Genomic DNA, 119,109 nt, shown 5'->3' on the forward strand with positions numbered 1-119,109 from the left:
AGAAAGTGTATATGGTTCTTATGCCTCTTTTAATGTATTATAAAAATCTGTGCTTTGCTAAATGTTTCTTTTTAAATTAAATTACATTTCTTATGTAAACATTGTTCTTTTTTTCAACTTTACAAGGGCATGCTCCGGGAGGACAAACCTGAAAGTAACAGATCAGATGAGAATGAAATAAAAGTTTCCATAATGGAAAAGTGAATGCACTTTTTTCAGTTATTCTTCATTTTTAATATTTCCTTTTTTTAAAAGCTAGTGTGGGTTCCTAAACTAAGCAAGTTTAATAGTCTCTGTGCACATACTAAGGCTTCCCTATACTTACAGATTTTGAGGTGATTCCAGAGAAGCATGAGGAAAGTGGCTCTTTACTTCTCATTCAATAAAAGGGCCTAAAGTTGTCATCTAGGAGCAGGCCCTGGCCGTGCTGCAGTGAGCTGGGTCGGAACTTGCGCTCTGGGTAAAACCTGGTACCATCCCCCATTCACTGCAGTTCTTGCCCTGTACCAGGTCGAGCAGCCTCTTCGGGTCCCGCCCACTCTTTCCGGAATCTTTCGCATGTCTCCGTACTGCGGTTGGAGACTTCGGCTTCACTCGGTTATTTCCGTGCACAGGGCCGAAGGCCTCCGCACGAGCAGGGTGGGGCCTTTTTCGGTTCAGGCCGGAGCCATTCGACTAATTCCGTCCAGAGACCGTTTTGCGGTGTTGACGTCATATCCGGGCCACCCTATATAAAGGCTAGAGCTGGGCGGCGCACAGGGAGTCTGTCCGGCTGGCAGAGAGCTGTCGGTTGCGCTCCCCTGGGCGGACCCTTCGCACAGACTTGGTGAGCAGAGAGCGCGGGGGTGCACTGTTTTTAAGGGTGCAAGACCTGAGCGGGCGAGCTCGGCTGGGTTCTCCCACGGTTCGCCGGGGCCCTTAGCCTGTGGAAATAGAGAGCGGTGGACCATATAGGCGTTGGCGGGACAGCATAAAGCCCTGACTTACCCCGTCTTCCCTCGAGCTCGCCTCAGGAAGCCGGAGAACGGGTGCGGTAGCGGTTGTGTGGTGTCGATGTCCCTTGTGTGCACGCAGGAGCTCGCCGGGAAAGCGCTAGTGCTTCGCGGCGCCGCCTCACTTACATTTACACTCTCGTTTGCCTGAGCTCGCTCACGGAGGCCGACGGCTCCTGGCTAGTGCTGGGTTTCCCCGAGCGGGATTCCGAGCTGCGGCTTTCTCCTCCCCTCTCTCCCAGGCTCGCTTCCTGATGTGCTTATTAAGCTAGTCCCTGCAGAGAGAGCTCTTTCCGTCCCCTTCCACCCCACCGTCTCTCTGGCCTTGCTTGAGTACGGGCGTGCCGGGGGCGATTGCGTTTCGGTTGCTCTTCTCGGGGAGGTTGTGAGGCTGCAGGGACCTGACGGGGTGTATGGGGTGGGGGAAGGTTGTGAGGCTGCAGGGACCTGACGGGGTGTATGCGGGGCGGGAGGTTGTGAGGCTGCAGGGACGCGCGCTCGTGTGTGTGTGTGTGTGTAAAAGAAACCGAAGCGGATCCGCCCTGCGTCGCTCCCAGCCGCAGTAGGAGGAATTTCATTCACTTCCCTGAGGGAAGGGGATAAACAGGCTGCCGAATAGCAAGGCCAGCAAATCTGCCTCCCCACAAAAGGACAGGGGAGGTTTTCATCCTCCCTGACGCAAGCTTCTCAGCCTGGTGACTCCCACCGGTTTTGGAGTAAAATCTCGAGAGGGGAAAAATTGAGCTTGAGAGGCTGATTGTCTGGAGTAACCCTGTTTGTGGGTTCATTTGGCAGCAGTGGCTTCCTTCAGCCGTCACAAAAACCTGTCCTCTGTCCAAGGTCGGGAGAGTCAGAATCTTTCCCTCATTTTTCTGCATTTTGAGTTGGCGGCCGGATAATTTTTTCCCCAAAAATAAATATGTAATCCTCACCTTTAATGGTTATGCGAGGGGATTTTTAAATGCTTGATTGAAACAGACCACAAAATCCTTCATCCTAACTGGAAGAGGCTTTTAAAAAGCCGTAACATTAATCCCCTAAAATGAGTGAATGTTTCCTTCCAAATGTGTGAATTTGCAGGACCCCAGGTGTTTTGCTTGAGGGGGGGGGGATCATTGCTCCCTTTAAGAGAAAAATCAGGATTTTGGCCTGGTTTTCTCACCTTGTGGCTACAGTTACAGAACACATCATAACATATTTCTGGTAACTCAAGAGAGTGTCAGCCATGTTTGTTCTGTTTGAATAGAACTTGTTGTGTTTACAATAAAATAAATATATGTTGAAAGTTTATGAATTGTTTACTATTTAAAATAGTTTTGTTTTGTTTGGTATTCCATGTGTATACAGCAGTAATATTACAGCAGCTTTATTTTCCATTCTGGATTTGTTAATGCCATTTTTCAGAGAATGATTGTACTTTACAGTACTTTAATCTTAAAATATGCATGAATACTGAGCAATTTGCAAAACACATTGAAATAGACCCCAGAAGGCAGTTGTGTTGATGTGAAGGATGGGCTGCAGAAAAAAGCCCCTAGGGCATGGTTCTGTAAGGCTGATAAAAATATGTCCTGAACGAAAAATCCTCCTGAGGTGTTTTTTGTCCACACCAAAGTGCTAGAAGATTCTATTGATTGCTTCTTGTGAGAGGTCTTGATCAGAATTTCTTATTGTTTTGGAATAAAATCATCTTTAAAACAAAAAAAATCAGCCTTGCTGCAAAATTAGCATTGGGTTAACCAGAATATTTATAAAATGTGTACCGAAAAGAGTGAACAAAAGGATTGAAAATGGAGCCACTGGACTGTGTAAAATTGATCTAATATGAGAGGTTATAGTACTCGGATGGGGTAGTTTAATTCTATTTCTATTGTAAGAGAAATCTTGCATTTTAAAGGGTCAAACAAAAGTTCAACAATTAAAAAAAAAAAAAGGGGGGGGGGAGATGGCATGTTCCTCCAGTCTCCATAGTAAATAAAATTAACAAACACATTTTATTTTAAAGTTTGTTTTTAATGCATCCCAGAGTAAGTCATGTTCTTTCCCTGTGCACAAGCAAGGTATAAGTGTACCCTCAGTCTTTCCAGACAGGGTGTTGCTCATATTTGTGAGATGTCAGTTTTAAAACAATCCCTTTCATTACTTCATAAAAATAATTAGTAAATTCTGCATTTCCTTAATTTTACATAGCTAATAACTTTGTATGCTATTCATCTGTTATATATTTTTGGGTAAAATCAGACTCATTTGTGGAATGTGAATTGCTTACTTGCCCACTAGCCTGAGGCAACTAATTTTAAGTTAAGATTTTTCTTACCCTGATATGCTATTTTGTAGTTGTTCCTTCTGTTTCTCCTGCCCTCCCCCCCATTTGTCCCTGGACCAGACACCAGAATAATAGGGTGGAGCAGATTGCAGATAGTTTTTGAAGTAGGCTGTCAAGTGCAGTCCAGCCCTTTGAGTCTGTTGCTGATCACTTAGATCAAAATAAAGTGACAATGGGTCTTCTGGCTCCTGTAACTGATTTACTTTAAACTATGATAATGCTGTGCTAGATATGCACTTGTTTCAGAAAACTCAAAGGCGCACAACCACAGTTGTCCATGTATAGGAACATGGATTGCAGTATCCCCTGGAAAATTCAAATTAGAAGATGCAAGGAGCTGAACAGATTAAAATTCAGTGTATCACCCATATTTAATAACTCACCTGTCCCTTGAACAGCCATTGCTCCAAATAGTTTCCATCCCAGATTTTGTTTACTTGCATATCTTTCACATGGGAAGTTAATTTAATTTAAGTATTCTGGAGGAGATTTATATTTAAAGTTTGCTTGGTAAGCATGTTTGATTCTGAGGGTATATTTAAAGTCACATTGGCTGAATATGGAAGTGTAGTTTGCCAAGTTAGATTACATTCTTACAGTTTTTTTGTTTTAATTTTTTGAAATGGAAGATTATGTGCACCTTAATTCTTATTTTTTATTGATATTCTTAACATTGTGGCATAGGAGGGGAGGTGGCAGGGAGGTGTGTTGCATGCAGATGATTATATAACAATTGTTCCAAATTACATGTGGTGAGGAAAGGAAGTAGTAGTAGAAAGGTGTCATTTTGATAGACTGTATTTTGTCAAAAGTTGGTTTCATTTGACCTATGTTACTACATTTGTAGGTAGTGGTATATTATCTTTATTTCCACCTCCTTTTTAGGCTCTACATTCCTCCATCATGTTATCATCGTTTCGTAAATTCAAAGTCCAGGTATTTTACAAAATGCATGTACTGAACTCACTGTTTCTTCATTCTCCTGCCTTTGTTGCAGTGATGACCTACTGGTACCAAAAGCCAGCCTTTTTGAGAGGTGTATGTGTATAAACTACAGAACATTAACATATAGCGTGACGACTACAACAATTTCTTTTTTGTACTCTGTGGAGTGAGGATTGTGAAGTTTTTCTGTTTCATGCTTTTTTTTTCTCCTTCCTCTGATGCATGGTGTGTGATTGTTCTGCCTGATCAGAGATTGTCTGATCTATGTTGTTGTGGATTAACTTTTATAAGATTTTATTTTGCTTTAAAGGGTTCTTGGTGAATAAAATACCTTAAATTACAGCCCTTACGTTTTGATTACAAAACTACTGTGTAAAATAAAGAATTGAAAACTGAAAAGATGATAGTTTCCTGTTCTATCAATATACATAACCTGTTTAATCATATGATTGCAGGGTAGCTACTTATGCATAGATTTTTGTTTTTATAAACTAAGATTAATGCACTTGAGCTGGATAATAAGAGCAATATAAAGTCTCTTATGGGGTAAAATGAGTTTGTTTCTATATTTTAAGTACAATAAAATGTAGGAATTGCAAGATAGGAAATAATTTAAAAGTTAAAAAGGTTATTTACACAGGGATCTTAACACTGCATTTCTGCATTTTGATGCAATGCGGTCAAGGTAATTTGCTTTCTCATGAGCCCCAATGCAGAGTACAACCCTGCTGACCTCTGCATAGCTTTATTAAAGGTCAGCCGTGACAGTTGAGTCCTATCTAGTGAACCATGATCAGCAATGAAATTGATCTATTTCATATAGCATCTTCAAATTCAAGTGACAAAATTAAAAAGGACTTTAAAACTACCTTGCATTTTTAAAAGTGTACAATTCAGTGTTCAAGCCATGAGGTCATACAAAATGTCCAGTGTTTTACTCCTATTTGTGTTTCATTTTCACTACAGTTCTTTAATTTTTTGTATTTGGAAAAGCAATATTAGATTCTTCTATTTGACTTTTGTCTGTTCTGCTGTTAGTCCATAGTGATATGCAGCATTAACTGAGCTAATGTGAAACAGACAAACAAAGATACTTGAATTTTATTACTGCAACACTTTCCTTCACAAACCTATTTTGCTTGCCTGTTGCAGGAATTAATAAACCTTTCTTACCAGTATCCTAAAGTATAGAGATACAGTAGGGTTTTGCAAATAAAATTATACCTTAGATTTAAGTTTTGATATATTGTGGACTTTGAAAGAGCCTTTCCAACGACAATAAATCAAATTCTTGGGTATTTTTCATCTTACGGCAGTGTAAATGTTACCAAAATCCATTATGATCTTTTTTGATATATTTCAATGTCTTTAGTTCTTTTCCACAGTACACAGAATTTTCTTCAAAGACTTAAGGTCCCATTGTACTTCCTTTCCAGAAATTGTTCTCTCTTATATACCTTGGATAACTTATATTAACTATACTAATACCAAAATAGGCATTATAAGTGGGCTTTAACTGTTTAAATGGTATGGTTGCTTAAGACATGCATAATGTGACTCACTGGTTCCCTTAAAATTTTCAGGAAAGTCCTGAGTGGAACAAGTGAAAATTAGATGAGTGCCTATTAAAATTCTTTCCCCAGACCTGAACCTAAAGCTGTTTATGGCTCAGAAGCTCTGTGACCACCAGAAATTGGTTCAATAAATGGTACTACTGTACCTCACGCACCTTGTGCCTCTCCATATTAAAAGTGACATTGGGTGAATATAAAAATCTTATGTATAATATTTGATTTTGTTTAATAGGAATCACCATTTCTCTTCCCTCCAAAAGGAGAAAACTGTGAAACGTCTGTAATAGATAAGAATTCTATAAAATACTTAAAATTCACACCAATACAAAAAAGCATTGGAACTGCCAAGTTTATCAGAATAGGTAGACGCTTTATTGAAAGGCATATTGCTTGTTGCAAGTATGCTCACTACATGCATAATAAACATATAAGTGCTTTATTTTAGAGAGAGGGTCGTGATTTTTTTATGTTCTGAAAGTACTGATCACTGCAATACTTGGGCGGTTATTTTAAGAGTAAATCTGAATTGCATTGAATAATCATAAAAATGGTCTTATGCTAAGATCTTGTATACAGAATCTGAGCACTTAGCAAATTTTACAGACTACTTGTAAACACCAAACACACAATTTAGAAAGTGCTGACACCCATTGATTATATTATCCAACTATAATTCCTGCTAACCCACTTAACGTACAACTGCGTTGCATGGCTGAATGATGTTGCTGACATTACTGTTGCACCAACAGATCTATAAATACCCACAGTTGAACGTTCCCATTCAAATGCTTAGCGTGCCTTTTTTTTTTTTTTTTTTAAAAGGTTGTAGACTAATCCTTGGCATGGAGTGTATTTGAAGAGCTCAGAGAGCAATAGACATTTTTGTTACAGTATTTGCTCTTTTTTTAAGCGCAAATTGTGATTATAAATTTAAAGTAAATCGGAGACAAAGTAGTTTTAAAACAGTTAACTTGCAGCCTTTTCATAGAGATGCCAACTGATCTATAGGTTTTGCTAAATCGGTTCACTGTATTTAAGAAAAATGGAAAAAGTAGAAAGATTGTAAAGAGTTTCTAAAGAAAGATGTATGCCACATTGTAGATATTTTTCTGATGTTTTTAGTTGTCTGAAAGACTAAGGCTTTCATAAGGAAATAACCTATTTAAATCAGACAGCCTCCCTGAATGGTCTAGAACTTTCTGCCTGTCTGACCTTATCAGCCCAGTGCAGATTGCAATGGGAGGGGCTGGTCTCTGCAGTATAGCTGTCTCAAGCAGCCGGTGCAGTAAGGTGTGGGATGTGATGTCTATAAGTACAGTGCCTGGGACTAAAGTCAGTTACCTGCTGTCAAGTGAGTAATTTTAGTTCATCTAAAGTGTTCATGTGGATTTTTTTCAAAACAAACTGTTTTTATAGCTTTCCTTGTTTGTACTGCTGCAGTCCTTTATGGAGAGGGAAGTATTTGAAACAGTTATGTAATTAAACTACAGAAGATTTAGAAACAGGTTAATGAGTTGCTTCTTTAGTTCCAGACAGGGTTACTTCAATGTTGAGATGGAGATACTGAATTCAGACTGCATCATTCTGCAGCATTGGTGACTTTTATGCTCAGAGCTCCCCAATGACAGCTGATAACATTTTGGCAGAAGAGAGGTATGCTGACGTCAGCTGACTTGCTGCAGGAAAGAACAGTCCATTATTGCTAGACCAAAACACTTCTTTTACAATTGACTTGGTCTACTTACTGTAGTTACAAAGAGCCTTTTATTTTGCAAATTCCTGCAAAAAGACAACCCAGTTAACTAGTCACACTACAAAATATATTTCCCATTTTTAAATAGGATAGTAATTATTTTAAATTGCATATATATACCCACTACCTACTGAAGACCTTTTTGAGCTACGCGTAGGTTTCTAACCACAGTGTAAAAACTGGACTTGAATGAAAAAACAAGACTTAATATGTTCCAGTAATATAAATAATCAGAAGCAGCAGCAGCAGTGAGATAGTTGAGCAGGTGCAAATCAGGATTAATACACTATCCAACCTCACCCTCTTGAGTATATTTTTTATTTTAATGATTTAATCATAACTAGAAACTGGATAGGAGAAATGCATTTTTAATAATCAAGAGTTTACAGTCTCAACATGTGATCCGTCTGTCAGGTTAAATTTGAACACCGGAGAAAGAACAACTTGTTTGTCAGAAAAACTAATACTTAGTTATGTTGAGTTTATATTTGTGGTTGGTTATGAGAGATTCAGATTTGCAAATCAGATTGAGTTGTGGCCATTTTTATCAGATTGATGTTTTGAGCATACTTGCACAATACAGGTCATGCAGATTTTTCATGTGCTAGCTCTCTTGGAAAGTAGTGGATGGAACACCCATTTTTATTACTTAAAAAATGAAAGCACAGCAGAATTTCTGGCCTCCCACTTTAACTGCCGCAATGCAGCTGGGCCTGAGAGTTCACCAGTGTAACAATTGCTGCTGAAATGGCTGTCTTGCAGCAGGGTGTGACTGTGCTTTGGAATGTGTGAATTTGTCCCCCATGTGTTTCTTTCTATCAGATGGTTCCTTTCCAAGTGCCTGGAATGTGAAGAGGAAATATGACTGACTATAATATATTTTTCTACCTGTGGAATTTTTTCATGAAACCGTACTACTTTTTCCATAAGTGATGCATTTTGTGTACTGTTTCTGTTTTAATGTGTGTAAGATTACATGATAGCAATAAATGGAGATGTACAGTACATGTAAATAACTGTGCAGGTAAGAATTTGCCTGTCATCTGTGAAACCTGAATTATTTTATAAATAAAAAAATTAGTTGCAGAAATCTCCACGATGGTCACTGATTAAACATTTAAATGTGTTAGATTTTAATGCCACTGAGTCTAATGAAAATAATTTTATTTTGGATCCCTTTTAGCCTTAATACTACTTTATCATCAGAACTTTTGATATCAGAAGATTAATTTCATTCTTTAAATTTTTATGCAGCTAAAAGGAGGGGTGTGAAAACATTAATAGAAAGGGGTTATGCACATTCAGCATTCTTTTTGCTGAATGCAATAAAAATTATTTTCAAAAAAATTTTATGAAAGGATTGCAGTCGAGGTACAGCTGAGAAGGATAATGAATTATTAAATCCTACTATTTGCCGTCCCCCTAAAGATGGCTGCTGTGAAGTTCAATTTGAACTTAATGTGTGCTGTTTTTTGAAGTTTTATGTAAAACAGAAATTTTTGTTTTACAGAGTTGTGTGTAAGAGAATGAATAGAACATAGTCTTCTAGCTAGTATATAAAAGGTATAATATTTATTTGCCTGTTCTAAGCATTTTTTTTAAATAAAAAACCTCTTAATATTTTTACAGTAGAAAGAGTTGAGGTAGTTTTCCTTCTTTTTAAATATACTTAGCTCTTGTATTCGATTTCTAGCAGATACTAGCCATGGTACTTTTGTAGTAGATGATATCTTTTAGCCAGTCAGGTAGATTCTTTGATACCCAGTCCAGACTTTTTAAGAAGCAAGCAATTGTTCAGTTTTTTTATTGGCATTTTCCTTCTAAAGTTTTTTTTTTTTTGTTTTTTGCTAGACAGTTTACAGGAAACATTAGGTCTGTAAGTAAATGATGTGTGAGACTGAAAACAAACTTTCTTTATTCAGATCTTTGCATATTTACTGTTTCACGTCACATGCAAAGTTTTTAATACAAGTATTTTGACGTTCAGAAAATGGATCCAAGTGGTGTGAAAGTGCTGGAAACGGCAGAGGATATCCAAGAGAGGCGCCAGCAAGTTTTGGACCGATACCACAGGTTCAAGGAACTGTCTACTCTGAGACGCCAAAAGCTTGAAGATTCCTACCGATTCCAGTTTTTCCAGCGTGATGCAGATGAGCTGGAAAAATGGATACAGGAAAAACTCCAGATTGCATCTGATGAGAATTATAAAGACCCAACCAATTTACAGGTAAGTCCTATTTCTGCATGTCCCTCTTTTTAACCCGTGCACCATTGACCTTTAAGCATAACGGATTCAATTTGTGGAATAAATACAGTTAATGTAAAAGTGTAGCTGAAATAACAGAGTGACAAAAGGAGCTGGTTGCAAACATCTAAGGTCCTAGAAAGCTTGCTTCAGCAAACCAGTTTCTAGGCTGATATACTATAAATGGACTATAGTGATAATGGATTGGTCACTGAAACCTTTTTGGCTGTTAAGGGAAGAGAATGTCAGTACAGCTTTTCTCATTTTTTGAAACCTTTGGATGCTTCAGTTACGTAAGCAGATTTGGGTAAAACTATTTCTGGAAAAATTACATTAGCAGAAATATTTGCTATGTGGGAGGAGTTTCCTCTGAAGTGTTTGAACATTCTGAAGCACATGAACAAACAAAAATAACATAATGTGAAATTGAGGTGTTTTGAATCCACCTATGAAATCATATATGATGCAACTTTTGTTTTACATGTGCTTTTTTACTGTATGTGAATGTGATTACAAGTCCAAAAATTGTAATAAATGTACAGTAAGGTCTTGGAGTATGCGAACTCAAAGTGCGTGACCCTGCTCTTACGCATCTGACCCCACCCCCCAGCCTGGTTTAAACCACCTGCAAGTGGCTCTGGTTCAAGATGCCCCCGTCTCCCTGTGTGGTTCCGGTGCAACCCCCCTGCTGGCTCACGAGCTGCCTGCCTGCCCACCCACCCTGTGCAGCTATGGCACACCCCCCATGGCAGCTCCCAAGCCACCCCCCATACCACACACAGCTCTGATGCGACACACCTGCTGGCTCACAAGCTGCCTGCCCTGTGTGGGTCCATTGTGATCCACCCGCCCTCCCCCTTGCCCCATGCCGCTCTGGTGAGAGACAGACACACACAGGCTCACAAGCTGCCCGCCTGTCCTGTGCAGCTCTGGTGGAACCCCCCTGCCGGCTCACCACCTAGGCACGGCTCTTGTTCTGGCTCAACTCCCCACCCCTCCGCAGCCCAGCTTACCACCCGTGCTCAACTCCACCCTTCACCTCCCTGCAGCCCTAACCCACCCCAGGCTTACCCACTCACACCCCGCGCGCCTCCCACAGCCCCAACCCACCTCTAGGCTTAACCCTCCCCAACTGCCCCCACAACCCGGGACTCTACCTTTCTGCTGCTTCCCCGACGGCAAAACATGTGTTCTGCTAGGGAAAAGGCCAGACTGCAACTTGTGTGAAATCTGGGTTTACATGAGGGTGCGTGGAACGGAACCCTTGCCTACTCTGAGACCTTATTGTACTCATGTTTTGGGGAAGGTGGATGTAGAAGAAGGCAGCTCCCCAGATCTTAATCGTCATGTTTGATGTTTTTACTTTCAGGGGAAACTGCAGAAACATCAAGCCTTTGAAGCTGAGGTGCAGGCCAATTCAGGAGCTATCATTAAACTGGATGAAACTGGAAACCAGATGATTAATGAGGGGCATTTTGCATCTGAAACGATAAGAGTGAGTGTTAGAAATCTTTGTTTTCTACATGCTTTTTCTTCAGTGTATAAATAGGCACTTTTTCCTAAAAACTTCCTAAATTCTAGCTCTCACAAACTGCCTGTTATAAAATGTCTATTTTTAAAGCACCTTTTCCTGTTTTGTATTAACTGCAAGTTTTGACACTTTTTGAATTACTATTAAAACAAAAAAGGAGTTATGTAGCACTTTAAAGACCAACAAGGTAATTTATTAGGTGATGAGCTTTCATGGGATAGACCCACTTCTTCAGATCTATAGCTTTACCAGAAGAGACTCAATACATAAAGCACAGAGGTCCAAAATTATCAGGGCTGACAAATCAAAAAAAATTACCATTGTTGGCAAATCAGATAGACAAGCAGAGAGAGGCGTGTGTGGGGTGGGGAAGTAAGTATTAGGTCAAACATCAAAGTATCACAGGGGTAGCCGTGTTAGTGTGTATCTAGAAAAACAATGAAAAGTCCTGTGGCATCTTATAGAGTAGGAGATTTTTTTGAGCATAATCTTTTGTGGGCAAGGTTTATCTTTGTCAGATGCCCATGAAAGCTTATGCTTCAAAAAATCTGATTAGTCTAAGATACCGGAGGACTTCTTGTTACTATTAAAACGGCTTACTTTAAACCTTCTACTAATGTTTTTCTTTTACTCGTTTTAGGTATTCTCATTCTTCTGACTGCTTCTTACTCTCACATACTTCTGACTGTGCTTTACCAGTTTGTACTAGGCTACTGCTCTTACCTTTCACTCATCCATTTTTAAAGGACTTGGAGGCTAGGGGGACTTTAAGTCCACCCTTTCCAGTTCAGTTAGACCAATTCATATCTTGTTTGCTGATGTCAATGATGCACAGTTCTTTAATAGACCGAATAAGTTTTACCAATATGTTAAAGCTCTTTTTTGACACTTCTTAAAACCGCTCTAAAAGGTAAAGCTCTTAAAGACAAACCAGTGAAAAAGGGACCTTTTCACAATAATAAAATTTACTGGTGAATTTTATTAATTAAATTTCTGATGTTCACCTGAGTTAAGGTTGGTTTTTTTTTTTTTTTTTTTGTTTTTTTTTGCAGAGGCAAAATGACCACTTTGTGTAATTATTTCAGAATATTTTTATAAATTATGCATACTAGTCTTAGCCATTTAATTGCATAAGGCTATTTTGGTCTTGTAATTTATCCTTAACAAAAGTCAATAATTGCTTTTCAAATAAGTGATCTAATTCTTTAAAATTTGGAAAATCCAAAATCCATGATGATCATTGTAAACTTTAATTTGTGTTTTGTTTGGACTGGTAACCTGTCTGTTAATGGTTTAGTCTTTCACGCCATACCGGAGTGCACAGCGCCCAATAGTAACTGCTACTCAAGTTGGGTACCATATACAAGTAGGTGAATATTTGACTGTGCAGTGCTGCTGTCACTTCCTCTTTGCTGGTTTGCATCATGCTGTTGGACAATGTTAGAGATTCAGTTAGTGTGAGATCCTTCTCTCCTGTAAACTTCCATAACTGAGTCTATTAAAAACTTGTTATAAGTATTTATGCATTCTAGATCTCCAAAAGCTCCTAATTTGCCTTTAATTTATAAAGCTTAATTTGCATAGCTTTATAAATGATGGGCGGAACAGCTGTTTTCCTGTTCGGCAATTTGTGTGTGTGTGTGTGTTTCATTTCTATTAAACTTATAGTGAGACAAGTTGGATGAGGTAGTGTTTTGTAGTGGGCCCTCTCTGTTGGTGAAAGAGACAAATTGTTGAGCTACAGGGAGCTCCTTTTGAGATCTTATAGCTACACATTCATGTCTCATGGTGGTCTTATTAGCTGACAAATGTTCGTCCATGCTTTACGTAGTATAACTTACATGAAAGTAATATTCAAATGGAAACTTCTGTCATTTTAGGAATCACGAAAATAATTGGCATTGCAAAGTTTCATCTTCTTTATTTGCATCTTTCAGACTCGCCTGCAGGAGCTTCATCGACTCTGGGAGCTGTTGCTTGAGAAGATGCGTGAAAAGGGAATCAAGTTGTTGCAAGCCCAAAAGCTGGTGCAGTACTTACGAGAATGTGAAGATGTCTTGGACTGGATCAATGACAAGGTATATTACCGTTAAAAGAATATCCACTTGCATCATATAGCCTTTTCAACAACCTATTGCCGTGGTTATTTGTGTGCTGTAAATGGCAGGTATACGGAACATTCTAGCCTCTTGCAGAAACAATTTTAGGAAGTTGATAGAATAAGTAACAGAGAAATTCTCCATATGCTGAGGAGATGATGAAACCTGATAGGCTCTTTGCTTAAGAAGCGGCCAGTATTTCACATAGTGGGTGAATGTACTTACCTGCATTGAGAAAGCTGCAGTGCATAAAAGTAAGATTTTTGTGACATGTATGCTAAAATGAACCAGTAGGGAAAGGGACTCCCAAGCCATTGAAAAGTTATGTATACCTGCAATGTATTTAGAGAACCATTGTAAGAGAATCATTTGCTTTTGACCTCTCTGAACATTGAGGAAGCAGAACCACAAACCACAATACTAAAGTTTAAAAGCCACAACATGAACAGCTAGGTTTTCTTAATTATGACTCACCTATTTTGTGGCACTGAGGGTTTGGAATTATAAATCTTCTGTAGCCAGTACTAAATATTACAAAATATTTTTATAAAGCTGTCCCTCTTTAAAACTAGCCAGCTGGGCATTGCTAACTTGAAATAGAGGAGTTACAAATAATTTCAATTATTATACCTGTCCCTAAACATACCTACCATCTTTTGAACTTTTTAAAACCACAGCTGCTGGTATAAAAAGCAGATGCTGTGGAAAGGACCCATGCAAACCAGACAAATTACTGTAGGGAAGATGATAGCAAAGTAAGTAAATGGGAAAAAGTAGAGAAACATTTGCTCTAACTTATTTTTTATAGTAATCTTAGATATTGTTTTGTAACAATAGAAAATGGAAACCTTTTGGGGTGGAGTTGAAACAAGTCTCTTTTAGGGCTTCATTTCAAAACAGACTTTAAAATATAATTTTGTTTTAAGTACCCATTATAACTATGTGTATTGAAGTGGCAACTTTTTGCGGTTAGAACAGCTGGTTTCCGAGTTTCCAATAGGTTTTCTTTGCAGTGGCTTGTGATACAAGGTCTTTTCTTGTTTCCTAACATGCTAGGAGGCGATAGTGACATCTGAAGAACTTGGCCAGGATCTGGAGCATGTTGAGGTTTTACAAAAGAAGTTTGAAGAGTTTCAGACAGACCTAGCAGCTCATGAAGAAAGAGTAAATGAAGTGAACCAGTTTGCTGGCAAACTTATTCAGGTAAACATCTGTGAGCTGTGAAAAGGCTGACTTTAAGAAGTGTTGAAATAATTGTTTCCCAAAAATATGCTCTAATTGGTAACATTCAGATTTAAAGTATCTGAAGTCTGTTGTGATAATTGTGGAAACAACACGTGTAACTCAGTGGGCAGAAATTGGCTATGCTATGCTAGCTGTCACCTGGGAGGGAAACACGGTATTGCTGTAATAAAACTGTATTTGCAATAGGATACAGCTATAGATGCAGAATATTCTCAACAGAGATTCTTCTGTGGGTAGCTTGAGCAAGGCTCTGTTCCTAAAAGGAAAACATTGAGAGGAGTGGTTTTATAGGAGAAACTACCAAATGCTCATGAAGGCCTGAAGTTAAAACTGTATTTCTCCTCTGCCATCCGTGACTGGGTCATTTTCTACACCAGGTTATCGGCTGCGGGTTAGAAGGCCTGGGATCCTAACGCACATGGAAATTCCTTTTCCTTCTGCTTACAGTGTATAGAAAGAATTATAGGTTTTTATGCAATGTCTTATGAAAGTATTGGATTCTTGGCTGTTACAGGAAAACCATAAAGTCGAGAGATTGGTAAGAAAGGGAAGATGCTTATAAACTGGAAAGAGCTCCATAGATTGTAAACCATATTTCTTTTGCTCATCAGGAACAGCACCCAGAGGAAGAACTGATCAAGTCTAAGCAGGATGAAGTAAATGCAGGCTGGCAACGTCTAAAGGGTTTGGCCCTTCAGAGGCAGGGAAAACTTTTTGGGGCAGCTGAAGTTCAGCGTTTTAACAGGTGTGGACTTGGCCAGATTACTTTGGTTCCTGTGACAATGACACACAAACATCTAGTGGTGCAGTCTACTGCATTTAAGGTTTTGTGAACATTTGACATAACTGTCACATTTACTGGCAGCTTATTAATTGTTACTGCCTGAAAGAAGACCCTACAATGGGTCAGCAACTTTTCTGAAGTGGAGTGCTGAAATTAGACCTTTTTGACCTCTATGTACAGTTCAAGTGCTGGTGGAACTTTTTAAAGTAATAAATAGTCCCAATTACAACAGCTTCATTAATAAATAAACATGCATAGCTTTGCCATTTACATAGTGTTTGGTAGTATTAACTGGTCTTTTGTTAATCCACAAGATTCTGTATAACGGCATTTGGGTAATGTCAGCAGGACTTGATTGTCTCTGAAGCTTCCATTATTATTGTATTTATGACAGATGAAAATTTTATGCTTCTTTCTTTGTAAGAGAGATTAATGCAAGTTAATTTTTGCCACTTTTTGAAGGGATGTGGACGAGACTATAAGCTGGATTAAAGAGAAGGAGCAGTTGATGGCTTCAGATGATTTTGGCAGAGATTTAGCCAGTGTGCAGGCTCTGCTGCGCAAACATGAGGGCCTAGAGAGAGATCTTGCAGCTCTGGAGGACAAGGTATGAAGAGTAGCCATTTTTATCTGTGATTTAAATCACAGTTGTTTCAGAGTAAGTTTCTGGCAATTTGTATATGTATCTAGGTAAAGGCCTTATGTGCAGAAGCTGATCGTCTGCAGCAGTCCCACCCACAGAATGCCTCTCAGATCCAAGTGAAACGGGAGGAGCTGATTGCAAACTGGGAGCAGATTCGCACTCTTGCTGCAGAGAGGCATGCTCGACTGAATGACTCCTATAGGTAGGAATGCTGTATTACTGGAAGGGTCTTCTGTGTCTCTGCCTAAATTAAATACAGGGTTGTAGGGAGGAGGAGGCCATTTCCAAGGTTTTGAATGAATTAGTGTTTTAAAACACAAGTGTTGAACACAAAATACATGATCTTGTTTCTAAATTGAATGTGTTCAGGCACTTCTAATGGAGGGAAAATGGATTTACATTTTGAAGATTACATATAACAGTAGTTTTCAAATGTGTTCCTGTTGTGCATCTCTTATTAGCCACTGTCTGGGAAAAGATATCAAATTAGAGGGAGCATTTATCTGATCTACTATGACAGTTCCTGTGTCTCATGGGATCTTTTTCAGTTTGTTGTTTATCCTCTCCCAGGGTGAGAGCAGGATTTTATTTATTTTTCCCTGTCCTTCACTCCCCTGGCCATGCCCCAGTTTCTGTAACCTGAACTGGTGTGATCACTCCAAATAATTTTTGTGGTTTTTCTTCATCCTCCTCTCCCACTCCGATTTGCTTTCCTTTTAAACTCATTATTGTCAGCAAATTTGATGATGGGTGTTACACATATCAGAGAGAGACCTGACAGAGACTCATTAAGACTGCATTTCATTTTCAAGTAACTGTAAAGGGGAAGATAAAGAGGAGTTGCTAGGAAAACAAGCCTCAGAGAGGTAGCTGTGTTAGTCTTTATCTTCAAAAACAACAAGAAGTCCTGTGTCAGCTTATAGACTAACAGATATTTTGGAGCATAAGATTTTGTGGGCAAAGACCCACTTTGCGCATCTGATGAAGCGGGTCTTTGCCCAGGAAAGCTTATGCTAGGAAAACAGGAATTTTTATTGAAGACTGAGGCATAGGCAGTTGACACTTTCTAGAATGGTCAAACTTTTTTTTTTTCCTTCCCCCTCACCTAATTATGCACACTTCACTCTTTATCACAGAATCAAGTCTGTGATCCACATAGAAGTGTTCTGCAGATCAAAAAATTGAGAATCGCTACATGATTACCACCCTGGTTTCCTTTTGGCTTCTTGCATGCAAACTTGCAGTTAAAAGTATTCTTTTTCGCTCAAACAGAAAACCTTATGTTTCCTTGATGAAAATTGGGAGAAAAATTAAAAATATTTGGAAACCTCTTTCTTGATCTTCAATTCTTTGTTATGAAAAAAGTCATATTTCTCTCAGGAGTTAAGATTGGCATTTGTGTCGTTACTGTATTAATGTGTCTCAATCTCAAACATACTCGTGCGTGCGTGTGTGCACATCATACTCAAAAATACTTTTTTGCTTCTGCCATTTATTTTTCCAAAGATTGCAGCGCTTCCTTGCAGACTTTCGTGACCTTACCAGCTGGGTAACTGAAATGAAGGCTCTAATTAATGCTGATGAACTTGCCAATGATGTAGCTGGAGCTGAAGCCCTTTTGGATAGGCATCAGGAGCATAAGGTAATAATAGCCATTTAGTTTACGCTGCTTGCTCTTAATTGAAGATGGGCTTATATGTACAAGTTCAGTACAGTCTTCTGAATTGCTGGCATTATGTTGTAGTATTAGCATTGAATTTGTCATTGCAGTTGCATGCTATTGTATTATATTCTAGAGTCCTAATATATGGTTTCCACGTGACAGTCTAAAGATAATTTGGCAGAACGTGACTATCGCTCATAAACCTTTCTGTGTGTCTTCAAGCCGTGGTTACTACTTGCTCTTTCTACAAGTGCTTCATTAAAGCTGTGACTACATTTTCTTTAATGTCTGTCTAAATTCTCTAGTCTCAGGGTTTCAGTGAAGACACAGAGAGAGGTAGTGTTTACTTATTAGACGCATTTGAAGTATATCTGCATACTGATACAAGAAACTGGACTCTGTTTTCATATATAAAAAATTGAGTCAGTACTCTAGATATCTGAATGCTGTCTTTTGCTTTAGTTTCAACATTGAGCTTGATTTTCAAGTTCATATTTTAATGGTATCTTAAAATAGTTTGTTTTTGTTTAGAATTTGAGAAACACATTTTTGTGTATTTGTTTGCCATAGGGAGAAATAGATGCCCATGAAGACAGCTTTAAATCTGCTGATGAATCTGGTCAGGCCTTGCTGGCTGCTGGGCACTATGCCTCTGATGAAGTTAGAGAAAAGGTAAGTTCAGTAGCTCTAAAAAGAAGAGTTGGAAATGTTCTAATGTGTTTTTAGTTCTCTTAGTTTTTAGTGAGGGATGCAGTTTCTGTTTGAGTCTGGATGCAAAAATATTTGTCTGACTAGACTATGCTCCGTTTTTCCCCATAATTTAAGCAACATCCTCTTCTCATCCTTCAGTTTGGTGTATGTCAACTTGAAGCTAGAGGAATTTATTTTCCCATTTGAAAAATGAATTGTCTAATAGAATAGGCATCTGTCTATTCTCATTTTTAAGTTTGCTGTAATGGACTATACTGTGTATTTCATAATGCTAGCTCTTTAAGATAATTTTTTGTTATGTGCTAACTGAAAAGCAATTTAGATTTGGTGGTTGTTGGGGGAGGTGAGGAATGTCACAGCTTGACTGAAGCATTTGAGCTCTTCTGAAGCGTTCTGGAGATAGGGTTCTGGCTCTGTGTCACTTTTTCAACTTTGTGTAGCTCCTGATTGATTTTGCTGTCATTGAGATGAGAAAAAAAATCATTCTCCCTGTACTGAGTATGTGTTTCTTTCCCACCCCTCAGCTCACCATCCTTTCAGATGAAAGAACTGCTCTTCTAGAGCTGTGGGAACTTCGCAGACAGCAGTATGAACAGTGTATGGACCTGCAGCTTTTTTACAGAGACACTGAACAAGTTGACAACTGGATGAGCAAACAAGAGGTGAGTGTTTTTAATTGTGCAGCAGGCAACACTTGAGTAGATATCATAAAAAGCATACATTTGGCTTCTTCAGAAAGAGGGTGAGATTTACTTTCTGAATGGTTTTTGTCTCCTATTCTTCTTCTGTGATAAATAGCTGTGGCCAAACATAGGCACACTGTACTTTCATGGTGGTACTGTAAATGTAAACATAAATGAACAAGACCACTTCATATGGTTCTGTTAGTGATCTTGTTAACTTACCGAGTGCCAGACTTCCATGATTTCAATCTAATGCTGATTTACATAACTTTACATCAATTCAACTTGACTGGCGTTTTTTTGTGTCTGAATTAGTACTCACATGGTATTACTCCGTTTAATTTCTAATCCAAATTAGAGGTGCACCCACTTTTGCTTATGACAACTGTGGAGTACATCAACTGCACACCGCATACTTTTCCAGTAAAATCCTATGAGGTGAGCACAGTACTGTATACCTGAGAGGACTGGAGATAATATAAGGCTCACTAAAGTATTTGTTTCCTTTCTATAGGCATTCCTGCTAAATGAAGACCTAGGTGACTCTCTGGATAGTGTTGAGGCTCTGCTAAAGAAACATGAAGACTTTGAGAAGTCCCTTAGTGCCCAAGAGGAGAAAATCACAGTAAGATGGATGTATTCGTTAAGTCTCTTTGTATTAATGAATAAAGAATAAAACAGAAGTAACCTTATGGATTGAGCCCAGATCATTGGTCAAGAACTTCCAAAAAAGATGGGTTCTGGCTTTTGAACATAATCCTGAATTGTGCAAGAAATGGAATTTTCCTCACAAAATCCACATTAAGACCAAGGCAGAGAATATTGTGTCAGAGGGCATGAGTGTAATCCTGTGATCTGTTGCAAACTATGCTTGAATTTTTTTTGATTTTGCTTGAATTGTTAAAAACACATACACAAAGCTATGCATCTACCATCATCTGGATTTAAGATCATGTTCTTAAGGAAATGTGGAGAATGATGAAGATATAAGGCCTGGGTTTAGAAATAGCTTCTTTACTTTCGAATGCAGTAGGGTCTCAACAGTCACCAGGGTTCAGTGTTGCGAACCCTCGTGAATACTTAATTTTGCAATTATGAGGAAGCTGCAGCCACTGCTGCTCCCCACCCTAGAGCCCCGGGCTCGCGAATAATTGAATTCGTGAACCTGGAGTTTATGAATGTGGGGACCTTACTGTAGTTCAGCTTTGACACATTTCTTCTAAAGCCAAGTTTGCTAAATGAGCTTGCACTAATATTCCTAGTATTTGAGATGAATTGAAGACTACTTTCTTTCTAGGCCTTGGATGAGTTTGCTACTAAATTGATTCAGAATAACCACTATGCCAAGGAAGATGTTGCTACACGGAGAGATGCTGTAAGTTTTTTTTGTGTGTTTTTTTGTCTGTTTTTGTGTTTTTTTTTTTTTTTAAAGTAATCCGCGTGGCTTCTTGGTTTGTATGTTTCTTTTAACTGAATGAAAAGAATAAGTGATGGCACAGAGGCAGGATAAACAAGTAGAGTTTCAGGAAGATCAACTATAATTAAGGAGAACATGATAAGAGTGCTCATTTTCTGAGAATTTACTACTGGTATGTGCCTATTGCAGCTGCTGAGCCGACGTAATGCTCTGCACGAAAGGGCTATGTACCGGCGTGCTCAGCTGGCAGATTCATTCCACCTGCAGCAGTTTTTCCGAGACTCTGATGAACTGAAGAGTTGGGTCAATGAAAAAATGAAAACTGCATCAGATGAAGCTTACAAGGTAAAAACAGGAGTAAATAGCTTGATAATTTTAAGGTAGTCTTAGTATCCAGGTATTATTGGTGTATTGAAGGTTTATGAATAGTTTCTCCTCTATCTTGTCTGGGTGATGCCAAAGAGAATATTCCAACAGTCAGTGCCAAAAAAAAAATCTTGCTTGCTAAATAAAATGGTTTGTTCTCTCACTTGGTGTTTGTGGCTGCAGTTCCTTTTGATTTTTACCTCAGTATTTGTGACAGCATTCAGTCAGCCTTACATGGTCCACAATTAATGAGTGTATTCTTCTTGATATGGCTTATAATTATGGCAGATAGGCACCTAATGCAGGGGTGAGAGAACTTTTTATGTTGAGCCCCACTTTTCATCCCTGCAATTAGCAGGGCCCTATAAACCTGTCTGATGTAATCCACACTGATGGAAATTTCAGTTATGTCTTGGGGGGGAGGGAAGGGGTGCGACTTTTGGCACATGTAAGAAAAAGTATGTATGTAGAATGTAAAAACTTCATTAATTTGTATATAAATGTGAATACACATGAATAAAAACAGTAATATATTTCAACATTTTTAATGAGATGGATGTCCCTGAGACTCAAGCAATCATGCTGTGCCTCCCCAGGAAATTTCTGATGTATAAAAATGTGCATAGGAAATGTAGATATGAGAAGATGTGTATATGTTATCCACTTTTGCTCTTATCAGCATGAGATTGGGGAAATGACGTTTTTTTAATATATTGATTTCAGACTCTCTTTCCTATATGTAGGACCCATCAAACCTGCAGGGTAAAGTTCAGAAACACCAAGCTTTTGAGGCAGAGCTTTCCGCAAATCAAAGTCGCATTGATGCCCTTGAGAAAGCTGGCCAGAAGCTAATTGATGTCAATCACTATGCATCTGATGAAGTGGCAGCTCGTATGAATGAAGTCATCAGCTTGTGGAAAAAACTGCTGGAGGCCACTGAACTCAAAGGTAATAGATCCTCTTTCCTCTGGCTGATCGTAGAGGAGCTATAAAAAGGTATTTTGGACTATGGAGAAGTCAGTGCTGAGTTTAATGAAATAGAAACTTAAAGAATCTTCCTCCTATCTCTCGTACACGCATGCAGGAATAAAACTGCGTGAAGCCAACCAACAACAGCAGTTTAACCGCAACGTGGAGGACATTGAACTATGGTTGTATGAGGTGGAGGGACACTTGGCTTCTGATGACTATGGAAAAGATCTTACTAATGTTCAGAACCTTCAGAAGAAACATGCTCTGTTAGAAGCGGATGTTGCTGCACATCAGGTACAAAGATAACACAACTTTTCTATCCTCCTTCCCCTACAGGCACAGTCATATGATCAGCTAGACCTAGTACCAACCTGTAGTCTGTGGGGTAAGGATTTATTAGTGTTTTCATGATAAAGTTGTACTTCCAGGAGTTTGCAGTTTTGTTCTCCAAATTTTTTCTCAGCACAGGTTGGTGGACTTGTATGGGAACTTTGTTTCCTTGAGTAACTCTACATGCTCTTACTTATGAGTACTGTTGAGTGGTCCTGTTGACTATTCCCAGAAGTCAGGTCTATATATTTGTAAACTTGGTGGAAATTGGTATTTCCGAAAAATCAGTCTTGCTTACCTGTGTTATGAAGAACGCTTTGTTGAAATCCCTATTGTTATTTCTGTCTTGGGTGACTTCAATGCAAGAGTTGGAGCTGATTGGGCCTCATGGCCTTCCTGCTTAGGACACTTCGATGTGGGAAAAATGAATGACAATGGACAGCATCTCCTTGAACTGTGCACGTACCACAATCTGTGCATCACAAACACATTCTTCCGAACGTAACCACAGCACAGAGTGTCGTGGAGACACCCACGCTCGAAGCACTGGCATCAACTAGATGTGGTCATCACTAGGTGTAATAACCTCCCAAACGTCCTTCTGACACACAGCTATCACAGTGCTGACTGTGATACAGATCACTCACTAGTTTGCTCCAAGCTCAAGCTGAGACCCAAGAAGCTGTACCGCTCTAAACCTGCTGGAAGGCCCCACATTGACGCCATAAAGACGGCAAACTTGGAGAGAGCTGAAAAGTTCAGAGACCCTCCAGGAAAATCTGCGCAGTAGCCCTGGGGCGCCGATGTGACATCCAAATGGCAACATCTGAGGGATACAGTTTACAACACGGCCTTGTCGGTGTTCAGAGGAAGAGCTAGAAACATGAACGACTGGTTCGAAGCTAACTCCGATGAGATGATTGCAGTCATTGAAAAGAAGCATGCTGCACTTCTGGAGTACAAATGCTTACCGAGCCAGAGTACCCAGCAAGCACTTAGAGCGGCCAGAAGAACAGTACAGCAGACAGCCAGGCGCTGTGCCAACCACTGGCTCCAGCTATGCAGCAGCATCCAGACCTGTGCCAACTTTGGTAATCTCAGAGAACTGTATGAGGGTATGAAGAAGGCACCCAGAACAAGATGGCACCTCTGGAATCCAAATCTGGTGAAGTCATTGCTGACAAAGCCAAACAGATGGACCACTGGGTTGAGCACTATTCCAAGCTGTACTCGCGCGAGAACGTTGCGGTTGACGCAGCCTTCGATGCCGTCGAGCTCCTACCAGTAATGGACGACTGGATCAGGAACCGACTGTGGATGAACTGAAGAGAGCCATCGACAGCATTGCAGCAGAAAAGGCCCCTGGTCAGGATGGTATACCACCAGAGGTAATCAAATGTGCCACGGACACACTCCTGGAACACCTACATGAGCTACTGTGCCTGTGCTGGAAAGAGGGTGAGGTTCCACAGGATATGCGCGATGCTAACATTGTAACGTTGTATAAGAACAAAGGAGACAGAAGCGACTGCAACAACTACCATGGAATCTCCCTCCTAAGCGTCACTGGTAAACTGTTCACTCGCGTCATCCTTGGCAGACTCCAGAAGATTGCTGAGAGGGTGTACCCCGAATCGCAGTGCGGATTCCGTGCAGAGAGGTCTACTGTTGACATGGTCTTCTCTCTAAGGCAGCTGCAGGAGAAGTGCAGGGAGCAGAGGAAGCCACTCTATATAGCCTTCATTGACCTGACCAAAGCCTTTGACTTGGTCAGCAGGGATGGTCTGTTCAAACTGCTCCACAAGATAGGCTGTCCTCCACGGTTACTCAAGATGATCCAGTCGTTCCACGAAGACATGAGAAGAACCATCCAATATGACGGCGCATTATCGGATGCTTTCAGAATCAGGAGTGGCGTCAAACAAGGATGCGTGCTTGCTCCAACATTGTTCAGGATCTTCTTTGCACTGCTCCTGAAGCATGCCTTTGGATCTTCAACAGAGGGCATCTTGCTGCACACATCATCTGATTGGAAACTGTTTAACCTTGCAAGGCTGAAAGCTAAGTCTAAGGTGCAGGAAGTCCTCATCAGAGACATGCTGTTCACAGACGATGCTGCTGTAGTGTCTCACGCAGAAGACCAGCTTCAAAAACTGCTGGATCAGTTCTCCAAAGCGTGCAAGGACTTTGGGCTGCTTCTTCGAGTGTCCCCGTGGGTGCTCCACATTAGGTGTCGGGCTTGCCCGGTGCCGCAGATCGGATCTTCCAAGCAGTTTCTGCCGGACCGCGCATACACCGGTGCGCGCCGCTCCCTTGCGCGCTCCTGGCCATGTGCGCGATCCGGTCCCCGCCAGTTCCTCTTAACCGCCGTCGGCTGCAGATGGAATCCGACTACGCTATGGCCAAGTTAGCTTATTCAATGGTTTTAACTGTTTTTCTTTAAAGTTTTTAAGTTCTTAGGCTACTGTTAAGTTAGCCAGTTGTTATTTTCAAAAAAAAAAAAAAAAAAGAAACAACAAGCGGGACAGCATTCAGTCCAGTCCTAGTAACAAGCGGAGCACCGAAGGCCAGGAGCCTAGGGCCATTAGCCCTCCTGCCGCGGCAGGCTATCGGAGAGGGGGAAAACAGCACAGAGAAGGTGCTAAGTACCCCATTAACAACTGAAAGACTCCCCAACAATGTCCTCTTCAGGATTCAAGAAATGTGAGTCTTGCCAAGAGGCAATGCCAGCGTCTGATGGGCACAGTCACTGCATAAGGTGCCTGGGGGAGTCCCATGTCACGCAGAAATGCTCCTTCTGTGCAAAATTAACAGCCAGAGCAAGGAAGGACAGGGAGATGCGGCTTAAAATGCTGCTCTTCGACAAGGTCCTCCAGCCAGACGTGCCGGAGCGGCCACAGCAGGAGGGACCCTCCAGGGCCCATAAAAGGAAAGCCGCCTCCCTCACCCCATCAGCGCAAAAACGGAGGAAAGTCTCCCCAGCCCGATCCCTGCTGGCAGCAACAGCGAGCGGGAAGGGAGGAGTGCACCGCTCCCAGCTGCAGCAACAGCTCATCGGTGGCGGCACAGAGAGCCATGTGGAGGCGGCTCAGCCTCCGATAATCAAACAGCCGCCTCGCACCGCAGGCAGGGTGGCGGCTAAACAAGCGCCAGTACCGGCGGCACCGCAAGCAGTGGCACCGACCCCTGGGGAACCGGCGGTGCAGAGCGTGCAGGCATGCAGCCTGCAGGCACCGGAGGACACTGCCCGTGCGGCACCGCCCATAAGCGTGCCGAGCACGGCGCGGACGGGGCCGAGATCCCCTCCACGTCAGGGGGCGGAGCCACCCACTCAAGGGAGGGGGAAGGCTGCACACAAAACAAGGCACTGCAGCCCCTCTCCAGACGGGGCTGCAGAGTTGCTTTCTCTCAGCCCTCCGCTCATGCTGCAGACTCCAACTAGAAGGCAGGGGTCCCCCCTAGCCTACCTGGAGCCCCTGTCTCCATTTTTACAACCAGCCTCGCCCTGGCTGGGACCACCTTCATCCTTCCTGGGGTTTGAGCCGCTGGAGTACTATCACAAATCGCTCTCTCCAGTGTCCCAGGTCTCTCGACGATCTTGCTCCCCGAGACGCAGAGGGTTTGCACCAAGGGAGTGGTCTAGGTCACCTTCCCAAGAACAGTGCCCATGCTGCCATGGTCACCCCTATCACGCGGGGCCTAGACACCACCAGCAATCTACCAGGGAAAGATCCCCACAGACGGTCCCCTATCCCCGAGGGCAATCGCGAACGGGGACAGAGACTCAAGTATCTCAGGGGGAAGTGGTTATGGAACCCCAAGATTTTCCCTTGCAAGCTTCCAGCGAGCGGATGTACCATCACCAGCAGGAACCGGAAGGGTCCAGAGAGGCGTACCCTAGTGGTTCCTTGCTCTCCTCCCCGGACGAGGCTACGGCCCCGGGGGACGTCCATCCTCCGGACGATCTCAAACAGTTTCAAGAGCTGTTTAAGAGGGTGGCCTTCACGCAAGGCATCCAGACAGCAGAGGTGCAAGAGAAACACCATAAGCTCCTCAAAAATCTGAGACCTCCGGCCTCCTCCAAAATAGCAATACCTCTTGATGAAGCAATCTAGGAGTCCGCCACTATGATATGGCAGACCCCTGCGACTATTCCGCCTGTCCACAAGAGAGCGGATAAGAAATACTTCGTGCCGGCGAAGGGCATGGAGTTCCTGTTCAGCCACCCACAACCAAATTCCTTGGTGGTGGAGTCGTCGCAACAAAGATCAAAGACATCTCAATTCAAGACAGGGGGAACAGACAAAGATGCCAAGAAGCTAGAGCTGTTCGGCAGAAAGGTCTACTCCTCCTCCACTCTACTGTTGCGAATGGCAAATTACGCAGCGCATCTAGCGAACCATAATTTCGACAACTACACTAGGTTAACCTCCCTCATGGACTTGCTTCCAGAGGACAAGAAACTGGTGCTCAAGGCCATCGTGCAAGAAGGCCACGTGGCCTCGAGGGCGGGAGTTCGAATCACCCTGGATGTTGCGGACACAGCAGCACGCTCCACAGCTACGGCAGTGGTGATGCAAAGGGAGTCCTGGCTCTAGACTTCGGGTATACCGAGGGATCTGCAGGCAAAGATAGTCGATCTTCCCTTTGACTCGCAGAAGCTGTTTGCTGAATCAACTGACTCGGTCCTTCATTCCAGTAAAGATTCAAGAGCCACACTTAGGACCCTGGGGATTTACACCCCTCCATACAGAAGGAAAAAGTACTACCCTCAACAAAGACGGTACCAGTACCAACAACAGCGTCCCCAGTACCACAGGGGTTAGGAGCAAGGGCGACATCAACAGCACCAGCAGTACAGAACTCCCAGGTGACGTTCCCAACAGAGCTGTGCATCCTCGGGGCAGGGCCAAAGGCCACAAGTTTGACACACAGATCCAGGGCTGCGCCATCACTACCATCGCACGAGGTCATCCGAAGCGGTTATTCCACCATCGCCTCCGACCATTCTACGACCAGTGGCAAAGGATCACCACAGACAAATGGGTGCTGGAGATCATAGCCACGGGGTACGCCATCCCCTTCCAGTCACTCCCACCGCCACGACCTCCACCCAGGCCCCACCTCCAGGAGGCCTCCCACATAGCGAGGCTTGAGCAGGAGGTAGAGCATCTCATGCTCATAGGGGTAGTGGAAAGAGTGCCGGAGCAACTGCAAGGGAAAGGGTTCTACTCGAGGTACTTCCTCACGGAGAAAAAGACAGGAGGCTGGAGGCCCATCTTAGATCTTCGAGGCCTCGACCGGTACCTGCATAAGCAACGCTTTCGGATGATCACAATCACCGCCATCCTTATGGCACTAGACAATGGAGATTGGTTCGCAGCCCTCGACTTACAAGAGGCGTATTTTCACATAACTATCCATCCGGCTCACCGGCGATTCCTCCGGTTCATGGTAGGCAAAGAACATTTTCAATACAAGGTCCTACTGTTGGCCTCTCGGCCCCCAGAGTCTTCACCAAGACCTTGGCAGTGGTGTCAGGCTACCTGCACAGATGGGGTATTTATATTCCCGTATCTGGACGACTGCCTACTCAAAGGGGCCTCGAAGGAGGAGGTACTACGCATGATACACGTCACAGCAGTAACGTTCTCTTCGCTCGGCCTGGTTATCAGTCTGGCAAAATCAAAGATAGACCCCACACAGGACATAGAGTTCATAGGGGCACGCATACATTCTATTACAGTGAGAGTGTATCTACCAGAGACTCGCTTTCGGGCCATTGGCTCCCTCGTGCAAGTCATCACCTTCAGCCCTACGGTGCCAGTCCTGACGTGCTTGCAGCTGCTGGGCCACGTGGCAGCAGCGACATTCGTCGTACAGAACGCCAGGTTACACATGCGCAGCATGCAGCACTGGCTGGCGAGCGTATACAAACCGGCAGCACACACCGTTCACAGGGTGGTGTCGCCCACAGCAGAGGTGCACAAATCCCTGCAATGGTGGGTAAACCCCAAGAACTTGCTAACAGGGGTACCCTTCCACCAACCACAAATTTCGGTTTTTCTTACTACAGATGCCTCCCTCATAGGGTGGGGAGCACACATGGGCGAAGAGGTGACTCAAGGGCTGTGGTCCTCCACGGAGCAGTCACTGCACATAAATATACTGGAGCTCAGAGCAGTGTTCAACGCCTGCAGACACTTTCGAGACCATATACAAGGCAAAGTAGTCGGGATCAGTACAGACAATACCTCCACCATGTTTTATATAAACCGGCAAGGAGGAGCTCGGTCCCGTGCCTTATGTGCGGAAGCAGTCCGGTTATGGAACTGGTGCATCGCCAACAATATAATCTTGAAAGCCTCGTACTTATCAGGCGCTCACGATGTGAAGGCAGACCAGCTGAGGAGGCGTTTCGCACTCGCGCACGAGTGGCAGATCCGTCCCGATCTGCTACGACCGATTTTTCACGCATGGGGTTTTCCCCAGATAGACCTGTTTGCCACTCAACACAACAAGAAGTGCCCACAATTCTGCTCCAGGGCAGGACTGGGATGGGGGTTCCTGGGGGACGCATTCGTGATCTCCTGGAGGGGCCCCCTGCTTTACGCCTTTTCTCCCACAGTGCTGATCCACAAAGTCTTGCAGAAAGCCAGGAGGGAAGGAGCCCGAATGATCCTGATAGTCCCAACGTGGGATCGACAGCAATGGTTCCCCCTACTCCTACTACCTTTTCCCATAATACAAGAACTAGGGGACACCAAATGAAATTGATGGGTAGTAGGTTCAAAACTAATAAAAGGACATTTTTCTTCACACAGCGCACAGTCAACCTGTGGAACTCCTTGCCCGAGGAGGCTGTGAAGGCCAGGACTCTATTAGGGTTTAAAAAAGAGCTTGATAAATTTTTGCAGGTTAGGTCCATAAATGGCTGTTAGCCAGGGATAAAGTATGGTGCCCTAGCCTTCATAACAAGGGCAGGAGATGGATGGCAGGAGATAAATCACTTGATCATTGTCTTCTGTTTTCCTTCTCTGGGGCACCTGGCATTGGCCACCGTTGGCAGATGGGATGCTGGGCTCGATGGACCTTTGGTCTGACCCAGTATGGCCAGTCTTAAGTTCTTATGTTCCTATGCATGTCGGACCGTCCACCAATGCCCCTTCCGGTGGCGCCGGATCTGCTCATGCAAGCCCAGGGTCCATAGTGCATCCGCACCCCCAAGGCCTGCGACTACAAGCGTGGTTAATCCATGGCTCAGCTCCCTAGAGAGCACATGTACGGAGGAAGTGCAATAAGTCCTAGAAAGTAGCAGGAGGACTTCCACCAGGAAGACCTACAAGCAGAAATGGACTCACTTCACGGCATGCTGTTCTACCAAACAGCTAGCCCCCCTTTCGGTGCCTATACCTGTAATATTAGAGTATTTACTGGACCTCAAGAGAGGAGGACTCTCACTATCCTCGTTAAAGGTCCACCTTGCCGCCATTTCGGCGTTCAGACACGAAGAGGAAGGGCACACGATGTTCGCCCATCCCATGGTTACCAGGTTCCTCAAAGGGTTGGTAAACCTATACCCCCCTCGGAAACCGCTTCCACCTTTGTGGAACTTGGACCTGGTGCTTAATGTGCTAACGGGACCACCGTTCGAGCCTTTGGCCACGGTTTCCCTCCGCCTCCTTACGATAAAGACGACCTTTCTTCTCGCAATCACGTCAGCTCGCAGGGTGAGCGAGCTTGCGGCAGTTATGGCAACGCCACCCTGCACTGTTTTTTCCAAGGAGGTGGTAACCATACGGCTGCATCCAGCCTTTGTTCCTAAAGTTTCTTCCGAGTTTCACATTAACGAACCTATTGTTTTACCCTCGTTTTATCCAAAGCCTCATAACTCTAACAAAGAGGCGTGCCTACACCTCTTGGACGTGAGGAGGGCGCTAGCCTTCTATAGAGACAGGACCAAGTCCTTCCAGAAAACGGATAGACTCCTAGTCTCTCTCGCTCCCAAATCGAAAGGGGAAGGTCTCTCTTCGCAGAGAATCTCGAAGCACATCATATCCTACATAAAAATGTGCTACGAACTCAAAAAGATTCCTTTACTGGCCACGCCCAGGGCTCATTCCACTAGGGTGGTGGCGGCATCAACAGCCTTTTTCAAGGGCGTTGCGCTAAAAGACATTTGCAGAGCGGTGACCTGGTCATCCTGTGACACCTTCGCCAAACACTACACCCTTCACAGGGTATTCCAAGAGGATACCCGTCTCTCAACAGCGGTCCTCTCGGGGACAAGCTGCACATAATCCAATTACCCACCTCCTATCTTGGGTTACTGCTGGGTAGTCACCTAATGTGGAGCACCCACGGGGACACCCCAAGAAGAAAGAAAGGTTACTCACCGTAGTAACGGTGGTTCTTCGAGATGTGTCCCCGTGGGTGCTCCACTACCCAGCCATCCTCCCCGCTTCGGATCTCTGTTTAGTGTTTTGCAGGAGCATCCAAGGCGGTTGGTCAAGGAACTGGCGGTGACCGGATCGTGCACGTGGCCAGGAGTGTGCAAGGGAGTGGCGCGCACCGGCGCATGCGCGGTCCGGAAGAAACTGCTTGGAAGATCCGATCTGCGGCGCTGGGTGAGCCTGACACCTAATGTGGAGCACCCACGGGGACACATCTCGAAGAACCACCGTTACTACGGTGAGTAACCTTTCTTTACCATCGGCCTAAAGAAGACAAACGTACTCGGTCAGGATGTTGCTGAATCCCCATCAATCAGCATTGACAACTATACATTAGAGGTCGTCCACGAGTTTGTTTACCTCGGGTCCACCATCACTGACACCCTGTCGTTGGACACTGAGCTAAATAGGAGGATCGGAAAAGCGGCCACAACTCTGTCCAGACTCAGCAAGAGTGTGTGGAATAACAACAAGCTGTACACTCACACCAAAATGCAAGTCTACAGAGCCTGCATCCTCAGCACGCTCCTTTATGGCAGCGAGACTTGGACCCTGTATGCCCGCCAGGAAAAGAGGTTGAACGTCTTCCACTTGCGCTGCCTCAGGCGCATCCTTGGAATATCATGGAAGGACAGAGTGACCAACACTGCCATCCTTGAGTGAGCTGGAATCCCAACCATGCACACCCTCCTCAGGCAGCGTCGACTCCGCTAGCTTGGCCACATCCACAGGATGAATGATGGAAGGATTCCAAAAGCCATCCTGTATGGTGAGCTAGCCTCTGGCAAAAGACCTCCCGGACGCCCCCAGTTGTGCTACAAAGATGTCTGCAAGAGAGACCTCAGAGAGGTAGACATCGAGCTGGACAACTGGGAAGAACTAGCAGACGACCGCAGCAGGTGGAGGCAGGGGTTACACAAGGGCCTTCAGAAGGGCGAGATGAAGATCAGACAGCTAGCAGAGGAGAAGCGAGCGCACAGAAAGCACAGTAAGGACTTGCCAGATTCCCACTACATCTGCAAGAGATGCAGCAAGGACTGTCACTCTCGTGTGGGTCTTCATAGTCACAATAGACGCTGTAAATGAAGTCCTCAGTTGAAACTTTAAAGGGCGCGATCCATAGTCTATGCAGACTGAAGGATGCCTACTACTACTACTACTATTTCTGTACCTACAGAATACAAATACTGCCCCACAGAGCTTCTGAATCTGTATATGGTCTTGTCTACATGTGGCAGAAGATTAACACTGCCAATCTCAACAGGGCGCCCGTGTCAGTGCCGGTACTCCTACTCTGCACAAGGAGGAGTAAGGGAAGCCAACTGAAGCATTTGCTTCTGTCGACCTCTCATAAAGGAGACCGGTCTCCAGGCTTTACTTGCCTCAGCCCCCAATCTTTACCTCCCATTGCCAGGCTTAACCCCTCTCAGCCTCAAAACCAGGATTAACCCGTTCCAGTCACAAACCAGCCCCCAGGACTAACCCATCTATGGCACTGGCTGAGGAGCCTACGCCGGCAGCCACATTGTGCCCGTGGGGTAGGAAGGCTGGCATGCAGGTGTTGCACTGGTGGTGGTAGGTGGCGGGGTTAGCCAAGCTTCGCCCACTGGAAGAGTATGGCCACTCAGGTAGTGGGGCAAGTGAGGGGCGCTTTGCCCCTGCTGAAATAGTGGGATTAAATTTAATTGGTTTAATGGCCAGATCCCTTCTGCCTGTCATTAAACCATTCAAATTTAGTTCTACTGTTTCAGTGGCAGCAGGATAGGGAGCCACAGAGGAGTCGGTGGTGGCTGCATCTGGAGCTGTGAAAGATTCCTTACTGATCTGCATGCGGCTCTGGAGCTGCAGTGGAATTTTCTTGTGGATCCCTAGTTTTCACTTCGCGGAACCCTGGGGTTCTGCAGAACGCCTTTGGAGACCATTGAGCTACATAATTAACATAGCTTAATGGGCACATCATAATTTGATCTTCCCTATTGATGTAGACCTTGCCTAAGGCAAGAGAAGTAAAGGAAGAATCCCCATCTTGCAGATGGAGACCTGATATACTCTGAAAGTAAATGAACTTGACCTGGGTCAGTCTAAGAACACCTGACAGATCTATAGATTCTGAATCTCTTGATTCCTGTAAAATGAACCGTCCTCTTTGTTAAAACTTTTTGTATTTTTCTGATTTTAGGCGGTAAAAATAATCTGACTTCTACTCCAGTTTCCCTTTGATTTTTCTCATCCATTATTGCAGTACAAGGGATAAGTAAAGACCTAGAAATATTACATAAGTTTGGCCCTGCAATTAACCAGCATGATAAAACCCTAAACCATCATGGAGAATACACATCTAACGTTATGTTGAATTTTATGTTTTAGGATCGCATTGATGGCATCTCCATCCAGGCTCGTCAGTTCCAGGATGCTGGACATTTTGATGCAGATAATATCAAGAAGAAACAAGAAGCTTTGGTGGCTCGCTATGAAGCTCTGAAGGAGCCTATGGTAGCTCGCAAGCAGAAACTTGCTGATTCTCTTCGCCTGCAGCAACTGTTCCGTGACGTTGAGGATGAAGAGACCTGGATTAGAGAGAAGGAACCTATTGCAGCTTCAACAAACAGAGGTTGGTACATCCTCATCTTTGTACAGCCAGGTCCCCACGTTCGTGAAGTTAACATTTGCGAATTCAGTTATTTGTGAATGGCTGCTTCCCAGGGCTCGGGGGCAGGGAGTGCTGACAGCCACCACTTTCTGGGGCGGGGAGTGCCGGTGGCTGCCCCTTCTCCATATTTGTGAAATTGAGCATTTGCAAAGGTTCTCAACACTGAACCCTCATGAATGTTGCGACCCTGCTGTACTTACATGTATTTTTACTGGATAATTCTGTTGTTCAATGCTTGTGTACCTTTATAGGACATAATTTTGCGGTTATTCTAAAACATTTATGGCAAAGTTATTTGTGACATTGGCTTGAATTATAAATGTTATACTAGTTGCTGTCCATAATTCCTTTGTCATTAACTTGTGAAGTTTCTTAACTTTCTGTAGGACAGTTAATTTTACATAGTAACAGATCTAGACTATAATCAGAGCTATTTCCTGACTAATCTTGCAAGATTCAGTCCATGTATTGTTCATGCTAGAAGATTTTTATTTAACCTGTTGACTTCTGTGACTTTGAATGATCTCATATTATGATCTCTTTCAGGCAAGGATTTGATTGGGGTCCAGAACCTACTGAAGAAGCACCAAGCCTTACAAGCAGAAATTGCAGGCCATGAGCCACGCATTAAAGCAGTCACCCAGAAAGGAAATGCCATGGTGGAAGAGGGTGAGTCCAAATACTTTAATCCTTCCTAGTTCAGACATTCAAAATCATTTTTTTTCTTTACATCTTCTGGCTCTAGACATTTGGCCCTTTTATGTTAATTTGCATATGTAAAATAAGATATTTAATTCCACAGCCAGATACTGATTTTTATTTATGGCTGTCCTTCACATGGAAATAGAGGTTTATTCCAGGGAAAACCCTTATCGACTGCTTAATAGATTTCCATCCACTGCTGCTAGTAGTCAACTACATATTGGTACAAAGTGATTGTCCCACTATACCAAAGAGCTGTAATTATATTCTAATACATGACTCCTAGTGTTATATTTTGGACTTTTTTCCCTTGAAATCTCATTTTAAGGTGCGACTTTTTAAATATTTTGATAAACAATAACCAGTGGTGGTGGAGGCTCTGCAGTTCTTGCTATTAATATTACACTTACATCAGTATTTATTATACTGAGCTATCTAATGACCCTCCCATTGAAATTAATTTTATTTTTTCTCTAAGTCTTAGACTTTTTTTGGTTTCGCAACTAAACCATTGAAAGGACTAGACTTTTCCTCCATCATAGTAAGCAGACCAAAAGGAAATAGGACAGAATATGCTTGTCTTCAATGACTCAACAAATGATGCTGGCCCAGTCTTACAGGAAATCCCTGTAAGTGTACTGCAGCAAGCCCCAAACTTCACCTAAGCATTGTGTGAAAATGAAAACCTTTCAAAGTGAGGTGGATAGCTTTATACAAACCTGGATTCTGTGATTTTTAAAAAAAAGAAAAGCAACTAAATGTTTGTTCCCTTTTGTCCTTTGTATGTCTATAAGTAATGTCTTCAAGCACACTTCCTGCTCTTTTATTATTTAGGGCATTTTGCTGCTGAGGATGTGAGAGCCAAATTGAACGAGCTGAATCAGAGGTGGGAGTCGCTGAAAACCAAGGCCTCTCAGCGTCGACAAGATCTAGAGGACTCTCTGCAAGCCCAGCAGTACTTTGCTGATGCTAATGAGGCTGAATCCTGGATGAGAGAGAAGGAGCCCATTGTGGGCAGTACAGATTATGGAAAAGATGAAGACTCTGCTGAGGTGGGCTATTTTGTTGCAAGTGTGAAAGTAACAGTTGAAATTTTTTGTAGGATTGATAAAAGATTATTAGTTCTTCAGGTTTTAGTGTTTACGTGAAAGTGAAAAAGGACCACATATTCAGTAAGCTTTTTGGTTTAGCAAATAGTAGTTGTGTATAAATGTGTGTATTCTTGTTCTCCATATTAATTAATAAAGTCTCTTGGGCAAGGTGTTGGTCTAGCTACAATAAAAAATGGCATTGTTGTTCACTTTTGTTGTAGGATTTTAATGTTTTGTGGAGGAGGTGCTGGGTGTAATATATCTGTGGACTGGTAATGGTGTAGACTGTTTCATATATATGTCTTTGGTATGAATCTGCTCTTCAGTAATTAATTATCTTGAACCATTTCTTACTGGATGGTAGCTTATATCAAAGATTACGCAAACTGACATCCTTTTCGGAAATTCCAAAGCAGTAGATGCTATGGATTTAAAGAACATGAAGTCTGAGAGATTCTCATTTCCAGAGGATGATATCTGGAGCAGTATCAAAAACTTTTCCTCATTCTTACCTGTGCCTGTCTGTTTTCATGACTAAATAAAGGTCTTCACTCTCCCAAGCTGCTAGTCCTACAGTTTTCATGAGAACTGCATTCACTGCAGAACTGCATTCACTGCAGAACTGCATTTAAAATAAACACCTGTGTATGTATAAGGTGTAGAATCTGTGATGTGGCTTTCTGATGTGCATGTTGCAATGTTTATCATTTGCTTTCAGGCTCTTCTGAAGAAACATGAAGCTTTGATGTCAGATCTTATCGCTTATGGCAGTAGTATGCAAGCACTAAGAGAGCAGGCTCAGTCATGCAGGGTAAGGAAAGATGGCTAATCATCTGTTTCTGAAACTCTTGCATCAATAGAAACAAACATTATCAAGTATTTCTTCTGAGTCCTTATAGCAGAATGTGCTTTGTTCTCAAATGTAAGGAGTCTTCATCTTTCTGTGTTTTGTTGCTGCCTATTGTAATCAGTTGCAAGCATGTAGCACAGAGCAAATTTAAAAAAAAAACAAACAAAAAAACTGATATAGGTGCTGGCCTTGTTGTGGGGTTTAAATGTAGAAATGGCACGCAAATTAACTTACTTCAGCACTCTTTCATCAGTTGCTAAACAGGAATCCTTTAATATACTGTGTCACTGTAGTGTAAGTATAATTAAGGCTTTGATATTTGTAGAAGAGCTGTATTACTAACATTTCAGCATTCATCAGTTTATATTGCATAATGCAATTTTCTCCTTTCTCTTCTTGGTAGCAACAAGTTGCTCCCACAGATGATGAAACAGGGAAAGAGCTGGTCCTTGCTCTCTATGATTATCAAGAGAAGAGTCCTCGGGAGGTGACAATGAAAAAGGGAGACATCCTCACACTACTCAACAGTACAAACAAGGTACTCTCGCCTGTCAGGGTCCTATATTGCTTGGTACACTTGGTTTTATATGCACTAGTGAGGTGTTCTGTTGTTAAATAGTACAGTTTAATCATTTTCATAGTTCTGTGCTTCAGTTCCGCCCTTACTACTTTGGCGCCCCTCTTCAACCTTCAGAGGCTCTACTAGCCTTTCTCTGTTTTATAACCTTTATAGTTTTGGTGTTGCACTAGCTTTCTACGAGAGAAAATTCATTCTCTTTATATCCCATCACTGTTAATCATTAATTGACTGTAAGGGCTCATGCTCAAAAGATGAGGCTATTCTTTTTCTGCTCTACTGCACTTCCAGTCCTTTCTGACCATGGGCAGAGAAGTTGGAAACAAAAGTTACTTCAGAGAATTTTTGCTTGGAGTAGGTTCAGCTTAGTGTCTGAGAGCGCCTTTCAAAAGGGGTGGTCTGGTCTTTCTGGAGATGAATTTCATGACAGGCCTCATTTATTTCTATGCTTTCCATTAGGTTCCTAGACCAGTCCTGAAAAATGCTTTTGTCTATTGATTTTTCTTTCAAATTGGAAAAAAAATACATAATTTGTTTTTAAAGTTTAATGATGTTAATCCACAATCCATGTACTCAAAAATCCTTTGGTTAAAAACGCTTACAGGACTTAGTCCTGGTACAGTGAAAAAACAATGATAGTTCTGTTGTTCTGTTCAGGTGATAGCTGTAGCCTCCACACAGTTACAGAAGTTACAAGCTTTTTAGTTTGGGGTTGTGTATACTTGTTCCCTATCAAGCTGAAAATGTAATCAAGGTTTTATTTTCCTTTTAGGACTGGTGGAAGGTAGAAGTGAATGACCGTCAGGGTTTTGTACCAGCTGCCTATGTGAAAAAGCTAGACCCTGCCCAGTCTGCATCCCGAGAGAACCTACTTGAGGAGCAAGGCAGCATAGCCTTGCGGCAGGAGCAAATTGACAACCAGTAAGATCTAGCTGATAGGACCTAAAGTCAGTCATAGTACTTACTGTGTTGGTCAGAATTTCACTTTTATAAGTTTAGATGGACATCCCTTTAATGTCAGAGGATAGTTGCTTTAGAATTCAGAGTTGCACTTTTACAGCGGTAAAATGCTTTTCTTATCTATTTCATTCTCAATTCTAGATATTTCTGCTTCTTTTCCAGTTTAATTGTACAGATAATGAAAATTGAGCTGAACTTGCTGTTTGATTTCATTTTCTGTGGGTTTTGTTGCACCTAATGATTTAATTTTTGAATGATTTCTGTCCTAATCAGCATTTCTATTTGTAACTGTCGTGTCTTAAGAAGTTTCTGTTTGAGACACTTTCATAAATCTGATTATCTGAAGTATACCTCCATATACAGGGCTGCCCTTGTGCAATTAATTGTTAAGGGTTGTAGCTATGTGGTTCTGGCTTGTCGTGGGTTTTTCAGAGACAAGGTGCTTCTGATCTGCACTGTTGTGTGAGCTGAAGTCTACGTGTATAGAATTCTTAAATTTGCTATGTAGAAGAACAAAGCTGCCTGAATGCTTAGTAATGCCTCTACTACAACACATGGTAGCTGTAGATAAGCTTGAGGCAGAGTAGTGGAGGATAGGTGTGGACTACAGCTCCTCTTATCAGACTGCTTGGAAAGGAAAATCTATGAGTGATATGCTCACTCGCAGCTGTTCTCATAGTTATGCTGTCAGTCTTACAAGAATTCCCACCCACACAGTTGTTTTGAGATGCTAGCTATTAAATGTGTTTGTAAATGACTGGCTTTGTAAACTTGAGAATGGAAACCTGTGTTTTTAGAAATGTTATACTGTAATACGTAGTACATATTAGAGGGAAGAATGCAAGATACTTACGTGGTAAAAACTTCCTGAATAATTTTACATAACTCTATTATATGCTTGAACACTGCTTCTGAGAGCCAGAAACTAGGATGCATAAATTTGGAATGGTGGGAATGTTCAGTTAAGAACAGAATGGCATGATCTGGAAGTGAGATGGCCCTGTATGGAGAGGTCAGCTGTGCTGCTGATGGTTTCTTTACATGATTTGCCCTGACTGATTTGCTTTAAATTTTGCTTTTGAATGGCACCTAACTTTTCCATTTAAATGTAAATTCTTAACCTTCATCTCCCACCACAAATGACCCCTGGATGGAGCTGCTGCTTTCATTATTTTTGTTAATCTAACTAATTTTTGCATGCTTTTGCTGTGCTCCCTCTATCTGTGCAGGACTCTCATAACTAAGGAAGTCGGCAGTGTATCTCTACGTATGAAACAGGTCGAAGAACTGTGAGTAGGCTGAACCCCTTTCTAAACCACATTGTGTCCATACTAGTTGCCTGTTCATTCTCCATTTTCAAATTCCCGCCTTTGGGAGTGCTGCTCCAGGCAAACTCAGGAAAGCAATTTGTGCAATGCAGAGTAGTCTTTATTTAGAACAGTAGTAGACATTTGGCACGTGAGCTCTTATAGCTGGACAGCAGCTTATCTTGTTGGCTACTTCTGTCTTTGCTAAACTTGAATCACTGTTGGTTTTCTATCCTTGCTTATAACAAGAGACACTGATGAGGACAGCTAGGCTCCGTGGACTGAGTTAAAAAGAATCCTGCAGTTTCTTAGGCGTATGGAAAACTGTGATCTATTTGTATACATACATAAATGTATGTGTGTTGGGATACAATATATTTGAACGGCTTAGAATTATTTACAGGCACAAAATAATCATACCATGCACAAAGGGTGATCAAACCCCAGTATTTGTCCCTAAGAGTTACATTAGAGGCACAGAGGAAGATTCCTTACGGCCATAAGATTAAGTTAAATATTCTTTCAAAGTCTGCTGCAGCAAATATATTCTTCATTGAGTTCTGATAGACTGCCAGAGGAGGCAAGTTCCGTAGTCAGGGTCTCTTGTTTGAGAATACTTTGCCACCTGTCCTGTAGAGTTTCTCTCAAGTGCTCACAAGAACAGCATCCTAATCATTCTTAATTATCTCAGAGTAGTTGAGGGAAAATCAGATTTTCAGAGAATTGGATCCTGGGTAATTTTTGTTTATATAACTTTGCTTCCTAGTTCCTGAAATTGCAGCCTGAAGTAAATGTTTTAAAGTCAGTGCAGCATATAGCATTCCGGTGCTATGTGATTATGGAAGCCTATCTCATTCAGAAGATGAGCATCAGAATTCTGCCTGAGTCTTATGTGGACTAAGTCTAAGCCTGTTCACTTTCTTCTAGCTTTCAGTCTTTGTTAGATAACATGGTGACAAGTATCAGAGGGGTAGCCGTGTTAGTCTGGATCTGTAGCAGCAACGAAGGGTCCTGTGGCACCTTATAGGCTAACAGAAAAGTTTAGAGCATGAGCTTTCGTGAGTTAACTCACTTCTTCAGATGATCTGAAGAAGTGAGTTAACTCACGAAAGCTCATGCTCTAAACTTTTCTGTTAGCCTATAAGGTGCCACAGGACCCTTCGTTGCTGCTACAGATCCAGACTAACACGGCTACCCCTCTGATACTTGACAACATGCAAGGCACTGCATTTAGCCGTATGGAATGGAAATCTATCAATCTCACGAGCAAGCTTGCACAAATCCAGACAGACATCATCTTTCAGCATCTGAAGAAGTGAGTTTAACTCACGAAAGCTCATGCTCTAAACTTTTCTGTTAGTCTATAAGGTGCCACAGGACCCTTCGTTGCTGCAACATGGTGACAGACTACTGAATTTAGGCTTAATGAAAAGGACTTACAAGGAAGAATGGACATCTTGTGTTGATACTGGAACCCAATGTGTCTAGCTTTTCTCCAGCAGCCTTACATACATATTGAATAAGACACGATAGGCTGTATAATCTGTCCTATTAGGAAGTAATTACTCGTTGTTCACCAACTGTATTTTTTGTCTGAGGAATGAAACCACTGCAAGGATTTCCTGTTCATCTTTGTATGGAGCTGCAGGTGACCCAACAATATCTCATAGTAAAAGCAACTAAATTAAGTTAAATCAGAACGGTTACTTCACCTCTGACCTTTGCTTGAAGGTGGAAATCAATCATGGATATCAGTAGTCTCTTTGCTTTACTCAAGCCTGAAATCTGATTGAAGAAATATGAGGAATCCAGATGGTTTCAGACCTGCCCCATCACCAGAAGGTTTGAAACAAGGTGGCAATTAGAGAAACTCTTTTAGAGGTGGTTTTTCCAGTAAGGATCTAATCACAGATTTCTTGAAATGGTCATTGTTTGCCCTCCCATAAGACTTCACAGATGTTTTTCACCAGCCATAGCTGGTACTAGATAGAGCTCCAAAAATCATCAGTACCCATTGCTTCTGGAAATATTTAGACTTGATCGTAAAAATTAAGCAAAGATGTTTACCCTGCCACCCAACTGTGCTTTTCAAATAATTGCACAGTATTTCTACATTTCACTTGTTCTGGGAGATGCTACCTCCTTAGGCAAAAAGATTAATTTGCTTTGATCTCTTAAGGCATAGGAGAACTTGCGTACCTTTTAAAGCTGCTGGTATGTTGTTAGGGCCTAATTCTTGTCACATATACTATAATATAAATTGGGAGTGATTCTGTTGAAACCACTAGGAATCACAGAGATCTAAAAATGATGTAAATTAAATCAGAATTAGGTGCACTTATATTGAACAACTGGCAATCTTAGCATTGCCGAAGGCGGGGGGGAAATTACCAAATATTCATCGGATGTTGCATTGAATAATAGGCAGGCCAGACAGCTATGAGCCAAACAAATGCAAATGAGCTGTAGGAAGTTGAAATACTAGAAGAAAACCTTTTAATGTGGTATGTAGTGTATGTTATGTATATGATTGCTATAGTTTCATGCACTAAATATAAGGAAGGCTCTTTTATTTATCCTATGCTTTATGCAGCTATCCCTGCATTGCTTACCTGTATTCCTTATCATAAGCTGCAATTTGCTTTTCTTCTACCTATCAAAAAAGCCTTGTATGTGGATGATCATGTTTCAGTGTCGTGAGCTGCGTAGCATAGAAACAATGAGGATTTACGTGTACATGATCATTGTCTATTATTATGCAGAATGGTTTATTTGACATCTTGTTAGCTCTTTCCGTCATTGCTGGTGCTTCTAGTCTGCTTTTATCACCTTTGTGTACCATAACTTTGTTCAGGTGAGATCTGATGGCCCCCCACTCTCCCTCCTCTGTACATTCCAGATATCACTCTCTTCTTGAGCTGGGGGAGAAGCGTAAGGATATGCTGGAAAAAAGTTGTAAAAAGTTCATGCTTTTCCGTGAGGCTAATGAGCTGCAGCAGTGGATCAATGAGAAAGAGGCTGCGCTCACCAATGAAGAAGTGGGGGCTGATTTGGAGCAAGTTGAAGTACTGCAAAAGAAATTTGATGATTTTCAGAAGGTAGGTTATTGCGTAGTACGATAATGCCATGTTACCTTGTCAACTTACTGTTCAGATTCCTGATGAGGTTTCTAGGACAATCCCATCAGTTTGGTATAGTTTCACTCAGACACAGTTCAGTGAAGTAGTAACAATGAGGAGTTTTGTGGCACCTTAAGGACTCACAAATTTATTTGGACTTTCTTGGACTGGAACCCGCTTTGTCAGATGCATGATTAGTGCTTAATGATTCTGATTAAATGGGTTCCAGCCCACAAAAGCTTATGCCCAAATAAGTTTGTCTTTAAGGTGCCACAGAATTTCTCACTCCTTTGTTTAAGCTGAGACAGGCTTAACACAGCTCCCCCCCTGAAACTAGATAAGGGAATATTTCCCCCTCCCTTTGTTTGAAGGCAGAGTGATCAGGCACACTGGTTGGTTAGTTTCATTTTTTTTTCTCTGTCCACTGTTGGTGTGTGTGTGTGATGTTGGCTGTTTTGCCTTGCACAAGATGTAAAAGAGCTTTAAAATGTGTTCCCTCTTGCTCTGAGATGTTGTGCTTAGAAGTGACTGACAGAGGCTTTGGATTAATGAGTTACAGTAATGGGGTGACTACAGTAGTGGCTGTATTGCAGGGATTCCCAACCTATCCATTGGGACTCAAACATGAGTCACTGTTAGATTTGTTAAGGGTCGCCAGTAGCTTGGAGCTGCATGTGATCTTAAAGAAGGCATTTGCAGCTCCTTAATGCTGCCACATGCAACAGCTATCTCTATCAATAGAGAAGCATGTTGAATAGTGACAGAGATAGCCATGTTAGTCTGTATTCTATCACAACAAGAAAGCAGTCATATAGCACTTTAAAGACCTAACAAAATAATTCGTTAAGTGATGAGCTTTTGTGGGACAGACCCACTTCTTCAGATTATAGCCTTACCAGAGCAGACTCAAAGCTCTTTAAAGTGCTACATGACTGCTTTTTTGTTTTTAATAGAGAAGCAATTACACATTTATAAACACCTTTGATGTTTGTACCTATCCCAGGCAGGGCACTTAATAGACTCTTGCAGTAGGTGATTTTTGCCCCTCCTTTCCCCCGCTTCTGTTCTATGTAGCTGATTTGTCAGTTTTCATTTTTTGTTTGCATCTCCCCCACAGCCCTTGAGTGTCACTCAGCCAGGCCCTGAGCCCAAGTATGACCCACAGCCTCTGAGTGTTACCCTCCCAGTCTCCTCGGCCTGAATGTGACTCTCTCCAACCCAAGTGTGACTCCCCCAGTCTACCAGCCCATGAGTGTTTTTCCCCTCAGCCTTAATGTGAACCTCCAGCCCCGAGTCTGACCCACCCAGCCCGAATGTGCCGCCCAGCCCCTCCAGCCTCAGACTGTGTCCCTCCCACTGCCCCAGCCCCTCTAGCTTCTGAGTGTGATCATCCCAGCCCGAGTGTGACCCTCCCAGTCCCTCCAACCTCTGAGTGTGGGGTTTAAGCTCCGGAGGGTGGCAGGGAGCAATTTGGGGTTGAGGGTCTTTCCCCTACCACAGCTCAGATCAACTATAATAAAAGCAGTGTTGTTATATTATTATTTATGTATTTTCCATTTTTCTGTGAAATAACTACTATGAATATATAAACATGAGGGGGGTGCAATTTTATATTCTTGCCTCGGGCGCAAAATTAGCTAGTTATGGCACTGCTCCCCTCATGCCCCTCCATTTTTGAATTGCCTTGGAGTCCCCATGTCTTCTGGAATTGTCAAATGGGTCCCCGTCTGGAAAAGGTTGGGAAATGCTGCCATATTCTATTTATAGTTTGAAAGTTTGTCTGAATGGGCCTAACCTTACAGGTGTGAGATGAGTGCCGGTTATCTTGATATTGCTATAATAAACTGACTGCTGAACTTAAAATGTATCACCTTCAAGACTTTGGTGCCAACTCTCTATTATAAGGAACTAGAAAATTGTAAAATACCTTCTATTTTTCTACTTTTAGTAATCTATTTAAGTTGCTAGTGAGCCTGAAAATGTGGAACTGTATCATAAAATCAAATCTTGACTTATGCTTTAGTTTATCCAGTATAATAGCTGATCAATTTTATCTTCTCAGTCATGCAGTTTAGTTTAAAGTTGTAGTTAATGGTTTTAAAGGCTATACCATTATTGTGTAGTAACAACATTTTATTTTATTTTTAAAAGCTTCAGTAGTTCAGCTCTTTAATCCATTTACACTGACCTCTGGGATTTCTTGGTGTAAGACTGTCTATGCATTGTAGCTCCACTGATAACTGGGAAGGTCAAAGGGCTAAATCATTGCAGTTGATAAATTGGATGCCTTTGGATGCCTCTGGCCACCTTATTGTCTTGCGGTTTGTTTATATGAACGCTTGTGCTCTGATGTTTGCTTTTTTGTGCAGGATTTGAAAGCAAATGAATCTCGCCTAAAGGACATAAACAAGGTTGCGAATGACCTGGAATCGGAAGGGCTGATGGCGGAGGAAGTACAGGCAGTACAGCAACAGGTCTGTTTTTCTGCTGCGGTCTGCTTCTATTTTGTAATGACAGCCCGACAGAATGGGTTTTGTGCTTTCTTCTTTTTCTTCCATCCGTCCTCCATTTTTGCAGATGAAGAGCTATTGCTTCTGTTTCACGTCTTATTTTTTCTATATTGCTAATTGTCTAGAAGTGGCATCCTGAAGTGGGTTTGGTCATCAGGTTGACCTTTAGCTCATTTTCTTGTAAGTAATGTTGTAACGTGCATCTAAATATTTAATTATTAAGTACTTGAAAATTCTAAATTGTTTCTGGATTCTCTGTGACTAATAGTGATGCATTTAATCTCTTTGCCCTTATTTTTACATCTTGGATAATACTGATTGACCTTACAGAGCTGAGGATTAGTTGCTTAATTGGATATATTCACTCTATTCATGCAGTTCTTTGCAAATTTAAAATGCAATATAAATGTCCAAATATTAGCTTTCCACATCTGGATTTGCCTGTGTAAATAATTCTACCCAATATCAGCAGTTAAAGCAAAAACACTGAAAACACTTGTTCATTTATAAACCCTGAGCTAATCATCATAAACAACAAGTCTGGGCTCAGCTCCTGTTGGTGTCTGGTGCCTCCCTCACTATTTTATCATCTACCCATTGTGTGCGGGGTCTTCCTCTCCTATTCCAACCATCCATTATGCCAAACCCCAACGTCTTGACTTTTTGTTCATCATTCGTTCTGCAGATGTTCCCATTATATAACTTTCTGCAGTAGGTTCTCTTTCAGCTGTATCTTCCTATATAATTCCTTGTTGGTGACCTTCTGCATCCATCCTATTCTCAGGATCTTTCTGTAACAACCCCTCAGGAAGACCAATCCTTCTCTTGAAATCTTTTGTTATCATCCATGTCTCACATCCGTACAGCATGCTGCTCAATACACACGTTTTCAAGAGGCTCACCTTTGTTTCTGAGCTCTATGCATTGCCTTCAAAGTTGGTTTTGCTATTCTAGTCACTGTTTCCTTCTTACTGTCTAGATCATCCATCATGTTACTCCCTCGATACGTGAACATCTATAGCTTGGTCCCATATACACTGATCTTCTCTTCTGTTTCCTTATCTCCAAATACCATTGTTTTATCAATGTTCATAATTAGTCCGTACTGCTTCCCTTCCTCATTTAGCACCTGCATCATTCTTGCTAGCTTCCCTTTGTTTTCCTTGATGATAACTATATCATCCCGAACTTGAAGTTAATTCCCATCCCCGACACCGATATGCCTTCTACCTTTTTCTTGATCATGTCCGTCACTTTCTCTAGGTGCGTGATGAATATACTCATTGATATCAGATCTCCTTGTCTCATACCTCTACTCATTCTAAACCAACTTCGCAACTCTCCACACATTCTCACTGCTGCCTCTGCATTGTCGTTGATATCCTTCAATAACAGTATGGGTCTGTTATCAACTCTATACAATTCCAACTCTGCCCGTCACTTTCTGATCTATACTGTCAAATGCCTTCTGAAAGTCAGTGAAGGAATTCTAGATGTTCTGGTTCTTTTCATCAAGCTTTCTCCGCTACCAATCTTAGTGCCAGTATCTGCTGTATGGTACTTCTGTCTTCCCTGAATCTTGCTTGCTCGTCCGCTAGATGTTCGTCTATCTGTGATCTCAGTCTCTCCATCAGTATCATCATCAGCACTTTGCCTAGACAACTCATTAGGGGAATAGTTCTGTAGTTCTTGCACTCCAGTGCATTCCTTTCTTGGGTATTGTCACTAGCGCAGATCTTGTCCATTCCTTAGGTGCCTTCCCTTCTTTCCACACTATATTACATAGTCAGTGTATTTCCTGAATTGTACTTTTTCCGCTGTATTTGATCATCTCTCCCATGGTCTTATTTCCAGGGCTCTTGTGGTGGTTGTTTAGTCATTTCACTGCTCTTTCACCTTCGAAATATCGGTCTTGGTGCTTGGCAAGGTATCTCTTTCAGTTGTTTGATCAGTCTCTGAGACACTCGAGTCCAACTGTGCTAATGTATTATCAAGATACATGTATTATCGTTAACTACACTGTGAGTAGGAAAACCCTGACACTCATGCTGCATATTTTCATGTTTTTTTTGGGTGTTGTGGTTTTTTGTTTTGTTTTTGAATGTGTTCTTTTGAGCTGGTAGCGCACAAAAGGTCAATGTAGCAGAATACTTTTGCTTCCTGTTTGTAGATTACATTGTTCATCTCATTTCCTTCCCTTTCCTCAGAAAGAATCAACATCTTTCTGGATTTTCACTTATAAAATAACTTTTTTTTTTTCTTTACCCCTTACAGGAAGTCTATGGCATGCCCAGGGTAAGCATTGTTATGATGTTTGCATGCTGTCAAGCAAAATCTTTAACAGAGAGTTTGGACATGTAGCAGATCCCATGATTGAAATCCCTTTTGGGTCATAGTTCATGTTTCTCAGAACTCTTTCTTGATAATGAGGGCAACACAAAAATTCTCTTAATCACCCTGAATTTGAACGAAGAAGGTATATTTTTAGTATATTCAGCTTCTGATACTTATATCTCAAACCAGTAGCCAACTTAAAGCAGGGCACCACATGTAGCCCTAGAATATATGCATTTAAAAAAAATAAAATAATTGCAAAAGCATTGTGCGCATATAAATATCTTAGCAATTTAATGTTATCTTTGAAAATTTTAATAGGGCCACAGTGTCCAATACTTTCACTACTTGCCCCATGTGGTAAATAGGCAGGGTGACCATCCACCCCATTTTGGCTGTGTGAGCCCCATATTTTGGGTGCCAGGGAAGTGTCCCAATTTATTTTAACAAAGGGTCTAATTGCCCAGTGTTCACAGCTCGCTGCATCTTGCGTAAGCTGGGAGCCAGACTGGAGCAGCTACATCTCCAGCTCCCTGCCACTCAGGGGAGCTAGAAGGTGGACTAGTGCAGTTGCTGCCTGGCTCCCCATCACTAGGGGGAGCCAGGAGGAGCATTGGCATGAGGAAGTCGCCAGTGGGGTCACAGCTTTGTTCCTGGCACCTCAAGGCATGGAGCAATTGGGAGCTACGCCTACCCACTGCAGCCAGAGAGCCACCTCCCAAGCAGGGTGGCATCCCCCACAGGACAGCCACTGCCTGAGTAGGGGGTGACCATCCAAACTATTTTGGACAGCCCCATGCTCTATTTCAGTCTCTAGGAAGATGCCCACCCTCAGGGAGTCCAATATTTAGCCTAGGAGGGGGATAGTGTCACCTTACGAATAGGATGCTGCATTGTGGTGAATGCGTGCGTACCTAACTCATAAGAAATAATTCTTCAAATTCATTACACATGCTCAAGGTGATTGGAACAGATGCTCACCCAAGCGAGACAGCCTGTCAGCCTGAGGAAAACCCCTGCGGGCACTGAGACCACCCGTGCTGAAAGGGAACACTGCAGGGCATGGCATGGATGGGGGTTTGGTCTCACGCCCTCTAATGTGTCAGGGCAGGGCTGGGCCGCTGTGTGTGTGCTACTCACAGGAAACAGCTGGAGTTGCCCCCCCTCCCAGCCACCCTGGGGAGTGGTTGTTACAGGTTATGCGGGATTCAAAGCCTTTCTATAGTTAGCCTTTCTTTGCTGCAGTGAGTCGTGTTTTGCCGCACTTTTGTGTCTGTGATTACTATATCATTTCACAGTTTTACGTATATTCAAAGTCCAGAAGGTATTTGTTTTTCTAATATTATTTAATAGTTTTGTATAATATAATGTGACAGATAGGGAAAGATGACAGTCACAAGTGTGGCGAACTGTAATAGGGTATCAGTTAACTTCCTTGTTTTGTTGTCTTAATGCGTTTAACCATCTCCCTTAAACAGGATGAAACTGATTCCAAGACAGCGTCTCCTTGGAAGGTAGGTCTGATAATTCGATGGCACATCCAACAGATAGGAAAAGTAATGACATTCTTGCACATTACATCATCTCTTGCATCTTTCTAACACACGTTGCTTTCTTCATGAATAATAATGGAGTGCTGTCCTGGTCCCTTCTTGAGGATAAATTGATAAGATTGTTTGGATAGATTTTTAAAATGCACATTATGAATAATCTGTTGATTAGTCAGTAGAAACTAACTGATGTAATTCCACACGTTATGTTAAACTATAAAGCCACAACACAGGTGCTGCTGACTCAGAGGTAATATAAACAAACACCCATAACATTCCTCATATCTCGTCTTCATTACAAGTATGCTCACAATGGTGACCAAGGGAGCAGGTCCTCAGCAAGATAAATCTCATTTTAGAATTCTCGTACTGCACTTAATATATAAAACACAGTAATACAGCTTGAATGCCTCTTGTCCAGCACCCTCAGGACCTGACTGTTGTGGGACGAGAGAATTTGCTGTGCTATGGGAGGTCATTATTGTCCAGCAGCATTATCAACACTTCCACTGGTTACTGGGCTCTTAGAAGACATTTGGGGGGTAAATTATGCTAAATAATAGCAAAGAACACTGAGAGCCAGGACTTGTGGCTGTAAGCAAACTTTACGGGACCACAGGAAACTTGGCCACACCCATAAGTGGTTTTCTGGGTAACAAAAATCATGCCAAATGATAGATGTTGCCAGATGAGAGTTCTGGATTAGAGAGGTTCAGTGGTAGCAAAATAACATTTTTCATTTGATGGTTTTTAAAAGAGGACTGATTTCCACTTCTGTACAGAGATTATTTGCAGTTCAGACCTTTAAGCTGTCATCTACCAACAGGAGCTATATTATCAATCTCACAGTAAAGGATTTAAGATCCCCTTCCATTGTACAGTGTACATAAAGGAATGAATTCAGTGACTAACTATTTCATTAGTACTAGAAGAATGTGGGGCCTGCGGGAATCTCTGTTCAGGAAAGGTTTCAGTCAATTATTTTATCCAGTTTGTTTCCACTGGCCTCAAGGTTTTCTTAACCTTTTATGAATATCTTGATTACTTGCTGGGGTAATTTTTGTAAAAACATCAGTTAAACTTCGATCAGCTGGACACCAGTCATTCTTTGTACAGTAAACCCTTGACTTAATGGACTAATGGGGGGAGAAGTATGTTATTCCCAAAAGCCCATTAAATAAGGGTTTACTCCCTCCCAGGCTTTCCCTTCCCCCACCAAAAAAAAACCCCCGATGACTCACTAGAGCAGCCACTGCCACAGCCCGCTGCACATCTGGAGCTGTGAGACTGTGGCCGGAGGGAACATTGATTGGCCCGCAGGAGCCACCACAGGGTCCTACTAGCAGGGTGGGGCACATATGTGCCCACCATCTGCCTGCATATGTGCCCCACATCTGGTTGGGGAGGCAGCGGCTCCTCCAGGCTGCAGCAGTGGTAAGTCCCTTAACTTTTTTTTTTTTTGGGTGAGGGGGGTGTAGGATTTTATGGACCCCAGTGGACTTTGGGAACAATGCAGTTGTCTGTTGTTCCCAAAGTCCGCTAAATCCAGGTGTGTAAAATCAAGGGTTTTACTTTATTTTTTAAGAGTTTCAATTTGCAAGAGTTGCCTTTCAGGTTCCATATTATCTTTTCAGCTGTCATTAAGGCTGTGACTCCCCCACCCAAGGGAGACTTTCAAGAATATAAGCAGACACTGTTTTAAATTACTTTTCTCTGTAAAACCTTAAACTGTTACAAATAAATTTTAAAACATCTTTTGTCACTTATATGCTGATTGTGTACATCTGGTTCCAAATACAGATGACTGCTAAATTCATAACTTTGAAGTTCTACTGAATTAGATTTTGTAATTTTAGATTGCTTTTTGTGTTTCAATCAGGCAGCAACAAGAGGACCCCTTTCTCCCCCCAAGAAAGGAAGCACAATACTGTGCTGAACCTAAACTACTTAAAAGGGAGGGGAGACAGAGCAGTATTATTGTAATAAGTCATTGTTCATTTCTAAACTTTTGAAAGAAACATGACATTTTGTTCAGTTATCAACATTTGAGAGTTATGAATAACCTCTATTCCTAAAACAAAAAAGCAGTCGTAGCACTTTAAAGACTGACTAAATTTATTAGGTGATCTAGGGCAGATCCACTTCTTCAGAATTGGACATAGTGCTGAAAGTGAACTGGCATGATAAGTGCATAACAGCGATAGAGAAAAATGAAATTAAAACTGACAAATCAGCTAAATATGACAGAAGTTTTTCATAAGTCTGAGGTTCTAGTTTTAAAAAAAAAAATGGTAGGTTGGTATGATATAAGATACTACTTCAAACGCCTTGTCATTCTAATATCTTGGGTCCCACATAAACTGTAGCTATGCCACATATAAAAAAGCAGTCAGTTGTCATCATCTGAGATCACGTTTCAAAATGCTGTAAGAGAAAATTTACACTAAAACCAATTTTAATTGAGAGTTATAAAATCATGAGTATTTCTGTTCATCCTACATTCAACCTGTCTTGCAAGATCTGTGGTTTTGACCAAAACTAAATTGTGTTGGAATGTCTGAGTTTTTGTTTGTTTGGTATGAGATTTGATTGCTAGGGTAGGCATGTAACTGATTTTTTACTATTTCTGCTTGTTGTTTGTAGTCTGCACGTTCGATAGTGCACGCAGTTGCCACATTTAATTCCATCAAGGTAAGAGTCCAGCTGTAGTGTATCTGCTCACTGAAAAGTAATAGCTTTTTTTCATCATCTTTGTTGTTCACCTCTCTGCCTCTGTGTTCTTTTGCCCTTCATGTCCTTTTGAATAAACACGTTAAGATGAATGCTAATTTACAGCAAGTGCTTCTCAAGGACTTCATGCACATATGTACCATAAAGCTACTTGCTTTTTGCGTCTCGGGGGAAATGCAACTTTCTGTATAGTTCCTTGAACCAACTCATTCTTCTGTAGTCAGAGCAACAAATAGAGGTCCAGTGATGTGCGTGTGCAGACAACTTGCAGCTATCCTCAAAGATAACATTGGCCTCTCTCCTAACTCATTTCCCACCACCAACTGTTCTGAGTAGTTTGCTTATGTGCTCTTAAAGTTTTAAGAGTAACATTTTTACGAAGACAACCATAATCTTTAAGTGCCAGTATTTTAACTATTGTCCAGGCGCTGCCAGTGTTCCGCTGAGCCTTTTCAGCATATCTACCAAATGTAACATTTAGGGAGTCAAAATGGAGAGGTAGCAGTGCTGAGAAGCACAAGAGATTGTTGTTTCTACAAAGAAATCTGTTTAATGAAAAAGCTGGGGAACCATGCTTTAAATGTGGTCCTCTTTAAAGAAAAATTGAAGCACTTTTAATACCTTAAGGAGTCAAACTGTACTGGAACAGTGAGCAAAATATTAGAAAATAAATGTTTACTGGGTTTACATTTCAGGTCATGAAGTTTTCTTTTAGCATGACATGGAATAATGAAGTTTTCTTTTTCTAAACAAGAAATAGGTTACATAGTTTTATGTACTTAACATCAGCTCCAGTGCTGAGGCTTCATTTCTACTTTTCACTTTCAGGAACTAAATGAGCAATGGAGATCTTTGCAACAGATGGCAGAGGAGCGAAGCCAACTGCTGGGTAGTGCTCATGAAGTCCAGAGATTTCACAGGTAAGGAACACTCGCTGACTAAGGTACATCACATAATATTTAGTGGGTGTTTTACATGCAGTTTTTGTTTAGTTTAACCTGAAAACATGTAATTTTAAGAGAACAGCCAGCAGCTCATACAGGTTCTTGTCCAGTACCCACTGTCGCTTTCCATTTGTTTCAGTTGAACTAAGTGTGTAGTGATGAGCAGTTCCCTAATCTGTGGTTTGGATTAAAAAAAGTATTTAAAAATTATCAGTCTTCGTTTTATTGCTGACAGAGGCATGTGCTCTGACAGAGGCATTGTGTGTTACAGTAGAAACCCACTGTGGGATTCCACTTAAAACTTTTATTTTCAGATCATTGAGATTCTTTAAGGGGGGGTGCAATAGTTTCATCATGCCGTGTTCTTTCTAGAATTGCTCTCAGCAACTTTTCTCTTCTCCATCCCTTTGCCAGCTGGCTACCCCACACAAGTACAGTGTCTTCCTTCAGTTGTTTGGCATAGCTGACATTAGGCTTCTAAACATGTGAATTTCCCTAGCCACCCACATCTATATTTTCTGCTTCTGTGTTGTCTGCACTTGCTGCCACCAACACTGTTTTTACCTCTTTCGCTAATATGTTAGCCTAGCAAATGCCAGTGTCTGTCCCCACTCTTTTTCACAGCTGTCACTAATTTCTCCTGCTTCATTCATTCATACATGCAGTGTTAGATAGTTAAGATCCTATGATCTTTTAAGAGTAGGTTGGATAAGCACCTGTACATAATGGTCTAGATCAGAGGGGCAGCAAACTATGGCCAATGGCAGCACCCCTGCCTATCTGCTGTTTAAATCTGTCCTTCAGGTTCCCACTGGGGTCTGGGATTTGTCCCATTTTGCATGAGCTGCTGCTTCTGGAAGCAGCAGTATGTTCCCCTTCCACCAGACCCTTACGCATAGGGGCAGCCAGAGGCTTTTCATGCCCTGCTCCCAACCCAGGCACTACCCCTGAAGCTCCCATTGGCACTATAGGAACAGTGCCTGCAGAGAGGTGGAGAGGCCGGTGCTCAGAGCCACCTGGCTGCACCTCTGTATAGGAGCCAGCTGGAAGGGGAACATGCTTCTGTTTTCCAGGAGTTGCTCAAGGAGGTAAGTACAACCTGGGGCCTGTAACCCCGGCACTCCTTCCCAAACTCCCCTCCTGTCTTCTGATCCCTGGGTCCCAGTCCAGACCCCAGAGCCTGCACCTCCAGCTGGAGCCCTCGTGCCCTCCCTGCACTCCAACCCTTCACCCCTGTGTGGGCATTTCTGCCCCCAATCCGGAGCCTTCGCCCACATCCCAAGTGCTCACTCCCTCATGCACCCCAACTCCAATTTTGTGAGCAACTCATGGTCCTCCATGCAATTCAGTATCCTGATGTGGCCCTTGAGCCATCCTGCAGGGGACTTGACTAGATGACCCTTCCAGTCCTGTGAGTCTGTGGAAGTAGACCATCTGGAGTTTGATGAGATTGTAGCATGTTCTTCATTTCAGAGTTTTTCTTTTTTCCTTACACAGAGATGCTGATGAAACAAAGGAATGGATTGAAGAAAAGAATCAGGCATTAAATACAGACAACTATGGACATGATCTGGCTAGTGTGCAGGCCCTGCAGCGCAAGCATGAAGGCTTTGAGAGAGACTTAGCAGCTCTTGGGGACAAGGTCAGACTAAGAGACCAGAGCATATTCCCCTCCCTCCACCCCTTTTTGTTCCACCACTACGTTACTGTAGCAGTAATGCTGGAACTGCAGAAAAGATTCCTGCCTTCCTTCTTACTCCTCCTCCTTTATTGCCAGGTGAACTCTTTAGGTGAGACTGCTGAGCGCCTGATTCAGTCGCACCCAGAGTCTGCTGAAGACCTCCAAGAAAAGTGTACTGAACTGAATCAGGCCTGGAATAGCCTGGGGAAACGTGCAGATCAGCGTAAAGAGAAGCTTGGGGATTCTCATGACCTGCAGCGTTTCCTCAGTGACTTCAGGTAAAAACTAAACAGATCAAATCTCTGGTCCTGCTGTAAGTTTAATGTAAGTACATGTAGGATACAACATGGACTGAATATTTGTTGGAGAAAGGTAACTCATTTCCACAATGAGAGTTATGCAAGCAAAAAAGCCCCCATTTTTTCACTGCTTTTGTGTTTACAGGGACCTCATGTCTTGGATCAATGGAATCCGGGGACTGGTGTCCTCAGATGAACTGGCAAAGGATGTCACTGGAGCTGAGGCTTTATTGGAGAGACACCAGGTATGTGAAAGTCCTCAGCATTTTTTCAACAGATGTGTATGTTCACTTTTAACTGGTAGTAAACTAGTTCAGCAGCTGGCTTTTGGTGACTCCCCATTTATGTTTCCAGAACTAAACTGATAACATCCTTCCTCACAGTTTAGCATTCTTCTTCTAGTTATTAAACCTCTTCTCTTCACCCTCCTTTTCTGTCTCCTCAGGAACATCGCACTGAAATAGATGCCAGGGCTGGCACATTCCAGGCATTTGAGCAGTTCGGGCAGCAGCTATTAGCTCGTGGACACTATGCCAGCCCAGAGATCAAGGAGAAACTGGACATTCTAGATCAAGAACGGGCAGACTTGGAGAAAGCCTGGGTCCAACGTAGAATGATGCTGGACCAGTGTCTAGAATTACAGGTACTTGGCTGTCATTTTTTCATAAGGAAATTTATCTTACTCCCACCATTGGGCAGCACTCACTGGTCTGTCTTCTGCCTGTGTTCTTCTCCTTAGCTGTTTCATCGGGACTGTGAACAAGCAGAAAATTGGATGGCTGCCCGGGAGGCTTTCTTGAACACAGAAGATAAAGGAGACTCTTTAGACAGTGTGGAAGCGCTTATCAAGAAACATGAAGACTTTGATAAAGCAATCAATGTCCAGGTCAGGGATGTATCCAAGGGACAGCTATTAAATTTTGTTTTACATTAATTCCTGAGAGCTTTTTTAAAAGCTCAGCAAGATATAACTGATCTGATGGTGGTGACATGACTTTCAAGTTTAGAAGCCTATAAAGATTTGTCTTTAATATTTAGCATCTTAGAAACTAGTTATAAAGATGAGAAATAGCTGCTATTGCTGCAGATAAGAGGTTTATTGTTCATTCTTTAGGAATGTGATTCCATAAATTATGTATTTATCTAATTAGGGCAGCAAGAATCACAGTACAGCATATTCCTTGTGAAGAGCCGAAGGGATTTAATATTTTATTGGAATTTTTTACAGCAGAAAAGTCAGTGTCTCTCTCCACTTTCTCTAAATCCTTGAAGAGTCCTTTCTGCCCCGAGAGAAGTTGCTCTCTAGTTTTGGCACAGAGGACAAAAAAAACTTGCTTCTCAATGTCCAAGCTGCACGATCTCCCACTGGCTTTTATATAGCATTCTCTTGACCTGACGAAGGGTTGATTTTTTTGAGATACCAGTCTTCTTTTAAAGTGATGCCCTGCTGTAGCTGCTGACACAGCTCTTCACAGGGACTTTTTGGTTTTGCTGAGTTACCTGAATCCACCCAATTTCCATCATTTTGTTTTAAACAGGAAGAGAAAATTGCTGCCCTGCAATCATTTGCTGATCAGCTGATTTCTGCTGACCACTATGCTAAAGGGGTCATTTCTAACAGACGCAATGAGGTTCTGGACAGGTTGGTGTACTATTTTCATTGTTAGATCAGTTGTGGAAAAGAAGTTGTTTAGAGGTAATTTGCAGCTGTTATAATAGTACATAGTCTCCTTCATACCTGTTCTCTCAGATACTGATCTGTATGAACCATATATCTAATTATGTACAGGTGGCGTCGTTTGAAAGCTCAGATGATTGAGAAGAGGTCAAAACTGGGAGAATCCCAGACCCTTCAGCAGTTCAGTCGTGATGTTGATGAAATAGAGGCTTGGATCAGTGAAAAACTCCAAACTGCAAGTGATGAATCCTATAAGGATCCCACAAATATACAGGTGAATAATAATTTGACCAAGAAACTCAACTGGAATGAAAGTTTAATGCCATGTGATATATCCTGTTGCTGTTGGCAGGATATACAAAGTAAAATTCCAGTTTCTTATTAAAGAGAGAACATACTACGTTTGGAATTAAGCTTCCAAAGGAGTGAAAATGTAGATAAAACAATCCTTTCCTTATGGAGACATGCAAAATGCATAGAGGAGGTAGTAATTATTTTTAAATAAGTATAATCAGCATGCTACCTGAAATCATATATATCTCTTGGCAGTTATGCTGCAATGTAAATTTGATAAGACATCCTCTCTTCTTCCCGGGGACTAGATGGTAAAATAAGAATGTATCTTTTTATTTATGCCTCTTACAACCCAGCTCCACTTAACTGTCTTAAGATGCAGATCTTGATTAGTTTTTCATTATTAAAGAAAAAGTTCAAGTGATTTCCTGTATTTTAATACTGATATGTGGATCAGTCTAGTTGCACTGAACTCTTCTCTTCTTAATCTGTTTTATAGCTTTCCAAACTGCTGGTAAGTTGTGTAGTTTGGTTGGAATGCCCATGGTATGTGCTTGTTCCTCTGTATAAATTATATGTGAGCGCAAGATCTGGTTGTGTTCATTCTGTTGCTCCATCCATTTATTCATCTGTCCATTTTTTCCATTTTCTAATGATCATTGACCTTCAAACATATGTTACCATAGGCCTCAGTGTCCTTGGATGTGGCTTTTTTGCTTAGTTTATGCCTCTTAAACACCATTTACTTCTGCATTTATGTTGCAGGTATGTTCTGCATGATCTGTTTAATTTTTGTGGTGCAATACTAATTAGTTCTTGAAGGGGTCGCTCATAAGGAAACAAATGTTGTCAGTCTCTTTTTCAAGCATCTCACTGCTGACCATGTCTTCACCTCATTCCTGCTGAATCACCTGGGGTGATTTAACCTCTAGCTATATGATGTCAATTCCACCAATTTGTGTCTGAAGTCAGTTTCTGATGGAAGGATATCAGTGAATGTGGGAGGTCCACATTACCTACAGGTTTCAGGATAGCAGTGTGGAAGAAGTAGAGGGAAGATTGCAGAATAGAGAGTATGGATGGAAGGCTGATGAGTGGAAGGAATTGTAAGAGGTGAAGGAGGAGGACAGAGCAAAGCAGAGTGGAGGAATGACTAAGTTTGGAGGGAGGGACACAAAGCGAAGGAAGCAGCTTGTATTTCAAGCCGTGGAAGCTTCACTATCTATATACAAAAGTATATGACTGGCCATACTAGGTCAAGTCAAAGATCCATCTAACCCAGTATCCTGTCTTCTGACAGTGGTCAATGTCAGTTGTCCTAGAGGAATGAACAGAGCAAGTAATCCCTCAAGAGATCCCTGTCATCCATTCCCAGCTTCTGACATACTGAGGCTATGGTCTCCATTCCTTCCCATCCTGGCTAATAGCCATTGATGGACCTGTCATCTATGAATTTATCTAGCTTTTTGAACCCTGATAAAATCCTGGCCTTCACAACATCCTCTGGCAAGGAATTCCATAGGTTGACTATGCATTCTGTGAAGAAATACTTCTTTTTTGTTGGCTCTTAAGCCTTCTACTATTAATTTCATTTGGTGACCCTAGTTCTAGTGTTAAGAAAACAAGTAAAAAACATTTCGTTACTTACTTTCTGAAGACCAGTCATGATTTTATAGATCTCTGTCATATTCACACACAGCCGTAGTCTCCTCTTTCTAAGCTGAAAAGAGTCAGTTGTTTTTAGTATTTCCTCACATGGCAGCCATTCCAAACCTTTAATCTTTTTTGTTGCCCTTTTCTGAACTTTTTCCAGTGCTGAGAGATCTTTTTTTTTAGATGAGGTGACTACATATGCCGCAGTAATTAAGATGTGAGCATACCACGGATTTATGTAGAGGCAATAAGATATTCTTATTCTCTCTTCCTTTGTAGTGATGCCTAGTATTCTATTTCCTTTTTCACTGCTTCTGCACATTGAGTGGATGTTTTCAGAGAACCGTCCACAATGACTCCAAGGTGTCTTTTGGTTGGTAATAGCTAGTTTAGTCCCCATCATTTTATACGTATTTTCGGGATTGTTTTCCAATATGCATTACTTTGTATTTATCAGCATTAGAATTCATCTGCCATTTTTTTTCCCCCAGACACGTAGTTTTTTGTGATCCTTTTGAAGCTCTTCACAGGCTGCTTTGGGTTTAACTATCTTTAGCAGTTCAGTATCATCTGCAAATTTTACCACCTCACTCTTTACCCTTTCTTCAAATAATTTATTAATTTAATAGGCTAGTTCACAGTATGGACCCTTGGGGAATGCCGCTAGTTTTCCCTCTCCATTCTGAAAACTGACCATTTATTCGTACCCTTTGTTTCCTATGTTTTAACTCAGCTCAGAAGAGGACCTTTCCTCTTCTCCCATGACTGCTTGCTTAAGAAATTTAGTGAAGAACATTGTCAAAGGCTTCTGGAAATCGAAGTATACTATATCTACTGGATCCCTCTTGTCTGCATGCTTATTGATTTCCCCCCCCCCCCCCCCCCCCCCCCCCCCCCCCCCCAAAAGAATTCCAGTAGATTACTCAGGCAGGATTTCTCTTTGCAGGGATAGTAACTGCTCAGAATCATCTGTCATTTCCCAAGCGTGTGAATTTGTCTTGGTGTGGTAATTGATTGACATTTTGTGCTGTGAGAAGTTACCTCATTTTCCAGCGCAATGAATTTATAGGCTAAGGAATGGGTGTGTTTTAGTTGAACTATATAATCACAGCCTTCAGCAATAGCAGTTTCTGAAATAAGTAGGCCATGCAGAATTTTTCATGGACGCGCAATAGCATTGTTTCTTGTTTTATTTTCATTCTAATAGTCACCTTACATTCCATTCTCTCTCAGGACAATGTATTTTTCCCATGTTTCTAGTGGTACTACCATGTGGAGTTGATTCTTGTAAATACTGTCTTGTCATTCTTGTCCCATTTTTGTTGATGCTTATGGTGGGTAAATTTGAAAGAAAACTGTTCATTAACTATCTTTCTGTGGCTCCTGTTGTTCTCATGGTACCTTCAATTTTTGGTGAAGACAAATCACAACTTCTAGCAAAGTATTTTTACATACTCTTGAGTTGCTAACTATGCTTAACTCATTGTTTTACCCCATAATTTAGTCAGATGATAATGCCGTATTTTATAATATGAGGGCTGTGTAGAAGAGATGCAGGTTGGGATGGGGCCTTTTTCCCTCCTGACCCATGGATTTGGATAGGAAGTCATAAACCTCTAGAACTGATTAGTGGGGAAGCCACCATTTTCAGGGTACACATATACACAATGTTTTTAGAGGAGCTCTGTGATCCAAAAATCCATATTCAGAGACCAGCAAAACTTAATATTAGAAATGTGTTGCAGCCCCCTTTAAAATGTAGGGGATAAATGCTGAAATAGGAACATAAGTGTGAATGTTCATTCATGGGTAGACATGCTGATTTAAAAAACAGCCTAATGCTCATTTACTTAGGCTGAGAGAAGAGACCAAGTAATGAATATGATGTAAACGCCTAGAAAGCAATGTGAATTCTCATGATTTTTTACATAAGGCATTAAGTATTTTCCCAGATTACACTAAACATAAACTCCCTCCCTTCTAACATTGTCTGTCTATGCAGATAATTGCTGCATTCTCTTGTCAACCCATGAGAATAATTTAGGAGCCAATGTTCAGTCTTTAATAGCTTTGTTTTTGCTGCATTCAGAGCAAACACCAGAAACACCAAGCCTTTGAAGCTGAACTTCATGCCAATGCAGACCGGATCCGTGGAGTCATTGACATGGGGAATTCTCTCATTGATCGGGGAGCATGTGCCGGCAGCGAGGATGCAGTGAAGGTATGTATAGAAGAGTTAATGCCTTGTGTTCTTCAACTGATCTGTAGTTACATTTTATTAGAATAAGGAAAACGACTTCCTTTTTAAATCCTTCTTTAACTGTGCGGTATGGAGCATGAGAACTGTTTTGTCCATTCTTGCTCAGGAATGAGTAGTGTTTTCTGATTCTTCTGTCAGAAAGTAAAAGTGAAATAGAAAGGCAGACAACAGACACATTTCTTGGATAACATGAGTAACTTCATCTGTGGTTGTGGAGACAGCTACTAAATGTGCGTTGTGTGTTTCTTTGCTATAATTATTAGAGGTTTTGTTTTGTTCATGTTTATTTTCTCCTTTTTGTAACAGGCACGTTTAGCTGCTCTGGCTGACCAGTGGCAGTTCCTGGTGCAGAAATCAGCAGAGAAGAGCCAGAAGCTGAAAGAAGCGAACAAGCAGCAGAATTTCAATACTGGAATCAAGGATTTTGACTTCTGGCTGTCGGAGGTATCTGACCATCTTGGATTCAAGATTGTAAACTCTGAAGAGACTGCAGTTTCCCTAATACTGTCTCCTTTCGTTGATATGTGATGTGCTCCAAAAAAAACAAAAACAAAAAACTGTGTACCCAATATGCCTGTAAAAATGATTGTTTAGTAGAAAATTCTTGAGAGGTTAAAAAAAAAATGTTTGGGAAATTTCTATGCTTGTCGTTGCCCCCACTGATGTTGGTAGGAAGCACATGCTTTCATAAAACGTCCCATGTCTGAGACAAGCAGGGAAACAAAGTTCAGAAACTTAACTTGCTTTGGGGACAGAAGAGATAACCAGTCGTGCAATATGTAATTGTCTTCTGTTTCCAGGTGGACGCTCTGCTTGCATCTGAAGACTATGGAAAAGACCTTGCATCTGTAAATAACCTGCTGAAGAAACACCAACTCCTGGAAGCTGACATATCTGCTCATGAGGTAAACATCTCCTTTCGTTAACAGAGGAAGAGAAATTTGCTGTGTATATCATGAAAATGAGGAGAAATCTGATTGTTTGATCCTTTGCTGAAGCCACATGCTCAAAAATTGTGATGGTTATTCTTCACACACTCCTTACTTGTGATTCCAGGATCGCCTGAAGGACCTGAATGGTCAGGCTGACAGCTTGATGACCAGCAGCGCCTTTGACACTTCCCAAGTAAAGGAAAAGCGAGATGCTATTAATGGACGTTTCCAGCGGATCAAGAACATGGCAGCTGCTCGCCGTTCAAAACTGAATGAGTCCCACCGCTTGCATCAGTTCTTCCGAGACATGGACGATGAGGAGTCTTGGATCAAGTATGTACTTCAGAAGTTCTAGATGTAGCATCGTCTGAGGTCGTGTCTTTATTTAAAGCCTTGCTATCAACAAATGTATTTAACAGTGTTCACAGAACAGTTTTTACCTTTTTTCAGTGAGGAAGAAGATGATTTCCCCAAAAACCATGTTAATCTATGTCATAGGCTACTTAACCCTCATCAAGTCCGTGCCTCCCTGTCTAGATAATCTGCAGTATGGAATTATAATGCAGCTACAGATACACACATCTTTGCCCACTCTGATTGTGGAAAATGCCAGAAGTGGTTTCAACTCTAGTGTAGGTGTGATCTTCAGGTCTGCAGATACACAATAAACTCTTTCATATCTGGCAGCCCTGGGACTGGGAGGTTGCTGGATAGTCAGATATTCTGGATAATAGAGAGTTATGTCTAGAAACACATAATACTAAAGAAAAACAAGATATTAACAAACAAAAAGTACACTCATCCTTTGCTATAAGAGCACAGTTGGTTCCCAGATTTCTGCTTGTGAGCGAAAACTTGTAAGAGGGACACTAAATTCCCATTGAAACACATGTAAAAGTCTCTGATTCGTTTTGTGCTTGTAACTCAGCGAAGGAGTGGCAGCATGTGGCGCTGCTTTTGAAAGGTAAGTGAACCTTGGGTTTGTGGGGGATTGGGAAGGGTTAAAGGCTGGGGTTAGTTTGGGGTCATGAGCGGGAGGGAGGGTTAAAAACCTGGTGGCAGGTTGGATCCATGGGACAGGCAGAGGGAGTTAAGGCTGCAGTGGGTTGGGTCCGCAGGGGGGTTGGGGGGTGGGGTTCAGGTTGCTGTGGGTTGGGGCCTTGGAGCTGGCAGGGGCTCAGGCTGTGTGGGTGGGGTCTGTGGGGCTGGCAGGTGGTTCAAGCTGCTGCGCTGCGGGTTGGGTCTGTGGAGAGTGGGATAAGGCTCGTATTAGCAGCGGGGAGTTCACTGGTCTAGTGAACAAAGGTAGGTATGTGCGTCCCTCATTTTAGTGAGTATTCATTAGTAAAGTACTCATTTAACAAGGGATGAGTGTGTACAGAATACTTTATCAACAACCATAGTATATTGCACTGTAAACTTATATTGTATTGGCTGTATTTATTTGTATTTACTTTCACTGTATTGTACTTACAGAAAGCGTAACTAAAATTTACTTATGGTTAAAATGCTAGTTGTTTGAGAGTTCTGGATAATAGAATGCCAGATATGAGTTTACTGGATGTGGTCAGGCTTCAGGAAGTATGTTCAGTTCTAGGGGAGAAAATGAGTTTTGACTATAATCCTTAGTAAAAGTCTTGTGAATCCTCCGTGTTTTTTAAACTCTTGCCTCTGTTTTCTTCCAAAAAGGCACTTGTGAGCTTGCTGAAAGCAGATGTTAGTTTTAATATTTTGGGCTGTGATAACAATTAAGGAAAAATTCTTTCCAGAGGTGTCCATGTATATGCTGATGTTACTGATACAGCTGATGTATAATCAAGGAAATAAGAAATGTGCTTCTTTCCACTCCGTCATAATGTGGAGGTTAGCCAAATAAAAATGATCCAGTTTTGAAAATTGTAGCTGTTTTCAAGTTTGTGAAAGGATCTTGCACAATGGAGAATAATCTTTACAAATGCAAATAGTTGATTATCTCTTCGGAGGGAGGGAAAGGATAGTTCTGTACGGGCTGAACCACTCTCATCCTGTACTCTCTCTGGTCTGGTGACATCCTTGCTCCAGCATGATTTTAGTTAGTTATCATGGGTGCGGCCAACTTTCCTGTGGTCTCATATAGTTTGTTTGTAACCACCAGCATTCTGTGCTGTTGTTTGGCTCTACTTTACCCCTAAATGTCTTCTAAGAGCTCAGTAAGCAGTAGAAGTGTTTGTAATGCTACTAGAGAATATTGACCTCCTGTGGTTCAGCAAATAATCTCATTCAGCACCCATCAGGTCCTGCGGGTGCTGAACTAGAGAGGTTCAACCTGTATCTAGAAGTCTGTAGAAGGAGTGTCCTGTCCCCTCTTCGAAACTGTTCTGGCCAAATTGTTGGGAACTGAATTGCTTGACTAATATTTATAAGTCAAGTGCATAGCTTATTGCTTCCAAGGCATTGATGGGGTTGGGTTGTAGGAAACATCCTCATTTATTTGTTTTCAGGTTTTCCGTAGCAGAGGCTGTATCTGTCTAGTTTGATCTTTAAAGGTATAACTTTACTGATTCACCCTTCTATCCCTTTTCATCTCTTGGATTCAGAGAGAAGAAGCTGCTGGTTAGCTCAGAGGACTATGGCAGAGACCTAACTGGAGTGCAGAACCTGAGAAAGAAACACAAACGTCTGGAAGCAGAACTGGCTGCTCACGAACCTGCCATCCAGGTAATAAAAATGAAGTTGGATGAAGAGCTGTTCCATGAGGTACTACTGTGTTGTGTTGTTTCCAACACAAATTATGTAAGTACATTTTTTAGCACTTGCTTGTGTCTGTTCAAGTTAGATGTGCTCACACCACCTGCATGAACGTTGGAAGGCTTTACCCTAGCTGCTACCTGTCTGGTCAACTGTGGAGCTCCCTGGAGTGGCACTCTTCCAGCAGTGCTGGCTGTTGGAACTGTGGCTCAGTATCCTGTTGCTACAGGATGACTCCCTAGCTCTTTCTTATGTAAATAGTTGTAAGTAGCTTTCCTTTAGAATAGTGATTGTAATAGTTAGTGTTAGCAGTTAGCATGTGAGTAAAGGATCTCTCTTCTCTCACCGTGTCCCTTTGGGGACTCATGGCATGAACAAGTCCCAGGGCTTCAAGCAGTGCAGCTTCTGTTTGAAATCTGTGCTCTCAGGCAACCATCGCAACTCCTGGTCATTGTTTGGGGGAAGCTCATCAGGCTGATAAGTGCTGAATTTGCAAGGCTTTTAAGCCTCAGGCTCATAAAGAACATGATTTTTGGCTCCATCAGTTCCTCACTTAACCAGTTCTTCACCCACCATGGCATTAGCCTGCACCAGGTTCTTTGGTGCACAGTGTGCTATCTTTGACCCTGGGCCCAGTTCCAAAGGGCTCCTCTTAGCACCATTGGTCTATGAACCCTCTGTCCTGGTGCTGCTCCTACTCTCTAGTGCAGACCCCAAACATGGCCAAGTTGTTGGCACTGGTACTGACATCTTCAGCCTAAGCAGCACCCGAAAGCGCCAGGACCTAGGACACTGATCTTTCAGCATCCTGCACACTGAGCCCGATTCTCCTAGAGTCACCAAGAGAGCCAGTGCTGGTCAGGCCTTCCTCCACACTGGACACGTATCAGGTAGTACAGGTACTTGTTGAAATGTTGCAGTCCCCAGTGCAGCCTGAGGCCTCTGTCCCTCAGTGAATCTCCAGAGGCAAGCCTGCTGTGATGGGTCCACTGGTCCCAGCACGTGCCTGTCTATGCGGAGTCCTAGCACTGTTTGGAGTCCCAGCGTGACCACTTGCAACCCCATGCAACTGCTCCTGTTTGAGGGCCTCTGTGGCGGGTGTGTCTGGCTTTGCGTCCAGCTCTTTGATGCAGTCTGTCCACCACTTCGACTCTTGTCAGTGTCACTGAGGGTAAATATTCTTCTTCTTCGAGTGTCCCCGTGGGTGCTCCACAATAGGTGTCGGGCTTGCCCGGCGCCGCAGATTGGATCTTCCAAGCAGTTTCTGCCGGACCGCGCATGCGCCGGTGCGCGCCGCTCCCTTGCGCACTCCTGGCCATGTGCGCGATCCGGTCCCCGCCAGTTCCTCTCAACTGCCGTTGGCTGCAGACGGAATCCAACTAGGCTAAGGCCAAGTAGCGTATTCAACGACTTAACTGTTTCTTTTAAAGTTTCTTTCAAGTACTTAGGCTACTGCAAGTTAGCCGGTTGTTATTTTAAAAAAAAAAAAACAAAAAAACACAAAAGCAAACTACAAGCGGGACAGCTTCACCAGTCCCAGTAACAAGCGCCGGAGGCCAGGAGCATAGGGCCATCAGCCCTCCTGCTGCGGCAGGCCATCGGAGGGGGAAAACAGCACAGAGAAGGCGCTAAGTACCCGTTTAACACCTGAAAGAGTCACCAACAATGTCTTCTTCAGGATTTAAAAAATGTGAGTCCTGCCGAGAGGCGATGCCAGCGTCCGATGGGCACAGTCTATGCATAAGGTGCCTTGGGGAGTCCCACGTTGCACAGAAATGCTCCTTCTGTGCTAAACTAACAGCCAGAGCAAGGAGAGACAGGGAGATGCGGCTTAAAATGCTGCTTTTTGACAAGGCCCTCCAGCCAGACGTGCTGGAGTGGCCGCAGCAGGAGGGACCCTCCGGGGCCCATAAAAGGAAGCTACCTCCCTCACCCCATCAGCGCAAAAACGGAGGAAAGCCTCCCCAGCCCGATCCCTGCCGGCAGCAACAGCGAGCGGGACGGGAGGAGCGAGCAGCCCCCAGCTGCAGCAACAGCTGATCGGCGGCGGCACGGAGAGCCACGTGGAAGCGGCTCAGCCTCCGATAATCAGCCAGCCGCCCCGCACCGCAGGCAGGGCGGCAGCTAAACAAGCGCTGGTACCGGCGGCACCGCAGGCAGCGGCACCGACCCCCGGGGAACCGGCGGTGCAGAGCGCGCAGGCACGCAGCCTGCAGGCACCGAGGGACACCGCACGTGCGGCACCGCCTTCGAGCGTGCCCAGCATGGTGCAGACGGGGCCGGCATCCCCCGTGCGTCAGGGGGTGGAGTTACCTCCTCCAGGGAGGGGGAAGGCTGCACACAAGAGGAGGCATCGCAGCCCCTCTCCGGACAGGGCTGTGGAGCTGCTCTCTCACAGCCCTCCGCTTATGCTGCAGACTCCAACCAGAAGGCAGGGGTCCCCCCTAGCCTACCCGGAGCCCCCTTCTCCATTTTTGCAACCAGCCTCACCCTGGCTGGAACCACCTTCACCCTTCCTGGGGTTTGAACCGCTGGACTGTTATGCAAAATCGCTCTCTCCGGTGTCTCGACGATCTCCCTCCCCCAGACGCAGAGGGTATGCACCAAGGGAGTGGTCTAGGTCACCCTCCCAAGAACAGTGCCTATACTGCCATGGTCGCCCCTACCACGCGGGGCATAGACACCATCGGCAATCTACTAGGGAAAGATCCCCACAGACGATCCCGTACCCCCGAGGGCAATCGCGACCGGGGACAGAGACTCAAGCATCTCAGGGGGGGACTGGCTATGGAACCCCGAGACTTTCCCTCCCAAACCTCTAGCGAGAGGGTGTACCATCAACAGCAGGAACCGGAAGGGTCCAGAGAGACGTATCCCAGCGGTTCCTCGCTCTCCTCCCCGGACGAGGCTACGGCCCCGGGGGACGTCCATCCTCCGGACGATCTCAAACAGTTTCAAGAGCTGTTTAAGAGGGTGGCCTTCACGCAAGGCATCCAGACAGCAGAGGTGCAAGAGAAACACCATAAGCTCCTCAAAAATTTGAGACCTCCGGCCTCCTCCAGAGTAGCAATACCACTTGATGAAGCGATCTTAGAGTCCGCCACTACGATATGGCAGACCCCTGCGACTATTCCGCCTGTCCAAAAGAGAGCGGACAAGAAATACTTCGTGCCGGCGAAGGGCATGGAGTTCCTGTTCAGCCACCCACAGCCAAATTCCTTGGTGGTGGAGTCGTCGCAACAAAGATCAAAGACATCTCAATTCAAGACAGGAGGAACAGACGAAGATGCCAAGAAGCTAGAGCTGTTCGGCAGAAAGGTCTACTCCTCCTCCACTTTAACGCTGCACATGGCAAATTACGCAGCGCGCTTAGCGAACCATAATTTCGACAACTATTCCAGGTTAACCTCCCTCATGGACTCGCTTCCAGAGGACAAAAAGCCGGTGCTCAAGGCCATAGTGCAAGAAGGCTACACGGCCTCGAGGACGGGAGTTCAGATCGCCCTGGACGTTGCGAACACAGCAGCACGTTCCACAGCAACGGCAGTGGTGATGCGAAGGGAGTCTTGGCTCCAGACCTCGGGTATACCGAGGGATCTGCAGGCGAAGATAGTTGACCTTCCCTTCGACTCGCAGAAGCTGTTCGCTGAATCAACCGACTCGGTCCTTCATTCAAGTAAAGACTCAAGAGCCACACTCAGGACCGTGGGGATTTACACCCCTCCATACACAAAGAAAAGGTACTACCCTCAACAAAGACGGTACCAGTACCAGCAACAGCGCCCCCAGTACCACAGGGGTTACGAGCAAGGGCGACATCAACAGCACCAGCAGTACAGAACTCCCAGGCGACGTTCACAACAGAGCCGTGCGTCCTCGGGGCGGGGCCAAAGGCCACAAGTTTGACATACAGATCCAGGGCTGCGCCATCACTACCATCGCACAAGGTCATCCGAAGCAACTATTCCACCATCGCCTCCGACCATTCTACGACCAGTGGCAAAGGATCACCACAGACAAATGGGTGCTGGAGATCATAGCCACGGGGTACGCCATCCCCTTCCAGTCGCTCCCACCGTCACGACCTCCACCCAAGCCCCACCTCCAGGAGGCCTCCCATGTAGCGAGGCTCAGGCAGGAGGTGGACCATCTCATGCTCATAGGGGCGGTGGAAAGAGTGCCGGAGCAACTGCAAGGGAAAGGGTTCTACTCCAGGTACTTCCTCACGGAGAAAAAGACAGGAGGCTGGAGGCCCATCTTAGACCTTCGCGGCCTCAACAGGTACCTGCGCAAGCAACGTTTTCGGATGACCACAATCGCCTCCATCCTTACAGCACTAGACGATGGAGACTGGTTCGCAGCCCTCCATTTACAAGACGCGTACTTCCACATAACTATCCATCCGGCTCACCGGCGATTCCTCCGGTTCATGGTAGGCAACGAACACTTCCAATACAAGGTCCTACCGTTTGGCCTCTCCTCGGCCCCCAGAGTCTTCACCAAGACCTTGGCAGTGGTGTCAGCCTACCTGCACAGATAGGGGGTATTTATTTTCCCGTATCTGGACGACTGCCTGCTCAAAGGGGCCTCGAAGGGGGAGGTTTTGCGCATGATACGCGTCACAGCAAACACGTTCTCTGCACTCGGCCTGGTTATCAATCTGTCAAAATCAAAAATAGACCCCACACAGGACATAGAGTTCATAGGGGCTCGTATAAACTCGGTTACAGCGAGAGTATACCTACCAGAGACTCGCTTTCGGGCCATCGGTTCCCTCGTGCAGGTCATCACCTTCAGCCCTACGGTGCCGGTCTTGACGTGCTTGCAGCTGCTGGGCCACATGGCAGCGGCGACGTTCGTAGTACAGAACGCCAGGTTACACATGCGCAGCATGCAGCACTGGCTGGCGAGTGTATACAAACCGGCAGTACACACCGTTCACAGGGTGGTGTCGCCCACAGCCGGAGTGCGCAAATCCCTACAATGGTGGGTAAACCCCAGGAACCTGCTAACAGGGGTACCCTTCCACCAGCCGCAAATATCGGTTTTTCTCACTACAGATGCCTCCCTCATAGGGTGGGGAGCGCACATGGGCGAAGAGGTGACTCAAGGACTGTGGTCACCCACGGAACAATCACTACACATAAATATACTGGAGCTCAGAGCAGTGTTCAACGCCTGCAGACACTTTCGAGACCGCATACAAGGCAAAGTCGTCGGGATCAGTACAGACAATACCTCCACCATGTTTTATATAAACAGGCAAGGAGGAGCTCGATCCCGTGCCTTATGCGCGGAAGCAATCCGCTTATGGAACTGGTGCATCGCCAACAATATAATCTTGAAAGCCTCATACTTGCTGGGTGCGCACAACGTGAAGGCAGACCAGCTGAGCAGGCGTTTTGCACTCTCACACGAGTGGCAGATCCGTCCCGATCTGCTACGGCCGATTTTCCACGCATGGGGTTTTCCCCAAATAGACCTGTTTGCCACTCAGCACAAGAAGTGCCCACGATTCTGCTCCAGGGCAGGACTGGGATGGGGGTCCCTGGGGGACGCGTTCGCGATCCCGTGGAGGGGCCCCCTGCTTTATGCGTTTCCTCCCACAGTGCTGATCCACAAAGTCTTGCAGAAAGCTAGGAGGGAAGGAGCCCGGATGATCCTGATAGTCCCAACGTGGGATCGACAACAATGGTTTCCACCTACTCCTGCGCATGTCGGACCGTCCACCGATGCCTCTTCCGGTGGCGCCGGATCTGCTCACGCAAGCCCAGGGGTCCATAGTGCACCCGCACCCCCAAAGCCTGCGCCTGCAAGCGTGGTTAATCCATGGCTCAGCTCCCTAGAGAGCACATGCACAGTGGAAGTACAGCAAGTCCTAGAAAGTAGCAGGAGGACTTCCACCAGGAAGACCTACAAGCAAAAATGGACTCGCTTCACGGCTTGGTGTTCTACCAAACAGCTGGCCCCCCTTTTGGTGCCTATACCTACAATACTAGAGTATTTACTGGACCTCAAGAGAGGAGGACTCTTGCTATCCTCGTTGAAGGTCCACCTTGCCTCCATCTCGGCGTTCAGACAGGAGGAGGAAGGGCACACGGTGTTCGCCCACCCTATGGTTACCAGGTTCCTCAAAGGGTTGGTAAACCTATACCCCCCTCGGAAACCGATTCCACCTTCGTGGAACTTGGACCTGGTGCTTACCGCGCTAATGGGACCACCGTTCGAGCCCTTGGCCACGGTTCCCCTCCGCCTCCTTACAATAAAGACGACCTTTCTTCTTGCAATTACGTCAGCTCGTAGGGTGAGCGAGCTCGCGGCAGTCATGGCAACGCCACCCTGCACTGTTTTTTCCAAGGAGGCGGTAACCATACGGCTGCATCCAGCCTTTGTTCCCAAAGTTTCTTCCGAGTTTCACATTAACGAACCTATTGTTCTACCCTCGTTTTATCCAAAGCCTCATAACTCCAACGAAGAGGCGCGCCTACACCTCCTGGACGTGAGGAGGGCGCTAGCCTTCTACGTAGACAGGACCAAGTCCTTCCGGAAGACGGATAGACTCCTAGTCTCCCTCGCTCCCAAATCGAAAGGAGAAGGTCTCTCCTCGCAGAGAATCTCAAAGCACATTGTATCCTGCATAAAAATGTGCTACGAGCTCAAAAAGACTCCTTTATCGGCCACTCCCAGGGCTCATTCCACTAGGGCGGTGGCGGCATCAACAGCCTTTTTCAAGGGTGTTGCGTTAAAAGACATTTGCAGAGCGGCGACCTGGTCATCCTACGACACCTTCACCAAACATTACGCCCTTCACAGGGTATTCCAAGAGGATACCCGTCTCTCTGCAGCGGTCCTCTCGGGGGCAAGCTGCACATAATCCAATTACCCACCTCCTATGTTGGGTTACTGCTGGGTAGTCACCTATTGTGGAGCACCCACGGGGACACTCGAAGAAGAAAGACAAGTTACTCACCGTAGTAACGGTGGTTCTTCGAGATGTGTCCCCGTGGGTGCTCCACTACCCACCCATCCTCCCCGCTTCGGATCTCTGTTAGTGTTTTGCAGGGGCACCCGAGGCGGTTGGTCAAGGAACTGGCGGGGACCGGATCGTGCACATGGCCAGGAGCGCGCAAGGGAGTGGTGCGCGCCGGTGCATGCGCGGTCCGGCAGAAACTGCTTGGAAGATACGATCTGCGGCGCCGGGCAAGCCCGACACCTATTGTGGAGCACCCACGGGGACACATCTCGAAGAACCACCGTTACTACGGTGAGTAACTTGTCTATCCCAACACCACTCTAGTTCAGGGTCTCTTACCTGATGTTACTGGTCCTGGTGATCAGTGGCTTTGGTCCCGTTCTCTGGAACGCATGGGCACTTCTCAGCACTGTTCCTGCTCAATGCATAGGTCTGATTTATTCACCTGGAGGCACAGTATTTTCCAGGAGTCCAGAATCAGCTGGTGGGCCACTCAGTTGCCATTTCCTCACTCACATGTGGTCGCTTAATACAGATGTCCTCCACTCTCTTTCCCTAGCTGGACTTCTTCACGTCCTGGTACAACCAAAGTGTCTTCAGTTCTGCTCCTTCCAGGGCCTCAGTCCCAGCTCCTTAACAGACCTGTTCCAGGTGTCACCAGCATGCCTCTGTCCACCTCTGTGCTGTTGGTCTACCTTGTTTCTCTGAAGTAGCAAAGACTTGCTGCTTCTTCACTCAAGGCCTACCTGGTGGCCGTAATAACCTTCCGTCTGGGGGAGCGTGGCATTCCATTGTTCGCTAATCCTGTGGCTGCATGCTTTCTCGAGTGCATCGACCACCTTTACCTGCTGGTTCCTGCCTGGGACTTAAGTCTTTCTGGGTGCTTGTGGGTCCCCATTTCAAGCCCTTGGCCGCATGTTCCCTCCTGTACCTGTCTTGGAAAGTGGCCTTCCTAGTGGCCAATGCTTCTGTAAAAAGGTTGTCTGAGCTCTGGGTCCTTGTGTCAGAGTCCCCATACATGGTTTTCTGTCAGGACAAGGTGCAACTCTGCCCTCATCCAGCTTTCCTTCCAAAAGTGGTCTTTGGCTTTTAAATTGGCCAGGACATTTTCCTTTCTGTTTTCTATCCTAAACCTCATAGCTCCCCACATGAGCAGACACTGCACTCTTGATGTGAGGCAGGCGTTTGCCTTCTACATCCACAGAACCAAGGCCTTCTGCAAGACCTTGCAGCTCTTTGTGGCTATTGCTGATCAGGTCAAAGGGCTCCCGATTCCATTGCAGTGCATTTCTTCCTGGATCATGTCCTGTATACAAATGTGCTATTACCTTGCTAAAGTTGCCCTGCTGCCTATTATGGCACACATTATGCAAGCTCAGGCTTCTTCCACTGCCTTCCTGGGTTGTGTTCCTCTCCAGGAAATCTGCTGAGCTGCGACATGGTCATCTCTGCACACTTTCATGTTACACTGTGCTGTTGTGTAACAATCCAGATGGGATGCAGCCTTTGGGGCCACTGTCCTTGAGCCAGCTACACGTTGACTCCAACCCCTCCTCCTGGGTATGGCTTGTGAATCACCTGACTTGAATAGAAAAGAAATAATGTTCTTTGAGATATGTTGCTCATATCTACTCAATACCATCTTCCTTTCCCACTGTTGGAATAGCTGGCAAGAGGGAACTGAGGGGCACTGGTGCCACTCCAGGAGGCTCCACAGCAAACCCAACAAGTAGCTGTTAAGGTAGAACTTCCCGGCAGTGGTGCAAACTTGAATAGGTAGGAGCGCCACATCTTGAAGAACAACAGTTACAAAGGTGAGTGACCTTTTTTTACAGGCAAACTACGTGGATGAGGGAGAAAAAAACCAGCCATGATAGGAAGTGGCTATGTATAGCCACATTACAGATTTTTAATATTTATAAGAGCTGGATCACAATCTGTGTACTTTTACAATGTTACTTCAGCTCACAAAGAAAATCAGACTTCTTTGGGCTCCTAAAAACGCGGTGACTAAGCAAAGATATGGAACACTTCAGATTAAAGTGACCAGAAGGTCGTCATCCTCCAGACAGTGATACATCTCACCTTGATTCTCACTCCACACAAAACATACAAACTGGAGGAAAGAAGAAAATGGCCCCAAACTGGAACTTGTAAGGAGTGCAAATAAACAGTGAGGAGAAAGCAGCACTGCTGTTGAAAACACTGAGAATACTGATGCATGCTTTGTCTGTTTGACAGGGGGTGTTGGATACTGGTAAGAAACTGTCAGATGACAACACAATTGGAAAAGAGGAGATACAGCAGAGATTATCTCAATTTGTAGAGCACTGGAAGGAGTTAAAGCAGTTGGCTGCAGCTCGGTGAGTACAAATCATTTTTCTATACCAGGAAGTATGAATGAAACATTTGCTACTACTTGTCCCTATATCTTGCAGTCTTTGATTCAGGTTATCAGTAGTATCAGTGCAATAAATACTAAGAGTGCATTCTGGTGAGACCCTGTCCAAGGAGACAGGTGAAGGGAGCTTATTAATTTGTAATGCTCCTCTGTAATAAGTTCAGCTTTTGTGTTTTCCTTTAGTTGAGCACAGTCTAAACTCTGGGGACACTTACTCTGTCTTTGTTTGGATGTTAAAGCCTCGGTATTTCCACCATGCTGTTCTCTCCTGAATATAAGCAAGGGTGGGGGAGTATATAACATCTGGGCTACGTCTACACGTGCAGCCAACATCGAAATAGCTTATTTCGATGTTGCGACATCGAAATAGTCTATTTTGATGAATAACGTCTACACGTCCTCCAGGGCCGGCAACGTCGATGTTCAACTTCGACGTTGCTCAGCCCAACATCGAAATAGGCGCAGCGAGGGAACGTCTACACGTCAAAGTAGCACACATCGAAATAGGGATGCCAGGCACAGCTGCAGACAGGGTCACAGGGCGGACTCAACAGCCAGCCGCTCCCTTAAAGGGCCCCTCCCAGACACAGTTGCACTAAACAACACAAGATACACAGAGCTGACAACTGGTTGCAGACCCTGTGCCTGCAGCATAGATCCCCAGCTGCCGCAGAAGCAGCCAGAAGCCCTGGGCTAAGGGCTGCTGCCCACGGTGACCATAGAGCCCCGCAGGGGCTGGAGAGAGAGCATCTCTCAACCCCCCAGCTGATGGCCGCCATGGAGGACCCGGCAATTTCGACGTTGCGGGACGCGGATCGTCTACACGGTCCCTACTTCGACGTTGAACGTCGAAGTAGGGCTCTATTCCTATCTCCTCATGAGGTTAGCGACTTCGACGTCTCGCCGCCTAACGTCGAAGTTGGTGCCGCTACTTCAAAGTAGCGTGCACGTGTAGACGCAGCTCTGGATACATAAGGACTGTGAAATGGCTTATAAATTTACATTGTAGATTCAGGGTAGATCTTTAGATCTGGTGTCACAGTTTCTGCTTCTGGAGGAAAGAGGTTAGTGTGAAATGAGAACAGTTTAGGGTTGATGTTAGCCAGGGGCAGGCAGAATCCTCACCTGCACCCAAACTCCCTCTCAGACCACACATACCTTCCTGTACCACAGCCCACTACCCAGCGTTCCCTCCTATACCCAACTTTCATTCCAGACCCTCCACTCCCACAATTAATAGCACAGAGAAGTGGTTTTTGGCCATGTGCCAGATCCTTGAAGTTGCTCCCCATCAAAAATTGCCCACCCCTGATGTTAGTGACCAGGTCATACCTTCACCTGTCTTGACCTCTACAATACTTATATTTTGTAGTCTTTCTGCTTCCACATCATAGTTGAATGTATCGAATGTAACCTGTGATTTCCTTTCCCAACTTCCTCTCATTCATCTTACAGTGGTCAACGTCTAGAGGAGTCTCTGGAGTATCAGCAGTTTGTAGCAAATGTGGAAGAAGAGGAAGCCTGGATCAATGAGAAAATGACCCTGGTAGCCAGTGAGGACTATGGAGACACCCTTGCTGCTATTCAGGTAAGTGAAAGCTGTACTGCTCTGGTTCTCTCCTTACCAGCTATTTATAGTTTGTAATGGTTAGAATTTAACACATCCTTTTGTCGTCTTTCATGTCAGACATTTTGTTCATTTTAAAGAAGTATATTATGAAATACTGATTTTTATGTAGAATTATTTCAAAAGAGTTTTCTCTAGTATTTGGAATGATCTTGTGGCTCTTTTACAGGCAGCTCTAATTAAAGCAGGCTGCTTTTATTTGTGCTGGAAAACTGTATTGACGCAAAACAACCCCACATTTCCCTTCATTTTGTTAAGGCTCTAGTGCTACATTTATGCTTAATTTAAATATTGACTGTAAGTATGGGTGTGTTTCAGGATCAGATTCTAAATGCTTTCCAGGTAAATTAGATCTGCATAGCGAGGTCTTTAGTGGGCCTCATTAGAGAAGACCTTATCTCTGCTTGGATGAAGGTGAAAGAAAACTAAATTATGTTTAAGAACTGTATCCAGGAGAATACCTGATCATTCTCTCTCCCTCTCCTCTCCCCGACCCCCAAATATTATCCAGAAAGTGTATATCAGCTAAAACTACTCCTTTGTAAAGGTGAGGAATGCACTGATGCGTTGTAAGCATATAATACTTTTTTGTTTGCTTTTATTTTCATCTGTTTCATAAGTATTCATCTCAAGATGTAAAAATTATATAAGAAGGTGACTTATGAACATGTTTTTCCTGCAGGGCTTGTTGAAAAAGCATGAAGCATTTGAGACTGACTTCACTGTTCACAAGGACAGAGTGAGTGATGTTTGTGCTAATGGAGATGACCTCATTAAGAAGGTGAGTGTAATGTGGTAAGAAAAATACCTTGAACATTTAATGTGTCGGCATGTCTGTTAACAGTGAGCTTGCAGGTATGTTTAAAAAAATTAAAACTAAACATTGTCTGCATATTGTTCTCCATATAGCCACAGTAACGGGCATTTGGCTTGTAATTGATTTTAAAATACTTGAGACACAGCAGCATGATGGACTAATAACAGAATCTCTTTAGTTTTAATTCTAGCTCTGTAAGTCACTTCACTTACTCTTTCCCAGAAACAGCCATCTTAATGGATCATTGCCCATAGGTCCATGGGAGATTGGACCAAGAATTCCTGGGACTTCTATGCTTAGAACTGCTAATGCACCCATTTGTGTATCGTGATTCCACATAAATTGAGTTGGAATTTTCCTAGAAAGACCAAAAATGGCTGTTATCCACCCCCTTGCTTTTGTTTTCTATTTGTGTATTCACTTCCCAAAAAACCTCCATAGTCTAGCAATACACAAACTGGAAGTATATTGTAATTTGCATTCCTGATTTCTTCTACATTTGGTGCATATGTTATGGTATAATGAGGCCATCTCCTTCCCCAAAGGGACAGTCCCTAAATGGTGAACGAAGGTGGTCAGTTCCCTTGTTGTTAGAGCTTGTGGACTTGCCTTGAATTAGTGCAGGATTTATTCTATTTGTCATAAGCTAATGTTTTTTGTTTTTCATTTGTCAAAGCAACCTAAGGGGAGGCAGTACCAAATTCAGCTTTCAGTGCCTTTGAGCATACTAGTTTTAATTGCCTTTGTTATCCTCAGCTTTTTAGTATCCATTTTAGGAATGCTCATACTGATGCCTATATGTTTTAAGTGCATTTCTTACTTGGTGAAAAGGACTAGATTTCCTCAAGTGGTGTGTGAAAACTGCTTAAATTACATGGGAACTAATGTTTGTTTTTTCCTATTCCACAGAACAATCATCACGAGGAGAACATAACTGCAAAGATAAAAGGCCTGAGAGGCAAGGTGTCTGATCTGGAGAAGGCAGCAGCTCAAAGAAAGGCTAAGCTAGATGAGAACTCTGCTTTCCTCCAGTTCAACTGGAAGGCAGACGTAGTGGAGTCTTGGATAGGTATGAGCTGCCTTGAAATATGGGTACTTTCACAAAGATTACTGAAAACACTTTCAGCCCTTCTTGAATGGAGAATGTTTTTTGACTAACTTGGTTTTACCATGCGGGTGGTAGTGTGAAACACTGCTTTGCTGAGCAGTAATATCCCTTACCTCTCAGTCTAAGAATATTTGGATAACCATTTTGGTAATCATAGGGTAGGGGCCTCATGCCCGATTTGGAATGTGAGAAGGAAATGGTGTAAAACTTTCAGACTGCAAGTTAGTGATGCCTTGCTCAAGCATCCTTTCCCAAACTTTAGGAAAAAGGAGCCTAAGTGTTTTACATGTAGTCTGTGCTTCATTGTTCAGGTGAGAAGGAAAACAGTCTGAAGACTGATGACTATGGAAGGGATCTGTCATCTGTGCAAACACTGCTCACCAAACAGGTTAGTGCAAAGTGATTTGAGTCAGAGAAGCAATGGAGTTTAATGTTCCTCAAGACAGATACAAATATTGAAGGGCTTGGCATTTATTTTTTACATTTACCTCAAATAATGTCTACGTCCATGAATACAGTCATTCCACATTAATGTCTTCCTTTTTAATGCTCTAGGAAACTTTCGATGCTGGTCTCCAGGCTTTCCAGCAGGAAGGAATTGCAAACATCACTACATTGAAAGACCAGTTGCTGGCAGCCAAACACATCCAGTCCAAGGCCATCGAGGCCCGGCATGCTTCTTTGATGAAACGCTGGAACCAGCTGCTGGCTAATTCTGCTGCTAGGAAGAAGAAACTGCTGGAGGCCCAGGAGCACTTCAGAAAGGTGAGAGCTCAGACCGTGGAACCATCAATATAACAGCTTCAGGTTGAACCTCTATATTCTTGTACACCAATACCCATGGTCCAGCATGATTTTAGTTAGCTGGATTTCTACTGACCATGAGCGTGGCCAAGTGTGCTGTGATTCCATAAAGTTTATTTACAGCCACCCGTCCTGCCTCTGTGTTCTGTGCTGCTGTTTAGCTGTCATTTCCCTTCCATTTCTTCTAGGAGCCCAGTAAGCTGTGCAACCATTGGTAGTGGTGCTAGACAATATTGATCTACAAGGGTTTGGCAAATTCTTTCATTCGGCATCAGATGGGTCGCAAGGGTGCTGGACTTAGAGAAAGTCAATCTGTAGTCTCTTCTTTTTAATATCTTTGAGTGCTGTAAGGCTTGGTACTTGTGCACAGCATTGATTTAAAATCTTGATATACAAGCTGTGTGAAAACACAGCTAGTTGTTATACATCAAATGTTTTACTGTGAGAAATCTTCATTAAAAAGATGTTCACAGTGGAATTGTTTTAAAGTACCAATCTTATACATTGTGTGCAACTTGTTTATCATAATTGTGTATTTTAGTTAAATATCTAACATGTTGAGGACAGACTTTTTTTTCCTCTCTGTATTCTTTTGCGAAGACCTGAGATAGGAATGCAGTGTTGTTAAGTGGTCACTGCGAGGGGGTGGGAGTCAAGAGTTCTGGGTTCCACTCCAAACTTTGCTATGGGCTGTGTGTTCTTGAACAAATTACTTCCTTAAACCTCTTTGCCTTTTGTTGTTAATAATTTGCCTCCTGGTAGCACACAGACACTTCAGTCAGGATTAGAGCCTAGTATTAGGTGTTATAACGTACTTTGTACAGTACCTCCCTGCCCTGAAGAGTATGTAGTCCAAATACACCAGACAACGTGGACAATGCCCCCATACAAAACTTTGATGAAAAGTGTTTCCCAGTTCCCTGACCTGTCCAGACTGTCTTTTTACGGCTTCACTAGCCACAATGCTCCTCCATTGTTGTCCCCAAAGAGCCCCACCCTTCAGCATGTTCAGCACTGAAAAACAGCCCCTTTCCCTAGATAGAAAAATGGGCAGGGACCTGCTGACTGAAATGTTCGGCTTTTTAAAAAAAAAAAAAATTCTCTGAGATGGCTCCAAGCCTTGGAACATATTGCTGTCTGTCCAGATGCCACTACAGCTGCTTCATTGGAGGACAGAGATGGTTTATATTTCCCAGAAATGTCTGAACTTGTGTTAAGACCTTTGGGTAAGGGTCAGATGAGCATCTGGGACTGTCATGGAGAGGAATAGTATTATCCACATTTCACAGATAATGTTTATAGTTAATTCTCTGCTTTGCAAGAAAGGAGTAACAGGTACAAATTACTATGTAGTATTTATTGCATGTGCTTAATACTAGCTCTTCTTGCTTGACTATATATTCTATTTGTGTTAATGCCTAAGTGAACACCGAGATTGTCTTCTCTCTCTGAGGTTGAGGATCTGTTCCTGACTTTTGCAAAGAAGGCATCTGCCTTTAACAGTTGGTTTGAGAATGCAGAGGAGGACCTGACTGACCCTGTGCGATGCAACTCTCTGGAGGAGATCAAGGCACTGCGAGAGGCTCATGATGCTTTCCGCTCCTCGCTAAGTTCTGCTCAGGCTGACTTCAACCAGCTAGCTGAGCTGGATCGCCAGATCAAGAGCTTCCGTGTAGCCTCCAACCCGTATACTTGGTTCACTATGGAGGCTCTTGAAGAAACCTGGAGGAATCTGCAGAAGATTATCAAGGTATACCGGAACAGGTCTTTTCCCATTGCCAGTCTGCCTCTGAATTCTTCCTTGGACACACACAATTGGTGCTCTTGTTTCCATTTGTAATGTTTTACTGCTAAATATCTCCTTTGGTAATGCAGAAATGTATCTGAAAGGAATTCTGTGGGGCTAGTGCCTCCCAAAATCCTCAATTATTTGTATGTCCTCAGGTTGCTACTTCATGATCATCCCCCTCCTCCCCGTCCATTCTTCCTAAAAGACACGAAAGCCAAATGATGTCCCACTTGAAGCTGTGAGATACTCTGTTCCGTATCAGCTGTTACATTGTAGTATGATTGCAAGGCCCCCTTCAATGCTAGTTCTCAAGACTTCTGTAGGAATATTGGCTATCATAGTTACTAATTAGTGGTGCAGTTGGACAAGAGACCTACAGGCCCTTAGCCTTGGGTTGACATCTGGAATCTTACTGCTGTGCTGGCTTGGTTCACGTATTCCAGTGAAGGTAAAAGTGTCGTGTTGGTTCTCAGTATAAAACGTGACTTCCCTGTTTCTCAGGAACGGGAGTTAGAGCTGCAGAAGGAGCAGCGAAGACAGGAGGAAAATGACAAATTGCGCCAGGAGTTTGCTCAGCATGCTAATGCTTTCCATCAGTGGATTCAGGAGACCAGGTACAGTCTGTCTTAACAGAAGAGCTGTCTTCAGAGAACGTTTCCAAGAGAATCAATGAATCCGGCTGAAAACAGATTAATTATTCTTCACATTGTGTATCTTACCCATAGTTAATTTTTGAGCAGTTGAATTGGGTCTGCTGCTAAGAGGCAGATTTGTTGTATAAATGATCAGCTTCTGAGTTCTGGAGTATGGGGATGGAGCTATCAGCTCATGAGGTGTCTGATTCAGGACCACTGTTAAAAATGTCTGCTCCTGAATTCACTTTCCCAGGGTAACTCTATGTAAAGACAAGCCCTAATAAGTATCTAGTAGCTCCAAAGCTGGACTCTAAATACCTAAAACAGAACTGATGAAAATGTCAATGCTGCCCTTTTGCCACATTAAATGGAGAAAATTCTGTTGCTCTGTGTTTTACCTTGAGATTATTCCCTACAGTAATTTTTTGAGTATTTTGTACAGTGCAGATTTAAATGTATGTGGGTGTGGGGTGATTCCACTATTTCCCACAGTTGTGAAGGTTATTTTGCAAGCTCCTATCCAGTATACTGGTAACATGCACGATTATGAAGAGACAGCAAGGGTCTTCTAGAAGAATTTGTTTCAGAATTGCAAGGAGATCAGTATAGTACTTTTTACAGCACAACTGTGTCTGGCTTAAGTATATTCAAATACATCACCATCAAATTTTGTCAATAATAGTAAATGGTGGGCATTGATAGAGAAGAAGTCAGTTAGGCTGGGGGTGCTTTTCACGTAATCCTTTGGATAGTAAATCTGCATTTGTAGAACATCATATCACCTAGATGGTTTGCAAAACGTCTGAAGTATACATATGATTTAAATTTGTTAATGTGTGTTTGCCTCCCTCTCCCTCTGTTCTGCTTCCTGATACTTGGACCCTCCTGCTCTACAGGACTTATCTGCTCGATGGGTTAGTATTGAATTTTATTTCCCAAAAGTTTGATGTGGGGTCTTCTGCTGTCCCGTGTGATTTCTCCTGTCACTGCTTTGCTTGTGAAAGTTTTATTAAAAGTCATTCTGTTTGGGTAATGCCAGCCAGACCTGGGATGTGCGTGAAATACTTCGCTTCCTCCTATCCCCCAAGCAAGAATGTCTCTCACATAGAGAGACAAGTAACAGGACATTAATTTGGATAAATATAAACATACGCAAAGGAATGAGTGTCATCTTCCCTGGTTCAGAATAGAAAAGAATCAATGGACTCGCTGTGACCCATTACATTAAGAAGTTACCACTTGTCAATTTGTATCAGTTGGTGTGGGGGAGAGTTCCACATATCATCAGATAATCGCTAGCCTTTTGTCTTCATTAGCCAGCACTCTCCTTTTTCCAGCAGTGAGAAGCACGCTTGGTAGGATACGAACATATTCTTATAATACCCTCTGAACATTCAAAGCTGCTGAATGGCTTTGAGTGGTATTGCTAACTATATATAATCTTATAAAAAGAGTGTGATAAAGGGAGTGGAATAGCCCAGGCTTGCATTTTGTGGGCATTGAGCAAAATGTTCATAGACTTCTATTAAAGGTTGTAATTAATTAGCATCACTACCATTTATTTTAAAAAAAAAATACATGTTAAAAGACAGTTACCTGTTCTGTAATTGTTGTTTTTGAAGATGTTGCTCATGTCCATTCCAAGTTGTGTAGGCGCAGGCGCATGTTGCGTTGCAGGAAGCTTTTTGCCTTAACCGGTAGCCATAGGGTTGGTGCAACACCCCCTGGAGCGCCACCAGTATGGCGACCAATATATGCCCTGCCTGACCCAACCCCCCACCGCCGTTTCTCCTTGCCGGTTGCTCCAGTGGGGGGAAGTCAGGAGTGTTCTGGAATGGACATGAGCAACACATTTCAAAGAACACCAGTTACAGAACAGGTAACTGTCTTTTCTTCTTTGAGTGATTGCTCATGTCCTTTCCAAGATGGGTGAGTACAAGCCAGTGCATAGGAGATGGGGTTGGAGCCCTGAACAGACTGCAGGACAGCCCTGCCCACTGCAGCGTCTTGCTGTGCACGCTGTGTCGAAGTGTAATGTGCTGTAAACATATGAATTGAGGACCAGATGGCTGCCCTACAGATGTCCTGAATAGGCACCTGCACCAAATACGCCGCAGGTGATGCCTGCGCTCTCATGGAATGTGCCCTGAGTGGCAGGGGAGGAATCCTCGTGGTCTTGTAACACTCCTTGATGCACGTCACTATGCAGGAGGAAATCGGCTGGGAGGAGATCAGAAGGCCCTTCATCCTATTAACAACTGCCGCAAAGGGTTGCTGTGTTCTTCTAAAGGGCTTAGGCCTATCCATATAGAAGGCCAGTGTCCTCCTAACGTCCAAGGTATGCAAACATTGCTTCCTCAGGGAGTCATGGGGCTTTGGGTAAAATACTGGTAGGGAAATGTCTTGGTTAACATGAAATGTTGAGACCACCTTAGGTAAAAGCACGGGGTGAGGTCTCAGGCTAACCTTATCCTGGTGAAACACTGTGTCCACTGAAAGTGCCCTCAACTCAGACACCCTCCAGGGTCAGGTGATTGCCACCAAAAATGCTGTTTTGTAACTCAGAAACAGCAGGGAGCAGTGCCTGCGACAGCTATGGTGCAACCTTCTTGAGCTCCCGCTCAGTCCAGAGCTCGAGTAGGTGTCTGACTGAGACACCGATTCAGAGGCAGATGACAACAGCAGGGCTATTGGAGTCAATGCCAATGTCATGCACGCCGAGGATGGTGCCAGAGAATAGGGCATGTGAAACTGGCCCACAGTCTGTTGAGTCAGCACTGAATACCGTGTTGGTATCAGTGTTTACATGACCAAAAGGAGTTGGTGCCGGTGTCACGTCCATGAGCCCTGATCACTCTGTTTCAGTGCTACAGCGCCTGTCCTCCACAGCTGGAGACAGACCTGGCACCGTCATCTATAGCAGTCCTTGTGCTGCTCAAAATGCCTCTGATGTTGAGGGCAAGTCCAGCTCTTGCAGGCTTCTGCTCTGCAACAGCTTCAACGGATGCACCTCTTTGCCCTTCAGCAGTGTGTGTTGGAGCCTTGGACTTGAGGCCACCCCGCTTCTTCAGTGAGCGATGCCTCTCGTGCCGCCGCCTCTTCATCGGCACCAGAGATCGACTCCCATGGCACTGAGACCAGGCAACTGTGCCTGAACCTGCTGTCAGTGCCGGGAGGCCTTAGGCGGCACTGTGGTTGATGGCACCGGTGCACTTGGCACCAAGGAGGGTCCACTCTCCACTCCTGCAGGAGACCCTTGAGGCTTAAGAACCACCTCCATTAAGAGGACTTTAAGGCATTGGGCCCTATCTTTTAAAATTCTGGGTTAAAGGTGTTACAAATAGGACAGCAGTCACTCAGGAGTCCTTCCCCCAAGCAAATCGAACAGGCTGAATGGGGGGTAACTTTTGGGCATGCGTTTCACATTTTGAACAAGTCTTAAGCCTGGGGAGCTAGGTATTCCTGTGCCAAGGGGGACGGAAAGCCCCGCCGCAACTGTTATTTAAAACACCAAGACTAATTATCAAGTACAAAACTATTTACACTTCTCTAAGACATATTTACACTACAATAGGCTAGTAGCTAAAGAATTGAGCAGAGAAAGCAATAGCTCCAGTGACCAGCAGCAGGGCGAGAAGGAACTGAGCGGGGGTAGGTGGGGGTTCGGGCGGTGCATATGTTGGTCACCGTGCCACTCCAGTGGGTACCACACCGACCCTGTGGCTACTGGCTAGGGCAAAAGGCTTCTGGTGACTGGGTGTGCACCCACACACACCCAACTTGGAATGGAGATGAGTAATCACTCAAAGAATCGCAGTTCTGTGTCTAATGCAACTGTGTTAGCTGTATTGTCGTCCTTTTTGATTCCAATGCACAACTGTGCTCCAGAAATTAAACTTAACTTTTTATTTAAAAAAAAAAAAGAATTAAAAAGTTTTTTAGCCTTAAGGTTGCAGGGGGAACAAAATGCAAATGTGACCCTAAACAAATTCACTGATGTCTGCTTGAGTCTGTTGAAAGCCTGAAATGTAAAATACCCATTCATCTCCGTGGTAATGTAATTACTTCATTGCTTATACCTTTTCTACTAAAATGAGGTTGCTGTATCTCTTGTGTTGGGGCACAGTGACTGATCGTGAGATACCTATTTGCTGAGGTGTGAAATAGAGTATTTAATTACTTTTCCATTTGCCCAGAAAAAGAAGGGGAAGGAGATGCGTCTTCTCCCCACTATCAAAGATTTTAAATTGTCTTCTGGTTGTCATCCTTAACTTGACTCCAGTGACTTCTTTAGATGCCAAAACAGATTGTTACCCCCTGCTCATATACCAAAAACCTCAAGCTTTCCTTGTGACAGTTTCTGTATGCAGTTACTGTGTGTGTGCTTTTTTTCTGGCATTAAAACAATCTGCAGCACAATGAACACTTTTTAAAATTTGGTGCAGTGTAAAATGAATTTCAAATAAATAAGGAATGCTATACAAAAGAAAAGGGAGTCACAGTTAGCGTGCTACTTAGAACAGCCTTGTTCATATTATGTGGGCTTATTTTTGTAACTTTTTTACTCTGAAGTGATGAGAGCATCTGGTCTAACGGTATCTTCCCTAAGTAAGAGAGAGAACACCTTAGATTGTGCAGTAGTTGCTTAGTGGAACCCAATAGATTTGGCTGGTGTAGGTGCTGGATTCTTTGCTGTTTTTATGAAGTATTTGCAGAGACAAGTTCTGTTGTCCCAGAACATGCTAATAAATAGGGGAGACCATTACTAAATAAACCGGGTTAGTGCTCACAGCTGTTATGCTTACATTCTATTATCTAATTATTAACAGTGTAGTGAGTTACATTTTTGACCTTTCAAAAATAAGGCTGACGTTCAGAGGGAGTGTATCTGCATCAGTATCTACCAACTCGTGCATAAATTTGGTAAATACTGATACAAATATACTCCATCTGAGGGGCGTTCTCTTTTCTGTGGTAACCCTAGAAGTGCTGAGGGAAGTTACCTTTAGCAAAAGAAGATGAAAACAGCAGATAATTAGAATGGGCATTGTGTTTTCTTTCATTCTCCACTAGAAGACATAATATCCTCATATAGCAGAGTCTGCTTGTTAGCAAACTCTCAGTTGCCAGCAAAAAAAAGCTGCTATTATTCAGCAGTTGCTAATAAGCCAAGGCATGTTTGCAGGACTGCAGCCAGGGAAAGAAGTGCTGGGACAGGGCTGCAGTGGGGGAGTACAGACAGTAGTTCATATGCCAGGACTTTTAGAATTTGCCAGAATGCTGGGGACCCAGAAAGCTCCGCTGTCTCTCTCCCTGCATTCTGGGGGTCGAGGCTCAGTCTCCAATCTTTCCTTTCCTGATTGCAGCCTCCTGACAGGGCACAGGGAGAAGGTATCATACAGTTCCAGTATGCAGGCTGCAGTTCTTCCTTACTACTTCCCTACCCAGAGCCTCCTCTCCCAGTCTGCAACTACTTACCTCCTGAGCAGTCCCTGTGCACATAAAGATTGTGAGGATGTAGCCACAGAAGAAAGTACTGAGAAGTAGCTTTAGTCAGATTTGTGAAGGTGCAATGATGTAGGGCATGTCCTAGCACTGCCTTACTTGATTTCAGCTCCACAAATCCACCAGCTGGTCCTCAGCATGTTCCAGGGCTCCATTCTCTGGCTGCAACCTTCCAATCCTGTTTGTAGCTGAGGCCTTCCAAAAATATTAATAAGCCGCATATCTGTGGCAAAATCTGTATCAAGTTAACATTAATCCCAAGGGGATGGAATTGGTTCCCCAGAAAAGTTTGCTATTATTACAGAGGTTACTGTTAAGCAGAATCTATTATGTGTGGAACTTTCAAGGTCAACGTAGTTGCCCTGCTCTCATCTGTTAGCACAGATGCTTGCACAGGTTGATGTTTTTTAAATCAGGTTTGTACCTCAAATTAATTCCCAGATTCTATTCATTTTTCCTCAGCAACTTTGTGGTATTTATTAAAATAAGTGGAATTTTTTGATGCACAATAGCGTCTGCCATTGAGTCTGGTACTTCAAGAAGTTTGATGTTCTCTGTGAGGTGGTGCTGTCTTGGAGTTTTGCTGTGGAGTTGTGGTCTGTTCTTTCATCTGTCTTTTATCAGTTTGCTTTTTGGAATTCATTTGGTTTCTTTTCTTTGAAATAGCATAGCATATCGTCGTGTCATTCGTGTCTATCAGTATGAAGTTGGGGATGATCTGTCTGGAAGGTTTTTCCTCTTATTTTCTTATCTCACTGTTATTAAAATGCACACTTAATTTAAAAAGCTTGTGTTCTTTCCAACTAACTTTCACTCTGGTGAGGTGCTTGGGGGTTTGTTTCCCTGCTGTTTTTTTTAACCTTTCCATTGTTGGGTCACAGCTTCCTGCCAAGTGTTCTGAGCTTGTGCTTCATTCTCTTTACACATGCTTTGATTCTGAGCTTTAACCCCTTGGTGGTGAGAGATGCCTAGATGTGTGGCATAATTTCACTGCTACAGAGTGATTCAGCACTTGAAAGCCCTTTCCAACAAGTTTTGAGCCCCATGGGAGGAAAGGGTCTGAGGGGGCAAGGGAAGACAGTCTCGGCACCAGGAATTTAAATTCCATGGGGGCACAACACAGTAGAGCTCACCTGCACAATGTCCAATTTGCTGTTTGTACACAGGTCATCTGTTGTGAACTCTCACTATCAGTGTTGCAGGAGGCTTTTAAAACTGCTGCCTTAATGTTGCTTAGAATCTAAGAAACAAAACCACCTTCAGGGACTTTATGCAGTTGGTATTTGTGAAATGAATTTAGGGAGTCCATAACTACAAAAAGTGTTCTTTATAAACCAGTGTTTGGAATTCACTTAGAATGGTGACTGTCATTTAATTTCAAAAAATCAAATGATTATCATGTCATGGTGGCTCTGAACCATTAGGATGGTAGAAATATTCATATGTGGGGCCACAGTCTGAGAATAAGGAAAGCAATATTCAACCAGTTGTAATAAAGTTATGGAGTTTTTCTGTTGTGAAAAGGTGATTGTCTTACATAAGGTTGGCTTTAAATTAAATGCCAGTGATTCTCAAAAGGTTTTTCACACTTGCTTTCTGTGTAAAGCCTCCATAGAGCTCCTGTCTATTGGGCAAACAAAGCCTGTCTCCAGTGAATCACTTGTAGTTTGTGTGTGTGTATCGGGCACAGTCAGGGCGTTTGCACTTGGTTTCTAATTTCACCTTAGGTCCAGTAAGAAGGTGAGTGCTCTGGATTTGGCATGAAGTGTTTTCAGTGGCTACTTCTATCATCTAGCCTGTGAAATTGGGCTTGAAATTAACTATATAAAGCAATTTCTAAAAGCTTCTGTTTTATATAGGGTCAGTCTGATTTAAAAGCTTATGGCCAGAAGCGTGACAGAAACAGTTTTGTTATAAAGTTTATTGAAAAATTATTTTTCCTGAACAGGATGGCATTAATTTCAAGTCCTCCTTCCCCACCCCCACCTTTCTTGTATGTTGTATGCCTCTCGCTCACTGTGATACTTTGTTTAGGTCCTGTATGGTGGAGGAATCTGGAACCCTGGAATCACAGCTGGAAGCTACTAAAGTAAGTAGACCTTCTCTGTTAAGACTTCTGCTCCATATTGATGTTCATCAGTGATGGGGGAGCAAAAAAATCATATATTATTTTTCCTTTGTCTGTCTGGGCAGGTTATACCATGTTTCTCTACACACCCACCCCCACTCCTGCCCCCCTGCACTGTGCCGCCCCAGTCCCTCCCACAGCTGGTGCAAAGCCTGGCCCAGCACCTGGGCACAGGGCCCTCCCCCAGTCAGTGTGGTGCCCGGTCCATACACTTTGAATGTGTATTACAAGTTTCTGTCTAGAACTTTTCTTGAAGCACAACTTCCACTTGCAAAAGGAGCTGCAACAGGGCCTCTACTCCCTTCATTGATTGACATGCAGGTCTTAAAGCTATAAATTTGAGGTGAGCAGACGCCAGTGTGATTATTTAATCTAACTTCTGGCACTGCACAAGCCGAAAGAAAATCCCAAATATCCCTTTTGTTATAGTATTTTTAAAGCTGTCTGGGCAGAGCTGCCAGTCTCTGAAACCTTTCCTTGCTATGTTCTGTTTTGAGAACTAGGCTGTTGATGCTGTGATATTTACAGACAGGCCCCAACTTACGAACGGGTTACATTTCGAACACCTGGTCGTAACTTGATTTGGTCATAAGTCAGAAATACCCTCATACTGTAATCCCTTGAGGTACGTTCCACACAACCCTCACTTACTTTGAATTTCATGTAAGCTGGGGAGCTCTTACTTTGGGGCCCTGGGAGGGGGCAAGGGACTTAAGCCTGGGGTGGGTTAGGGGAGCAGGAGTGGTGGGAGGGTGCAGTTGAGCTGGGGCTTGCCTGGGGGTTGGAACCAGGGCTGTGTGGGTGGTAGGTAGTGGGGTTGGGGCTGGAGCGCTGGGGGTTGGGAGCTGGAGCCTCACATGCACGGGAGTGTGAGCCGGGGCCATGGGAAATTGGGCGGTTGAATGGGGTGAACTGGGGCAGGGGAGAGACCCATGCACCTGTAGTGGCTGATAGCTGGAGCCCCATGTGCACTGGTGGCTGACAGCCTAGTGCCTGTTGAGGTCAGGGGGGTTGAGCCAGGCAGACAGGATTGAATGGGGGTGAACCAGGGCAGGGGTGGGTTGAGCTGGCAGTGGGGGTAAAGCCCCTGTGCGCACAGGCAGTGACTGACAGCCAGAGGCCCAAACTCAGGGGAGGGAGGGTGAACAGGAGCCACGGGAGGGAGGGAGGGAGGGATTGAGCCAGATGGGGGGGCTGGGGTTGGAGCTGTGCTGCGGGGGCAGGAGTCAGAGCCCCATGCATGGGGGGAGGTGAGTTGCCACTGTGGAGTGGTTGAGTCAGGCAGGGGAGGGGTTCAGTGGGGTGTGGGGTGCTTGAGTGGGGGGCAGGTTGGAGCCCCATGTGTGCTGAGCCAGCCACATGGGGGGTATGATCTGGGGCAGCATGAGTTGGGGCTGAAGTCTTGGTGTGTGGGGGAGTTGGGGCATGAGGGTTGGAGGGGAGCCTCCTGCTAGGGGAGGTGAGCTGGAGGTTGGTTGCATGTTGATGTGTTCGTAAGTCAAGGACTGCCTGTACAGTTGAAAATGCTATTTTTTGGGAACATTAGGCCATCTTAGAAATCCATCTGAGTTATATGTGATGAAGCTCCTTGTTCAGTGATATATTTTGTAACACTAGACAACAGCTGCATCATAGCTTTTGCCCCCTTCTTCAATGTTACAAGCCTGGGTTCTCCACCAGTAAAGGTTTGGTACACTGCATATGCTCAGTTTTCTTTTCTTTGCAAATAGCGTAAGCACCAGGAGATTCGTGCAATGAGGAGTCAGCTAAAGAAGATTGAGGACCTTGGAGCAGCTATGGAAGAAGCACTTATTTTGGACAATAAATATACAGAACATAGCACTGTAGGGTTGGCACAGCAGTGGGACCAGCTTGACCAACTAGGGATGAGGATGCAGCACAACCTGGAACAGCAGATACAAGCTAGGTACAGTTTTTATTTCTTTGGGAAAATGAAACTACATTTCACGGAATAAAAAGGATTAGGAAGAGCGTGTCCAAAGAACCCATACAAACCAAGTACAGTTCAGGTAGGATAAACCACTTCTTGTTTCTGTGTTCTGAGTAGTGTGTATTTGAATGTTCTTCTTTTTTTAGACATCAGTTTGAGAAATAGTTCTAGGTATAGCTAGCCATGGTGACTCCTCAGCAAAGTGAGTGGCAATTGAATCAGGTGCATGCTCTCTCTGCTCAAGATGATAGCAAGCAGAAAACCAAACAGCCTAAAAGTAGGCTGGCATTAGATTAGCCTGTGGCTTACTACTGCAGTTTCATGGTCAGTTCACCAGCTTTTCTTCTTCCTCTTTTAGAAACACAACTGGAGTCACTGAGGAGGCCCTGAAGGAATTCAGCATGATGTTCAAGTGAGTATGCACATAGCAACTTGGAAAATTGGTCTTAAAGGAATTTTTTATATCCTTGGTCAATGATACAGATTCTCTGGCCAGTTCTGAGAATTGGCCCAGCACAACAGGCAGGGCTGGGCAAAATACAGCCTCTGGGCGGGATCCAGCCTGCAGACATAGCAGTCAGCTTTAGGCAGGCTCACTGCCTGCCGTGCTCCCACATGCTGCTCAGAAAGCGGCTGAGAGCATGGAGAAAAGATGGAGAGAGAGAAGGTTCACATGCTTCCCCAGCCCCTGCACAAGACTATGGCCAGAAACTAGCTGATGGAAGCTTCCTATTTGAAACACCCCTCCCTTTCTTCTGAAGCTTCTAGCTGTATTTAAAGCACATGGCTGGGTAGGCAAAGAGCCTGCCTGAGATGCAGCTGGGCTACTGCCCAGCAGTCACCTAGGTAGTCTCCTGTCAGAGCCTGCTTCTGCACTCCAGATCCTCTTCTGCCCCCAAACCCCACATAACCTAAACCCTCTGCCCCTCTCACCTGTATAACCTCCCAGATCCTCCACCCCAGTCCCTTACCCCAAGTTCCCTTCTGCATCAAACCTCTATCCCAGACCCTGCACCTGCTCCATTAATATCATGAAAGAGTGCAACCCTTGACCACTTTCCAAATTCTTGCAGTGGACCCCCATCAAAAATTATTGCCCACCGAGGTAGTAACTGGAATAATTCTTCACTAAGGGTATGTAGTCAGTTCAGGATCCTTCTGAAACACACCAGTGAATCTTTGGTGTCTGTGTTAAATATGAAGTTGCTTATTTATTGCAAACAGCATGTTCAGTACATCAGGCTAAAGTGTATTTTCTCCATTTAACTGGTTAAATTAGACAGTGATCTTCATTTCAAGTGTCATATTTTCTATTCCAGACACTTTGACAAAGATAAATCTGGTCGACTGAATCACCAGGAGTTTAAGTCATGCTTACGCTCTCTGGGCTATGACCTGCCTATGGTAGAGGAAGGAGAACCAGATCCAGAATTTGAAGCTATTCTTGACACTGTAGATCCCAACAGGTATACAGACTGAAGAAAATCTATTATTGAATTGTTCTACTGCTAAATGCTTTTTTCAGAAGTCTGTTAACAGGCTATCAGTCTAGCCTTTGCCCATTATTGCAGGTTCTCCATATTGTGTAAACAGACACCACCTAAAGTAGCAGTGACTAAACTGCAGGTAACTGTTGCAATCTGTATATCTTTTTCAAACAGTCCTCTCAGAAGAGGCTTGGCTTTTCAGACATTTGGCCCATCCACATGGGGTCAGATGTCAGGAAAAGCCCCTCTGCCCAGACATTCCTTGTGGCATGAGGTATACAAAGGATGTCAGCAGAATGCATCTGATTTTCCAAGAGTGCTCTTGGAAAAGTGGACGCGTTGTATTGGACACAGCAGACTTGCTGGATAGTCTCCTGACAGAAGCCTGCAGTCTAGACATAGTCTAAATGTGAGCAGAAAGGACCACTAAATCATTCAGTCCAACTTCTTATGTTACAAGCCATTACATTTCACCTGGTGACTGATTAAAGCATATGTGCATGTGAAGAAATTGTCATGGTCCTTAGCTTCTTGGTTAACACATGCTGGGAAAGTAAGGAGAGACCTGCCTGCTTTCATGGGCTGCTACTCAATTGCATCAAGTAGAGTTCTTCTGAAGCAGGTCTTTTTACAGGCTCTGGTTTTTTTGGCAGGGATGGACATGTGTCTCTGCAGGAATACATGGCATTTATGATCAGCAGGGAAACTGAGAATGTGAAATCCAGTGAGGAGATAGAAAGTGCTTTCCGTGCCCTTAGTTCAGAGGGCAAGCCCTATGTGACCAAGGAGGAACTCTATCAAGTAAGTGTCAGTTGTACAACTTTGCTTGCCTCATGACAGCAGCAATTAACACTAAAAAGACAGTAAACTCTTGATTTAACAGACTAATGTGGGGAGAGGTATCCATTAAAGCTGAAAGTCTGTTAGAGGGTTTAATGCCAACTCACCCCTGCCAGGCTTCCCCGTCTCCAAGTGACTCAAAGGAGCTGCCGCCACAGGAGGAGCCCCCAGCTGGAATTGACAACCCCATCATTGTGGCTGGCATTTTCCCATAGTGGCTGGGACCCTGCCTCCGCACAGCTGAAAGAGCTGCTGTTATGCACTCCTCCCAGCAGGGGTGGGGCACATATGAGTGCCATCTGCATGGAGCATGGCACTCCAGCTGTGGTCCAGCCTGTTGTGGAGGGTTCAGCTGTGGCAGACCCAATAAGTCTCTCACTTTTTTGTGGCAGCTTTAGGATTTTATGGACCCTAAGTAAGCAGGCTTTGGGAACAACAGTGGGTGTGGGGACTGGTGGATGTCCATTGTTCCTGAGGTCTTTAAAAAAACAAGGTTTACTATACTGTCCATGCCTTTCCCATGATGCAGTTAAGCTACTTACTGTGCATATATTGGAATTAGTATGTTCAAGACCCACATGAGGGTGGAGCCCAAAGCACTGACATTCTTTTCTTTCCTGGGTACAGGTCCTACTAGTAAAAAGCCAAAATTAGTACTTTCCCAAATGCATCGAAACTCTGTTATTGCTTAAAAACTTAATAATGCCCTATTCAGTCTAAAAGCTGCTGAAAGCTGGAGGAAAGGACAGATCCAGAAAGATATGTCACCAAGTAATAAGTTTTCCATTACAGATCCTTTCTGGGGAAGGGAGATATCTGATAAGTGGAAGTTATTACCTCTTTTTGTCAGGCGAGGAGAGGGCCGTGTCTTTAAACACAGCATAACTAATCAAGAGTTAAAAACTCTTGAGTCTCAGTCCTAGCACTGTGTGACTTCCCTATCTGTAATTGTAAATACCATGGAAAACAGTTTAGTCTTCATGGCTGAGTTGCTACTCACCACCCTTTCTTCAATTTTGTCTTTCAGAACCTCACCCGGGAACAGGCAGATTACTGCATCTCTCACATGAAGCCCTACATGGATAGTAAAGGCAGAGAACTTCCTTCTGCTTATGACTACATAGAATTTACCCGTTCACTCTTTGTGAATTGATATAAAAACACTAACCTGAAAAAAATACACAGAACATACTTGTGTTTGCCAATTGTATCTGCATGCATCTCCATCTTTGTGTCTACAATAAACAAAATGCTACTTTCTGATGTAACCTAAATACTGCTTAGCTTCAGACTCTTAGAATTACAAGAATACTGCAGTGTGCTTCAATAAAAGTTACTAGTCCAAACTGCAGCAAAAATTTCAACTTGCATTTAATCATTTTGATATTTAAGTACCAATTTCAATTGTGACCTCAACCCCTACTGGAATGTCTTATTTACTAGAGGGTGTCCCTTTAAAGAGGGTCAGAGTGACTAGTACATACCTTGCTCTCCATTACAAATATCACATGGTTTACAGACCCCATATGGGTAGAAAAAAGCAACATTTGTATCACGCTAAAGCATCTGGTTAACAGATGACACTGGCCTGTTAAGTGTCTCAATCAGGGATCTCATTTGCCAGCTGCTCAAGGCGATTCATTTCTCTTGGTCCCTCTTGAATAAAGTCTGAACTCAGCTTCCAGATCTTCAGCATGCCACTAGCATCCCCTGCTGCCAGAAGGTGTGTTTGCATGACGTTAAACTCTATGCAGTACACAGGAGTCTGCACTGAAGCTTGCTTTATAGAAACTGTAGGCTTCTGGGAACTCTTTCCAAAATCAAACAGCTGAACTTCTCCTTTAAAACAAATAATCCACATCAGTCTTCACATTGGTGTGAGTAATAGACAACATACTGTTAATCCAAACTTTCACTACAACCTGGCAGCACTCCAGCAATATGGGTTAAAGTCCTCCCATTGCAGTATCCATATTAAGCAGTGCTACACTGAAGGACTAGTGTAGATCTGCTCACTAGTCAGGGCAGGTAGAAACCATCTGCTAGCAGAAGTTATGCTGCAGCCCTGTCAACCTTTAAATGCCAGGGCCAATTCAGGACTAGCCAGTTCCTAAAGAGTCATAGTGCAAACTACTAGTGCTACAAAGGTGAGTGCTTTTTAAACACCTGAATGTTGGAAACCATTTTAGCCATGGCATAGTACAAATTTCCCATATCTACACAAGTCTGTAGCCAGACAGACTTAGACAAAGGAAAAGATACAACAATGTAGTTGCTAAGATCTGTTACTCTAGAAACCACTGGATTATACCACACCTGACATCTTAGAACCCCCAGCTTTCAAACAAATGAAGTTAAATCCATCTGGGAAGTGCTGAGCAGTAAGCTTTTACATAGCACTAGCATTAGGAGAATCCAAGCCTGTCTAAGAACAAGAAAATAAGGGGGCATCTACCTTCTCCAGTGGCAGCTGCAAAGACCAGGGGTCGTACTGGAGACCAGCGCACACTAAACAGGTACTTCTTTGATAACTGGAGAGAAATAAGAGGTTGTGCCTGCAACATGGAGTGCAAGTGAACATGTCCATCAGTGCTGCCACTCAGAAAGAGATTCCTGGAGAAAACAAAACACTTCTTAGGGCATGGGTTTCCCAAAGTGGGGGGGTATGAAGAAATTCCAGGGGGGCGTATGAGGTGACCTAGCCCCCCCGGATCATTCCCCCACATGAAAAAAGCCATCCTTTGCTTCTAGCTCTCAGACCCTGCCATTTTACATGGGTGAGCCCATGCAGCCACTATAAAAAGCAAGTAGCCAGCCAAAAGACCCACAAAGAGCTAGCTGCCACCTGCAAAGGTGAGTGAGTGGGGGTTGGGGAGGGGTGGGGGACGATGATGGGGTTATGTGGGGAGCTGGAGGTGCCTGGCTTTGGGGAAGGGGAGGAGCTTGGGTGGCTGGCTCCAACATTATGGGGCTCGGGGTGGGTGGGCAGCTGTCCCCGGCAGTACAGGGCCCTGTCAGCTGGCAGGAGGGTGGACAGCTGGCTGTGGCAGCGTGGGGCTCAATGGGCAGCTCTGGCAGCAACAGGGCTCAGGCAGCTGGGGCTACACCAGACACCCACAAGGGACCAAGAAAAACTAGCTGTACTTATTTTTCATTTTAAATAACTTTTATATCAAGTTTGTGTTTATTTTAAATCACAAATAGATTTTTTTCTTAGAAGGGGGATTGGGTGATGGTAAAGAAGAGGTGAGGGGGCATGAAGGCTTCTCAAAAATTAAAAGGGGGGGGGGGGGGGGCATGATGCCAAAAAGTTTGGGAACCACTGCCTTAGGGGATCAGTATTAAGAGCATAAAGCAGAGTTCATGTAAGCAGCCTGACAGCTGATGTAAGTTACCTGTGTTACTACACAACTCTGTGGCTTCTTTATGTACAGCCATTTAAACGGAATGGTATCAAGATTCTTCGTTATTTACAGTAAGTTTTTTTTGGGGGGTTGTTACCTATTATGAACTGCAGTCATAGGAAGCACTGCAATCTTAGGCCCTGTACGTAGTCTTCAGAGAACTTGTATTAAAAGACCAGGCTACAGAAGGTTAGCATAATCTGGTCATTCTCTCACAGATTACATACAGTGCCAAAGCTATTCATGTTTCAGGAAGACAGATGAAATGGTTTGTCATTGAGTGGTGCACCTACAATCTGGGTGTATATTTTCAAATTTTAACTTAGATGGCTACTACTGAAAGTCAAGATGGGATTTTTGATGTAGAAACAGGCCTTCCCCTAAAATTGCTGTTAAATTCTGGGATGAGTTAGCCTGAACAGAGTAAAGTGGAAATAAGTTTAGGTGCATTGTAAACCAGTATAATGCTATGGGCTTCAATGATGCTGTTCCTAAACAAGGAACATTTCCTTGAAGCTAACAGTGTTCCCCCCCACAAAATACCTGTCCAATGTGACAAATACAGTAGGGCTTTGATCCTTCCTAACCCTAGGCCACTCAGAAAAACCACCAAGATGGTAGTGTACCCAATTAATATTTGGTGCCAATGCAGCCTACCCATTACTTGCCTGTGGAAAGGTGAGCAGCTTACACTGTACACAGGTCCACCATGAGGAGCAAAAGCAAACTGTGCAGGTGCCTTGAGAGGAATAGAGCTACCTGTCCTAGAGACAGCAGTGGTCTCTACTGCAGTGGAGCACTTGAGAGAATATCCACCTTCCACACCAATGATAAACACACAGGGATCAAAGTGGGAGAAAGAGAGCGAGGTCACACCCACAGCTGACTCTCCACGTGCATGCTAGGGGAAAGGGACAAACTGTCCATGAGACACGAGAATTCAGAAATTTTACATGAACACTGTAATAATCATAGCCTGCATGACCTGCAACAATAATTAAATGTTCTTTTTACTCAACTAGAGTCCTCTAAAAATTCAGGTTCAGGATGAACTTAAAAGCTTACAGCTCTGGTTGGTTAGATTTTGTTTAGGACAAGGCTGCAGCAACTAGAACGTCTAACTGGCTATTTTCTAAGTTAATCTTGTGTGTTGGTAATGGGGAAGCTCAAGTTTACTGTGCTTTTTTATAAATGGGTTTCACTTTATTTCTGTTCCCTTCCCCATCAAGTGCAAGCTACAGCCGCCTAACTGTGCTCTTTCAGAACCCAGGCTATGCTAATTCACACCCAGCCCTTTAAAAGGTTGTGCCAAGTCACTGTTCTCAGGAATAACTGAACTAACCTTCTTAAGTTTCAGACTCCAAGGGATCTGTTGAGTTACTAAGGCAAATCCTTCAGCTAACTTCAGCTGACCATCTCTTTGTGTCTGCCACACAAGGATCTTTCCATCTGTGGATACACTCAGAATCTGGAAGTGGTGGCTGTGCTTTGACTCCTGTAACCAGTCAACCTGTTCCCAACACAAGAAAGCTGTGAAAAAGGGCCTCACTAAACCCCAAGTCCAGTGACTCCACATTCAAAAACACTATAAATCTCAGGACAAATAACACCACACTCCTAGCAACCCATTTGCATAAGGATTTGCTGTATTCCATGGTGCTGAAGTTAAATTCATCTAGCAATGATAATGTAAAGACTTCAGTGCAACTGTGCAAATACTAATCTTGTAGAAGATGCTCAGGAAATAAAAGGGATGAAATACCAGGATTGTGATTCCAGCCCAATGAACAGCCCACTGAAGTGTGGCCTTCCCCACTATTACTTACCTGATAGACTGGATCTGTATGAGTGTCATCTGTCATCCCTGTCCTCCCAATCAAGGGATCATCTATGCTGCTTGTGTCCCATAACAAGACCTCCCCACTGTAAAGGCCACCTGAAGATGACAAAGGATCAAGAGAACAAACAATGGCTAAGGAAAGTCACAGTAACCAGTTACTGACTGTAACAAATGATGTCTTAACAGATGTATAATTTAGAGAACATTCAGCCATGGGTTCAAAAGGTGACTAAGTATAGCTAACCCAAACAGATTAAAAAAAAAAACAGGATTTCTCAGAAAGTGGAACACATTCCATAAACCCTTCAGAAACCCTCTATTTGCATTGTGTACCAATAGTGATCTAGCATCAACTAACATCATAATCCAGAGACAGATCTCAGGTGAACTGTCAGTTTAAATCACCAGCTAATTTCAAATGTATGATCTATGACACAGGATAGAAAGTTGTCAAGTAGGCCTTCTCCAAAGATAGCAGTTGTACCCACATCAACTCACAGCAGAAAGTGATCCAGTTGGAGTTCTCTTGAGTGGAGACTGGACGGCCATTCATCTTGTCCATGGTTGCAATGAAGGGCTGTGCTTGACTTACAAAAGGACTTAGTACGCTCCAGGTAAAATGCAAAGGCATGTCAGCTGCCTCTCAGTAATCCTGTGCATTTTAGGACAGGACACCAAGAGGAACTAAAACGTATGAGGTTGTAACTTCACTTTGCCCTTTCAGAACACAGTATATGATGGATCCAAGGTCAGGGCTTTGATCTCTGATACTCGTTCAGCTGATTTAACTGCCACAAAGGTGGTGGCCTTCCATGATAGAGGGGAAAGGGAAGAAGAACCCAAGGATTCGAGGGACCAACACGTGAGACTGGAAAGAATCAGTCTGAGATCCCATCGAGGGACAGGATCCTTAACAGAAGGGAAGAGACTCTCAAGGCCCTTCAAAACCTAACACCTCATTCAGGAATACTGATCTACCCTGGATGGGCGGATGAAGGAGAGGATGGCAAGTATTTGAACCCTTATAGGAAAAAGGGCCTTGGTGTTCCAGTTTTCCAAGAAACCGGGATTCAGTAGCACCTCCATGGAAGAAGGAACAAAGGGTGGTGCAAACGAGGAAGAAACAGGGCTCTTGATTCTTCCTCTAGCCACCTTCAGATATGGATCTGACACTAGAGATACCAAAGAACCTGTGGGGAGGTAAGGCAAAAACCTCTGCAGGGATCCTATAGGAGTGCTAGGAGGAGAAAAACATAGACCGTTCTGTTCTCTTGACTGATGACGAGGCCAGCGAAACCTGCCTTTTTCTCAAGGTGCCCTGCTTCTCGTTCAGATATGAAGACTTGATCAGAAGCCTCACAGTGAACCTCAGATAACACTGTTAACACTATTCCACAGAACTGATAACATAAGTAAAACCAAAGCAGAAGCTGAAGTCAGACTCAAAGAAGACAGCAGCAGATTTAACTCCACACCCATGCTCCTGGCTCTTATGGCTGACCCCAGAAACAACCTTGACTTCTGGAGCCACAGGTGGTCTGTAAGAATAGAATGGATCCACTAAGACAGCCAGAGCTGACAGTGTGGCCCTTGGTTCTGACACAGGCATTTGCAACGTTCTGATTAATGTAACAGTGAAAATCGTAGCTTTCAATTGCTTAAATATACTAGAAGTCACAGGACACAACAGTGTCCCTCAAACCTTCATTCAGATGATTGACTGGATCCCAAAGGCTTAGCCTCAAAAGCCTCCTTCAGAAGAAGCACTGCCAGTCTGCTCTGCCTCACTTGCAAGCTCCAGGGTATAAAGTTTTGGCAGGTAGAATACTCAAAAACGCTTGAGGCACCTGATGTGGCCATCTGATTCCAGAAAGGCAGTAGAGCATGAAGCACAGCTCTTGAGTCTTGGCTTCTTCTTTCTCTTCAGTTCCACCACCACCCAGAAATGAAACACTATTTAATTGTACTAATAAACAATAAAACACAAAATAATGTTCAGCTCTGGAGTTTTTTCTCCTTGAACAGTTCAAAGCAGTTTACTGTCATACAGGCTCATGGCTGGCTGCAACTGACGTGGCAGAAGATGTTGCATTCCCTGATACAACCCCACTTTCAGAAACCTCTGGAAAGAGGGGTTACAAGAGGTTGCAAGAGCACTCTAACAGACAACGCGATGGGAAGATTCTACTATTACAGTATTGTCTACCTGGTAATGCCCACATGGGAATATGCAGCCATCTTGCAGAAGAACCAATACTTCTGCCAGGACTGATTTTGTCCTCCTTCCCTATCTCCCAGGTTCCCCACATTCGCAGTAGGCATTTCTTGGTGCTCCAACAGAGAGTATAAAATAAGCAAAACCTACTAAGAGAAGGGGAGGTTGCAGAAAAACAAGGGCAGGTCCTGATTCCTAGTGCCTTGAAGCAAAGAACAATCAACATTTGGAAGCCTTCCCTTGCCTTGAGGCTTAGAAAGTGGCTGAGGAAGTAAACTGCCATTCCTCTTGGGAGGAGTGCCAGGTTGTGCTGAAGAGAAAATTAGTAGTATTAGTTAAAGTAGATAAAGAAACAATTAAAAATAAAATTCAAAACTAGAAAAGTCTACCAACGATCAACGAAGGCTGTGATGGATGAAAAGCCAGGCACATGACTGAACTGGGAACATCCACTACTAGATCTGGATGCTTTGGATTTAACCCCCTTCTGTCCAGATTCCAGGTACAGACATAAGATTTTTCTGTACTCCAGTCCCCATCATCCAGTCTGGAAGAGAAAAGAAATCAAGTGGGAAGCTACACGTCTTCCAGACACTGTCACACAGAGACACTCAGTCAAGCAGCATTCCAGCTGCATTTCCATTTCCATTCACATGTGCTCTCTGGGACTACAAAAGGCTTTGTTTTGAGGATGCTGTAGTTACAATGCATCTCTGAAGAATGCTAGTTTTTGTGAATACATGCTGGTGCACTCCAGTTTGAGGAGCGTGTTAGAAATTAGTTCTTTGATACAAACTTTTTATTACAGGCAAGACCTACTAACTATACTAATAAGGGAAAAGCCTGGAATCCACACTGGGGAAAATTACCTCACAGCCAACATTCAAAGAGAGCATGCAACATTTCCTCCTTTTTAAGTTGCCAAAAGCAACTGTTCAACAGAGAGGATGAAAAGCCAACGTTTCATCCCAACAAGGAACTCAGGGTTTAAAGTTGCTTTAGAGAGGGAGCATATCGTTGCTACTCAGCAAAGACCACAGCAGCTGAATAAGAACTGATAGGGGCTGAAATACTACTCAGTCCTGCTACTCAGACCAGGAGAAAGTAGCTATCGAGTGCTCCTTCAGTGTTGGCATGAAGGGCTCTGACAGGGATGTACTATGTCTTCAACCCGTCCCAAAGATACAGTGAGGCATTTATTTAATTAGCCACATATGTGATAACACTTTTGAAGTCAAACAAGCATGGTTTCATTCACACCCATCGGCTCCTCCACATATGGAAGATAACATTACACAAGTCAGGTCACTGACATCTCTCAAGGCCTAAACGCAATTTCATTTCCATCATGTTTACTTGCCCCAGTTAAGCTGTCCTCATGTTTTGTTTAATCTTGTTGCTCTTAAATTAAGGAAATAAACCTCTCAAAGCAAAGTTTTACTTCCCTTTTGCTTTGTAGCTATTATTTACTTTTGTATTTTTAAGCATGCAACCCTTGTTTGTTAGGATAAGTGCCAATCCATAGCAATTACTGCCATGTGCAAAGACCCCAGAGCTTGAAATACCATGAAACACCAATGTTTACCATATTGCACTTGCACATCCCAATCAACTCCACAATGATGTGATCTACTTTCTGAAACAATGGGTTTCCCAGAGTAAAGTACAGGGAACTGTGTGTGGGAAAGTAAATCAGACAAGCAACTTCAACAATTACTAGTTTTCCTTGCACCAGCAGCAGGACTACTTGCCTTGCTGGTGCTATTATAACAGCAATCTCTGTCCATAGTGAAACAAAAAGCAGTCAAGTAGCACTTTAAAGACTAGCAAAATAGTTTATTAGGTGAGCTTTCGTGGGACAGACCCACTTCTTCAGACCATAGCCAGACCAGAGCTGTTCTGGTCTGGCTATGGTCTGAAGAAGTGGGTCTGTCCCACGAAAGCTCACCTAATAAACTATTTTGCTAGTCTTTAAAGTGCTACTTGACTGCTTTTTGTTTTGATAGTGTATAGACTGGCACGGCTTACTCTCTATTACTATTCTGTCCATAGTGGTGATACTAGAGCAAACTAAAGTGGAGGTTAGCCTTGCTAGAAGTAAATCTAATTAAAATAATATCTGGCACGTGGGTACAGTGATGATAGCATTTGGGTGTACGGGTACCTGGAACATTCTGCATGGGATAGGAGCCCTCATAATGGGTAGCAATAAATTTTCTCATGAAGGCAAGTATGCACATCCTATTATCCCACACATATATGCATACGGCTGACACATAAAAACTTATACCACCGCTTTATATTATTCAACAGAATCTGCTTAAGACTAAAACATTGAAAAAAATATAGATTAGTTTTTGCGATTGGAGATAGTGGATAAAGAGGTATGGGAGAGGACATCTGAACTAAATTAGAACTGCCCTTGGGTTCTGATTTTTCTGAATATCAATTAAATATCTTTTTTCAACATTTATGGCTTATGCTCTTGAATGTAGGTCAGTCTGAAATGTCTTGAACTACTCTCACTTGTGCTGTGGATCAACTCAGGCGCTCACCTGCCATATGAACATGCAACAACTGATCCAGTGGCATTCCAGGAGATGCTAGTCACCTGCAATTTCTGATCCTGAGCCTCTGGATACGACAAGCTATGCAAACAGGACACCTGGAAAAGATAAAATCCAAATACTGAGCCAACAACCTGTGGAGACGCAGAAAATTAGGAACCTAAACTGAAACGTGATTCTTTCATCTGCTCAGACCAATATCCTGCTCAGGAGTCAGAGACTTCTGCTCTGTCTTTACAGCAGTGGAGTCTTGGGAGAGACAAACTGTGTTTTATAGATAAAGGTAAGACAGAAGTATGACTCCTGTTGAGAACACCACACACAAAACTCCGTATGTTCTCACCCAATCAAATGTTTCTCCATAATATCCTCTCATAGTGGGTCCCATGCTATCATCTTCAGATCAACTACAGAAATACTAAGCAGCCCACTCCACAATTCCGGGGGTTTAAGAGCCACACTGTGTTTTCAAGCCATCATCTGATAAGAGGTAACAATAAACATGCACGAATAGCTACCAGGTGCCCAGGCTCCCAAATACTTGCACACTGGATAATTGTCATGTGAACTGTTAAGAGCTGCCAAACCATAAGCACTACAATGACTTTCAAATGCTGCCAGGCAATTGTTAATATCCTGTTTCCTGAAGAATATGGCAGGAAGGTCTAAATGAGCAGAGAATGTAAACTGTATTGGTTGCTGAGATGAGGAAACTAACCTATTCCAGTTGTAAGCTTCCTTTTGATTAAGTCAGTAGTAAGATGAGTGCCTGAAACATAAGTCCATGTATCACAGGCCTGCAGCGAGGCCTAAGGTAGGGATGTAAAATCCCCTTTAATTCATTAACTGGTTAAATGTTAAATTGACTTGGTTAACTGATTTAAACCATAGAGATGGCTGAGGTTAACCCTCAATGGTTAACCATAACCATTTATGGTGATGCTTACCAGTTAACTGGTTAAATGTTTCCATCCCTGGAAGTGTTCCCTCTAATTTTTCCCATCCATGGGTGGCACAAATTTTATGTGCACCATAGTATATGCAGATGTGCACCACTAAAAAAACATACTGCTCATTTTGGGTGGCTGCGGGCGCTCTGCTAATCAGCTGGACAGCCGCCCAAGTACTCAGCTTACAGGGAACACTGATCCCCAGCCTGAGGCGAGTCCAACAATAGTCAAGACTTCACTAACATAAAGCAAACTGAAGCGGTGAGCAAGATCTATGTGCTATAGATTTGATGAAGTGGGCCTGACCCATGAAAGCTCATCACCTAATAAATCATTTTGTTAGTTTTTAAAGTGCTACATGACTGCTGTTTTGTTCTGTGAGTAAGAGTCAAGCTCGGCTAACAGAATTTGGTATGAACCACGTTAGTGATGTAAAACACTAAAAGGTATTAGGCACAGCCTGGAAGCACATTTCAGAGGGATGTTAACAGAACACCTTATGAAGAAACATCTTGGTACCAACACACTCCCCACAAATAACAGACATACCAACCCAGGTTCAGGGCATGGTCTAAGATGACAGCATAACAGATAGTGATATAATCCCCATACACAAAATAACAGGTTGTATATAGGAATATGAGAGGGTGGCAACCTGACACATCAGCAGTGATGTATAACTTGTTTGTACGTATGTGTAAAATGTACCCCAAAAATGTTGTCTTTGGCTGGCCTAATTGGCAACAAAGGATTCTATTGTTGACTGAGCTGGTCCATTGTTGGGAATACACATGCGCAGTTGTTCAGTAGAGTCTACTGACAACTATTAATGTACTCAGTTTGACAATAAACCTGGCCTGGTGCCTTTGATCTTTATCTGACTGTATGGTCTTAGGGGGCTCGCCTGGAGTCTGCTGTGATGCCTACTTGTTGCAAAGCCAACATGACACGCAGGAGGAGCACACATACACAGACTAATGGTTATTTTCACTGGATAGAGCAAGAGGTCTGTGAGGACACCATACCAGTGACTTCTGACAATTATATTACCCCTGTTGCTACTCAGAAGACTTGATTACCTAACTAGACTGGGTTGAAGGCAAAAGGAGAGAGAGTACTTATTTTCTTGTCAGTAGAGTCTAGTAATGACAATCTCAGCACCAGGTAACAGTCAAATTTTGCACAGTTGTTGCGATGAGCACTGCCTAATATGATCATATTGCTCTGAATTCTATCAACTTACCATTTCATTCTGATCTATCCAGTTCACCTCAAAGCCATCGAAGGCATGACTTCTCCAGTTTTTATTCAGCTCTTTGATAACAACATCCTCCACCCCCTGAAGGAATGAGAGCAGGCCAGTATAATCTACACGAGCTTCCTGTTGGTGATCCAAGTATTGAATAGTCTCCTCACCCTGATCAGTTTGCAAGCCAGCATCTTGGCTGGAATGGGATTGTACTGCAGCCTCCACCATTGAGATCTCCCCAGTCTGGCAGCTTTTCTGTTAGAAGAAGAACAATGTTCTACAACTGAAACACAATGAAAGATGGGCACACAGAGCCTCCTTTAGGATAGAGTAGTGCCTAGATTTACGTGAGGGTTGTGTTCCCACACACCCTCATGTACCTGGAATTTTGCATAAGTCAGGGATGGCTTTTTTCCCTGGTGGAATGCACATTCAGCAGCCGGGGAAGCAGCAGGAGCACTAGAGCTCCTTTTGAAAGGTAAGTCCTGGGGTGGAGGGCTGCTGAGGAGGGTTAAACCTGGTGGTGGGTTGGTGCCATGGGAAGGAGGCAGGGGTTTAAGCCTGGGGTGGGTTAGGCCTGTAGGGGGTAGAGCTAGAGCCATGCAAGGGGGTGGTGAGCTGGGTCACACATAGGGGGTTTAAACCAGGGCTGGGGAGGTTGAGCCGGAGCTGCGTGGGAGGGGGGGCAGCTGAACTGGGGCCACATGTGGGGGGGTTGGAAACAGGGCTGGGGGGTGTCGAACCAGAGGTGGGTGCGGGGCTGAGCTGGAGCCATGCGTAGGCAGTGAGCAGGGCTGGGGGAGGGGGTTGACCCAGGGCCGGTGGGAGAGGGATTTTGAGTTGCACTTAACTCGCGTTAATGTGAGTTAAGCGCATCTCGAAGTCATGCATTTTGAGGCTTTGTCATACTTCCCTTGTGTCACTCAATATACTGATTCAAATGCAACCATGCCTTCCTGGCTAACTGGTACCTTGTATGTGCAGTGGAGTCTCGCAAGCACAAACAGTTCTCAGGCAAGTTTCACAAAGAGAAGTTACGCTAGCCAGTCTCAGCACACCTTTAACAGGTCACTTTATGGATCAATCCTGGATTTAGTCTCAGAGAAGCAGAGGTCACTTGTCCTTGACTTCCTTTAAATCAACAAGGTGATAATGCAGATGCCAACCTTCTATTAAGTAACTGTATACTCAAGAGAAAAGGTAAGAAAGGAAAGTCCCAGAATTATGGGAGTGGAAACGTAAGGCCCAATTTTAACTGATATACAAGGCACTAGAGCCCATGCTATGTACTGTGTTACTAGGGTAAAAAATTTAGCTCTCTTTGGCATATTAGGCACATGAATGGACATAAATACCTCTCATTCTTGCTCCTCCAGTGCAGCATATTTGCATAAAAACAGCCACATGGGCCATTTAGGTCAGTATCTTGCCATCCAAACCTGAGAAATGCCAGATGCTTCACAAGGAATGAACAGACCAGGGCAATTATCAAGTGATCCAGCCCCTGTTGTCCAATCCCAAATTCCAAAAGTCAGAAGTTTAGGGATACCCAGAGCACAGGGTTGTGCCCCTGACAATCTTGGCTAATAGCCTTTGATGGAGCTATCCTCCATGAAATGATCTCTTCTTCCTGTGCAAAGTATCAAATTACTTCTATTACCATGTTCTTCAATGCAATTTGTCAAAATCCTGGTTTGTTTTATGATAAAGCTTGGAACTTTAAAGTCTTTAAAACCACTAAACAAAACTCCTCCATGTTTTTTGTTTAAAAATTTGGCTCTCTATATGTCCAGTAGAGTGAAGTACAGAAGAGTGAATTCTTGTTTTAATTAATATGAATTAAAACAAACAAAGATTAAATCCAAAAACAACGGTTATTTGGTCAAAGTAATCGGTGTTCATGACTTTCTGAATTTTTTCCTCAGTACTTTGGTGAGATTGCGGTTTTTTTGGCACAACATAGAAACAGCCTGAATGATGACTAACCAGACACCAGCAACGTGCTCTCTCTAGGCATTTATTCTATGCTTATCGCTGTGATGTACCTCTCAGCATTGTACAAGACATACAGCACGTCAGCCTTTGCCTGGATCCTTTTAACATCTCATCCAGGGTCTCCAACCGCAATCTTTTAGACGTGTGCTGAGCCAATCAGCACCCCCCCAACCTTTTTTCCCATTTAGCACCATTTATCCACACCTCCGCTATCGAGAGTTGTGCTTAATCTCAACAGCTCGTCAGTTTTCAGGAGAATGTTAAAAATTGTCTCAGACTTCGCCAAGGTCCAGGCCCCCCGCCCCGGTCTCTCACCGCCTCGCATCGGGTCCCCTGGTCCCTTCGCCACAGCGACTCCACATCGGCACCGCGCGCGCGCCCGTCCCCGAACATCCCAGCGACGGGGGAGGGGAACGAGAAAGCGGGAGAGGGTGTATCTCTAGAAGCACAGAAGCCTGGCGTTCCAGCCCCGAGGGGTCCCCGTCGACGACTCTACGGCCGCCATCTTCCCAAGCCAGCCAGGCGGTTCCCATGGAGACCAGAAAGGCGCTGTAGAATGACATCATCAGAGGAGACAAGTCCACCGTGCCACCCCGAGGCGGGGCTATGGCTGCCATCTTGGTTAAGGGCACGGAACTTTCCCACAGCGGTGCTGACTTCGAAAGAAGGTATGAAATCCTCGCGTCTAACGGCCTAGCCCAATCCGCCATCTTTGCCCAGAGCAGAGTTTCTGTACGGCGCGTTTACTGAGCCCGTCGTCCTTCCCCCACCTTCATTCGTTTCGGAGGTATTTATCGCAGCTGAGCCCCCCCCCCACCAGGACCCAGTCCCGGCGGGGGGGCGCCCTGGTTGGTCATAGAAACAGAATAGGCTGAGGGGGAGGGTGCCAGGAAGAAAGATGGCCGTAGAGGAGAGGCGAGAAAAAAGTGACCAGGGCTAGCAACCCAGCAACCTGCCTTTGGCAATGCCATTCTGTGCCGCCTCAAACCCTGCGGGGGAAGGGCCGTCCCCCAGTCCCACGAGGAAAGCGTCCCCAGAAAGGAGAGGAACCAAGGGCAAGCCCCAGAATCCATCCTACCGGCCTTCAGGACAGGCACGGGACTGAACTTACGGGAGGGGTCTGCATTGTAAGAAGCTCCCCTCCTCCAGCCTTTCTCCATGTTTGAGGAGAAATCTGATACTCTAGGACGAAAGGCAATAAACTTTTGACTTTTATACTCCGTAATACCGATCCCTTATGTTCCGCCGCAGCCAAAGGCACTAACAGTATGTCATCAAATGCAGCAGAGCAGAAACCTTAGTGGAATTTGGAGATATGCCCAGACCTCCAGTGTCTGCTCCCCTTTTTTGAATGAATTATTAATATTCGTTAGAAACATTTCTAGTTACACAGTCTTGATGGATGTATATAATGTAGACGTTAGCAAAGAAGTAAGGGGAAATCAATTCTGTATGTAACAAAGGCTATTTAAAGTACACTCCTAGCTTTTTGGAATCTCACTGTCTGAACTGCCAGAGTTAGAAGGTCTTTGTCCTAGGGAGAGGTCTAAACCAGAAAGTTGTACCCAGGCCCACCGATGGGGGCAGAGTATGAGAAGGGAGCAATAAGCCCAGGGCCCAGAGCTGCTACTGCAATAGCCCTGGGCCCTTTACATTGCTCCTGGAGTGCTGTGCAACATGGTCTGGGCAGTGCTGAGGGCTGGAGAGGAGAGGCTGAGGCATGAGTTGGCTGCCCTCCCTGCTTACATAGGGCCTCACCTCGATCAGGGGCCTAGTAAGGCTGTCAGCCCCACTGGTTGTACCATTCTATTTCAGTAAAATTAAGCTTTATACCATCCTAGTGTAGCTGCAACTTCATCAATATAAAGTCCACACTGCTTAGGCTTGGTCTACGCTATCTGGAGCCATTGATGAAAGTTATGCAACTTCAGCTATAAAAATAATATAGCTAACATCGACATACTTAAAGCTACTTACCACGGTGTCTTCATTGCTGATGCTCTCCCACTGACTCTGGCTGCCCTTTTCATTCCAGTGGAGTACCAGAGACAATGGGAGAATGGTGCCTCTTGAGCCTTATATATGTGGAAACAGCTTTATGCTAGTATTATTATTTCTATGTGAGAAGAGGAATAAACTATACTTGCATAACTGTGTCCACAAGGGCTTACACAAGTATAACTATATCAATACAACCTTAAAGTGTAAACCATGTCTTTTTAACTTAATGCTGAACACGTGGGATAAGTTCATCGCTGGCATAAACAAACTTAAATCAATTCATATGTTTCAACTACTATATCTTTGGTAGTTGTAGCCCCTAGTATTGACATAAACTGCACTTCTATTACTATTGCTTGTTTCACTTGGTTTTACCATACCAATATAATTGCAGCTACACTAGGAATGCTTTGCCAGTTATTCCTACACAGGTTGTCCCTCCTTTGTCCAGTATGGTTGGGACCAGACTGATCCCAAACAAGAGAATTTGCGGATTCAGGGGATTTCCCTGTCACTGGCTGCCAAGCCACCACCCCCCAACCCTCGGGACTACTCACCCATCTGCTGCTGGGCTGATGCCCAGACCTGAGCTGCAGCTGTGAGTCTCACTCATGCTGCCCCCCCGGCCCGGTGGGGCTCCCGGGGTATGCTAGCTCCAGCCCCACGGGGCAGCAGAGTGCATGGCTCCAGCCCACACAGTTGCGTTTGTAGGGCTGCCAAGGATGCCTGCTCCAGCCCGCCCAGGAGCTTGCCCTCCTGTCAGGCTCTCTGGTCCAGGAACATCCCTGGTCCTGAAGGATGAAAGATGCTGCTGGACCACAAAATTCTATTTGCAGGTGGTGCAACCTGTATCAGTAAAACAGCAGTAATGTTGCACAGCTGCAGTGTTGTATGTGCAGAGGTGCCCCTCCCCTAGTGCAGACATAGCTTCAGAATGGACAAAATGCCCTACCATCAACAGAGCTGCACCCAGTTATACCATAACTCAATTTGTTTTACTTTCCCAATTTAACAAGAAATTATCATCAAATAACGATACTTTATAATACTTTACCCTTTCCTAACCTTTCATTTGAAAAATAACAACAAAGTAAGCTTTCCAATACAGTTATGAGGTACAGGTTAAACCTCCCCAAACTGGAATTCTCTCATCCAGCAACATCCATTGTCCAGCAGGACCACAGTTGTTACTGGACCAGAGATGCTGGGTTGGGAGGTAAGGGGAGCCTGGTCACCTTGGGCAGGGGAGCCCAGCGGGGTTTGCATCCCCAGCCAGAAGCGACGGCTGGCCAGAGCTGGCTGCCATGGGGCCAAGGCCATGCAGACAGCCCGGCTGGGGTCTCCCCAGCTACCCATGGGGCTGGGCCACACTGGCAGGCTTGCCAGGACTGCACTCCGCACCCATGGGGCTGGAATGTGCAGGCAGCCTGGCTGAGAATGCACCTGATGCCTACAGCGCTGGGGTCTTGCAGGCAGCCTGACTGGGGCAGCCTGCAAAGGCCAGTGCAGAACCGACTTATGGGCTGGGGCCTGGGCAGTGTCTGGCACCCCAGCCAGGGTTAGAGCTGGCCTCTGCAGGGCCCCGGACACACACATGGTTCTGGGGCCGTGCTGGCAGCCGTCAGGGCACAGCTGGTGCCCACATGGCCAGAGCCACCCGTGGCCAGACCAGCATCAGCCCAGCAGGGGCCAAGGTCTGTCAAGAGGTAAGGGAGCCCAGAGGCTGGAGGTGGGGTGGGGGGAAGGGAAGAGGAGCAGGCAGTCCGAATGAAGGAGGTGCAACCCGTAGAAAGAAATATTACACTAATTTTACCGGTAGTAAAACTGAAGCAGAGAGAGATTAAGTAACTTGTCCAGCAGCCAAAGAAATCAGCGGCAGAACTAAAACAGAAGTCTTCCTATACTCAGCTCTGTGACTTCTACTATCCAGCTCCTCTGCTACTCCTGGTTCAGTAGGCCTTCATGAAACTAATTAGCAGATCTGTACAAAAACAACATCTAGCTCTTACATAGTGCTTTTCTTCAAAAGATCTTTACAAAGGATGTAAATGTTACACATATGTAAGCAGTGTAACCCAAACCCTATTAGGGCCGTGTCTACACGAGCCCCAAACTTCGAAATGGCCACGCAAATGGCCATTTCGAAGTTTACTAATGAAGCGCTGAAATGCATGAGCTGATGGGAATAAGGGGACTTCGAAGTAGGCGGGGTCCTTTCGAAAAGGAGCCCCGGCTGGACGAGACGCGCGGCGGCAAGCCGCGTCAATTTCGAAGTGCCGCTGCCGCCCGCGTGCTAATGAAGCGCTGAATATGCATTTCAGCGCTTCATTAGTAAACTTCGAAATGGCCATTTGCGTGGCCATTTCAGAGTTTGGGGCTCGTGTAGACGTAGCCTAGTTGCCGCAAATGGCAACTAATACAGTATTGATAACAAAAAGATCATTCCTAGTTCACTAAGCCATTATTATTGTCTATAAACATATTTAAATCTTGCATATGCTATTGACATAAATCTAATGAGCTGTAAACTCAGATAAAGTTGTATTATATTTGATGACTGCATGGAAACTATGATGACGAGTACAATATAATAACCTATATAGAAAAAATATCTGCAACAGCTGTTCAAGTATCTTCACAGAGAGAAAATGCCAGGTACTAAATGGCTTTTAATCCAGTTGAGAAAGGCATAATAGGAACCAACAGCCAAGAAGCTGAAACCAGATAAATGCAACTAGATGCACCTTTTTAACAGTGAGGATGATTAACCATTGTAAGTGGTGGATTTTTCATCTCCTGAAGTCTTCAAAAGATGACTTTCTGGCAAACTTTATGACCCTCTGAACTCACATGTGAATGTTTACTTACCCTGAGCCCCAATAGTTTTCATGAAAAGAAGATGCTGCACCTCGTGAGACTATAACAACACTTCATATTTAAATAATAAGGTTGACTCTCTCTAGTCTGGCAACTTTGGGACCTGACTGGTGCCAAACCAGAAAATTTGCAGAACCACAGGAGATCAATATGGTCTAGCAGCATTATCAACAGTTCCAGTATTTAGTGGGCTCTTAGAAGACTGTTAGGGGTAAATTAGAGTAAACAACTGTACAGAACACTGGTGGTTGTAAACTTTGGGAAACTTGGACACACCCATGATAAGTGGACATCCTGCTAACAAATCATGCTGGATCAGAAAGTGCTGGATTAGAGAGGTTCAACCTGTACTTTGCATCTGCAGATTTCCTCTAGCTTTATTACAAAGATTAATATGATGCTTATTTTACAAATAAGGAAACTGAAGCAAAGAGTAGTTAATCAACTGTCCCAAGATCACAAAACAAGTCCTGTAACAGCAACGAAGGGTTCTGTGGCACCTTATAGACTAACAGAAAAGTTTTGAGCATGAGCTTTCGTGAGCACAGACTCACTTCATCAGATGCATCTGATGAAGTGAGTCTGTGCTCACGAAAGCTCATGCTCAAAACTTTTCTGTTAGTCTATAAGGTGCCACAGGACCCTTCGTTGCTGTTACAGATCCAAACTAACACGGCTACCCCTCCGATACAAAACAAGTCCTGTTATTCTGTAGCAATACATATTGCGTTACCAATGCAAGGATCTCTAAATAGATTGCAATAGGCTAATAGAATGAAAGTATCCTTCATCTTTATTGTCTCCCGAATTTAACACTTCTAAAACCTTCAAAACTTCTCTTTTCGATTTTCAGCAGGACAGTTTTAACTATGATCTTAGCAATATTTTCCTCCCTTCATTCTCTTTTCTGCTCTGTTGATACTTGATGTTTTAGGCATTCATTTGTACAGCAATTATAAAAGACTTACAGCACAAGAGGAATAATAGGTGCAATCCACTGTTTTTCTCGTAGCAGGACTCTAGTTCCTTGTCTGAAGAAAATATGTAGTGTTCCACCTCACAATGAATTTATTCAGGACCCAGACTTCTGTCTCATAAAACAGCACTCTGTTCTTTTTATTGCTGAAATCCTAGCATCACACTTGCTGGTAAATGCTTATGTCTCCGGACATCAGCAGACTCTACTGCTTGAAGATGTTTAATAGAATTGAGAGTTTGTGTCTCCCAATGACTGAGATAAAAGTAAATTTCCCTATTCAAACTCAACCACTCCCCAGTGTATGCAAAGTGGGTGTTGTTTACAGGTTTCCCAAAATGCAGTAAATATTAAGTACAAAAAGGAAAGCACTTCTGACTCTCACAGTTTATTGTAGGTTAGACGTTACTGAACATTTGAACCTTACTGGAAACAAGAATTTCAGAAAAGTTCTCAGGAGTATTTAAGCCAAATGTTTATTACTTAAAAGAGAACCTGCTCCAGTCGTTGCTAAATTACCTTTAATCAGCATGATTTCCACATATAAAATATTAGTTTATTAATAAATATAGAGTATCAAATGTTTTACAATGATTGATCCAGACAACTTCCCGGCCAAAATAACTGCTAGCATTTACTGTACTTAATATGTTCAAAGTACTTTTAAAACATTAATTAATTGACAGAAGACAATTTGAAATAAAATATCGTTCTCCTAGATTAGTGAGGGAGATGATAAAGTTAAACAAGATGCAAGTTTTCAAAACAGCAATATTTTCAACAAGTACTATGTGAAGTTAGTGTAACAATAATATACATTCCCTGGTAATGTGCTGCACATCTGGACTCCTGTAAGTATGAAGAGTGACCGAACAGCAAAAGGAGGAGACAAGTGTCCTTTTAGAGAGGGATGTTTATGTTCCTGTGTTGCTGGAAATGCAATGTGTCTGATTTGCTTGAAAGTTTCAACGTATCAACTGTGTTTGAACAGAGTAACCAGTATTTCTTTTCTCAGTTGCGTCTGAGGCCACAAGTGGCAACATCAAAAACATAGAATTTTCTCTGTTTTGATATGTTAATGTTGAACTGAAAGTGGGATGGAAATTAAGGGTGTTTTAGGAGGGAGGATTTTCATCCAGACTTCTGTTAACATATTGCTAACAGGTAACAACAAAAGTGGCTTTTTACTTCCTGATTTATTTTTATTCTGTTTTGTACTTCACAAAACATGACACTAGACAGTTTGCTTTGCTTAAAGATACTAACCAAATAGGAATAAGGGGATTTCAAAGTGTGCGGGGTCCTTTCAAAAAGAACCCCATGTAGACAAGCCATACGCAATTGAAAGAGGCATTTTGAAGTGCTGTGGCCGCTATTATACTAATGAGGTACTGCATATTCATTTCAGTGCCTCATTAGCATATCCCAAAGTGTCATTAACATTCCCCTTTTGAAAGGGGGGTGCTAGTGTAGACACAGCCTTAATGGAGCAGATCAGCAACAGGAAACAGACAAAACAAGAGCAGAATAGAAACAGAGCATGGAATGTAGAGGCATAAAAGAATGAGGAAGGGAACATGAGGGAGTTGCAATGAGGGGTCTTTAGGTCAGGTACCATCTCTTTGTTATATCTTTGCTTAGCAAAGAGGGGCCCTGATCTCAAAGCATTATTGCAATACAAATAATAATTCTGGATGGGAGAGCAGCATGAAAGAGACAGCATAGATATCAATGGGGAAAGAGGAGAATCATGACTCTCATTGTTGCTAATCTTTCAGGTTTTATTACATGATTTTCTGTATGAGGTACTAGCAGATTTAAATGTTGTTGCTCGGCTCTTTAACTCAGGTTTTGTTTTTTAAATTAAAAGAAAATGTACATGCTTTATTTAAATGATTGTACTTTTCAAAAATACAGTATTTTTTAATTAAATTAATTGTTTAATTTGGGTTTCTTGAAAAAAGGGATTGTTAACATTTGTCCATATATTAGTATTTTTAAATGGGAATTCCATAAAGTGTATTTTTTCTTCATTCCTTTAAACTCTTAAAATTAACTGTGTTTTAACCAAAAAGCGATGTAGTCAATTTGATTTCCAGGAACATTTTCTTCTAGTTTTCAAACCTTAAGAATTGCATTAGCTGTATCAAAATAGAGCACTACTCCAAATTTCTATTCTACCTCTTTTCTGAGGCTGAAGAATTAAGTATATTACTATTTCATTATTATTCTCTAGGGCACTAGCACTTGATTGGCATTTCAATGACAGTCTGGTAGTTTTGTTATTATTACTCAGGTCTAGAGTTATAACTTCATTTCCAGAGAACTTTGCAGCATGTAAATACCACTTCAGCTGGGTGTACACTTACCTTGAATATTGACAGCTGCTATGCAATTTCAGGTACACCAATTGCGTACCAAAAATCAATTTTGCAGCTGTCAATATTCGTCCCTGTCCTCACTGCAGAATGCTGACGGGAACGCTCCTCCCATCGGCATTCCTTAATCCTTGTGACTTGCAAGGATTCCCGGGGTGGACATCGATCCTAGAATATGCTGTTTCACGTATGCGCAAAATGGTACCCCAGAAGATTGAACCTAAGCATTTACTCTTCTGCGGCAAGTGTTGACCCAGCCTCCGTGAATCATTGGGTTTTCTAGATCTCGGTAAAGGTCCTTGAAGGGAACTATGCTAGGTTCTGAATGCATGTCAGTGAAGTCTTCCTAGTCCAAAAAGACTCTCCTCAGATGTAGACCCTCCTTCTACCTTCTCTGATCTACTGTGCTGATCCCTTCCAGGGTCCTTAGGCTGTGCTTCAAAGTGTTGAATTCCACACATTCAAATGGAGTCATATCAAACTAAAGGAGAGATCATTCTACAAATTGGGAGGGTGTGGGGCCCTTACTTGATGAGGGAGGTAACCTTGTGGCAGATGATGTGGGAAAAGCTGAAGTACTCAGTGCTTTTTTTGCCTCTTTCTTCACTGACAAGGTCAACTCCCAGACTACAGCAATATGGGAAGGAACAGGTTGAGAGCTATTTAGAAAAGATAGCACTTTAGAGACTAAGGAATTTGTTAGAGGATCTGTTGAGATTAGGTGTCAGGATTCCTCCATCCAGTCCCACAACTGGACTGAACACATACCTACTCTGTGACTTACTTCACTCATTAATAAAATAATTTAGTGTTTTCCTCACAAGGGTGTCCTAGAGTTTGTAAAGTTACTTTGATGTCCTAAGATGTACAGAATCATAAGTGCAAGGTATTTATCACATAACATTGTACATGTAAAATCTTTATCTTATATATTGAATAATTTTCCCTTATTTAGTCCTGCTTTACCCTTTTCCCAATGCACCTATCCAAAGCTTGAAAAAACAAAAACAAATGGTGCTGGATAGAAATTAAAGAATTGTAAATAAAGTGTTCACTCCTCAGTGAGTGATGCTATGGGTGTTTATTTTTAATCTGATATTTCTTTGGTAGAAACAAGAGAATACCCCTCCACAGAATGCAAATATCAATAGAATTTTTTCTCTCTCTCTCTCTTTAACAAGGGAAGTCTTTCATGATTCCCAAGAAAACAGCTGCCCCTATGTATCATGTGGGGGGAGAGAGAAATGTAATACAAAAGTACGATGTTCTTTTCTTCTTCATTGCTGTGCTCTAGGACCCCGGATCAAATTCTGAGGTTTTACTCAATCCTTATTCAGAAATCAGTGGGAGTTTTCCTGAATAAAAGCTGAATAAGAGCTTCAGGATGTGGCCAGAACAAAATCCTGGAAATTAAACATTCCCAGTTCTCACTTGAATAGAAGTCAGAGTATTCTCCTAATTTTCCCGTGGGAGAGAGAGCAAGTCATTTGAAAGTCTCTGTGAAAACCCACATAAGGGCTTACTATGGTTCAGTTCAATGCTTCTGGTTTCTCCCTTTCATAAGCACTAATTTAGCTAATATATTTTTAACAAAATTATGTGTGAGCAGAACATCAGCTGATACAAGTGTGTCTAGAGCTTCCTTTTCATTTCAGCATGTTTTACAAGTTTCTAACATTCTACTTTCCAACTGATTTGATTCAACATTTCAACTTTGAGGGGTTTAGTCCTGAAATTAATCGAACACCAGATCTCCCTCGGTAATGACAATTTATGCAGTTGGAATTCAAAAACTCTCCGTCAGACGCTATGTCTGCATGGGCAGCCTCTGTCAACAGAGGTCACTGCTGACATACAAGCCTCGGCAGTACCTCTGTCAAAACATAGGCTGAGTCTACACGGTGCTCCCCCCAGCATCGCGTCGGGCAGAGCTATGCAAAATGAGCTTCTTGGGATTGCAAACGGTGTGCATTTGCATACTCACAAAGCTAATTGCCACAGCCCAGCAAGAGTTCAGCATCAGCAAAAGGGGTGCTGGCACTGCAGAGGCCATGTGGACATGCGGATGTGCCTCTGCCAGCTTAATCCCTCCCCCTCACCCCCCGTTGCCAGTTCCTTATGCCTCAAACGTTCAGCATAGTTACAAGAGGGTAAGTTATTTCACTAGAGCCATGCTGAAATAACTCCTAGGGTGAACAATGACATTCCACTTTGGAAGACCTGTCACTGGTCGGTTCCTTCAGCTATTTCTCTCAAAAGTCTATTTGTTATCAGTACTCATGTTGGAAGTAAAGTAGTTACTATACAGCACTGAAGAAATCAGGAACAACAAATTACAACCTTCAGAAGAATCCAGGTAAACACCATGTTCTCCAGCCCTTTACTAGGAGCCTGTTGCATTGCCCTTAAAGTTAACGAACACTTTTCCATTGCTATTAATAGGAGCTGAATCAGGCCTTTAATCTTCTATGAAACTAAAAATTATGCGACACTGCTGAGGATGCAAATACTTCCAGTTGTCTAAAGTCATCAAATCAGTGATGAAGTCAGAAATCTCCTTCTGCAAGTGAAATCAGTGCAAGTGCTGAAGAACCAAAAGAACTATAGTTATACTGGTCAATATTGTATATTGTGACACATTAAAACCTTTATATTTCAGGCCCAGAATAAAAATTACACATTACATGCAGAAGAGAGAAAGACAAGTATCAGAGGGGTAGCCATGTCTGTATCCACAAAAACACTGAGAAGTCCTGTGGCACCTTATAGACAGACAGATTTATCGGAGCATATGCTTTCATGGGCAAAGACCCACTTTGTCAGATGCATCTTTGGGTCTTTGCCCATGAAAGGATATGCTCCAATAAATCTGTTAGTCTATAAGAGAAAGACAATGTCCACATCTGCAAGTGGTAGAGCCACATGTGGACTGGATGATAGAATTTAAATAGTTCTGCATCAGGAAACTAACTGCAACTGGATCGTAGTACTGGTTGTAACAACAGCTTCTGTGAAAATGCCTGTGTGCCAGTACATAGCAAATGCCTATTATATGTAGCAGGATACCATCTGAAATAAGAAACAGAGCAACCCCACTGCCCTAGATATAAAAGGCACAAGATTAATAAAAGCAGTGATAAGGGAAGCTCTTCCACTCCAGTGTCTCCCATTCTCACTGTATACAGCTGGGGGGAGGCATCACAATTTTTATAGCACGTGCCACAATTTAGAGAAGTTTCCTCCTGGAGCATCTTCCCCCATTCTCTGTCGCAAAGCACTCTTCCTCTTATTTGCAATCGGACAAAATCTTTGCAGCAACACAACTGCTTACAAAATAAAGTAACACAAGAAAAACAGGGTAAACATGTCAAAGTACTTAAGCGATTTATTTACAAGCCTAAGTCCCATGTTCAGAAGTATTTCAGGCATGTAGCAGCCTAAATCCCATTGCCCTTCGGTGTCCCTGAGGTACTTTTGAAAACTATATTCTTACTATATTTTAGCTGTCTCAATGTGATACAGCAGCTGGAAAGAAGGAAAATCAGTACCAAGAGCTCACACAACTCTCTAAAGACAACAAGCAAACGCTCCACAGACTAGTGTCAAAGCTGCAGTCATAAGGAATTTTATAGATCAGGTTTAGTTAGTTATGCTTAATGAGGGAAAAAAAGGATGTTTGCCAAATCATTTTGCTATATATGATGTTGACAGTCTCTGCTGAATAAATCACCGGGCCACTACTCTGCTTCAAAGACTCTTGTCATCTCACAAGTATTTACATCCATGGGCTTGGATGCAACAACTGCAAAGACACATGCAAGATTCTTCGATCATTATCTAACCATTCAAGTGTATGGCTACTGGATAAACAATTGGAAGAGAAGCATTTGCCTGTTTAACATATGTGCCAAGCTGTCTTTCCAGGGTCATGGAGACTCCTTGAGCTGTCAAACAGATTACATGCAGCAAAACAGCTGGAGCATCTCTGCTGGCTACTCATACTATATACTGATAATCACAGACTTCTGCCTTGCAGCAGCTTTACATGCAATCTTATAGGCCTTTGCTAAGGTTCTGGAGCCTTTATCTCCTGGTCTTCTAAACAATTAAAAATACTTACTATTTTCTAACAATTTTTTTCTTGTGCAGCAAGTGAGATCTTTGGTCCTGATATAGAGCCTGATTCTGAAAATGCTTAGTGAAGAATGGATACCCACCATTAAACCAGTATCCAGGGCTGACTCTAGGATGGGTGCACTTCAGTGGGGGTGAAATGAACCTTTTGTATAGTTGTTCCATAAACTTATTTAAAGCACTCTGAGATTCTTCAGTATGAAGTTCGATAAAGACAAGTGTAAAGGAAAAAAAAGAAAAAGAAAAAAAATCAAATGCACAAATACAAAATGGGGTGTAACTAGCTAGGTGGCCCTACTGTAGAAAGGCATCAGGGGTCATACTGAATCACAAATTGAACATGAGCCAATAATGTTACGCAATTGCAAAACAAAGGCTAGCATAATTTTGGGTATTAAAGATGCTGTTGAATGGAAGACATTGGAGGCAATTGTTCCAGCCCAGTCTGCACTGACGACGCCTCAGCTTAAGTATCATGTCCCATTTTATGTGCCATACTTTTAGAAAGATGTGGAAAAATTGGAGAGAGTCCAGAGAAGAGCAACAAGTATGATAATAGGTTTAGAAAACCTGATTTATTAGACAAGATAACAAAAACTGGGCAAGTTTAGAGAAGTGGGGACTTGATAAGTCTGCAAGTGGAAAAGTTTAAAGGACTTTTTAGGACAGCGACCAATTATACTTCATGTCCACTGAAGTCAGACAAAGGACTTTTCTACACTAGCCCCCTCCTTCGAAGGGGGCATATAAACGAGCCCGAGCAGTAAACAGAAATGAGGTGCTGTGCTGCATATGCAGTACCTCATTAGCACAATTGTCACCGCATGAACTTTGAAGTTGCTAACTTCAAAGCGCCAGCAACCTGTGTAGCCGCAGGC

The 119,109-nt window shown here is 43.5% G+C and overlaps 2 protein-coding genes across 9 annotated transcripts; one reads left to right on the plus strand and one right to left on the minus strand.

Moving 5' to 3' along the window:
• The first annotated feature begins 757 nt into the window (after positions 1-757).
• Positions 758-92,919, plus strand: SPTAN1 (spectrin alpha, non-erythrocytic 1). 6 transcript variants are annotated; one of them, XM_075015048.1, is made up of 58 exons: positions 767-826; positions 4,204-4,254; positions 9,578-9,817; positions 11,205-11,330; positions 13,304-13,444; positions 14,522-14,668; positions 15,322-15,455; positions 15,957-16,101; positions 16,185-16,339; positions 17,644-17,779; positions 18,371-18,472; positions 19,036-19,173; positions 19,709-19,819; positions 20,492-20,569; positions 20,801-20,956; positions 21,721-21,925; positions 22,062-22,243; positions 33,100-33,343; positions 33,929-34,051; positions 34,919-35,136; positions 35,894-35,986; positions 36,429-36,563; positions 37,375-37,523; positions 38,792-38,851; positions 41,769-41,967; positions 44,358-44,462; positions 46,773-46,793; positions 48,311-48,346; positions 51,026-51,073; positions 51,941-52,032; positions 53,554-53,698; positions 53,834-54,015; positions 54,182-54,281; positions 54,482-54,679; positions 54,776-54,922; positions 55,575-55,678; positions 55,826-55,988; positions 59,751-59,882; positions 60,228-60,365; positions 60,722-60,826; positions 60,978-61,186; positions 63,430-63,550; positions 72,795-72,916; positions 74,410-74,542; positions 75,264-75,362; positions 76,308-76,467; positions 76,818-76,894; positions 77,062-77,271; positions 78,764-79,060; positions 79,601-79,713; positions 80,631-80,648; positions 85,906-85,968; positions 87,274-87,328; positions 89,098-89,294; positions 89,677-89,730; positions 90,638-90,784; positions 91,459-91,606; positions 92,673-92,919. In XM_075015048.1, exons 2-58 carry the CDS (start codon positions 4,222-4,224, stop codon positions 92,796-92,798), a joined length of 7,515 nt encoding a protein of 2,504 aa, XP_074871149.1. In that variant the 5' UTR covers positions 767-826; positions 4,204-4,221; the 3' UTR covers positions 92,799-92,919. The 6 variants fall into 6 exon arrangements, with proteins under 6 accessions (XP_074871150.1, XP_074871149.1, XP_074871154.1 ...); XM_075015049.1 differs by lacking the exon at positions 4,204-4,254 and having other exon boundaries at positions 758-826; XM_075015053.1 differs by lacking the exon at positions 85,906-85,968 and having other exon boundaries at positions 768-826.
• A 218-nt stretch (positions 92,920-93,137) lies between these two features.
• Positions 93,138-106,948, minus strand: DYNC2I2 (dynein 2 intermediate chain 2). Of its 3 annotated transcripts, none has more exons than XM_075015055.1 (9): positions 106,181-106,948; positions 104,038-104,125; positions 101,660-101,769; positions 99,494-99,651; positions 96,876-96,985; positions 96,392-96,559; positions 95,718-95,950; positions 94,101-94,258; positions 93,138-93,484 (listed from the first exon to the last, which is right to left on the minus strand). In XM_075015055.1, the coding sequence occupies exons 1-9, from the start codon at positions 106,573-106,575 to the stop codon at positions 93,246-93,248; spliced, it is 1,659 nt and encodes a 552-aa protein (XP_074871156.1). In that variant the 5' UTR covers positions 106,576-106,948; the 3' UTR covers positions 93,138-93,245. The 3 variants fall into 3 exon arrangements, with proteins under 3 accessions (XP_074871156.1, XP_074871157.1, XP_074871158.1); XM_075015056.1 differs by having other exon boundaries at positions 103,865-104,125; positions 106,181-106,383; XM_075015057.1 differs by lacking the exon at positions 106,181-106,948 and adding an exon at positions 104,842-105,098 and having other exon boundaries at positions 103,865-104,125.
• Between the last annotated feature and the right edge of the window lie 12,161 nt (positions 106,949-119,109).

The sequence above is a fragment of the Carettochelys insculpta genome, chromosome 21, assembly GCF_033958435.1.
Source record: "Carettochelys insculpta isolate YL-2023 chromosome 21, ASM3395843v1, whole genome shotgun sequence".
NCBI classification, from domain to species: Eukaryota; Metazoa; Chordata; order Testudines; family Carettochelyidae; genus Carettochelys; species Carettochelys insculpta.

What these genes read in the sequence shown, in the direction of transcription:
- SPTAN1 (XM_075015048.1), top strand. Translation starts at nt 4,222, where the DNA reads ATGTTATCATCGTTTCGTAAATTCAAAGTCCAG. An exon ending in CACAGCTGGAAGCTACTAAA is followed by an intron (nt 87,329 to 89,097) that starts GTAAGTAGACCT and finishes CTTTGCAAATAG; the next exon opens with CGTAAGCACCAGGAGATTCG. An exon ending in GACACTGTAGATCCCAACAG is followed by an intron (nt 90,785 to 91,458) that starts GTATACAGACTG and finishes TTTTTTTGGCAG; the next exon opens with GGATGGACATGTGTCTCTGC.
- DYNC2I2 (XM_075015055.1), bottom strand. Translation starts at nt 106,575, where the DNA reads ATGGCGGATTGGGCTAGGCCGTTAGACGCGAGGATTTCATACCTTCTT. An exon ending in ACAGCCTTCGTTGATCGTTG is followed by an intron (nt 96,986 to 99,493) that starts GTAGACTTTTCT and finishes TGTCATCTTCAG; the next exon opens with GTGGCCTTTACAGTGGGGAG. An exon ending in TGCAGCTGCCACTGGAGAAG is followed by an intron (nt 93,485 to 94,100) that starts GTAGATGCCCCC and finishes TTTGTTTTAAAG; the next exon opens with GAGAAGTTCAGCTGTTTGAT.